General features: G+C 41.9%; 1 protein-coding gene across 2 annotated transcripts; it reads left to right on the top strand.

The window, feature by feature from the left end:
- The first annotated feature begins 29,817 nt into the window (after positions 1–29,817).
- Positions 29,818–121,354, top strand: STOX2 (storkhead box 2). 2 transcript variants are annotated; one of them, XM_075259334.1, is made up of 4 exons: positions 29,818–30,463; positions 88,231–88,383; positions 100,677–102,939; positions 120,090–121,354. In XM_075259334.1, exons 1-4 carry the CDS (start codon positions 30,298–30,300, stop codon positions 120,286–120,288), a joined length of 2,781 nt encoding a protein of 926 aa, XP_075115435.1. In that variant the 5' UTR covers positions 29,818–30,297; the 3' UTR covers positions 120,289–121,354. The 2 variants fall into 2 exon arrangements, with proteins under 2 accessions (XP_075115435.1, XP_075115443.1); XM_075259342.1 differs by lacking the exon at positions 29,818–30,463 and adding an exon at positions 69,731–69,807.
- The last annotated feature ends 22,825 nt before the right edge of the window (positions 121,355–144,179 follow it).

The following is a 144,179-nucleotide window of genomic DNA, read 5'->3' as shown; positions in this document are numbered from 1 at the left end:
GTCCTCTCCATCTCTGCCCCCAGATTCATGTCCCCACATCTCTGCCCCCAGTGTCATGCCGTCCTCTCCTTCATCTGCCCCCAGATTCACGTTCCACCTCCACATTAAACTTACCTTCTCCTCCGCTCCCTCGCCGCTCTCTGCCCGCCTCTCTCGCTGACATATGCGGCTGAAGGAAGGAGCTGACACAGGTCAGCTCCTCGCTTCGCCGCTGCCCGCCTCTCTCACTGACACATGCGGCTGAAGCTGCTCGCGTGTCTCTCTCGCTGACACATGCGGCTGAAGTGAGGAGCTGACCTGTGTCAGCTCCTCGCTTCGCCGCTGCCGCCGGCTCCTGGCTTGTACATCGCGTCTACAAGCCAGGAGCCGGCGGCAGCGGCGAAGCGAGGAGCTGACACAAGTCAGCTCCTCGCTTCAGCCTCACGTGTCAGCGAGAGAGACAGGCAGCGGCGAAGCGAGCAGCTTCAGCCGCATGTGTCAGGGAGAGAGGCGGGCAGCGGCGAAGCGAGGAGCTGACCTGTGTCAGCTCCTTGCTTCAGCCGCATATATGTTCAACTCAGATCTGCGTCCTCTGGACGCAGATCTGAGTTGAAATCGGGACATACCTCCCTCCAACCGGGACCGCGGGACATGTCACCCAAATCGTGACTGTCCCGCGGAAATCGGGACGGTTGGGAGGTATGCGTACGTTCCCTACCCCTGATGTAGAGGATGGCACTAGACAAATAATGGCTCTCTGTGAGGGCTATCTCTGTATGTCTGTGGTTGAGTTACAACATTATGTCTGTGCTAGTGAGCGCCACCGCTGCTGCCTGCCTTCCACAATGTTTTTCTTTCTGCTTCTTGCTATTTAATATGTTTTTCCTTTTCTTGATGAATATTCCATAAAGTTACTGATTTACAATATACAGACTGAATAAACTTGGGGGAATTGAATCTGAATGAACATATTAACCGTATCTAATGGTCCAATGGCAGGGGGTTAAACCAGGTCAGACATTACATATGCTTAATGCATTACAGACTGATGGGTTAATAAGTAACTGTAGATTTTTAATCCCACACATTTCAGTAACCTGTGAAAGTGCCTTGGTGTTTATAGATATGCTGTGTACTTGTAAAGAGAATGGCTTCTGCCTGTGATATGTTAATTAATATCTTATATGGCACAAAGTCAGTGTGAGATACAGCGCGCAGCTTTTTCTCATGGAGGAAAATATTCGTCCCATTTACCTTTAAAAATAACATTCAGTTTACAGTATTTTACGCTATTTGGAAATGTAAGAAGTGATGTCATTGTAAGGGAATAGAGATGAGCGAGTACTATTCGAAACGGCCGTTTCAAATAGCACGCACCCATAGGAATGAATGGAAGCAGCCAAACGCCACGGCTGCGTCCATTCATTCCTATGGTTGCATACTATTTGAAACGGGAGTTTCGAATAGTACTCTCTCATCTCTATAAGGGAATAATTCTTGAGGCGTAAATGCAGTGATGTCACACATACATGACATAAGGGACGTCACAGAGCAAATTGCAAATAAACACTGTGATGTCACAGTACAGGGATAATTAATGCAGTGATGTCATAGCACAAGAGTAGTAAACAGTGATGTGGCAAACTGTATTGTATTAGCCTATGGATATGCCACAAATACATAAACTTAGAGCAAGATATTCTTGCCATTGAATTCTGTCCAGATTATACTGGACCTCCTTTTTTAGGTTGTCGACGGTCCCAGAAGTGGGGCCCACACCAATCAGGAATTTAAGACTTGTCACATACATGCTTAAGATAGGACTATCCCTTTAAAAGGGAGTCTACTGCTACCAAATAATTTATATGCCACAAGGTTTGTACACATGGATTTGGGATTTGAAGAGTTTCTCTGACGGTGACCATCAGTGGACAGTCATTTTCAGATTTCTCCAGAGATGTTCGATTTGGGTTCAAGACAGGGCTCTGGCTTGGCCACTCAAGGGCATTTAGAGTTGTCCCTAAACCACTCCTGTGTTGTCTTCGCTATGTGTCTAGGTTCATTGTCTTGATGGAGTTTCTACCATCACGATTCACCATAGGCATGGCATTGGGCAGGTGATGAGGCCAAAAAAGTTCAATCTTGATTCAACCAGAACAGAGAATCAAGTTAGGCTTTCATGTGTCTGTTACTGAGGGAAGGTTTCTTTCTGACCATAAAGCCTAGATTGGTAGAGTTCTACAGTGATAGATAACCTGGACATTTCTCCCATAATGCACATAGGATCTTTGGAACTCATCCAGAGTGACCATTGGGTTCTTGGTCACCTTTCTTGCAAAGGACCCTTCTCCCCTGATTACTTCAATTGGTTGGGTGGTCAGATCTAGGAAGAGTCCTGGCTGTTACAAGCTTTTTCCATGTAAGAATTATGGAGGCCACTGTGGGCCTGTCCAGCAGAAATTTCTTGTACCCTTATACAGAAATGTGCTCCCATACAGTCCTGTCTCTGAGGTCTACAGGCTGTTCTTTCCTCCTCCTGGGCTTAGTTTTATGCATTGTAAGCTGTGACTTTAGCTGTGACTTTTCCAAATCATGTCCATTCAACGGAATTTACCACAGGTGGATGTAAGGTCTAGATATATCTAAAAAATGATCAAGAGAAATGGGAGGCACCCAGAGCTAAATTTTAAGTGTCATGGCAAAGGGTGTGATTATTTTTGTCTGCAAAATATTTAGTTTTCCTTTTCAATAAATTTACAAAAAATTTTAAAATTCTATTTTCACATTCCCGTTATGGAGTACTGAGTTCAGATTGATGGAGGGGAACTTGACTTTGTTTTACTTTAGTACAAGACTTCAACATAAAATGTAAAAAAGGTGAGGGTCTGAATACAAGGCACATGGGCCTTGTCACCTTCCCTACATTTTTCTTATTCATTTCCATCCACCCATGTCAGTGTTGCTTGCTTTCCCCACTTGTAAATGTGACAGAAACGGTCAGTTCACAGGACAGAACAGCGCTATGGGTGGAGTGCCTACTTAATAGTTACTACACTAACACAGAGTGAATAGTTCATTGTTACGCAGTGTATTTCTAAGTGGTTTTGTTCACTTTGTTTGTGGTCATGCTATGCAAGTGCTTTTACTGGTTCAATAGCCCTGTAACTGATATTCTAGCCATGGGAGTGAAATCAGATTTCTAGAATTAAATGTGTACATGTATTCAGCAGGAAACAAAGGGCCAATGATGTTGAAATGTGAACTGGCTTTACATTGATCAACGCAGAACTTTTCATGTGTAATTTGTTTAGGTATTCTCCTGGGGATGTAGTAGGGATTATATCGGTTTTTGTATTGTGTATGGCACGGAGTAGACTAAAAGGAGGGAGTAGCTGATATCTGGTGCAATAGAAGACCTGTGTCACCTGAACAGCCATGAACTGCAGCTAGGGGTGGCCACAGCAGATCTTTAGAAAATATGAGAATATAAGTTGTATACCGGTAAGTAAATTCAGAACTTTAAGCCCTTTAAAAATATATTCTGTGCACTGTCGTACTATATATTGTATGCATACATGAGTAGTACATGGTATCCTTATTAGAAGAAAGTGACATCTTCATCTTCCATAATTGCATAGTTACTTTCACTGTCTGCAGGCTACATGTAAATGTTCAAAAATCTCCACAGACACTACAAACTCCTTCTAGTGTAAACAATACACAGAATAAAGGATGGGAAAGGAGGGAGATGTAGCTGCAATATCTTTCAGAGTTTTGATGGGTAATGTGTCTCTTGGTACAGAGACCTGTTAGACTCTGCGTGTCCTGCTAAGAATTCTGGGTAAGGAATATGCAAATAAGAGCTCATTAGTGAAAAAGAGAAAAATTTCTTGCGCCACATTTTGGAAGGTAGCTCCCTGTAGATCATGCAAAGTGTGTGGGGTTTTTTTTTGGTTTTTTTTTTAAAACTATGAGTATAATCTGGGAATAATGGGCAAGCCAGACTAACCCCTCCAAAAAGAAGAGGGACACATATGGAAAAGTTGTGTGGGCGTCAGGTTCCCTTCAACCTCACAACACTGGCCCACCTCTGCTTTTGTGGTGGTGTGTGAACCTAGTTTATAGGTTCCTTGGTGAACCCAGGGGTGTGAGCCCAGGCTGAACCCAGGAGCAAGTTGGGTCTCCCTTGCTTCAACGTGAGGAGACACTAGTCTATACCCTTTTTAGGGCTTAGGGTTGGGGAGGTTCGGGAGCTTTTCTCGTTTGATGTGTGATGAACTGCATCCTTGTGCACTTTTTTAGTGTGTCACTCCCTCACTTTTTTGGCACACGGTTGGAAGAAGTCCCAATCCCAAGCACTCTATTATCTCACACGGAAGATCTCTCGGCAAGTATAGAATGTGAAGTTACAGATACCAGTAGAGCGAATTATAAAGACGACAGACATCTCTGGCTGCACCACATTGCACACATGAATACACCTCTAAAGCCATAGTAGTGATTTATAACTATAGGTTGTATTCATTAAGATTTTTTTAAATTAAAACAAACACTTTGTCTGTGATTTGCATAATTTTATTTAGCTAAACTTTTCTATCAATTGTGTTAATTACTTATTAATGTGCCCTAATTAGGAACATTGTTTTCATGCTTAGATGCTGAATTTGTGCAAAAGTTGTAAAAATGCAGTGCAAGGATTCAGGATAAACCTCAGGAAAATGAAGATCTTATGTGAAAAATAGGAAATGCTTTATCCAGTTCTTTAACCTGATGAAGGAACCTTTACGGTGCTGAAATGTGTCTGTCACCTCAGCCATATAGGGTTATTCACATTTCAAAGGGGAAAAAAAAGGGTAAAATACCAGTCATTGTATAAAACAAAAAATAGTCTTTGCTTCTTTTTTCTCCGAGTGATCCAGTGCTGACACTCCTGTTGTCCTCCTGGGGAGATCTTATCATGAGGGGAATCTTTAAACTCTGTTTTGCTGGATTTTGCTATAATTTGGACAAATTTATCACGCTGCACTATGTTTGATAACCTGGGCCCATCTGTGCATCGACCCCTTCTGCCCTAATATGTTACTCCACTTTCTAAAACTACCCTCTAAATTGCAACAATTCTGACATTTTTTCTCCCACATCGCATACTCACCAGTCTTCGTTGCTGTAAAATCTTCTGTCTTCTGTTGCGTCATTGGTGGGCGGGGTCACATATGCAAAGCCAAGCAGCAAGATGCCGCTGGCCCTGCGTGCACGCTCATAGACCAGTCTAGCCTTCACAATGCGAATACAGACCCGACATCCGCCTCTCTCTATTACAGCGGATGCCGGGTTTGTATTCGCATTGTGAAGGCTAGACTGGTCTATGAGTGTGCACGCAGGGCCAGCGGCATCTCGCCGCTTGGCTTTGCATATGTGAATACAGACCCCGGCATCCGCTGTAATAGAGAGGCGGATGCCGGGGAGTGTAGACGCCGGCACAGATGCCAGCAACATCGCTATGCTCCTGCCCTGCATGAAGCCAGCAGCGGCAGGAGCGATGCTGTTATTCCGCTCCTCTGCCCCCCCCCCCCTCCGGAATAGCAGCATCGCTCCTGCCGCTGCTGGCTTCATGCAGGGCAGGAGCATAGCGATGTTGCTGGCATCTGTGCTGGCGTCTAACCGTCCCCGGCATCTGCCTCTCTATTACAGCGGATGCCGGGGTCTGTATTCACATGCCGGGTTTGTATTGGTGGCCCCTTCCCCCCAAAGGGTAAACTACCCTCCCTCCAGGCTCGCTCCTGTGCACATAGCCCCTCCTCCCTCCCCCCCTGAGAGCAGCAGATACATCACTTGACTTATGACCAGATAAGTCCAGGGATGTGTCCCAAAAAAATGAATAAAGTAAGATAGTGGACAAACAAAGCAGTTTTGCTGAAGCAATGTATTTAGGAAAAGTTTTACATTCACATTAACAAGCAGTATAGATAGGATCCTTGTGATGGGACAACCCCTTTAAATCTGGTGTATAGACCGCTAACTACATCCACTTTCAAAAGTTCGCCATGGGGCCCAACATTCCTAGTTACGCCACTGATGCCAACACTGCTGAGTAGATGACAACCAGCTACATCGTGCAGGTATTTTCTCCGTGTAATAGAGTCAATCCTACACTACAGTGGAAAAGTGTCTTATGTGCACTTCTGAAATCATCTTCTTGGCTGTTAATCTGAATTGAAAAAAACAAGCAGGTTAGTTAATTGACAATCTCCCACCATTTTGTGTATTCAGCTCCCATGCAGACTTGTGCGTTTTCAAGGTTACAGACTTTAAATAACCTCAGTGTGGTGTCTGATCTTGCCATAATGTGTTACTTTCTTCTTCCAAACCTACAGACTATGGGGCATAGAAGGAATACAACACATGACTGTGGAATCAATAACAAGTAACATATGATTAGGTCAGATATTAACCAAATGCGTCGTACTGCTAGCAATAACCTAGGCGCTCAGGTATGGAGAAATCCTGTTAATATTACCTTGTCCGAATTCGCCTGAGCGCTTTGTAGATGTTATGTGGGAATTGTTTTCATTTTAAACAAAGCTGCAGAAAATGGGAACAGCGCCATAGACCATGTATGTTTTGAGATCTCAACTTCCTCTTATAAATGTTTTTGCTTTTTTTATGGGCACTTCTGACTTTACGTCCAACTTCTCAAGCTGTTTTTACAAGAAACTATATATGGGCTGTGGTTTACAGCAAATCCAAGGATTTTGAATATTGTCCTCAATGGAGGTTACTCAGAAAGTGCAGGTGGCTTTTAATCCTCCAGGATTTCTTAAGATACGTGCTGTTTTGTGCTTCATTCAGGCATTTCTCATGGTATTATGGACATTCGGAGTTGACTTTACTAATGCATTATACAAATTCCTATAATAACAACTTGTCAATAGAGAACCAACATGTTGGTAGATGAAGAAGTTACATGTGGTGTTTTCTCATGTTTGCTTACATGAGCTATGAATGCTGACAAACTTAAAGGATCTCATTGTTTCTGGTTGTCTATCAAGCCTTACTGCAATCCAATGCAATGATATCATATTGGAAGGATTTGTAAAAGAATGTGTATTCAATAGTCTGAACGGCTGATAAAAAAAATTGTTGAATTGATATTTTAATAATTATATCACAAATTGCAGAAAATAGAACAAAATCAATGGATTGGCCCAGATTTACTAATAGTTAGATGGTGTAAACTTAGTCTGAAAATGTGCCAGATTTATCACATAGACGGCTCCAGTCCATGTTTCTATCACCTTTTAGTTGGATAAATTTTGAGGCAGAGTATTACGTCACAGTTTTTGTTCAATTCACCAATGCCACTTTTCTTAAGAAGCCATACCCGCACTTCTAGCACAATGGAGAAAAAATTAGCTCAAACTAGATGTGCCAAGAAACACTTAACCCCTAATAGTCACAGTAAAATTCCAAAAACTCCTCTGAAAATGTCTCTTTTAAAAAATAAAATAAAATAAATAATTGTCACCCAAATTAATATTACTGGCATTTATAATACCGGTGTCTAATGTACATTTTAACCCTTTAGTGATCGAACATATTTTAGCCTCAAACCAGTAATATTTTATCCCTCTTTGCATTCTCACTTATATAACTTTTTACATTTTATTTCAATGTAACTTTGTGAAACCTTGTATTTTTTTGTGGATACATAACTTTTCAATCAATTTGCTACTTTTCATTTTTGAGAGGTGAGATGATCAGAAAATCTCAATTGACACCTGAATTTTAAGGTTTATGGTGTTTACTGTGTAGCATAAATAATGTACTAATTTTCTTTTTGGGGATTGTTAGAGATGTGGTGGTACCAATTTTGTGGGTATTTATTTCTAATTTTTTTTCTGTAAAGCTACTTGGGTACTGCGGTCAGCATTGACTGCAACATATAAAGGATTAAATAGCAAGTATGATCATGAATGAAGTCCATGGAGTTTTCTGAAGTGACGGAAAGGAATAAAAGAATAGAATACAAAAAAAATCCTTCCTTCCCTACACATTGTTAGCTGAATGTGTTCTCTTGCACATTGGTTAAAGTGAAAGTTCTGAGTATATCTAGGTGGGAAACAAGCATGATCTTGGTTTAAAGGGAGGCTTCATTGGAGAAAGTACGTTTACCCCAGTCCTCTACAATCCAATCCCTGTACTTGCTGCAGAATGTCAATCTATCATTGAGGTTTTCTTGCAGAGAAGCGGCTACTGGAAGAATGATTGTCTGGAGAAGAATGGATGAACACTACCATGAGTCCTGTGTCATGCCAACAGTGAAGCATCAGCATCCCAAGACCATTCATGTGTGGGGTTTCTTTTCATCCATGACAGTGGGTTACTCACAATTTTGCCTAAGAACACTGCCATGAATAAAGAATGGTATCTAAACATCCTATGAGAACAACTTTTCCCAACCATCCAGGAGAATTTTGGGGAAGATCAATGTATTTAAAACATGATGTAGCACCATTTCACAAGGCAAAAATGATAACTAAGTGGCTCAGTGAACAAAATATTGAAGTTTTGGATCCATGACTGGAAAACACCCCAATTCTTAATCCCATCGAGAACTTGTGGTCAATCCTCAATAAACAGGTAGGCAAACAACAAGCTAAAAAAAAAACACAGATTAGGTAAGAACGGGTGCCATCAGTCAGGGTTTGTCTCAGAAGATGATATCCAGCATGCCAGGGTGACTTGCCAAAGTCTTGAAAAATTAAAGGTCAACCCCATAACTGTTGAGTATAAGATACAAACATCTGAAACCGTACATGTGAAAACCAAAATTTGTGTCAGTCTCAAAACTTTTGGCCATGACTGTTTTGTAGAAATTGCTGAAAAAGTGAAAGGATCTGTTGGGTTGTATATGTTTGCATGTGCATTTATTCCTGCTAAAATAACAAACTGGAAGCGTATATCCTTGGCCCTTGGCCTTTTGCCGTTCCTTTCTTATTACTCCTCTTTACTCACTTTGATACTGTCCAGTCACTGCCAACCGTGCAAGGACATGCCCTTTAACAAAGAGAATGGTAAAATCCAACTGTCTATGTATTCATAAACATTCAGACCTAACAGAGGAACAGCACAAATACATTTGTAAGTGCTCCTGCTCTTTTTTGTCAATATCCCACCAATTTATTATAAAAATGTCTTGACATGCATAAAAAGGAACAAAATAGGAAACATATTCTAGATTATTATGTTATAGTATATATACTTATTTTTATAAAATGGGTACAGCGACCCATCCTCTTTAATGCTCAATATCATAGAAATGTGTCAGAACACTGTGTATTGCAGCTTGCCCTGTATTCTCAAAGTGTTAAGGCTGACCCCATGTCCACTGCCAAAGGCGTGTACAATAGGTATGTGAGAAACAGAAGTGGATCATATAACAGTGGAAGATGGCAGCCTGGTTCAACCAGGTACACCCTTTTGTGGTAGAGACATCTACTATTGACATTGACCTCTTTCAGTGGCATATTGAAACCTGCCACAATGAAAAAAACTGTTCAAGAATGGTTTAAGGAACATGATAAAGTTTAAATGGAGTCTGGGGCAACACGGTGGCTCAGTGGTTAGCACTGCAGCCTTGCAGCGCTGGAGTCCTGGGTTTGACTCCTGCCAGGAACAACATCTGCAAGGAGTTTGTATGTTCTCCCCGTGTTTCCGTGGATTTTCTCCCGTTCTACAAAGACTTACTGATAGGGACTGATAGCACTCCCATAGTGCTGTAGATCCTGTTAGCAGAATAAAAACCATACCTTTAAGTTTTTCAGCCACAGAGGTGAGTTCAAAATACACTTTTATTCTTTATTGAAATGGGGATCTTGGAGCACAGGGAGAGTTTTCTTCTGTTACTGAGCACTGCTGCATTCAGCTTCTCCCCCTGGGCAGTGTTAGTTGATCCTCCCACTGCCCATGGGAGGAGCTGAATGAAGGATGGGTGTGTTATTGATGATGCAGCAGTGCTCAGTGCCTGAAGAAAACTCCCCCTGTACTCCAACATACTTATTTGGATAAACAATAAAAGTTATTTTTCTATACATCCCTGGGGCTCTGAAACATAAGAAAGGTATGGTTTTTATTCTATGAACAGCATCTACAGCACTATGGGAGCAGTTTACAGCTGGAGGTAGTGATAGACTCCCTTTCAGTGTTTATTTTTACCAAATTTCCCAGATCTCAGTCTGACCGAGCATTTGTAGAATGTGCTAAAAAATTCGGATCCTTGGTGCTGTGGCACAATGAACATTTATCACTCATCCACAGTCTTACTGTACACACTTGACCATTGCGTCAATCACCTTCTTACTGTGGTCAAGCAGCAGCTCACTATCCTAGTGATCCTGGGAGATTCAGCTTTGGGGTGCCCCCAGTGAACTGATTTCTAAATTGTATCCCACCCATGGATAGGTCCATGACTGTAATGTGAATGAGTTCTGAAGGCCATTATGGTACAAGGGTCTGCTTTTACATTTTCTTCATTTCCAATTTATTTGACTTTTTCTTCTACTGTGTGTGTGTGTGTGTATGTGTGTGTGTATATATATATATATATATATATATATGTATATGTACTTATTATATTAGTGTGTTGGTGTTATGGTTTTAGTGCATTAATTTTATTCTGTATATTATGTGTGCTGCTTATGTAATGCCGTGTAATATTTAGTATGTATCACAGTTATAAGTGACCCATTAACCCTCTGAAATGCTGGATGGTATAAACCCATATACACATCCTATAGCTATATGTAGCAGTGCACAGGAAAAAGCAAGTAGAGGAAATTATAGACCTCTCCACCCACAAGCTATTATCATTTCCCACTCAGTATGTTAACGTGTTACAGTTTATTTTCTTTCACCCTGAATAATTTGCAATATGTTCTCAGCTTCACATCATTCCTTTTATATATGTGACCTTATAAGAATTGTGAAGCTCTATGGAAGTTGTGGCAATATGTGAAATAAAATGTTAAAGCGAAATATACTGCATGTTATGTGCTTTACTGATGTACAAAACTTTACAGAATGCTGATGGCAAAGTACTCAAAGCCTATTCACACACCCAATTAAAGGGATATTACTTATAGAAGCATTGGATCATGAATTTACTTAATGTTCTCATTCCCATAGTATACTGCTACTACCTACATAGTCCTGGACCCATACTTCTTATATACTCAAGCTGGGTTCACATCTACGCTTGCTCACCGTTCTGGGTTTCCGTCCCCCATTCCGCTTGAAAAATGTGGAGAGAGAAGTCCTGCAAGCAGGACTTCTCTCTGCATTTTTTGGGTGAAAACCCAGCGGACCCAATAGACTGGTGGTCGTCCCCAACGTTTTTTGCACCAGGGACTGGCTTCAAGCAAGACCATTTTCCATCACTGGCGGTTCAGGGGTGCTTTGGTCATATGGGGCGGAGTTATAGGCGGGTTCCATTGTGTGGACGGGAAGGCTCTGCGGGATGCTCTGCAGGGCAGGTGAGAATGACACGAGCATATGAGTGGACATGGCGAATCCCTAGACACCGAGGCTGGATACTTTGTGCTAGGCCATGTTGTTATGGCAACATGTAAACTATCAGGTAGTGCAGAATCCTTAGTAATTACAGGACGCCGTGCTACCCGATAGTTTACACGTTATCATACAACATGGCCTAGCACTAAGACTGAAGCCAGCATGCCACCCTGCGGACTGGCAAAGAAACCCCAATGGCCCAGTTCTGGTCTGTGGACTGTTGGTTGGGGACCCCTGCCGTAGACTATATTGGGCAACCGCCTTTAAAGTAGACTGGGTTTCCGTATTTTGGATCCCCAAGAGGACCCAAAGAAGCAATTTACAATAGGTCTTTTTTTTTTTTGTTCTTTTTACTTTCTCTATTTAGCTATTATATTACACTAACATATAACAGGCAGTATTATCTCATTTAACTACTCCTTGCCATCTGAATCCTTCTCTATTACTAGGTCATGTGACTCACTCGGACCTGATAAAACGTACAGGACTTAATGCTCAGGCCCCTGGCTTCCTGTTTCATGGACTGTATCACACAAGATCTCCACAGGGGGAGACAGAAGCTATCCCACAAATATAATGAAGGGGCTCACAGCTCAGCCTCCATAACTATATACTTATAGTCTTTTAGATTATTTAGGAGAATATAGCAAGAAGGATAATTGTACTGCCTCCAGCAGGTAGATATAGTACAGTCTCTAGCTGCCCATTTAATGCAGTGATGATATATCATGTGATTGATTGGCAGTGCAAAGAGAAATGTAAAAGCCAAGATGGTGTCTGAAAAGCTGAGTAGAAGATGAGTTACAGGGACATGAGGATAGCTTCCTGAAAGAAACCTGCAGTGTGAAAGACAATCAGATGACGGTTGTAAGGATGGAAAAAAGCGTGTTTATTTTACAGGATTGAGGGAGGGTAAAAAAAAAGCTATGCTAACCTAATCCAAGTCCTCGATTAAAGGGTCAGGTCCCCTATTTCATCCTGTACCAGTGCCAGTGCAAGGCCTGGGGTGAAGTGGCTCAGGTGACTGCTGCAGCCCATCACTGAACTGAGCAGGCACACGTTGGGTAGCGGTGACATATTAGTAATGACATCACTGGTCAGTGATTGGCTGCAGTACTTATCTGAGCCTCTTCACCTATCGTTCAGCCAGTGCTGGAACAGCATGGGATACAGGGCATCTGAGCAGCGTTGCTTCTTTCTTTTGTTTCCACCCCACCTTGACCCCCTCGGTATTTGTGTGCTTACTACATTGGTAGTATTATGTAGAAAACTAATTCAGCGCAGTCCGCTTTGCTGGTTAGTATGTGCCCCAGTGCCAGAGATGTCTGTGCCATTAAATCTGGCCCTGATATCCCTCCACTATCAGAAGGATGGGCCTTACAGCTCCGCATCAATGATATACAGTAGATTGTCAATATCAGATCAGTGGGGGGTCTACTTCCAACACCCCCATCTGGCAGCTGATTGAAGGCCTTCAAGGCAGGACCAGAAATCTCCCGATAAAGTGAATTCTCGGGCACGGCAAAGTGTATGGAACATATCTATTTCCGCTGCCGCCATAATCCATTGAGTCAGCTGATCAGTGTGAGTGTGAAGACTGACCGGACCCCACTAATCTGATATTGATGACCTATCTTAAGCACGAAGTTAAAACAGAATTTTTATAATTTATAAGTAACGGATCTGAAATTCAACATCCAAGCAGGCAAATCTAGAAGCCAACATAGTTTTTGTATTGAATCACCAGTCTAAGCCTTAATTTAGCCATGTAACCACCGGCTGCATGTTAAATAGGGTCTCTGGTTTTGTGGAGCATTTAAACTTTCTTTTATTCACTTACAAGTGTAACGGAGCCAAAATTTTAATCAATATCAGATTAACGCTCCCTTTTCGCTATCCTTTGTACGTTAATAGAGGGTTTTGGCTGGGATTTTAGGATTTAGTGTCCCTGCTAAGTAGACAGAACTCTTCCCAGATACAGAGCAGGGTTGGTTGCATTTGGCTGCTCGGTTGATAATGTCCATGAACGGCTTTGTTCACTGGGAGGGTATTTCCAATGTATTTAGAGTATGGGTTCATTTCTGCACCAGATCTAAACATACTATGATATGTTGTAAATGTTATATAGGCCAGGAACAGCAATTTCCTCCCACTATAGCATTATGCTCATTATATATGAGTAATATTCCTAGATAATTATAGGTTTTACAGAGTCTGTGTTAAATTGTTTTATCTAAAAAAACCATTATGGTCAACCACTTGAATCAACTTGCAGATTGCTTAGATCAGGTTTCTTTGTTATATGCAATTGAGTTTACAAGGAGATCTGCAAAACTCAACCAGTATTCCAGTTGAGTCTGACGCCTGTTTTGGTCCTGCTTTCTTCAGGACAGACTTGTCTGACCACTGGGACACTGGAAGGTCCTAGAGGTCAGGGCCTGGGGATCAAAAATGTATCCCCAATCCTGTAGATGGGGAATATCAGCAGGGCTGTAGCGTCAGTAGGCCAAACCACCAACTCCAATTTTTCCACAGCCTGATGCCAACTCCTACTGGGACTTGCAAGTTGCCTCTTTTTGCCAATAGTGCTATTACTCCCTCCCTTTTGGATTTATTTTATTTATGTACCTAATAAAGGATATGTTTTAAGGAAAAGAGAAGACCATGTCGTCCTTGGGCGAAAGATTGGTGAGTGCCCACCCATTTCTACCTTTTCATAGATTTTCTATCATGTGTCCATTTACATCCAAACCCTTTTTTTTTTTTCCAGCGGACAAAAAATTTCTACATGCAGGACTTTTCTGTCCGCTAGAAAAAAAAGCAGACGGCAATCGTCCGTTATTTTTTTTGACCAATGGGCTTATAACGGACAGTAACTGATAGCCATCAGTTAGTGTCAGTTTGTGTCTGTTATGATAGGTGTCCATTTTTTTTGTTGTTTTTTTCAACGGACACCTTCGTAACAGAATTTATTGGTAAGTCTGAACTCTGCCTTACAGAAATGACAACAAATCTTTAATCTGTGATCGCTGCTGTATTGCTCATATTTCTGCAGTTTTAAGAGTCTCTAGAATAATTTCACATACATATGAATTACTATATTAGCTTAAAGAGGCTGTGTATAATTTATTTTTAAAGGATGGGCCATAAAAACCCCTGTAAATAGTCACTAACTTTTCAGACAATTTGTCTTATTTAATAGAGCATGTGGACCAATGTCTAATGCATGTTATTTAAAAATGTTGCTATTTTCTGTCTGAAAAAAAAAATCTTTTCTCAAGTTGCTGCCACTAGTTGTCACTCTTCTAGATAATTTGCTGTTCAAACGCTGTTAGTAGGGAAATTCTATCTTTAGAAACCAGCATGCTCAAGACAGAAACACAGGAAGTGTAGGGTGGAAGGGCAGGTCTTTCTTTTCACAATGAATGTAGGGGGTGACCCACACCCACCTCCTCCTCTGCATTTTTGCACACAGTTTTTCCATCCTCTACCTGCAAAGGGGAGTCTGCAACTTCTTACAGCTCAAAGTGAGTATTTACTTCCATCTAGCAGATTGTGTTATTGCTGATGGGATGTTGGTCATAGACAGCAAGCAGCTTTCCTGATTTGTTTTTTTCTGTGCCTTGGATCTATTTAGCTACATCATAACCTGAATATGAAGTTCAGTGTCCCTGGATTTCCTATATTATGGTCACTTGTGCGTTGTGCTCTAAGACTGGGGAGGAACGCCCCCTCCCCTCCTGATAATACTCGTCTATGGACGAGCCGTTCCTCCCCGCTCACACAGTACAGCGCGATAGGCGCTGCTGGGCAGAAAGGCGTCCCTGGCTAAGTGTCAGAAACGCCCTTCTGACTGTAAAGCCCTACGGTCCCGGGACCGATGGCGCTTTACCTGGGGCACAGATCGGGAAAGCCGATAGTGCGCTGAATTCAGCGCACTGTCAGCTTTCCAGCAGTATATAAAACTGCCTGTGCCCGATCTGATGAAAGGTCCTCTTTAAATTGACTGTAAATAAATACTTGCTTGTATATAGTATCAGTGAATTATATTGCAAATGTTTACACATATGAGGTTTTATGATCTATTCGAAGTAAGACATTGTTATCTGGTTTTGTCTCCTCTAACATTTAAAGGGGTTGTCCCAGAAAGTAAAGTCAGCAGGACCTCAGACTGCATGTTGGGAGGATTGGTGACAGTCGGTGCCGTTGTTCACTTAAATGGAAGCGCCAGAGATAGAAGAGTGCTGCACTTCAGCTCTTTTGGGCATTCCCATTGAAGTGAATGGGAGCGCCAACCACCACCAGTCCTGTCTATATTCAACCTGGCTGCGTTCAATGGGGCAAAGGCCTTATTTATCTTACTTCGCTTGACAACCCCTTTTAGGTCTGTGTTTGGTGCTTTCTTTTGATAAGCCCTCGCGGGCAGGGCCCTCTACCCCACTGTGCCAGTCGGTCATTGTTAATTATATTTACCTGTATATTCTGTATACTGTATGTAACCCCCAAATGTAAAGCACCATGGAATTAATGGTGCTATATAAATAATAATAATATTGCAAATTACGACACAAATAAGATTTCTGGCTTTATGAACTACTGGTACCAGAGAAAGTCACACAGCCACAATAAAAGGGGTTATAAACTTCCAAACACACATACTTCTTCAATATCTGAGAAAAAGAAGGAAGGAGGTCTGGAAGAACCCAACTTTCCCTGGCAAAGAAGAAACCTTTCAAACTCTACATCATAAAGGAGGAGGTTTCCTGACAAAGAACTGTCTGAACTAGAAGGGATCCATAAATAGAATTGGTGTGTCTGAACATGAACGGCCAGGGTCAATCATTACAAAAACTGTTACCAAGAAAATTTTTGTCACACCATTTGGAGTGCTGGCTGTTCTTCTTAAGCTCCATGAAATTAGACTATGACTTCTTAATTTTTCTGGGGGAGGTTTTCTCCCTTTATCTTACAACTGTTTTGCTTGTCTGTGTCACCGTGTTGTTTTGTTTTTTTGTTTTTTAAGATAAGAACTGAACCTTTTGGTAAGTATTCAATTTAATGGTGGTCTGAATATGTTCTATAGATCTTTTGCTTTTTTAAAGTGTATTTGCCATATGATTGCTGGGAACAATGAGCATGTCCTGGATTCCTGTTGATCCTGAATGAGATGGGTGATGGTAGCGTGTACCGGTACCGTAGCTCTTCTATGGTCAGAAGGGCGTTTCTGACAGTTAGCCAGAGACGTCCTTCACAGCACAGCCAATCGTGCTGTGCTGTGAGAGCCGGGAGGAATGCCCCCTCCCTCTGCTCGCAGTACTCGTCCATAGACGAGCATTATCAGGGAGGGAGGGGGGAGTTCCTCCCGGCTCTCACAGCACAGCACGATTGGCTGTGCTGTGAAGAAGGACGTCTCTGGCTAACTGTCAGAAACGCCCTTCTGACCATAGAAGAGCTACAGTACCGGCACCGATAGCTCTTCACACCGGGCCCAGATCGGGAAAGCCGACAGTGTGCTGAATTCAGCGCACTGTCAGCTTTCCGGCAGTATATAGAACTGCCTGTGGGCAAAATGGTGAAAGGTCCTCTTTAATTTGCAGATTGAGTGAAGGGTGAGTGCAAGATTGAGTGAGCAGAGTGAATTAACCCCTTGATGGCTGCACCCATGTCATGTGCTAGAATGGTCCATTTCGAACAGTCAGGGAAAACACAAGAGAGAGCGCCAGTCACAGACTGAAGGTCAGATGTGGCAAAACCAGAAAACAATGTCTCACTGAAATCATAAATGCCCCATATGTAGACACACAAACCTATTTAATTTACTGAAAGAGGACCTTTCATGGGTTTGGGCACAGGCAGGTCTATATACTGCTGGAAAGCAGACTGCGCTTTCCCGATCTGTGCCCCGGGTAAAGAGCTATCTGTGCCGGTACCGTAGCTCTTCACAGTCAGAAGGGCGTTCCTGGCAGTCGGTCAGGAACGTTCTTCTCCACAGCAGTGCCTATCGCACTGTACAGTGTGAGCGGGGAGGAACGCCCCCTCCCCTTCTGATAATACTAGTCTATGGACGAACACTGTGAGCAGAGGGCGGGGGCGTTCCTCCCCACTCACACTGTACTGCGCGATAGGTGCTGCTGTGGAGAAGGACGTACCTGACAGACTGTCAGAAATGCCCTTCTTACTGTAAAGAGCTACGGTACCGGCAGCGATAGCTCTTTACCTGGGGCACAGATCGGGAAAGCCGACAGTGCGCTGAATTCAGCGCACTGTCGGCTTTCCAGCAGTATACAGAACTGCCTGTGACCAAACCCATGACAGGTCCTCTTGAAAGTGTATACTAGGCAAGAAAGGGTTTCAGTACATTGGCAATGTTGCATGTATTTACTCTTATATAGTCTGCCTCTTTAATACATTAGAAGCTCATCTACTATGCAATATTCCTGCAGTGTGTAGAACTTTTACAGTTCTCCTGATCATACCTACATATGAACTTTCATAATACCGCCTGTATCAATGTGCATTGCTATTGGATAGTGTCCGCAAAGGATGTCACTCTAGAAGAACTTGGTTATGTGGAATCTGCCTATTGCCAAAGCTAATTCCTGGTCCATTAAGTACCATTTACATGTATTGGATGCCGGTTACATACAAATAATTTATATGCGGCAGTTCCATTGAACCATGACTCATACGTGTCCAGACCACCGTCTTCCGTAATATTAGATCCCACTAGAACACACCCCAGCCATGTCCAGGCATTCTATCAAGTTTTATGTGTCTTTCTATAGCCAAGTGTGCTCTTTTACCATGGCTGTAAATGCAGATTTCTTTTTTTTTTTTTTTTTGCAAAGGGATATTATTTTTTAAACTAGGCAGTCAGTTTAGCCCCATGGTCATATGAAGGAATTATATGCTAGCGGTGCCAAGAGTGGTTTGTGAATGTTTGTTTTAAAATGTAGGCACTTAGTGTGGGGTTACTAATTACAGTTTAATGTTCCCTCCATTTACTGTAACCTCAGAATTCTAGAATTACAAAGAACACGCTAACATTACATTCATACTGTAGAAGAAGTTACATAAAATCCTTAAATACATATCTTTAAACAGCTAGATACCTATCCAGGGTGCTGGTGTGTTGGTGGGTTCTGTGGGATTAAATGGTAGTGCTGTTTCTAGAACTCTTGAAAAGCTACAGGCTGCTATTGCTGAATCTAGGAATGTCTCTAGTGCAGGACTTAACAACATGTAGTCGCCTTCCAGGAATTTGCACATATTGAATGCTTTAGCTTACTTAATACATAAGGCAAGAATAGGCAAATCCCTGGATCCACTTATAAAATCCGTCTAATAATTGGTTGTTGTCCTTGGAAACTTTAATTTTGGCAGATTGTTTCTACACATATTGGCCTGGAGTTAAAGTTTATGCTTTTTTTTTTTAATATGGCTTTCTTTCTTATTTGACTTTTTTTTTAAAGCATACCTAACTTTTCAGCAAACTAGTACCGTCTGTGTGCATGAGCAATAACATTATTTTTGACTTGCATTCAGCAGTTTTCCCTCTGTCTCTAATGTTCCGTTCTTCCTGAGCTGATAGGTGGAGACTAAATGCTGCAATGTCTCCTGTAGATAATGGACAGATAGTAGCAATGGCAGGACTATATACCGCATTATAAAGATGTACTGAGCAGCACTGATGTAAAAAACTTAGGGTGCGATAGAAACTTGCTATATATCTTTATTGAAGTCCCTGTTTGTGCCTGTCCTCCATCATTATGCTCGCAGCTCACTTACTCCCCTTCCCTTCTTCATAGACTTCTGTGTAAACTGGTACTTCAGATCCATCTTGTTCTAACAGGAGGAATTCAAATGAGATATCAATTTAGGAGGAAATTTAGGAGTGTATGTCATTTTAGGAGGAAAGAGTAACACAAAAAAGATTGCATAAGTAGAGAAAGAAGTATTTTCGCTGATAAGATATGTTACCAAATTTCTTAAATTCAATTGCCCTATTGATTTATATGGAAACTGACTAGAAAAGACATCATGAAAACTGGGATGTAGAACTTCTAGTAACTGGGATATGCATTTAATTAAGTAACATTCCTGCGCCTGGTGTCCGTTCGGGATTTCTATCCTCACATCCACTTCACAAATGTGGAAAGAAAAGTCCTGCAAGCAGGACTGTTCTCTCCGCATATTTTGGGCAGAAACTGCGCAGACCCCATCAGAGTCTATGGGGTCTGCAGTTTTCCACGGGTAACCGCTTTTTAAAGGGGCTCTATCAGCAAAATCATGCTGATAGAGCCCCACATATGCATGAATAGCCTTTAAAAAGGTTATTCAGGCACCGTAAAAGTTATATTAAACTACCCCCCCCCCCCCCCCCCCCGTTTTAAAATAAAACCCTAAAACAGAATGTGATAAACTTACCGAAGGTGCATGCTGGGCGCCGTCTTCTTCATCCACGCCTCCTCTTCCTCCGATGTCCTCGGGTCCCGTCCTCCAGCACTCGCGAACTGACATTTGCTAAAAAAAATGGCCTGGGCGCATGCGCAGTAGCCGTAGTAGAAGCAGCATGCTACTGCGCATGCGCCCAGACCATTTTTTTTAGCAAATGTCAATTCGCGAGCGCCGGAGGACGGGACCCGAGGACATTGGAGGAAGAGGAGGCGTGGATGAAGAAGACGGCGCACCCTTAATGCCCGCCCAGCGTGCACCTTCAGTAAGTTTATCACATTCTGTTTTAGGGTTTTATGTTAAAACGGGGGGGTTGGGGGTAGTTTTAATATAACATTCACGGTGCCTGAATAGCCTTTTTAAAGGCTATTCACGCATATGTGGGGCTCTATCAGCATGATTTTGCTGACAGAGCCCCTTTAAGCGGGTTAGGTTTCCGTTCATGGGTCTCCAAGTGTACCGCACAAATGGAAACCTGAATGCAGGTGTGAACCTATTGTCACGGTGGGAATAGTGCATGGTTATTGATTAGTTATAATTTTCCTTTGTGTGGAAAGTGAAACATTTTGGGGACAAGCTTATATTTTTTCACGTAGAATATTTTAGTTTGTGTAAATGATTCTAGCTTTTCCCCAGTATTATGGAAAGAAAACAGTGAGAACTTTGTGAAATGCTCATGAAAAAGTGCTTTGTTTTTTTCCCTGTCACCTAATTTCTAACAACCTCACTATACACTCACCGGCCACTTTATTAGGTACACCTGTCCAACTGCTCGTTAACACTTAATTTCTAATCAGCCAATCACATGGCGGCAACTCAGTGCATTTAGGCATGTAGACATGGTCAAGACAATCTCCTGCAGTTCAAACCGAGCATCAGTATGGGGAAGAAAGGTGATTTGAGTGCCTTTGAACGTGGCATGGTTGTTGGTGCCAGAAGGGCTGGTCTGAGTATTTCAGAAACTGCTGATCTACTGGGATTTTCACGCACAACCATCTCTAGGGTTTACAGAGAATGGTCCGAAAAAGAAAAAACATCCAGTGAGCGGCAGTTCTGTGGGCGGAAATGCGTTGTTGATGCCAGAGGTCAGAGGAGAATGGCCAGACTGGTTCGAGCTGATAGAAAGGCAACAGTGACTTAAATAGCCACCCGTTATAACCAAGGTAGCCAGAAGAGCATCTCTGAACGCACAGTACGTCGAACTTTGAGGCAGATGGGCTACAGCAGCAGAAGACCACACCAGGTGCCACTCCTTTCAGCTAAGAACAGGAAACTGAGGCTACAATTTGCACAAGCTCATCGAAATTGGACAATTGAAGATTGGAAAAACGTTGCCTGGTCTGATGAGTCTCGATTTCTGCTGCGACATTCGGATGGTAGGGTCAGAATTTGGCGTCAACAACATGAAAGCATGGATCCATCCTGCCTTGTATCAACGGTTCAGGCTGGTGGTGGTGGTGTCATGGTGTGGGGAATATTTTCTTGGCACTCTTTGGGCCCCTTGGTACCAATTGAACATCGTTGCAACGCCAAAGCCTACCTGAGTATTGTTGCTGACCATGTCCATCCCTTTATGACCACAATGTACCCAACATCTGATGGCTACTTTCAGCAGGATAATGCGCCATGTCATAAAGCTGGAATCATCTCAGACTGGTTTCTTGAACATGACAATGAGTTCACTGTACTCCAATGGCCTCCACAGTCACCAGATCTCAATCCAATAGAGCATCTTTGGGATGTGGTGGAACGGGAGATTCGCATCATGGATGTGCAGCCGACAAATCTGCGGCAACTGTGTGATGCCATCATGTCAATATGGACCAAAATCTCTGAGGAATGCTTCCAGCACCTTGTTGAATCTATGCCACGAAGAATTGAGGCAGTTCTGAAGGCAAAAGGGGGTCCAACCCGTTACTAGCATGGTGTACCTAATAAAGTGGCCGGTGAGTGTATATGATGATGACTTCATCATGATCACTTAGGTAATGGTATACTAATGTCATAAATAATACTTATGAAGTCTTGCCTTTTTTGTGGTTTTATTTTAGGTTTCCATACACATATGGGTGACATAAGGTATTACCAGGTCATGAATGTGCACAGAGCAGCAGTAGGAAAACACTGAAAAGAACACTTGTACATAAGAAATGTCATTCCATGCCATTAGGAAGCAGTGGTTTGGAGTAGCAACATGTTATAAACACAAGGGTATAATATATTCACCCAGCTGAATTTACAGTACACAGTGTGCTTTCTGTAGAGAGTTGTCAGTCATATAACTAGATACATAGATGTATTTTTCATGGAATTTTATTAGACTTACAGTTCACTGTGCATTTGGTTGTCTTTCTTTAAAACTAGTGACTGTGTATGATCTGTGCCTGAAATCTGTATGTCATCTTGGATAACAGTCCTCTCCATCTACCTGCCTTTACAAATGCACATATGAATGGATAGCATAGCTTGGCCACCTACTAAGCGCAAAATGGATAACTAAGGACTTCTAAGGGTTTATATAAGTTCTGAACATGTAGCAATGTGGAAACCATATATCATTTTCCAATAGTTAACGAGGTTTCACAGATTGGATGGAATTCACTAGGGCATGTAGGCCAAGCCACCGTCCCAACTCTGACTTCTGCATAAATGAAGCAGTAAAGATCCTCTAATTCATGAAAACCCTAGAATTGAATTCCAATGAGAGTAACTATGTAACAAACGATGGATCTAGTTATTTATAAAAATATTTGTATAATAGAATTGATAATAATGAATCATTTTATTTTGGAGTCAGTAACATTTTTCAAAATGCAGCAAAAATTGGTCACATTTCCAGAAAACTAATGAAATTGTGTTGTGCCTTGCAGCGCTGGAGTCCTGGTGTTCAAATTCCGCCAAGGGAAAAAAAAAAAAAAACATCTGCAAAGAGTTTATATGTTCTCCCCGTGTTTGCATGGGTATGGACAACTGTGGTTTGCTTTAAAAACCCATTGAAATGAATGGGTTTTTTATACTGTCCACCGGCAAGCCATCTCCAAGCAGTTTTTCCTGGCGGACAGTGGCACAAGTGTGAATGCCTACTAGCATTAGTCTCCAACACAAACCGTACGTGACTGTCTTTCCTTTTTAATGGTGTGCAGTCTATCATTTATTGACTTGTGCTCTTGTATTCTTAAATCTCTTTTATTTGCAGGCATTGGCAAGATTTCAGATATTTTTTCTTTTGCCCCAAAGGTTTTGAAGTCACATTAAATGAGTGAAAACTGTTGTAAAGTTATTCCAAATTGTTAGCTGAACGTTGGGCAGCGGGTGGGGCTAGTAGCTATTGCCTGTGTCTACTGGCAATGTCTCTTTTGATCATTTGGCTTAGTTTACAGTTTTACTGTCTTTGGTGTTTATATAGAAGAATTAATCATTGAGATATTTTTAGAACAATTTACAATAAATGTGAAAAACATTTTTTATTAGAATTTATTTAGATTTTTGGAAATTACAGACTGAAGTCCTAAGGCTACATTGTTACAGATTCTAATGGCAACAGGTCACCGACATTTCAGGCTTCTTAGTACAAGGTACTGGACAAAAACTATTTCATCTTATTCCATTGGAAAGACTAGCTTGTGGTCAGGTAGGCTCAGACAGGCAGCTGGGACATAGTTTTCTATTCATTTGAGTAAGACACAGAACCCAAATCTAATGTGTTTGCAGGAATGTCGCAGGTACAAATGGCGTACACAGACATTGCAGTAACTTAATGGGTTGCAGTGTAACAAGTTGGCCTGTTTGGGAGAAACAGTCCGATCAAAATGATACAGACCGCTGCAATGGAAAGGTACAGTGAGTGAATGTTAGGGGAACAAACAATCTCACAAGTACAGGTGTGGCAATGGTGGTTTTCTTAAAGCTTACCTAACCTTTCAATAGACTTTGAATAAATCAATAGTACAGTGTGTAGATGAGTGGCACCATTAATGACCAATATATGACTTGTATCTTGAAGTTAGCAAGATTCATGCTCTATGTTTGTTTATCTGTCATCCCAGGGCTGGTGGATGGAAGCTAATACAGCATCTCTCATACATTGTATATGTAAATTGGAGAAGAAAATATTTCCTAACTTCTGATCATAAGCGACTTCAGTATTGTGGAAAAAACATATAGAGTGAGATAGAAACTTATACTTTAGCAGCATCAGCCACTACTGTACTTTTGTCTCTTCTTTCTTACTTTGTTCCTGCTCATTCCTTTTTCATAGACTTCTGTGTAAAGCTGTAATATAATACTTTTCTGAGTCTCTTCCTTTAGAGATTTCAAAGTGAATGTCCGTTTGAGGGAGAAAAAAGTTAAAAAAAAAACAAAAAAAAAAAACAGAGCAAAATTGGAGAGAAAAAAACACTTTTTTGCTGATTACTTATCTGCCAAGGTTCTTATGTTTGCTTGTACTATTGAATTATGAATTATGTATTAACATGTTAAGCGTCGTTCACACTACCGCCGCTGTCCGCCCCAAGGTTGCCATCATAAACCCTTGGGAAACTGGATGGGGACAGCTTTGGGCGGTCAGCTTTAAAACCCATTCATTTGAATGGGTTTTTAAAAGTGACTGCCGGTGTCCATATGCAGCGCCTCTGCCTCTGCCAGTTTCCCCTGGGTTTACGATGGAAATCCAGGGGTGGAAGGCCGCAGTAGTGTGAACCCAGCCTTAGTGATCATTTAATAGAATTATTTGCAATGCTTCCAGTCTGTGGACTTTCAATGACTGAAATGAATGTGACTTTACTTACAGATACATACTTTGACTTTTTGGGATAAGTTATGATGTGTGTGTATATAAGGAGTAATACTATTATTGGTCATGATATGACATCTATTCTGCAGTTTTTATCGGTTTCCCTTTCTGCCTGTTATATCTGAAGATTGTAGTTTTCTCTGAGCTGGTGGGTAGAGACTATCTGGCACACACTATACACAGTAAGTAAAGGTGAATCTGCTCTAAAACTTTGGGATTTGGTTGTGATAGAAAGTTCCTATTTTTCTTTTAATCTACTGTACTTCATGCTCGTTTTCCCCCTTCTCGCTCCATAGGCTTCTATAGACGTGAGTAATATGATGCTTGTGACTGTGTAGAGACTTCTAGAGTGGTGATTTTCAGAGTGAAAGACAATTTATCAGGGGAAGGGAAGAACAGCCTGATATGAGAGGAGAGAGGGGTATTTCTCTCAGTTTCTTAGAATTGTCTATACTATTTCATACTTTCTATGTAAAGTTTGTTGAGCCAGTAGTGCCTTTTTAAAGACCAGATTGTGGTGGCTCCTCCAGGCAACAACCCCTGGTAACCCCATTTAGATTAACCAAAACTGTTCTTGAATCTAGCACTGTAGCAATGTTTCTTTGCTAAAACTGAAGGGATTTTTTTTTTTTTTACAGTACATTGCTTATTCCCACCTCATGTCTAAAATGTACCTGTAGAAAATCTTGAAATGCATTAATGGGAATGTATTTACTGAAACCAGGTAGTGAAATATACAACTTTTTTTTTGTACATGTTTATGGGACGGCCATCTTCCCTGAGCTTCTCCTCTGCTCTGTTAACAGCATTTAGTGATATTCTTTGTAACACTCTCCTGGCTATGTGCAGCAATAGACTTAAGTCAACTATACAATAACTCTTACTCTACGTGACTCTTTTATGTCCTTCTATAGCAATGGTAATGTATTGCATTGATGTGGAGTTGTGTTTCCCTTTATTATAGCTCCTTTTTTTTTGGAGCTCACGAAAACCTTTTTTCAGCGGGCACTTCATCAGGAAACTATAAATCATCACTTTGATACCCACCTGCTACCCCAACGCTGTACTGTGGGAATACTGGATATTTCTCACATTTCTATGTAAATGTATCCCTTAAGGTTAAATTAAGTTCTGACTAATAATTTTTCATGGTTGTCACGTTTGGATACATACCTATATGTTTTTGTTCAAGTGCTCACATGAGCTGCGAGCCTAAGGGGTGTTGAAATTCCATAGTCCCTTGACAAATATGGCACTGTGTATACTGAAACTTCATGTATTATGATGGTGAGTACGACAAAAGTTTTCCCCTGATCTCACATATTTACACATGTGCGCAATATGTTTATGGGGTTTTATGTTAATTGAGCTTTTGATAGATTTTTTTTTTTTCTTCCTGCGGTTGTTAAAAAGATGGATGGAAAAAGTCCTTAATATATTTTTTTAGTAGGTCTCTTTGTTGCAAATACCTGGTATGCTAAAACACATATTTAGATTTTCAGGCTCCGACATACAGGTCATATATATTTCAGGTTTCATTGAAAAATGTAAAAGCTTTTTAATCATTATGGAGAAAAATAATTTACAAAATTGTGGTAAAGTTTGAGAATTGTTCAGCAGGACAACTTGTCCGCCACAATACAGGAGACAGAAGAGTTAGTATTTTTTTTTACAGCAGACAAGTGACTTGTAAATATCAAGGACTTATAAATAATGCCGTATGTGCTACCCAGTGTGACCTGTGCAAGCTACAGTATTAAGTATACTGTGGGGACAGATGATATAGAGGAGAATAGGAGGAGTGGCTGGCTTTAGCAATCAAAACCGTGAATATTATGTATATGTATTTAGCAATATGAACTACAACAGAAGAGACGTCTTGGGAGATTTTGATGAGGAATTACAATCAAAAGTTACTAACAGAATAGTGGGTGTAAGAAAGTGGTAGACTTAGAGAGGAGTCACAAGACGTAGGAGGCTGCAGAATTGTGGATACCTATATGGAAGAAACTTAAAGGGGTTTTCCAGGCAACATTTATTTATCTTTAAATAAAGGTCTGTTAGTGCTATTATTGGGTTAAAAGTACACCCAGAAATCACTCTAAACACTGTTAAAACACTGTTAAAAGAACACTCATATACTTTTAGAAGTGTTTAGAGTGATTTCTGGGTGTCTGTGGGAGCTCCTGGCATCCTCTGCATTTGTTTACGAGGTTGCTTCCTGTGAAGCGTGCTACATGCGGCATCTGTACCTCATATATAAGGACCCCTTCTGCAACAGGTATGTGACAACTATTGAGGAAGCCTTGTATAGGCAAAACACATGGGCGTTTATCTGTGTCATATGTCCTGATGTGCGTCTCTTTTGCGGATCTTACTGCTATTGTCATGGCCACAGGTATAATATCCTTCTAGTCCTTTCTATACCTATACCTTAAGAGTTGGGGATGCTGCAAAGAATGCTTTCAAAAACGGAAGTTTATTTTTGTGAATTAAGAAAATGCAAAGTATATAGAACGGGGAGAAAACTAAATCATATAAATATTTGGTGTGACCACCCTTTAGAAGAGGAGGGGGCCTGATCTCAGCATCATCTAGTCTGTTTTTGGGATTAAATGAAAAAACAGAATGATTGGAGCAAGCCTACATCCACAGAAGATCTGTGCTTAGTTCAGAACAGCCTCCTTGCCAAGTTGCTTCATAAATCGTGTACAAGTATACCTAGAAGATTTGATAGAAGGCAAAGGGAGAAGAAAGTTGTCAACTATCAAATAGACACGTTTGAAGATGCTCAGTGCTTGTGTTTAGTAGCAATTCTTCTCCCATATAGTACCATACATATGTGTGCCCTCCTTAGGCACCATCATGCCAACATTTGATAGGATATATGGCTCAATTGAGAAAAAATGAGTGACATGATTGCTGTATGGCCTTTTTTATAATCTGTATTACTTAGTTATCCAAAAGAAATGTACACTTGTGAGATTTACTAAGCAAAATGGGCCAGAATTCTGGAGTAATTTTATGTAAACAAAAATTTAAACATTTGCTTGATTTTGCAATGTTCTATCTGAATTTTATCCTCTTTAATGCTAAATAATCCTGGATAATGTACCGTAGATTTTTTTTTTAGAATTTTGAATGATGGATGTTAGAACATTGAGGAGTTTTGGGACCTCTATACTTGATATTTCCCTCAAGGACTCTCTTAATGTGAGCCTTATCATCCTTATCTTCTTGTATTGTACTCTTTCTTTCTTTTTCTTCCCTCTCCTTGTTACTTTTTGTCTCCTATCTGGTCGATCCAGTTTCCACCACACTCTTGTAGCCTATGTGGTAGGCTCGCTCAAGTTTGACTTGTTTAGTCGTGTTTGTTCTTTATCTGACTTGGCTTGTGCTACTAGACTCCGTGCTAACTGGCAGATGTTACTTTGACTACTGGATGAACTTTTTCTTTAGGTCTTATTTTTTTTTATTGAGATGATGATTTTTTTTTTTATGTTCTTTGTTGACTTCACTTATGTTTTATTTGTTCTTTTATGTTTCTTGTGTGATATGTCTGTTCAAAACCTTAAACATAAAAGGTATAAAAAATACAGAACAAACTAGTTTTTATGTTACTTTATACCATTCAGCAAAGCACGCATACCGTAGTTCCTCTAAAAAACAGCCTTGGGTTACTAGTATAACATGAAATAGGATAACGTTTGTCATTATTCCAAGTTGTCAAGGTATCGGTGCTTATTCCAAGTTGTCAAGGTATCGGTGCAGTGAATGGTGCAGACACAGATAATAGTGTGATAGTGTGACACGCATTGACCACTATCTGTCAGTCGTATAACAGCTGTTCCGTACAATATGAGTCGGGTGATCAGCCCTGTGTTCCATTGGGTAGTTTGCTAGGGAACATAAAGCAGACGGAAGAGGGAGAAGATTCTTCTATCGCACTTTTATTGCGTTTGTACTGTACTACAGTGGAATTTGCAGCTGTCATAAGACCCATTCCTCGTTCTGTCGAGTTTATCAATAGACAGTCAAATAATACCGCCACTTACGCTTTTATTTATTGATTTTCCTGCTTTTGCCCCTTCTCGGTTTTCAAAACAAACATTTTCTTTCCTCCTTGGAGAGGGCCGGACTATCCTAAAAATACACAGCTTTGTATGTAAATAGAGGAGAGCTGATTATAGGCTGGGACTACAGCCAAGGTTTGAGAGAGCCTCAGGGTGTTTTACATTTAAAATGTGATGCCTGACAGGATCAGTGTGTCTGTCTTAACCCTGTAGTGGAATGGCATTGATCTTTCAGTAGGAATGGAGCTGGTGACACAAGACAGGCAGCCCTGTAATTCTGTGCACTACCCTAGCGCCCGATCCACCTAGAAAACAAGGAATTTGATGGTATGTTGTGTGGCTATGACGCTACAAGGCTGACTTTGCAAGGTGAAAGGGTTAAGACAGCTTCTTGATTAGCATGAGACTGGGTTGGCTGTCTTGCTTCCTGCCCTTCAATAGCTTTTCACTGCATTCAAAGGCACAGAGCCATTCAACACAGGACAGAGCAAGCTTTGCAGAGCTGGGAATACCTGAAAGCAAACTGTTTGGGTGTAATTGTATTGTAGATCCCTAAGCTTGAAGGAGCGGCCTGGTGAGAGCGATAAATAATGGAATATGAGCAGTGGCAGGAAAAGGCTACGAGTGGACCAAGAGAAGGGGAGAGACACTGATCGCCAATCCGAGGATTTCTCCCTTTCATCACTGTGAAAATTGGTACAGGCGCGTGCCTGGGCTATGATGCCATGGGGGGCTTTTGCACGCCCAGTGTGTAAGGAACAGCTGTGTGGCTGCGAAGAATGAATATTGTCCCTTGATTACTGCAATGCCGATTTAGATTGCCTCATTGATTCGCTTCACGGAGCCTGATAGGTGAAGAGAGGAGGGAAAAAAACCTACTTTCGTCGTCATCGCCTCCTCATTTTAATGCCACAACCATTGGGATATTGACGTTGGGCTTTTTTTTTTTTTTTTTTCTCGTTCCCGCAAGATCTTAGGTGCAAGGGTTCAGGTTGAAACCAAATTCTGTGGGTGTTTTTTCCCAGTATTTGCTGGGTTCTTTTGTGTTGTGCCTCACAGTTGGCTAAGCAGCCCTATGCTGAATCAAGCTATTGTTTGGGATCTCAGAGCTTTCACGCTACAAATCTCTGCTCACTCCCCCTCCCCTTCTTTGGCTGAGAAGCCACATAATGTGCCTTTCCTCCACATGAATCTGGAAGCTATAAGCTGGATTGATTGCAAATGAAGTGTAATGCATTGTGGGACGTGTGTAAAATTGGATCATTCGAGGGAGAAAACGAACGGACCCGCAGCTGGCTTCCTAGAAGAGGTAGCGGCAAAATGTTTGCAGCCCCTGCTCAAGCTGTGTGCTTAATGTTTTGATGAAAAAAAGGGAACAGCGGTGAGGCCTGTCTCATGCAGCTGGACAATTAGGCTTCAGGTAGCCTCAGAATGAAGAAGACTCGGAGTACAACCTTACGCCGGGCCTGGCCTAGTGCTGATTTCTCTGACCGGGCCTCAGACCGCATGAGGTCCCGTAGTGAAAAGGACTATCGCCTGCACAAACACTTTCCACCAGCTTTTATTTCCCAGGCATCACGAGGCTATATGACATCAGGTTTGTCAAATTTCCTACATTAATCCTCTGCTTCCATTCCGATGACTGCAATTATTAGAGAAATAATGGGTTTTTATAGCCAATGCCTACATAAATAATACATTTGATACCAGAGGCTATTGCCAGTTCTGTCTGTCTGTCTGTCGGTCTCTCTATGAGCTTGTCATTGTGCATATATACCATGTATGACTGTATCTATTTACATAAGGATGTGAATTGTATATATTTAGATGCTTGTGTCTACATCCACCATTTTGTACATCACTAACATTCAATGTTAGGCCTCTCAATATGGTGTTATTTGGCAAATAATGTATGCAGCACATCTAGATCTCCGGCTGAGCAGCCGAATGGCTGACTGCCCTGGTCACATACACACAGGAGCCCTTCAGCTCACCCTATTTTTATTTCATTTCCTTGGTATTTGGAGCTGCTTATCCAGCACTTTCAATATGGCATAGGGGATGTTGCACATATTTAATGGCCACTCTAGATCATAAGTCGGTCGTTCACCTATGTCGTATACTGACACACCAGAATAGACAGGTTTTTTTTTTTTTTTCTCATTTGCAGAAATGGTGCAGTAATAGTCTTAATTGAAAGCAATGGCCATAGACGGATTGCCCTTTTATGTATGGGGTGGTGTTGTTTTCTTGCTTTCAGTGTTACGGCAGGATGCACTGGATAAATACTGGTTTAATATACAGAGGGGGGACAGGCATGCTTAAGCAATGACCAAAATCTATTTAAAGACTGCTGCGTAATCTCAATGCAAAGCAGCTCTGGGCTGCAGAAAAGGATGGTGCTTCAGCTCCCCACTGCTAGGCTATAGTCTCATCACCCTGAGCATACCCATCTATTTCTCCAGGCCTTGACTCGATCCCTAGATAAATCATCTGTATGTTTTACATATATAGTGTAACCACAATGAAGTATACGGTTTACTTGGCATGTATATGGCAAGAACGTCAGCAAACGTTAATACATAGCCTGACTTATTGATATAATAGATGCCGGCTATTCCAGTCCCATGTATTATAAACCCTACTAGGACAGGTTCTTTTGGTATTTTGCACACTGGGGTTAGGCTGACATCTGAGATTTACCCCCATCCCCACCTTCAGATGTCACTCATACCTTGCATATCTATTACAATGCCAAATCTGTATTTCTCATGATGAATGCATTCCATTTGCTAATACAGCTGAGGCTATAGTAGATGTCTATCGGGGAATTTCAGCAGATTTCCCATGCCTATGTCCATTTTTACAAGGCCTTGTCTGCAAACCTAGATTGCACTGGTTAAATGGATGACACTGTACATACACCTTGTAAGGCTTGTTCATTGTCTTATAAGGATATAAATAATGTGGGAACATATGAGGCCTGCAGTGCATCCGGCTGTAAGCATATCCTACTCCACTGACATCACAGCTTTCTCTAGTCGCTGATGCTACAATGATAATGTGTTCTGTCCATAGGATGTATCTATTGATCTCTGATAACCTTAGCGTAGTAGTATTGTAATGGTAGTATAGCTGGCTGTGACCTAAGCATTGCATTTGTAGTGTAGATCTCTGTTGCTCGGGTTAGTTTTTTATAGATTTTATTTGCAAATGATAGCAGTGTGGCTTTCCTGAGACTCCTGACTGCCAAGGTTCCTGAGGCCTTCCTATGTTTTCTCTAACCATCGGTATTACATACATTTAAACATGGCTGCCAGTGCATCAGTTGAAAGACACAACTTCATCTCTGTGTGACGTCGCTTTCTCTTGACCACTGGAGTGAGCCTGACTCAGCTTTATTGAAAATGGTGTTTAATTATCGTATTGGTTAAAAAGAGGAGGGTTAACATTGTGGATCACATAGCAGGGACCACTGGTTCACCTACTATATAGGTATGCTCTATCTACACAACAATATATATAACCTTTTATCAGTGTATCAATCTCCGATGGGAAATTCTATACCTATTTCATATATGATAACCCCATGTGTATACATCCACTTGCTGATATTTTGGAATAGATCTAATTGCTTTTTGGTACATGTGTGACGTTTGTGTACGTATAAACGTATACCCTTTTGTGTAGATTGCTGAGTTGTGGTAGCTCAAGTGTCTCTAAGATATCATGTGACCGTTTGGGTCTTGAGATTGAAATGGGAAACTGTCTGGTGTCTTTTCAATGGACAGTCATGTAGTGACCTGTGAAGAGAGAGGAAGAGGTGAGTGGAGTAAGGGCTGAAGGGTTTGTGACATTGGGTTATCTTTGGCTGACGTCATCCTGTACACGCTACAAGAAGTAGACATGCAACATTGTATCCTTATAAAATGATTGTGTGCCTAGCTGTCCTCCTACCACCACTATAACCTGGGTGATCTTCATCAGACCTGCCATATATGTTATATTCCTCCTCCAAGTACAAGTGTAAATCTATAGTGCTGATATGATACGTATTACATAAGGTTAGGAAGAATTTCTGTATATGGGGGCTTGGTTGTACACACTATGATTGTGCACCTCTTTACATTACTTTATTGATGGTGTATATACAAAGTATACCTTTTAAGTCTGGACCCTTCAAGACATGAGTGTATGGAGTAGACTGAGCTGAGCCCATTTCACACACTGCAGGTGCCAATATCTATTATTGTGCCATTTAGTACCTTAGATATCACAGCATCCAAACCGTTAGAAAGGGGCACTCTTCCCTCACCGTGTTGACCGACCCCCTTCAGGCAAGATCATGGGTGCAGATGGGTTGTCATGGCAGTCTGGGACCTAACCATGTGCTCCAGGCCTGCCACGTACGCAAACCTATGTCAGAGGCAATGCTTCATAGGAAGAGAGCAGTGTATTATACCATTATCACCAACCCCTTCCCAAAATGAAATAAAGGGTACTGATAAAGTTCCAAAATTGTACCAATAATCGCTACAGCTTGATACGACTGCTCCAATGGGGGAAAAAAAATAAAGATATAGTTGTCACAATATGGCGACACACAGGGTTTATATTTTGCAAGTGTGGAAAAATGAGACCCCAAATTCAGTGGTGGAATTGCTGTTCTTTTGTCACCCCGCAAACCATGTTTAAAGGCTTCTAAAATGCTCTATGTTACAATAAAAGTTGCCATTAAACAATTCGACTCGTTCTACAAAAAAAAGCCCTCATATGAAAAATAAAAACGCTATGGCTTTTGGAAAGAAGAGTTGATAAAATGAAAGCATCACTGCCAAAACTGACTGGAGCACCAAGGGATTATAATGTAAAGGATCTAAATTGAGTATATGCCATTAAGTCCTGTTGTGACCATGGACACTGCAGGCATTGGACACTATGCACACTTGCATGATGATGGCCTCCTTAGGTGTGTGGACAATGGGCAAGCAGGGGATGATTATCTGCTGTTGCACAATCTCCCTCTTGGTATAAATGTAGATTTATAGAACTTGGGTTTGTTAATTTGTTGTTGGGAATTGCAAATGTATTCTAATGGTCAGTCCTGCCATGTAACAATGGTCAGTATAGCTGGAGGTGCTAATACCTTCATTATTGGCTCAGCTTGAAAAGACAGTAAATTAGCTCTAAGTAAACTGCATGAGGTCAACTGGGGATATGTGTCAACTACCTACTATTGATTGTCCCAAAAGTGTTCTCTAGAGTAAGTTTCCATATGTGGTCTCTTTGTCTCCCTGACTGGGGCAGCTCCTCTAACAGGCCATCAATCAGGCAGAATACAAGTACAGACACCGACAGCCCAAAGACCTCAATACCACTTGCAAACCTTGCAACGTTTTGGGAATTAATCTTGTGTGCTTCCTAATTTTGGGGGTAAGGGGTAAGGGTAAGTTCACACTTGCGCTATTTAGTCCACTTCCATCATAAGATCAGAACAACAGACTGAATACATAATAGTGATGGTGCACATTTTGTCTGTTTGTCATCACTGACTTTAATCTTTAAAAACAAGACTGAAGATTTCTTCCCTTTTTGTCAATTGGAGAAGAAAGTTTTTACTTCCAGCTTAAACAATCATAAGATGGAAGAAAGCCTCCGCCTTGTTTTCTGTATTATAGTGAAAGAAAGTTTTACCATCTGTGTCAGTCATTTTATTATTCTTACAGTCTGTTGTTCTAATCCTATGGTGGATCAGAACAACAGACTAAAAGGAAGAAATGTGTACTTGCGCTAAGAGTTCCTGTATCTGATATATTTTACTTTTGGCATAATGCGCATTTGTAGGCTTGGACGGTGCTTGGTCTGCTGCGTATTACTCACATGACTTTTGATAGACATTTACCATATTTGTGTCATCGGAGCTTTATTGCAGCCGTCTGACATGGTGTGAAATCCTATCTCTAGTCTACTATGCTTTTAAAAGGGTTTCTCACTAATATAAACCTGTCTGACAAATAGAAGAAAGTTAAACAAGTCTCTTATTTACTTCAATTAAAGTAAGTACACCTATAAAAAGTTAATAGCATACGAGGGGCCCTTGTTCAAAACCTGTTTTAGAATTCTGTTTCCAACGGTAACTTCCACCAACAGGTACTGAAAAAATGTAGTCCTATATGTGCAGATCCTTCCTTCTCTCTGCCCCGACCCCTGAAGACCCTGTGTACATTTACTGTTCTGCGCGAAGCAGATGCCATAGTTTTAGTGACTTTACCTGTGCTCCGCATGTGCTCATCCGCCATCAGCTGTATAACTGGGTTTGTGAACTGTTCTGACTGCTCTCCAACCATGCTGCATGGTGCCAGTAAGCAGCATTGCTATATTACTTAGCTCTGTAGCCAGATACAGTAGCTAGCCACTACCTACAGTACTTGTAGGCCAACGACACACTCCTACAGTAGTCTGCGCTTTCCAATCCCTCTTCCTCCCACTCGGGCATTTTTGTAGTATTAAAACATGGTTGTCTACCATTATGTAATATTTCAATGGATTTATTTATTGAAAGAGAATATTTGATTGTAATAGCCATGATACTTTGTAGCTGGAAAGACTTGTATTCTTATGTGCACTATTGCCCCTGGTATGTACTAGTCCGCTAACAACAGTATTGTATTAGTATACCACAAGAAAAATTGTGCCGCAGTGATGACAAAGCTCCATATTCGGGACTGTTTGATTTAAAGGCACATATAAGATTGTCTGGCCCATAGCTACATCTCTTGACTCCCTTTATAAATATGCCTACTTGGCTTTGCTAAGTGTGCATGCTGTTTCACTGGGAAGAGAGGAATAAACCTCTCTGGTATTGACTTATCTCATGGTGTGGTCAAATACAACATGTACAACCCCCATTCCACCAGGGGATGTTGAGACTGTTGGACTGTACACATATACATTAGATCATTGACTTATCTTGATGACATCTAGCCATTTGCCTGATTTTAATTGAAAGAGTAGATGGTACAAGGTTCTTTGTAGTAGTGTAGAAGATGAGGACCCTTCTACATCCATGGTGGTCCAATGGGTGCAGTGATCTGCAGATTTCCAATGACAAGCTATGGTCTGCTACCAACAAGTGAATGTCATTGAATAAGTAGTGTGGGCATTTGTTAGAAACCTGAAGACCTTCAGAGTATTAAAGTCAGTATCCAATATTCAGAAAGAAAGAGATCTTCCTTGTATTAATGTCCAGCACACTAGCTCATAGACTTTAATGGATCTATTCACTCGCTTGTTTTATTGGTCTGCGTGAGAGATCTGAGAATAAAAAAATCTATTTCTAGGGCCATCTTCCTCTGTCTATGAATAGACTCCTGTCTATGTGAGATCCATGAAACCGGATTACCCTTAGGTGTACACTTGGCAGTGGTGCACAGCGCTGTCTTGTAAATGAGGCCCAAAACTGATTCTCAACTACTGGGGTCCAGATTAAAGAATTTTTTAATTTTTTTTGTCACGTTTTTGGAATACTATTATTTGCACTGAGTTCTCTGACTTGCATTTAAAGTCGTTTTCATTATTTCTTGCTTTTGTTTTTTAATGAAATATGTAGCATAGTGTAAATTCAACATTTTTAGTCTTTGTTTTTGTAAAATGGATGAACTTTTCTTCTTTGTAGTCAGCGGGCTATTTTCATCTTCTGTTCACAGGCATTGTCGAGCACTTTGTTGTGATATAATAGTACTTCTATTACAAAGCATTTGGATTATTGAACACAATAGATTATGAATTGTTTTTAGATTGTTTTTAATATGCAAGATGAGTTAGAAAAATAACTAAGGTCATTGGTCATCTGCAGCTTGAAAGAGGCGGTCAGACTTTTTACATGATGGTAGTAAAAAACAATCTGCCAAATATTCCATTTAATAGGCAGATGACCTGTATTCCTTTATCATGGTGGGGGCCGCGTAGCTATTCTGAAAGGAGTGAGGCTGGGATATTATGTCTACTAAGTGGATGTGTGCAATCTGACTGTTATTTGGGACCTGTGCACACTGAGTGCAAACAAATACTTGATGTGATTGTCCCATAGACAATGTAATGACACATTGATGACCTACAGCTTTTCTTGTTTCCTTGTGTACAAAAGTTATTTGATCACTGTATGTGGGTGACAGGAGTAGTTAAAGGAGTAGTTAAAAAGCAATAAGTTTGCCTTAGTGATATGGCAATGGGCTAAAATAGGTGTCACGGGCAAACATTGTAAGGTGCCATGCACTTACATTGCAAGGTTTTAACACCACGAAAGGCTAGGTCCACATCTACATTGGATTCTCCATAGGAGACTCCACCACAGATTCCACCTGAAAATATCAGAGAGAAAAATCCTGCAAAGAGGACTTTTCTCTCCGCTGGTTTTACTATAGAATCAGCGGAAACCTGGCATATTCCATTATAGTCCCAGAGGTCTGCAGGTTTACACAGGTAACTGCTTTTTAAGTAGACATGGTCTCCATCTGTAGGGTCCTCATGCGGACCCGACTGACAGATAGCTCAATACTAGTGTTAACCTAGCATAAAGGGCATCTGGAGCAGCCACTGTGTTTTGTAGGGAACATTGTTTTTCACTATCATACCTATAGATAGTCCAGTGGATACACCATTACCATAAAAAACATCTTCTTTATAAATTTGCAAGGAGGGCATGCTAGAGCCTCCAAGTCTCTTTATTCAGGTTTGAAAACCTTTGGCTCCCGTTACAATTTATGGCGCATCTTTTGGGTTATCTGAAAGTATGATGGCGCCTAGCATAATGTTCTCTGTGCTGCACTGTGGCCAGTTTATATCAAGATGTCTCTTAATAGATTCCCTTTACGCAGACTACTGAATGACAAAATAAAATTTAGTGCATGCAACGTAACGGGACTGTGTTAATCTGGGATGGCGGTCTAATATTCAATTTCAGAGGTTTTCTACAGTAGTCGGGCAGATATTTGGTGGTTTATACTGCTTCATCTCCATTCGTCAGTCCATTGTGTAGTCTAATGTGATGTGGGCATTTGTGGTTAGTGTATATAAGTACCTAGACAGTGGATTTTGGGAAGGTTATTTTTTTTGTATGTTAATATTCTGTAATTTTAACCATTTTTAAATAATGCAGAGCACATTTTTCTAAATATTTAATAGTGCTGCTATTCAGGCCATAAACATAATAAAACATTGCTGTCATTACCTGTCCCCAGGGACAGCAGGAGCAGCCCTGTTCATCTGTATGTAGGTCCCCTGGTTGACGTCACCAGTGATGCCCCACTTGTGTGAGAGGACCTCTGCAGCCAAACACAGGCCTCAGCAGTGACCTCTTCACAAACGGCACCTGACTGCAGAAATGGCACAGGGACCTGCATACAGATGAACAAACCTGCCACCACTGGGAAACGGACGCCTGGGAAGAGGTGAGTAATGGTTTATGTTCATGACCCCAATTGCAGTACTATTAAATAGTAAAAAAAAAAAAAAAAAAAAAAAAAAAAAAAATGAGACAACAACCAATTCCTTTTAAGATCTCAAACAGATAATCTCTTCAGGTACGCCCGCAAGAAAAAAAAAGCTTGATCTCGCATCCAAGTATTGTACATTGATGTATGCGTCTCAGAAGCGGAGGTGTTATTGGGTTGCTGGGTCAATCCCCCTCGTAAGGTTGTTGTAAAGCGACAAGTGGGAGTTTGTGGAAATGCTAGGCTTATGTTCAGCCATTGTTATGTGTAACCCCTTGTTCACAACTGCGTTTGGTAATGCGTTCAGGGAGTCCGCATGGGGACCCACCGAATGGACTACCGAACGCACTGGCAAGCAGTGTGCAGTGAAAGCATACGGACCCCATAGACTATAATGGGGTCAGTATGCTACTTGCACGCATTTCGTGCGGACACTGCGTGGAGAGCACATGGACCCCACTATAGTTTGGCAGTGCGTTTTGTATTACGTTCAGGGTGGGTGGGTCCCCATGCGGACTCCCCAAATGGATTACCAAACGCATATGTAAATGAGGGGTAAGGATTGGCAATACTTGAAAATAATTTAATACCATGCAAAAGTGGTTTTCTGGAGCTTCTTTATTGATAGCTTCTTCAACAGCTGAAATGTTCACTAGCACATGGCCATATTGTTTTGTGGCACCAACTTTCCTATATCTTACACAGAATAAAGGGGAATATTTCTAGCTAGGGAATGTCTTTGTTCGATCCATTCCGTTCCCCTCTTTGCATGAAAAATGCAGAGAGAAAAGTACTGCAAGCAACACTTTTCTATCCACATTTTATCATGTGGAAACTGAGCGGAAACCACACATACCAGATTATAGTCTATGGGGTCTATAGTTTATGCGGATCAGGTTCCCGTTCGATCCTCATGCGGGCCCCCAAATTTAAACCCATGTGCAGATGTGAATCGGGCCTAACAGATGATTGCATGTGATACTGTGTGGATCAGTATTGCCTATTTGACCATAAAGGAAGGCATTTAAAGAGGACCTATCAGATCCTCGGGCACCTGCGATTTTATATAGCGCTAGAAAGCCGACAGTGTGCTGAATTCAGCGCACAGTTGGTTTTCTAGTGGTATATAAAACCGCAGGTGCCCGAGGACCTGAAAGTTCCTGTTTAAGGGGGCACCTGAGGTACATACATATTAAAAGCTTGCAAAATTTTCTAGATATGACAAATAATGGCTGTCAAATTAGTCATGATGACACATTCGTACACAAACAACTAAAGATCTCAAGCTCTTGCCATTGGTCCACTTATCCAATGAACACCACGTAGAAGAAAATGCTTGCTAGCGCTGTTGGCAATGTGAAGACTTTTTGATTTATTTATTTTTGGGCTACGGCAACTAAGAGTCTAAACACAGCTCAGTGTATATAGATAGATGGATATAGATAATATAAAGTGCTTGGATAATGTGGCTGGTACTGGATTGATTAATTGCTAAGCAAGTGCCATTTACTCTGAGCAGGCAGACTTGTGACTGCTTCTCTTGTCAGGATTCTTTCAGCAATGCAGTAAAAGTGCAGGCCAAGAATATTTCATCCAGGCGTTTGCATAGTGAGCACCGCCGCCACTTACACTCTTTAAATGTTTGTTACCACTAATCCCAGAAGAAAAACTTGCATTTTTAATATGTCAGAAGCAAGAGATATCATTTTCACTGCAAGTAATAACCAACGGGCCGGTGTGTTTGCCCTGCGCTGAGCAAGTGATGCAAAATACAAATGTTAACCAGAACTCCCTAAGATCTGGCACTGATGCGCAGCCAGCATTTATGAGTCTATGAAAGAAATCATAGACAAGGAGAGCAAACATTCCTGAGGCGTGTCGCCAGAAGTTACAAATGTCCAACTTGAATAATTGAAGTATACATCAGATTTATTCATGGCTTTAAAGTAAACACCGATACCGCTTTGTTATCTTTAGCAAACATCTTGGATAGAAGAGATAACATTAAGGCTTGGGTGGAAGGTGATATGTTTGACTGCTGGAGAACCTCATTCCAGAGTATCTGATATTGGGGTATTCATCATATTATCTGACTCTGAAATAAAGAGGTTGTCTGTGAGACCAAGAAATGAAGTTATAAGATAAAAATCATAAAACATCACTTGCCTGTTAGTCCCAATGAACACGTCATACGTTGGACGTATTTCCTGGTCAGAACCCAGTAAGGAGACTGAACTTTTTGCTTTATAGTGATGTAAAGCTGGGGGTCCTAGTCTACACATGGCTTTACTGTCTTGTAGTGTATACAGTGGCGTAACTAGGAATGGTGGGGCCCCGTGGCGAACTTTTGACATGGGGCCCCCCCGACACCGAAGATCTCGACCGAGTCCCTCCTACGCATTCCTGCGCGCTCTATTATGTTCCATAGTGGCCCCTGCACACAGTATTATACCCAATAGTGGCCCCTGCACACAGTATTATGTCCCTTAGTGGCCCCTACAGGACTAAATACTGTCACGTCACCCGCTGACCGCTATACCAGGACAAATTGTGGATAAAAAATCTGGCCCTGTGCATTACAATTTAGTAACTCCATGTGCCTCATATTAATAGCAGTTAACCCCATCATCTCCCTCACATTAACCCCTGTAAGCCTCACCATAAGAGTTACTGATATGTGAGAGACATGGAGGTAATAATAAAGTATCTTCATCACTATTACCCCCCTATGTCTCACATATCAGTAACTCTTATGGTGAGGCAAACAGGGGTTAATGTGAGGGAGATGATGGGGTTAACTGCTATTAATATGAGGCACATGGAGTTACTAAAACACAAGTAATCCCCCCAAATGCCTGACATTAATAAGTAACCCCAGTACGTACCTGTGTAGCTTTAGTTTCACTTTCCTTCTTCCTTTCTTCCTCCAGTGCAGGATGGCAGGAGCTCGGCAGGGATAAGCCCCGCCTCCTCCTCTCATTGGTGGGCAGAGGACAGCAGAGAAAGGGAGGGGGGAGAGAGGGGGAGCGTCCTGAAGCCCTGACAGGAGCCCGAGCTGCAGCTCCTGTGTCTCAGCCTTTGCTGCAGCTTCGGGGCCCCCTGTTGGTGGAAAGTATTCCACCAAGAGGGGGCCCCGATCATTATACTCGGGGGTCCGAAAAGACCTCCGAGAATAATGATAGCAGCTGTCACCGGGCCCCTAATGTCCCGGGCCCTGTGGCAGCTGCTACCGCTGCTATGGTGGTAGTTACGCCACTGAGTGTATATAGTATGGGTAAGGGCTAGTTCACATGGGGTATATTGGGCCGGATTTTGACGTGGAATCAGTGTCAGAATCTGGCTAAAAAAAAAGCCTCCCATTGAAATCAATGGGAGCCGGTCATTTCCATTTTCCGCAAGCGGTTTGTTCCCGCTCATGGGAAAAAAGAAGCGACATGCCCTTTCTTCAGGCAGATTCCGCAGCTGATTCAGCCCCGGACATCCGAGACGTGACACCTCCCTCCTGACTAGGCCCTTTCATTTGGGCCTAATCCGGAGCAGAATGCCGCGACTGGATGCTGATGCACTGCAGCGGCATCCAGTCACAGCTAGCTGTTTTTTGGACTGGAAGTTGTCTGTCTTCTTTTTTCAATCAAGTACATGTGGAATATCAACTAAGTACATGTACAATAGTATATCACAGTGAAGGTTTTGGCAGTGGTCTAGCAGATTTTTTGTTCTTTGACCTATGTCTGACTTATACAAGTTTTCAACCTTAGCTTATTTTTACAGATATATCTTAAATGTGGCAATGTCACATAAGTCATCAGTGTGTGATCTGTGATGGAGTGACATCTGGACTTGCATAGATTAGCTCTTCTGGAAGTGACAATAGTAGTCAGGTAGCGTATGCAGGCTCTTCTGTAGTGCTTCAATTACCCCAAATCACCACTATGCAGTTGATGACGCTGCTCTTACTACTAGAATAGGAGATCCTGCACTTAGTAACTTCCAATGTCCAGAGCTTTCCAGAACAATGTATCTATGTGGGGTCTGGGTGTCTGATCCCAACAGGTAACCTACTGATGACTTATCCTGTGGATAGATCATCAGTATGGAAAATCCTTTTGGGGCTGGACGTGGCTGAGATGACCATACAGTAAAAATTCAATGTATTCTCAAGACCCAGCCATAATAATGTGATGACATCTGTGCTTGACTTTCTTGTATGAAGTCATGAAACAGTTATCACAATTCATTCCCTTATTGTGTCCAAATATGTTTGCATTTATGAGAAGAACATGCTTATATTATATTAGAGCTTCACATCAAAACCTACAGATGTATGCACTGTTTGGAAGTGTACTAGAAAAGAAGCCAGGCAGGGCAAGTGCTGTTTCTGCAGTTTAACATATAATGTACATGAATGTATTAAATATAACGCATTGCATACAGGTGACAGTTAAAAACAATGCAATTTTTTACTACATGAAAAATGGTATAAAGGGGGTTTTATAGGCCAATAAAAAAACCATTATTTTAAACCAGTACATGCTCAAAACGGAGCGTTGCTCTCCTCATATTCACCTCCTATTTCCAGTGATGATGCCAGTGCTCTTATATGACCATCACTTTATTCACTTCAGTGGGGTTGCCAGTACTGTATTCTCTTCCAGTGTTCGCAGCCCCCATGGAAGTGAACGGAGCACCACTTTCAGTCCCCCATCTTGGGGGACCCGGTTTTCGAGACCACTAGAGGTCAGACACTTATCCCCTGCCTGTAGATGGGGAATAATTGTCCAACCCCTTTAAGTCTTTGCTGCAGACATTCCTAGAAGGCAGCAATGACTTTACCAACTATCAAATGACTGACCGCAGCGACCATGTTGGGGGTGATGTCATTGCTTGACCAATAGAAACTGAATCTTGAGGAGATGTTTGGAGGCTTGCTAGTGGAACTGAGGAGATACAAGGCCTGAGTAACAGTGTACATGCCTGCCTTTAAAATTATTTTTCCAGGCTACAAAACAGTTAAAGGGGTTTTTCCAGCCCCAAATGAAATTTTCATACGGATGACCTATCCACAGTATAAGTAGTTAGCCTGTTATCAGTGGGGTCCAATACCAGAATTCTGCACCGATCAGCTGTTCCAGCAGCCCCTAAGCACCGGAAGCTGGTGCAGTGGACAAAGAGTCACCATTACATGGTTGAGGTTCTGGGGAATTGCAGCACCGTACCTATTATCTGACTAGGACCTACTTATACATGCTCCCAGTCTTGTATATTTGGGGCTGGAGAACCCCTTTAAAGGGGTATTCCCACGTCACATACTCACCAGTCTTCAATGTTGTAAATTCTTCTTTCTTCCGGCTGTGTTGCGTCATTGGTGGGCGGGGTTACATATGCAAAGCCAGTGGCGAGAAGACGCCGCTTCTATGCCGCTGACCCTGCGTGTGCGCTCCTGATGCAGCTAGGCATCGGACGTACAGCCTTCACAATGCAATTTAGACCCGGCATCCACTGTAATAGAGAGGCGGATGCCGGGGAGTGTAGACGCTGGCACAGGTGCCTGCAACATTGCTACGCTCCTGCCCTGCATGAAGGCAGGAGCGATGCTGCTATTCCTCTCCTCCGCGCCCCGCACCTTTAAGCCATAATTATAAGGCGACGGATCCCCTTTAATGTTTTTGAGCCAATGCTTGTGAGCACTTTTCTAGATTTCTGTACATTAAGCAATCCTTGTATTTATGTTCTTCATGGTAGAAGTAAATGGAAACCCATTGCAGTTTGAAGGTTTTGTGACCAAACTTTTTTTCTTCAACCTTGTTGCTATAGCAGCTGACCCCTACAACCACTCAAACATTGTTAATGTGACTTTGAGCTGCTCGCCAACGCAAAGCCTCCCTCTGCCATTGTCCTGCCACAATACACAGCCCCAAGAGCAGATCCGTGCATCACTATCATTTGTAAAATCTTCCCGAGCCTATTCAGCAAAGTTTCCCACGGATCCTGCAGAACCCTGTACATTTCCAAACCGGAATATTAATAGCAGCGAGACAGACATCCAGACTTTCAGCCATCATGAAACCACCTTTATATTTATAACAAGCATATGTATTAGGACTGGTTAACAAGTCCGAGAGCAGATTGATATCATCTGTAAAGGAGAAAGGGAGAAATCTGAGAATTTCAGCAGCACGAGAAATCTGAGACTGGTTTTCCGGTTATGGCTCTGGAATTCCAGATAGGTAACACAGTAAGGAAATTACTATTATTATCATTATTGGGCTAGACATTAGGTTCCAAATCAGGCATAATACCAGTTTCTGTTGGCTTTAAGGACCTATCTTTATGGGTGAAATCTATTTTTTTTTTTCCCTTCTATTTTCTTGGAGAACATTGTAATTTCCCACTATTAGTCCACCATATCAGCAAAAAATCCATATATCTGTGTGTATGATAGGAAAATAATTCACTGCGACAAGGTATTTACCACTGTTATACTGGCAAGGAATAGGCGCGCTGTGGTATATGACATTTAACTCCTGCAGTAGGTACCGGTTGAAAAGAATAGATCATCCATTTTTTTTATTTGGTTATTACAATCAGTGAATTAAATAAAAAAAATTTCCTATCTGCTTTTATTTTATGACTGCAGATATTTTCTACTATTTTCCGTACATGATTATAGGGGCTGCATCCTGCCTGAGTTTTTACACTGCTCTATGTGCAGCATTTAGGAATGTGCTTTACAGCAGTCTCATAGCCATAGCAATTATAAACAGGAGCTGACTCCTTATGGTCTATGGGAGAGTTTCTAGACATGTTCCATGGACGATAAGCTGTGACCTCATCTATTGTCAGCAATCCATGCACTGATGGTCACTCTAGAGGAGTGAATTTCTATAGTAATCCTGTCTGTCTGTGATGTAAATGAGGTGACTGCTGCAAAGAAAACATCGTATTGCACCCATTTCCGCAACTCCCTGATGCACAAGTCTATGAGGGATCTATTAAAAACTCCAAGAGATGGAATAAGTCCTGTTTTGTTTTTTGTTTGTTTGTTTTTTGACAGTCCTTGTAAAACAGACTGTCAAAAATGTCCATGTAAATAGTTCAACTGCAAGCAATCAAGGCTGATTTTGACTTTTATGTGAATTAGGCCTAAGTTTATCTGAACAGCATCTATTAAAATGTCAGCTGCTTTATTTTAACACTGAGGCTAGGTTACATCTGCATTGTGTTCTGTATCATTTGGGTCCGTTTGGGGACCCTAATAACGGAGAGCCGGACAGCTAATACAGTGGTTACATGTGAACACCAGTAGAACCCATTGATTATAATTAGAGATGAGCGAACGCTATTTGAAACAGCCGTTTCGAATAGCACACTCCCATAGAAATGAATGGACGTAGCCGGCATGGGGGGGGGGGGGTTTTAAGCGGCCGGCCTCCGGCAAAGTCTGCGTGCCGGTTGCTTCCATTCATTTCTATGGGGGCGTGCTATTCAAAACGGCTGTTTCGAATAGTGTTCGCTCATCTCTAATTATAATGGTTTCCACCGAGTGTCCACTGTTTTCTCTTTGTCGCTTTCAGGATCAAAAGTCCTCCATAAGGCTAAGACATCCTGCAGTGGCAACACATTGCAGTTCTTCCCGCAGCGCTTTAAACAGAAAACTCGCAGAATTTTCCTCCCCGGATTTTCTGTTACAATTATGTCTATGGGGAAACCGCAGGTGTTTCTGTTGATATAATTGACATGCTGCAATTTCCAAAACTGCGCCGGTTTTGGAAACGCGGCATGTCCACACCACAGTTGACATGGGATTTGCTAGAATCCGGGCAAATTGTGGCGTTTCCATCCAATGGGGCTCTGGCCTCAAAAAAAACTTTAGGTGAACACATTCTAGGCATACACTACTTTAGAATTAGAATACAAGTACATGATGTGTATTAAAAGTGTAATAAAAATGAAATGGTATAATATCATATTTGTAGTATTCCACATTGCAGAATTGATCTCCATGGTTGCACCCCTATGCTATAGTATCAATTTAACTATATATACACATAGCATGAGAGGAATTAGTATAGTGTAGTGGAGTTGTGTGTTTTTTTTTTTTGTTGTTTTTTTTTTTGCTGTCATAAAAGTTTTTATTAAATTAGGTATAAAATATTCAAAAGCAACAGTGCATAAATAATGCACCACATAAAAATCTAAAGCGTATAGCACCAGTAAGGTTTTCAGAAATATAATAAAGAATAAAAATCTTTAAATATAATCAATAATAAAGGAATAATAACAAGTGGAGTAACTACAACAACTTGAGCAGTGAAAGTATGTTCTATACATTATCTTAATTAAGACATATGAAATATAATATATGGACTGATAACCAATAATCGGTCAATCTATAACCTCAATGTATAGCAAATTCAACCAAATAACCCATCTGTGGAGCTGTCAAGTTCTGTGTATGGCGCATCTCTGCAACCACAAAGCTCCTGGGTCATGTAGCTGTACAGATTGCCTCCGTTTCTTCATCTCCACGCATTCTTGGTGCATTTGGTACAACAGCTACGTTGAGACAGGGGAAACAACCCTGCACCTTTTGATAATTGCTGATGTAAATATAAATTCCAGACTTCCAGAGTCAAACTAAATATTTCAACTGTAATTTGAAAAATATTTTATAATTACAGATTGTAATATATATATATATATATATATATATATATATATATATATATATATATAATTAAAAATAAATATGTTGAATTATAATATAATAAAAAATGCCTTGGTGGACATATAGGTGTTAAAGACCATTTCTATTTTAAGTGATTTTATAAAATATAACTATATATATATATATATATATATATATATATATATATATATATATATATATATATATATCTCATTAAAGGAAATGGCAAAAGTAAAATATAAGGGTCTTTAGATTTTTGCAGAAAAAAAAATAATTCTATGTGCTTTAATGAAGAAATCCTGAAATGTACGGGAAGGAATAATGCTATTTGAACAAAGCCATACTCTGTTAATATGATGTAAGACTTTGTAGTGAAAAGTGAAGGTATTATTTCCTTTATTATTCCCTACAGGCAAATTAAATCAAATGGTATACAACCGTTCCTTATAACACCATATAGCCACGACTGGGAGAACGTACTTGTCAGTAACTGACGTCAATGTACTAAGTTCAATTTTACTTAAAAATTTTCCAGCTTTTATCCGTAGTGATATTTATGGAGCATGTGTGTCCGGCATATGCTGCTCATTCTCGTAATAATTTTACTTTCTAATTGCTAACGCATATTTCTACCTTGTGCCAAGCTGCAGTGTGGATTGCAGAGTGTTGGTGAGTAATCTTCTGGCAGAAGGCCTCCTTTTACAGATGACTTCACGAGGTGACAACATGGTTTGCACTCTGAGTCAGACTGCAGAGATGACTACAGAGCCTCCAGAATATAGCGTATCCCAGGACTGCAGACTGTAGCATTTCATTGGTCTGCGGAATATAGCGATGATGTAAAGCCTTAGTGGACAATTAATGGATCTCCAATTACTATTATACTACGGTTTCCAGTATTCTCTGCGTGAACTTGATGTACAGCCACAGTATCTGCTGCATTACGTTATGGGAAGTCCAGAACCGTCAATATTTTAAAAATAATTTTCCGTGACACATTGCTGCAGAGCAAGTGCAACTAAAGATCTCATATCCAGTAATATCAAGGTGGGCCTTGGCGCACTACACATTTTATTTCATCATTCTTGCTGAAAATATTCCACAATTGACCTAAAGATCAAGTTAAAAAAAACTGCTGACTTTAGCGGATTTGGGCTTAGTAGGTCCAGTCAGTTCAGGTTTTTTTAAGAATTTCATAGCATAGATTTTTTTTTTTTTTTCTATTAAGTATACACCTTCTGTACATTGTAGTCATACTGCATTAGAACTGCACCATTTCCTACTTTAATTTTCTTCATATATACCGTATATACTCGAGTATAAGCCGAGTTTTTCAGCACAGTTTTTGTGCTGAAAAAGTCCGCATCGGCTTATATTCGAGTCATTACGGAAATACCGTAGTTACAGACCCAGCATACAGACACGGGGGGTGGGTGCTGGGCACAGCATCTCCACACTCCTGGCAGACGTACCGGGGCCTTCTAGCAGAAGTACCGTAAGTACTTCTGTAGTTTGAATTGAACAATTGGGCCAAGTAGTTTTGAATTGAATTGGGCCAAGCACCCGCCCCGGTGTCTGTATGCCGGGTCTGTAACTACGGTAGCTGTAGTCTGTAGTGGTCTTTAGCTATAATGGCGCTCCTCTGCTCCAGAGCGATCGCCATTGCAATCGGCACCTCCACAGTGGTAATGCCGGAGTTCCTGAGCACTGGAGTTACAGTGGAGATGCTCTCCGCTGCGGGAAAGCGGCAGGCGCCGCCATGCCCCTGGAGAGAGGAGGGAGCGGGCAGGAGTGCGTACCTGAAGGAAGACCTCGGCCACCGGACCTGAAGGGGAACTGCGGCCGGCCGCCCGCAGAAGCGCTGAGAGGCAATCCAGGCAGTCGAGTCTGCCAGGGATTCCCCTCAGCGCTTTTGCTGGCGGTCGGCCACAGTTCCCTTTCAGGTCCGGCAGCCGAGGTTCTCCTTCAGGTCCACGCCTCAGTGCTCCTGCCGGGGATTCCCCTCAGCTCCTCTGTAAAGGCTCCCTGGCTGCAGTGCTTTTCTTATGCAGGCTGCTCTATGCAGCCTACAAAAGAAATGACGAAATTTTTGCAATGTATTGTAATGCATTACATTAGTGATCAGACCCCCTGGGGTTCAAGACCCCTAGGGGGTCTAATAAATACAAAAAAAAAAAAATAATAAAAAAAAAAAGTAAAAAATAAAAAAAAAGTATAAAAAGTTCAAATCACCCCCCCCCCCCCTTTCCCTAGAACACATATAAAACTAATACTGTGAAACACATACACGTTAGGTATCCCTGTGTCCGAAAATGCCCGCTCTACAAATCTATAAAAATATTTTTCCTGTATGGTAAACGCTGTAGCTGGAAAAAAAAAGTTGTCTAACTGCCCCTTCCCTGAGACTGGGTTTTATTTTTCCCCCACTTGGAATTGTCTGACTATAGCCAGGCTAAATATAGGGTATCTGCAGTGCTCCTATTCCGTTGGGAAGGGGTTAATAGGAGCACTGCAGATACCCTATATTCAGCCAGGCTGAATTTCAAATGGGGGGAAAAAACCTCAGTCCTCAAGCTCAGGAAAGGGGCAGACAGACAACCAAAACACCCCCTCCCCTTTCCCAGCAACTACTGCACCCAAAAACTCTGACCATTTTAATTTTTAAAAATTTCCAGTAGCTGCTACAGTTCCCCCAAAGGCTTATACTCGAGTCAATGTTTTCCCAGTTTTTTGTGGTAAAATTAGGGGCCTTGGCTTATATTCGGGTCGGCTTATACTCGAGTATGTACGGTATTAAACTTCCAGTGGGATTATTAATTTGAGAATTTTTAAGATTTCATAATGAATGGTCTAAAGCAGAACTTTGGGAGACTACCTAGCAGAAGACATTAAAACTAGAGGTGACCAATAGGGGCTTAGCTATGGGGGATGCAAACGTGCATTCATACATTAGGACCCCATACACATGACCGTGATTTTTGCAGTCTGCATATTATGAAGCATATCTTATTTTTGTCCGCATTTGTGGTCCAGGCAAGTGTACTAGATCTATACAAGTCATTCTGCATATCTGTGATTGTAGATGACTGATCAGACTTTATGGACAGAATAAACCCTATGGACGCGTATAGGAGCACCATGGATTTAGACCTCTATGGATTTAATATTGCAGACCCATTCTGCATGTACCTAACATCGAGCTCTAGGTATTGTTTTTTTTTACCTAAATCATTGCTTAGCAGGTTTATATTGCCTATAAGAATATACAATATAATATACAGAATTAAAAAGTAGTTCATTTTCTCATGACACATTCCCTTTAAAACAGTTTTTCTGATAAATGTTTTGAATTTTTTTAATATTAATCTTCCATGTCACTATCTATATAACAAAAGAAAAAGCACTACATCGTGCAATTTTTAACTCTGGCCACTAAGCCTAATAATATATTCTGTACTCTGTATTCTGTACTTTTCTTTCTTTTTTTGCAGCAGTGACCTAATTTGAATTGCAAATAATAGAAAACATATAGATAATACCCATCATTGCTATCACTGCTGAAAGTAGATGATTTCACAGCTTAACTAGTTCCCCTCTCTGCACAGAGCATGTCTAGGAAATTCTACCATAGACCTCGGTGAGTCTGCTGCAGTCTACTGCTGTCTATGGCCATGAGACTGAACAAAGAAGAAGCTGGTAATTGCCTATATCCCTTCTGTATACCTCTATGTAGGTATTCAATATGCATCTCTAAAAACGGGTAACCGTTTTTTAAGCAAACAGGCTCTCCATCTTTCAGGTCCCCATGAGGACCCCAAACACCAGTGTGAACCTAGTGTCACAAATGAATATTTTATTGCAGTGGTTTTCTTATGTCAGTTTACTTGTGGTTTTCCAGGAGTTAAATATTGATATCAGGATAAGTCATCATTATTAGATTGTCAGGAGTCCTATACCAGGGATCCTCACAGATCAGCTGCTAGAAGCTGCAGCAATCCTCGGCAGTATGTAGCTCTGTCCGATTCAAGTGGGTGGAGCTGACCAGTAGTATCGAGCACGTTCCATATGCAATGTACAATGCGGAGCTTGGTAACTCAGCCTGGGTTTTGAACCCTAAACAATCTGATTTGGATGACTTGTCCTAAGGATGGGTCATGGGTATTTCAATCCTAAAAAATCCTAGAAATCCTAGAAAATCCCTTTAAGATGTAAACTGAAACCACCATAAACATGATATTAAAGGGAGTCTGCAATAAATTGGTTACACACCTTATCAATGTACCTTGTAGAGGAGATTCCACAGTTTGTTGTTCATCTCATTCAGCCCCATTTTCATGTAAATCACCATTTTATTCATATAAAAATGAGTGGGAAAGAGCTCTGGGGTCATAATTTTGCCTGGGCTTTAGTCTACGCTCTAGACCTACAAGTCACGGTAGTCCCATATGAAAGAGACTTCAATTGAAACTTTATGGGACAGATTCACAGTGAGGTGCACCACTTTTTTGGCTTAAAAACCTAAATAGTCACACACAGAAGTGGAGTAAATGATGGCAGTAAATGTACATCAGAAAATTGCTGGTGTAGATTTTCGACGAGTGTGTTCAGTCCATTGGGTCTATATGTAAGAGCCTATTGACTTCCTTGGTTTTGTGTTGTCCATGACTGGTGAAAAAATAGAGCGTGCCTCGGCCCTTCGGGTGAGTTTTTGTGGACTTATTGAGCCATAGAAGTGAATGGGTCAGTAAAAATATTGATCACACGTGGATCTGTTAAGCACTAGACCCAGTCGCAGCCTGGTTGTGCGAATAAAGTGTGAGTAGTATCTTCTTAGGCTGTGTTCACACGGGAGTGGAAGAGCGGATTTTGGCACAGAGAGTGACACGGGGAGCCGCGTCACTCTCAGGCCAAAATCCGCCTGCCACGACTGTCGCGGATTCCGAAAGTCGCGGCTGCCCCCTCCGGAGTAGGCTCAAATGAATGGGTCGAGTCCGGAGGTTGCTGCTGCGAGGCTGAATCCATCTGAGGAAAGGGCAGCTTGCTTATTTTCCAGTAGTGGAAACATGGACCACCATAGACCACCATTGTGAGGGGGCTGATTATGACGTGGATTCCACGTCATAATCCGCCCTCTCTGTGCCCATGTGAACTAGCCCTAATGCTGACTTGTTCTTGTGATGACATAATAACCCTGACCACTGATAACTCCAGAAAAACCGTGAATAATCTAGCCCTCCACTGACAAGCCCTATCATGGTAGAACCAAATAGCCGGATCCCGTCCACTTTATATGGCACATCTGTTGGGTTGCTTAGGGCTCCCTGTGAGCCACAGGCTTTGCAATGTGTGGTCAGGCTTTGTGATGTGCTGTATTTTATTTGCATGCTATAAAATTTACTGTGCCAACATTTTTGGATGATGTGGAATGCAGTATAAGCGTACAATAAATATGGTTTTGTTTTAGGGTCTGTCATTTGCATTTAATGTGCAGTTAATTTGATCCGGGTCACATATTTATTGCTCTTCATGTCTGGAATGTGCTGTTTGGTCTGCGTTCTGTAAACCTACACTTAAACCTCATATGATCCATGGGCTCATTTTCACTATAATTAGGATTTCCCCACTTCAGTAATGGTTTTCTGAGTACAAAGCCTTCAATTGGCCTGCCTTGTGTTTAGTGTTACTGTTGTGGTAACCAGAATACCAATGTAAAGTTAAAATCTTGGTGGTCCAAGTAGAATTGTAAAACTTTTTGTATTATGCCCTTCACTTCTGCTAAACCTTGTATTACAAATGATGGAATGGCACAAATTTAATTCAGTTTCCTAATACACACCTATGGTTTAGGTAATAGGTAGCGGGCATGGGTACTCAAATCCTTGCACACTCCATGGTCCACAACCAAATGCAGAGTCCTGTAATTTTAGATGGGGCCTCATGCGAGGAAGACAGAATTTCCCTGACAGCTTGTTCTACCCTCCACTGTGGCAAAAACCAGCTATGCTGGGGCGTCCTGTTTTGGTCTCAAACTAATTGGGAGGCAAAATCAGCTCCAAATTACATTGTGACCTTAAGGCTGGGGTTACATGGCTAGTAATCTAAGGTAGCAGCATTTGGGATGGAATTAAACAAATGTCAAGTAGACAGACTCAGGTTATGGCCCCATGTTGCGGAAATGCAGCTTTTTTTTTATGCAGATTTTGTTGCGTTTTTTTAAGCCAAAGCTAGGAGTGGATTGAACAGAAGGTAGAAGTATAAGAGCTTCATATATATATTCCATTTGTAGCCGTTCTTGGCTTTCACTCAAAAAACTGCAGCAAAATCTGAACAAAAAAAGCTGCGTTTTTGCAACATGGGGCCTAAGGCGATGGTGGGGAAAATCGTGGTGTTTTACAGTAATTGCAAAGTGGATGGGATTCGTACGAATCCCATGCCCACTTTGCAATTAAAACCGCAGCACAGACACACTCTGATTTCCAAAACCGCTAAGGGCCCCTTCACACGGCGTAAGCGCACCGCTCATTTAGACACGTATACACGTGTCTGAGCATGGCGCTTCAAAACAGAGTCCATTGATCTCAATGGGAAGCGCGCGTATATGCCGATATACGTGCGCTTCCCATTGAAATCAATGGGCTCTGTTTTGAAGCGCAGTGCTCGGACACATGTATACGTGTCTAAATGAGCGGCGCGCTTACGCCATGTGAAGGGGTCCTTAGGCTTTGGAAATTGCAGCATGTCGTAGATATAATTGGAACAGAAAGTCCACGGAGGAAACCTCTGCAAACTTTCTGTTCAAAGTGCTGTGGGAAGAACCGTGATGCGTTCCCACCGCGGTTTTTCCCGCAGTTCTTTAGTTCTGCTGATCATCCTATGGGGCCTTAGCCTAAGGCCCTACGTTGCAAAAAAGCAGGGGTTTTTTGTTGCAGATTTTTCTGCAGTTTTTTGAGCCAATCTCATCCACACATTGTGGTATAATATATGCAGCGGATATGCTGTGATTTCCAAAACCGCTGTGATTTTTATAAATCGCAGCATTTCAATTATACCTATGGAAATTCTGGCAGTTTACATTATGGAACAAATTTATGTGAAAACCACTGTAGGGAAAACAGTAATGCATTCCTGCTGTGGTTTTTCCCGTAGTGCTTTTATGCTGTTGGCCGCTAGGTGGGGGCCTTCGCCTTGGGGGGAATTTTGTCATGACAGCTTACAAAATGTCCCAGTGTTTTAACCCCAGCATAAGGATTGTTTCATGGGGTTAAAAAAGTCAGTTTGTGGCAGATTTCCATGTGGGTTACCAGATTTTGATGTGTGTACACCAGTGATGCACCACATGCAGGTTTATGTCATGTTTTGCTGCACATTTTTGTGCTTAATCCAGGTATGGACTCAAATGAAATGGGAAATATTCAGGTCTGACTTATGGTTTAGGCTGCTCTACGTCAAAGAAACTTCACTCAGTGTGTGCAGCCTTAGGCTCCGTTCCCACGGAGTAACGCGCCGCTTATTCTGACACGTAAACATGTCAGAGTGAGCGCTGTAAAACAGAATCCCCTTGACTTCAATGGGTGCCATCTTACGCACGCTACACATTGAAATCAATGGGTTAAAAAGCCTACACAATGTGTAGCACATGTAAGACGGCACCCATTGAAGTCAATGGGATTCTTTTTTACAGTGCTCACTCTGACACGTGTTTACGTGTCAGAATGAGCGGAGCGTTACTCCGTGGGAACGGAGCCTTAGATGTAACCTCCAAGATGTCTGCCTACACCAAGTGTAATTGATAGAAGCACCGTAAAATATTCCTGTTTCTCTGTAGTAGCATGTTTTATTGAAGCATGATTATTTGTGGTCCTTTTTATCATTGTCTTCATTGGTACACTAATATATTCATGTGGACCACAAGTAAAAATCTTAGTATTTGTGGCTTATATGGTACATGCGGTACCTCAACTGTGCTATAAAAAGCCAATAAAAGCCAATTTTCACTGTGCTCTTTTGGCCTCTATAGCGGTGCGCTGTACAGTTTGACCCCATCCGCCCCCATGTGTTTATGCTAATAATTTTAGTAACATTTTGCGCACAATCAGTTTGTTGTGACTTTATGTCTTGCAAGTACCACAACCCTTATAAAAAGCTCTTTGCTATAACCAATAATTTTGCTCAATGAGCAGCTTTTTAATGAATGAGATCCCTGTTCGCTGCCTGTCACAGTCGATCAGTTTCTGTAGCAGATTTTTTTGTTGTTTTTGGCTGATCCCCAGCAGCTCGGGGCTTTCCCTCCCCACACCATACTGTGTCTCTTCCTCGGCGCATTACAATAGCGGTGGAGCTCTCCCTGGTGTCATCATGCATAGCGCAACACTTTGTGCTCTGTCCTCTATCTCCTTGCTTGCAGAACACATTTCATGACAAGCAAGTTGAATAATGTATGACAATTTTTGCAAAGGTTATCATAAACCAGCACGTTACCTTACTGTATATCGCCTCTATTTATAAGAACAATTGCATTTAGATCCGGAAAATGTGCACTCTGCATTATAATGTAGGTTGTATATTTGTTTAACTGCTCAGGATGTTTCGAGAAATTTGACTACTTGTGTTTTTGGATTATTTTTTTTTACAAATTTTTTTTTTAGGCTATTTCCTAAGTGTGTACCTTTAAGTATATGGTTGACTGTTATAAATTTTGTGTGTTCAATATCCTGAAATGTAGTAACAATTTCTATTTTCTATCCAATTATGTTACACATTTGACGTTCAGGATCTATGAAGGAAAATCGATATAATACCCCTCTATGTTAATGCTGATTAGAGTAGGCGGGGGGCAGCTGTGGCAGGGGTCTGCAGTGCATTGGCTTGGCTACATAATTCACTTTTTGCCTGGGGTTACAATCCTCTCCTTAGGGTTGCTTTTAGCCTCTTTTATTCCTAAAGCAAAACATGATATGGAGATTGGATGGTTCTAGGATGAACCGTATATCTTCCACAAATCTGGGCAGTCTTCTAAGGCTAAGGCCCCATGTAGTGAAATGCAGATAAAAAAAATGCTGCTGGAAAAAAACTGCAGCTAAAACTTTTTTTTCCCACCTATTAAATACATTAGAGAAAACCTCACAATTCTGCAGCAATATTTTTTTTTTTTAATAAAAAAAACCCACATGCTTTTCTACAGTTTTTTTTTTTTTTTTTTTTTTGCCTGCTGTGTGTGATCTTGTTCACTTTGCTAGTACTATAAAATGCAGCGGTTTATACTGTTGCTTTTGCACAACGTGGGACCTTAAAATTTTTTCATCCTCCTGAATATACTTCCTGGTGACCTGTTTTATCCCTGCCTGTACTGCTAGAATTCTGTACCTGGGGCAACGTCAAGTGGAGTTGGGGCTAGTTCACACAGGGGCACGGAGGCGGATTTCGACAGCTCCCCGGGTCACTCTCAGTGCCAAAATCCGCCTCACCGCCCCCCGTATGAACGAGCTATTAAAACTGTGTCTGCAGCTACACCCTGGGTCCATTCACACGGAGGAAAATGGTGCTTTATTTGGCGCTGAACTTTCAGCGCTGAAAAAAAAAAAAGCCTCCCATTGACTTCAATGGTTGCCGCTAGTGGGAAAAAAAAAAGCTAGCAGAACCCATTGAAATTAACGGGAGGCTTCTTTTTCAGTGCTGAAAATTCAGTGCCAAATAAAGCGCCATTTTCTTCCGTGTGAATGGACGCTTACTGTTCCTGCTGTGATCAATACTATGTCTGCTATGGTTCCCTCAATATTGTGATAGGTGTGTGGCCCCAAATATTCTGCTGTAGCTCCAGTTCTACCCCCAGCATGATGCCTACAGCCCTGGGAGCCACGATTACTGCCAATATTATATTGGCTGTGTTACCCTAATTCTGTGCCCTCTAAAACCGCCCTTTTCTGTGTCTGCTGTGTTGCTCCATGTCTGTGCCAACTGCTCCCATATTATGCCAGTTTTATTTTTTTAATTTATTTTTTTTCTAATGTAGATTGTGAGCCCCACATAGAGCTCACAATGTACATTTTTTCCCCTATCAGTATGTCTTTGGAATATGGGATGGAAATCCATGCAAACACAGGGAGAACATACAAACTCCTTGCAGATGTTTGGGGTTTTTTTGCCCTTGGCGGGATTTGAACACCAGGACTCCAGCACTGCAAGGCTGCAGTGCTAACCACTGAGCCACCATGTAGCCCCTATGCCTGTTTTATTGTCCCAGATATCATGCCTGCGGTCTCACTATACTTTTCTTCTTATGATGATGCTATTCAGACATCAGATGCTGTGTCCTAAATTGTTCCCCCCAAAACTGATCCTGCTGCACCCAACTGCTATACTCAATTGAACACATTAGGGCAGAAAAATTTATAAAAACGTGCCAGAATTCTGATGTAATAAGTAACCCAATAAGTGGCTTGCATGCTTTACTCTTCATTTTGTTAATGTTCCAGTGTGTGATATGCAACCCTGTGCACCAAAATTTTGGTGCATTTTATGTCAAAAACCATGCCCGACTAATAAGTGTTGGCTTGGTTTCTGGGTGGCGCAGTTTAAGACTGTGTAGTCTAGCAATTCCCAACTGTGGTGCTGTGGAGATCCTCCTAGGGAGCCAAAACTAAGTGGAAATGGCCACACATCCCCTTCGTTGTAGTTAAAGAGGTATTCTCGTGTACATAGTCATATCTATATTTGTAGAGAATTAAAAGTTAAACATTTTTGCAAATATAAGTAATTAAAAATTCTGCAAAGTTTTAAAGATTTTCTCTAACTTTCTTAATGGTGAACGTCTGTTATCTTGATCAGTTGCCAATGGTTATGACTAGAGATGAGCGAGTACTATTTGAAACTCCCGTTTCGAATAGCACGCACCCATAGGAATGAATGGACGCAGGGGGTTAAGTGGCCGGCCGCCGGCAAAGTCTGCGTGCCGGCCGCTTCCATTCATTACTATGGGTGCATGCTATTCGAAACGGCAGTTTCGAATAGTACTTGCTCATCTCTAGTTATGACCACTAATGCAGAAACTTTCTGTGGTCTGGGACTTGTCAGGAACCCAGCTATGATTTTCTTATTGTACCAGGATCATCAGACAGACACTACATGTATCAGAAGATATCCCGGCCACAATAAAGAAATCATGGCTGATTTTTATTGACCTTAGAAAGTTCCTGCATTCATGGTCGTATCCACTGGCAACCAATCAAGACAACAGACTGTAACCACAAGATATTTAGAAGAAATCTTTAAAACTCTGCAAAATGTTTAATTACTTATATTTTCAAAAATGTTTAACTTTTAATTATCTACAAATTTTAAAATAACTCTATACATGGGAATACCCCTTTAACTAGAACGGTGAAGCTGGATCTATTGCTCCGATATCTACTAGTGATGCCTGGTAAAGACCTGCTGAATGGAGCTGCAGATATGAGCAGCAGAGCTCCCAGGGAACAAGGGTGTGTAAGAGTACACTATTACTTGCCTGTGGGCCTCTGGGGGACATTATTATTACTTTCCTGGGGACCATTGGAGAGCTTTACTCCTTGCTTGGGTACCACTGGGGAGCAATATAATGTGTCGGTTCACTGTTGAGCATGATACTATGGGTGCCACTAAATGATCCTGGCGATAGTTAAAGGTGTTTTTTTTTTTTTGTTTTTTTTTTATGTGCTGGGTGGAAAGTTTTTGGATTGTTTAGCTTTGACGGTGAATTCACACGGTGCAATTTTGATGTAGTTTTTCGTGAGGTTTTCTAAATTTAAAAGTAAAACAAATTTGTGTTCCAGCTGTAAAATCAAAAACTGTGCTAAAAAACACTGCCATTTTTTTTTTTCTTTAGATAAAAATGATTTAGTAAGGGTGCTCTGAGGAAAAAAATTCTTCCATGGGTGCCTCAAGTCTGAAAAGGTTGGGAGACACTGGTATAGTCTTAGGCTCGGTTCACATCTGCGTTCGGTATTCCGTTCGGAGAGTCCGCTTGGGGAGCCCTGAGTGGAACCCTAAACACATTAAAAAGTGCTTAGCTAAGAAACCACATGGACTCCATAGACTATAATGGGGTCCGTGTGCTTTCCACTCAGTTTCTGCCCAACACATGTGCAGAGAAAAGTACAGCTTGCACAAAATGCCAAACGCAGATGTGAACTGGGCCTAAGTTTGGACTTTCTAATAGTTAGACAGCATTAGTGAATGTGCCCCATACTTCTGTAGTTTAACCATCCAATGGGACCATGAGAAGGAGTGACTGCGAGCCTGTGCCTCTTCCTCTTCCTAAAATTTTGTAGCTGAACAGTCTGTACAATATCCACAGGCTGTACGTAGTATTCAGTTGTAGGTGTCCTTAGAACATGGCTACAATTACATGTTTATCACTAGTTTCCCCCAGCCAATAGCATACATCCCAACCGTCCCGGATTTTGTGGGACATTCGCGGATTCAGAGTCATGTCCTGCAGTCTCGGTCGTCGGGATGTATGTCCTGGTTTCAACTTATATACGTCTGGAGGACGTGGATGAGTTGAAAACTGTATCGAACAATGCAGGAGCTCTGCCAACAGCTCCTGCCTCAACACTGAGCTCTGCTCCGGGCGCGATGTGATGATGTCATCAGATCGCGCCCAGAGCTCAGTACTGAAGCAGAACAGTTAGACTGAAGACAGAACGGCAGGGATTGAGGAGAAAGGTCGAGTGTTTTTATGTTATGAACAGTAACCTAAGGACGAAGATGGAAGGGGAACATTATACTGGGGGCAGAGATGGAGGGGGGACATTATACTGGGGGAAGAGATGGAGAGGGGACATGAAACTGGGGGCAGAGATGGAGGGGGGACATTATACTGGGGGCAGAGATGGAAGGGGGACATTATACTGGGGGAAGAGATGGAGGGGGGACATTATACTGGGGGAAGAGATGGAGAGGGGACATGAAACTGGGGGCAGAGATGGAGGGGGGACATTATACTGGGGGCAGAGATGGAAGGGGGACATTATACTGGGGGAAGAGATGGAGAGGGGACATGAAACTGGGGGCAGAGATGGAGGGGGGACATTAGACTTTGGGCAGAGATGGAGGGGGGACATTACACTGGGGGCAAAGATGGAGGAAGGATATACTGGTGCAGAGATGGAGAGGGGACATGAAACTGGGGGCAGAGGAAGGGGGGGACATTAAACTGGGGCAGACAAAGGGGAGACATTAAACTGTGGGCAGACATGGGGGGATATTAATCTGGGACAGATGAATTGGGGATATTAAACTGGGGACAGATGAAGGTGACAATTAAACTGGGGGGGATTAAGAGGCACATTAAAATGGGGAGAATTGGAGAAGGACATTAAACCATGGGAGTAGCTGGAGGGAGATCTGTTTGCCTCTAGTTTCCCCCAGTTTCATGTCCCGCTCCAGCTGCCATTAATTTATTGCCCCCTCCAGCTACCCCCACTGTTTAATGTCCCCCTCCAGCTGCCCCAGTTTCATGTCCCCCTCTATTTTCCACCAGTTTAAACTGGGGCACCAGGAGAGGGACTTGGGGCAGTTGTAAGGGAACATTATAATGCGGTGACATATAATGTACGGGTGACCGTAGGAGGATTATACTATGTGAGGGCGCAGGAAAAATAAATGAAAATGGGTGGAGTCAATATAAAAGTGGGCAGAGCTAAATTTGCTGCAGCGCGCCACACATTTTTTCCCTCTTTCCGTTTTTCAAAAGTTTAGAGGTATGCAATAGATCCAGCCCATGTGCCCCTCTTGTCTGGCACAGAATACCCCACCTGTGAATACATCCTAATGCTCTCCTCATCTACCTCATTTTATAGGTGTCACAGATTATATTTTGCAATTCTAATGGTAAATTCAAACATTGCAGACATTCCTGCTACTGAAAACTTGTTTTGTACATGTGGATGTTTTAGGAGCATGTGCACAGATTTCTAGAAGTCTCATTCAGTTGTATGGAACAGTCACATAAATTACTGCAACAAATCTGCTGCATGTGTATAGACTTTAACTACATATATATGTGAAAATCCTATAATATCTGAAGATTGCAAATAAACCTATGAGCACCAGCTTTTGTTACACGAGATCTAGTAATATCTTGGCAGTAAGCACAGAGCCTTGTTTTCCACGTCCACGTCTGGTGAGAGGTAATGAATATCAGACATACACAATTTTCCATCACTTAAGGCTTGAAGCTTCTTTGGCTTGGAGTTGAATCATTGCATAACTGTACAGTATTCTCAAGAATGTACTCACTGGGGCAGATTTATCAATGTGGCGTGAAAGAGTCTTAAAGCCTTGACGTGCAGCTTACTTCATATTTATCAACAGGCTCAGACTGGCCCACAGCGGAGTGGCTAAATTCCCCAGTGGGCCCCCATTACAGTATAACTACATACAGATACAGTGTACAGCGTCTCAGCTAGGCTATGCATCCATATAATAAACTGGATAGAGTAAGTTAAGTATTATTTAGATGCATCAGGTGGATTAAGTTGCATTGATAAGTCGTGTAGTATCTTCCTTTTCAAGGGTCCCGTCTTCTTGAGATCACTGCATGGGCCCCCATCATCAATATCTTACATAGTCCTGCTGCTTCTTGAAGCCTGCAGCTATTTGAAAACATATACTTAATTTGCATAGATAAGAGGGTTCTAATTCAAATTAAGAGCCAGGCAGCAGGATAGTAACAGGGCACCTGAGACTGTACCAGCTGCGGCAAAGACTAGGCAGCAAGAAACCACTGAAAAAAATTGTTGATTCAGGTAATACTTGCTTGTAACTAAATAATAAGCCCTTGGTACCAATTGTATTAGGCCCGAGGAAACCCAGTCCAATGGTGTTTATCATCCAGCTGCAACCTGTTAAAGGGAACTGTATAATTGAGGTTTTTTTTGGTCCGGAACCTGAGGCGTAGGTGCACTGCATCGGCATCCAGTCGCACACTCCACTCCGGATTAGACCCAATGAATGGGCCTAGTCCGGAGGAGGGTGGCGGAGGAGTGAGGCGAAATGGCCTGAAGAATGAGCATCTCGCTTCTTTTTCCGGGAGCCGGATCCCAATGTACATTTTTTTTCCTCCTATCAGTATGTCTTTGTAGAAAGGGAGGAAATCCACGCAAACACGGGGAGAACATACAAACTCCTTGCAGATGTTGTTCCTGGCGGGATGCGAACCCAGGACTCCAGCACAGCAAGGCTGCAGTGCTAACCACTGAGCCACCTTGTTGCCCCACTAAATTCAAAAATATTCATGTCGCCCCCTTTGACAAGATTGCCAATAAACATAAACAAATATATACATAAACAAATTAGGTGAACACTGTAGGGGAACAGTGTAAATAGAAAAAGAAAATGCATTTTTTCAGCATTTCACTTTTTTTTTTTTATTCAATAAAAACATCATTAATTCCCCAAAATGGTTAAATACAAAGTACAACTTGCCCTGCCTTATTCAGCCCCATATTGCAGAAAGAAAAAGAAAAAAGTTACAGATTTCAGAATATGGCAACGCCAAGAATTTTTTTCATTTTTCGAAGTTTTGGATTTTCAAAAAGGTGCTAAAACATAGAAAAACTATATAAATTTTGGATCGCCGTAATCATAACGACCTGCAGAATATAGGTGTCATTTTACTGCACCGTGAACATAAATAAAAAGTTAAAATAAAACCCATAAGAAATTACTATAATTTATTTTATTTTTTTTCTAAATCCCCACCACTTTCTGAATTTTTCAGCTTCCCAGTACCTTATAGAGAAAAGTATATAATACCACAATGAAGTACAATCTGTCACAGATCTATAAAAGGGAAATTTAAGAAATTATGGCTTTTGGAAAGTGGGGGTAAAAGACAAAAAGTTGAAAAAATGGATGTGACTGGAAAGAGTTAAATAAGCTGAACTACAGTACCAAATGCAAATGCAGACACATGAACACGACAGTGAAAGTCTAGTGAAGAAGCCATTGTGCTCTGTCTCTTGTTATACTGGATTATGGAGATTTTGGGGATGGAGCCACCAGCAGTCTAGGAGGTTGTGGGCATTTTATAAGAATAAAGAGAGAAATAGGGATTTTTTTTGTGGTGGACCATGTATTATACGCTTATTGTGAACCAGGAGGTTGTTTTATTGCTCACTATGATAGAATCGTGGCACACTACATCACAGCCTGCTTGGTGTAGGGTTGTACAGCTGCAGACCAGTGAGAATGCCAATGGTGACCCCTGCCACCACCAGAAGTGCCAATGGGCACTTATTCATCAGACCTGCACCAAGGAGCAATGGAAGAAAGTGGCTGGTCTGATCAGATACACTTTCTTTTACATCTAGTGGGTTGCTGGGTGCATGTTCATTGCTTGCCTGGGAAAAATGTCATCAGATGGCATTATTGGATGGCAAGCCAGTGGACGTAATATAATTCGCTGGGCAGTATTCTTTTGGGAAACATTCCCTGGCATTCATGTGGATGCCACTTTGAAATGTATCCCCTACCTAAACATTGTTGCAGGCAATGATATCCCCTAATGGCAGGGGGCTTCTCTGCAAGATAATTGTTCAGGAATGGTTTGAGGAATATGGCAAAGAGTCCAAGATGATGACTTGGTCTCCAAATTCTCCAGGGATCGACCTGATTAAGCATCTGTGGGATGTGTTGGAAGAACAGGTCTGATCCACAGAGACCCCACCTTACAGGAGTTAAGATTTATCAGCATCACTCAGCATATCAACCCAGCACCAAAGATAGATATGTTCGAGTCACCTGAATCACTCGGGGGTTTTTACCTCTGTTGTAAAGATATTGCCATTTTTGTAAATATGCAAATTACTCTTTGAAGCACTTAAGGCCGTGATGGTGAATCTATGGCACACGTACCAGAGATGGCACTCAGAGCCCTCTCTGTGGGCACCCATTTGTGGAACAGATTGTACTGTGTGGAGGCCACTGTGGAACAGATTGTACCGTGTGGGGGCCACTGGAGCAGATTGTACTGTGTGGGGGCCACTGTGGAGCAGATTATACTGTGTGGGGGCCACTGGAGCAGATTGTACTGTGTATGGGCCACTGTGGAGCAGATTGTAATGTGTGGGGGCCACTGTGGAGCAGATTGTAATGTGTGGAGGCCACTGTGGAGCAGATTGTAATGTGTGGGAGCCACTGTGGAGCAGATTGTAATGTGTGTGGAGGCCACTGTGGAGCAGATTGTACTGTGTGGAGGCCACCAGAGAAGATTGTACTGTGTGGAAGCCACTGTGGAGCGGATTGTACTGTGTGGAGGCTACCGGAGCAGATTGTACTGTGTGGAGGCCACTGGAGCAGATTGTACTGTGTGGAGGCCACTGTGGAGCAGATTGTACTGTGTGGAGGCCACCGGAGAAGATTGTACTGTGTGGAGGACACTGTGGAGCAGATTTTAAAGTGTGGGGGCCACTGTGGAGCAGATTGTAATGTGTGGAGGCCACTGTGGAGCAGATTGTAATGTGTGGGGGCCACTGTGGAGCAGATTGTAATGTGTGTGGAGGCCACTGTGGAGCAGATTGTACTGTGTGGAGGCCACCAGAGAAGATTGTACTGTGTGGAAGCCACTGTGGAGCGGATTGTACTGTGTGGAGGCTACCGGAGCAGATTGTACTGTGTGGAGGCCACTGGAGCAGATTGTACTGTGTGGAGGCCACTGTGGAGCAGATTGTACTGTGTGGAGGCCACCGGAGAAGATTGTACTGTGTGGAGGACACTGTGGAGCAGATTTTAAAGTGTGGGGGCCACTGTGGGTCATTATACTGTCTGGAAACCCATCATTATTTATATCATGCAGTATCTATCTTATAGCAGACATGTGATAGTACAGTATGTAATAACATTGCACGGTCAGTATAAATCAGATCCTGTGTGATGTAAATCATGAACATTAATCGTCCAAAAGTACCAAATGCAGAGACCATTACCTTTCAATACAAAGTTGTTTAGATCAATGAAAGCTCAGTAAAGCCCCATTTACAAGACTGTATTTTGCAGGCACATAACTGTCCGCAATTGTGGATCTGCACAGTATTAAGGTTAGATGGCCCTGTTGGCACTTTGCAATTAAATTAGTGGGTTTTGGGTTGCAGTTTGGGAACTCTGTCTCTTTAAGGTTCGTCATCACTGATGTAGGGCATCGCTCCCAAGAGGAAAGTGGCAACACTCTTGTTGCTCCACAGAGCTCATTTGCTTTTTGAGATTATCAGCAATATCCTGGCCAAATCGATATCCAATGAATATCCACACTGATTTAGGTGACCCTAGCCTACCTAATCTGTGGGGCTTGGTCCTCATGACAGACTCCTTTTAAGACTATGTTCTCACTGGACGTATGTGAAATCTGCAGTATTTACAGTAACGTCAAAATGACTTATTATGCATACTTAATGTCTTAAAATTTACACCACAGATTTTTCTGGAGCAAATCCAATGCAAAACTCACAATGAATATGCATGTAACCCATACAGATTTTGCTGCAGAATCTGACACAGAATCCAGTTTATGTTCAATATATGTCCCATGTGGATGTGCCCTTAGGCTAGGGACACAGAGGGGAACTATAGCATTTTTGACATTGTGAAACGCTTGTCCAATGTGAATGTCATTATTCAAAGTCTCAATCACGCCCTATAGAAAAAAATCTGCAGCGAGTCTGTTTAATACTGCAGATTTCATTACAGTGCAAAGAGGAAAATCCACAGCCTTTTCCTGCTTAAAATCCGCAACACAAAACAAGACATAGACTAAACGCAGTGTAAATGAAGTTTTTGCCGATGCTGAAAAAAACTTTGCATTTTACAGTACCAGCAAAGTGAATGAGATTTTGGCTAATCCCATCCACACATTGCAGAAAAAAAATGCTGCGGAAAAGATGCGTTTTCAAAAATCTTTCTCTGTGGGAAGAAAATCTGCAGAGAAAAATTCTGCAAAAATACTGTGTAAAGATGCGTTTCCGCTGCATTTTGTTTCTGCAGCGTTTTTTAGCTGAATTTCGCTACGTGGGGCCTTAGCCATATGGTGTATTTTTTTTCTGCAGTAGAGTTTCTGTTGCAGAAAATCTGCAGTGTGTCAGTCCTGTGTGTCTTTAACTATAAGGGATTTTTTTTTTTCAGGCATTTTATTTTGATGGTCCATCCTCAGGATTAGCCATCAATATCTGTCTGGTGCGGGGCCAACACCTTACAGCCCCACAATCCGCTGTTCTCAGATGATGTCAGGGCCTAGAGCTATATAGTGGATATAGCTGGGAGCTGTGTAGTTGCAGTGGTAGTGCAGCATGAGCCGTATAACTGTACTGTATGGTTCAAGCACTCAGTGTCTGACCATCATTGATCAGATATTGATGACCTATACTGAGGGTAAGCTATCAATACTAAAATACCAGGAAAAGCATTTAAGGATTTGTTGCTGACGTCTTTGTATAAGATACCACAGGAGACTTTTAGAGGTCTTTTTGCATTCATGCCTCAGAAGATAATAGCTGTTTTGGTGGTACAAGGGGCCTTTACAATATTATACAGCAGGTTATAGTGTTATGGCTGGTATATGCTGCAAGTTCAGGACTGCAGTATGTGTATGGTCACCTTTCCATACAGGGATTACAAATGTAGTGATTTTACTGTACAGGTAATGCACACAGTAATGTCACAGTACAGGGATAATACCCACTATGACAACATAAAACAAGGATAATGTACACACAAAAATGTCACCTTCATAGCAATGGAGCCAAATTCAGTTTTCCACTTCTTCCATCCTCCATACTTATCAGCAATTGAACCCTAGGTCTCAGTTAACATGGCCCCCTTAGTTGTTGGACCAAATAGCACTTGCTATGTCTGCTACACTGCTAGTCATGCCCAAGCCTTTCCATAGGCTTTTATTTGTAGGGCAACTGGCTTGGATCTGCTTATAAGTGAGTCCCCATTCGCATCTTCATTCGCGTTTCCATTCGGGAACTCTGCTTGGGGACCTCCCAAATGGAAAGCTATCTGAATAAAAAAGCGGTTACCTAAGGAAACCGGTGGACCCCATAGACCAGGGGTCCTCAAACTTTTTAAATAGGGGGCCGGAGGCAGAGCAAACGCACAGACATCGGGAGCGGTGCCCTCCAATAGGTAAAGTGAAGTGCGCTCCATGGCCTGGCCCGAGCTCCCCAGGAGCTTCATTATAAATGCACGCCTGCCAGCGTTGTCGGCTGGGCCAGACAGAAGTGCTTGGCGGGCCGCATGTGGCCCTCGGGCCACAGTTTGAGGACCCCTGCCATAGACTATAATGAGGTCCGTGTGGTTTCCGTATGAAAAATGTGGAGAGAAAAGCGTTGCTTGCAGGTCTTTTCTCTCCGCATATTTCATACAGATAGAACAGAATGGCCCGAATGCAGATGTGAACCAAGCCTTAGGCTGGAAACGCCGCCGGAAAAATCGTGGCGTTTTACAGTATCTGCAAAGGGGATGGGATTCATGCGAATCCCATGTACACTTTGCGTTTCAAACCACAGCGCGAACATGCTGTGATTTCCAAAACCGGCGAGGTTTAGGAAATTGCTGCATGTCCGTTCTATCTATGGAAATGCCGGCAGTAGATACCGTATAATGGTAACAGTCAGTGGAAGAAAACTCTGTGAACTTTCTGTTCAAAGTGTTGCGGGAAGAAACACAATGCGTTCCCGCCGCAGTTTTTCCCACAGCGCTTTAGCGCTGCGTATCGTCCTGTGGGGCCTTAGCCTTAGGGTCCAAGAGATTGCACCTGCATATATATAGCATTTATGATGTATTCTGTAGGAATACTGCAAATTTTGATGCCAGTTTCGCATCTTTCCACAATCTGGCAGAAAGTCACATGTTTTAGGGCATGTGGAGAGTTAAGTGATTTGTCATTGATATTTGTAACTGCAATATGTATGGACAGATTATTTTGTACGAAGAAATAAATAGACACGATATAATGGCTATATTAGATTAGAATGTATTACTGTATAATAAATCAACCTTGTATATGTTAACAGGCTGCAAATGTGACCCCTCATTATTATTTTTCACTGTTTGCTATGCATTCATATATATTTTTTTTTAATCTAGTTTTTGTGTTTCATGTTTAACGTCCCTTTAATCCTATTGACTTTGTCAGTCATTAGGGCAGACCAGACACCCCCCATAGGTGTCACTTGACCATGTGTTTTTAGCAGCAAGAAAAAAAAATCTTTTTGTGTTCTTAGGTAACCAATGACACTGGCAGGCAGACAATTGTCACCAGTGTTCCCATCCCGCCCCCACCCACCCCCAGCTGCCTGCAGGAGTCATCACTATGAGCCTCTTACACACTGAGTGCTCTGCCTGCTCTGTTTGTATTCCCTGGTCATGGGTAAGACATGAGAAAATACAGCATTTCTAGTATTCTCACTGTACAGGAGGCTTGTTGCTGGAAAGATTATTAATCCGGCATGTGGGCACATTTAGGGAGGGAGGGGGCTGCACTGCTGCTTTTGTTGTTTTGCAGGGGAGGGTCTGGAGCTTTAGCAACAGATTCCATGTGACCAGCTCTATCTAGTTGGCTGTCTGGCCCCTGATTGGTGCGAACACAATATCCCTCTTCCTGTTACTCTGTGTTTATGATAGAGACATCATTTTTCCTTTGTGTTCTGCAGTTAATCATCTGAGCCAATGTCTCAACCTCCTCAATTGGATACATGTGGTTAAGAAGTTAACCATTTGCTAGGAGGGGAGTTTTATGGATGCATGTGCGGCAGCCCGAGCACATTCCAGAGCAGGGCATGCGGTAATGCGGTCAGGGCACATGCTGTCTTCATATTCCTTAACTGGCTTGTATTTATTTTCTATGTAAATATTTAGAAACGTAATCAAGCAGAATTTGTTATTTTGTATCATTGTTATCATAATAGGATTCTATAGTGTTAAACGTACCTCCATATAAGGGGTACATACAGTTCTGTTATAGGATATCATACAAAGTACAACAAGTCAACTGTATTCGTAGCTGGAGACTGTGAACTTGAAGGTCTTTTGTTCTACAGAACTATATTTGGCACCTCAGTTCAAAAAGATTGTTAGGGGGCAATGGGGCACGCTTTATTAGTCGTAGCCGTAGACCAGAAAGGGTTAAAATAGTTGTGCACTGAGCTCTGCAGGCAATGATCAGGCATTACAAGTGCACATTACTATATACAGCCTACATAAACAAATCACAAGGCTCGGTTTTTGATTACATGAGTGGAGGTTAAAAAGAGGAAGAATAATAAAAAAAAATCCAAAAAATAAAAAAATAAAAAATCCTATAGTACTGTGAGAGCCCTATAGGAAGCCGCTGGGACATGTTGCCATGCCAACAGGTTCAGGAGCCTGCCAGCCAGCTTGTCAATGGGCAATACTAAGAGGGAGCGTCCAAATGCAGCCCGCTAGCTGCAACCCGATTGGTCACACCTCTGTTGTCTTTGTGTAGAGCAAAGGATGCTGGGTAAGACCCAGAGTGAATGCTCAGTTTGTCTCAAGGCTGCAGTGAGGTAATGCTTTTGAATCTTTTGGGATTACGAGCTTGAACCTCTTAAAAAAAAAAAAAAAAAAAAAAAAAAGGAAAAAAAAAAAAAAGACTGCAGCGTGTAGCATATTTTTCCCCATTTGCTGAGTTTCCTACTCTGCACATTTTAACAAGTTGTAAAAGCCAGGCAGGCATGTAGATGGTAAAATGCAGCAGATCACGAGGTGAGGACATTTTTATTTACATTGTGCGTGTACACTCACTTCCCCAATATGTCATCTTTTTTAGGTCAATCTCCTCTTGTCCCCGTAATTCACATTAATTAAAAGGACTGCCGCTCTCCGCCGCTCTTTTTTTCTTAGCCGTTTTGACTGTAAAGGTATGAATGGACTTATTTGCGTTTTATTGTGCCATAGCGTACTTAGAAGAAATGGCTTTATTGTGACTAATACAAGCTTGTGTTAGCTACGTCGCCATAAAACCTATGCTCGTGTTCTACTCTCCGTACTAGATAGCAACCGCATACTGGTTAAAAACCATTCAGCAATGTTTCCGGTATGACTATGGTCATTGTATACCAAATGCATAACTCTTAGAGACTCCGAGCCTGATGGCGTATTTATTGCTAGACACTTCCTTGGGGTTTATAGGCAGACAATTTGTGCCTGTGCTTTTGATTTATGCTTGCTTTATATTTCTCGGTAGGATTACATCACCTGATATATTTCACGGGCAGCGTTGAGTTAAAAATGAATCGGTAATTGTACTAGACACAGCAAGTTCTGATCTTGTGATCCGGCGCTTCTCCTCGCCCTATAGTCTAAAAATGGCGGCAGCCTGTATTGTGTTGTTTCGTGAATAGTCATCGGTTCTGAACATTGTTGATTAGTTAAATTGCATGCAAAATTCGGCATCAGGAGAACATCTTGTCCTTGAATAGACTCATAGCTGAATCACTTCTTTTCTTTCTAGTGATTTGTAGACCTGTTTTGCTTTAGAGAAAGGAATCCATAAAAGCCGGTCTGGATTAACTCTCTCCCAGACATGGGCTATCTTTACAAATGGTTTCCAATGGTGTAGGAGGGTGATATATAGCCTAGTAACATATGCGACCGTCCCCAGTCAGTCCACCACAGTCTGCGGTTACAGCGCACTAGGTTACTCATAAATGTCAATAGGTTTATATTCTACAACAATGGACGTTCACACCAGAGATTTTGCCCATCGTACATCTAAGCTGTTACATTATGGAATTATTTTATTTTTTAACAGTTTGTATACTTCCCTTTAAAAAAGTCAGTTTTTTTTTGTTTTTAGATTGTGAGCCCCATATAGGGATTAGAGATGAGCGAGTACTGATCGGATCAGCCGATCTGAACAGCACGCTCCATAGAAATGAATGGAAGCACCTGGTACTTCCGCTTTGACGGCGGCCGGCCGCTTAACCCCCCGTGTGCCGGCTACGTCCATTCATTTCTATGCGAGCGTGCTGTTCGGATCAGCTGATCCAAAGAGTACTCGCTCATCTCCTAATAGGGATCACAATGTACATTTTCCCCTATCAGTGTGACTTTGGAGTGTGGGAGGAAATCCACGCAAACACGTGGAGAACATACAAACTTCTTGCAGATGTTGTCCTTGGTAGGATTCGAACCCAGAACCCCACTGAGCCACCATGCTGCTCCCGATTTATTTTTTTATGTTTTCCATGCTGAATCTTTTGTATCACGTTTATCAACCAAATAATATATAAACTATATAAAACATGTTGCACGTGGTGTCTCTCCAGGCATCATCAAAAGTCATAATGGGGGAACTAAAAAAAAACCAAAAAAAAAAAAAAAACCTAAAACTATGTGAATTGATAAAGGAATATTTTGTGAGGTTTTCACTAATATAAGACCACCCGATTATGGTGTACCACCAATGTTGTAGATGTTCTTGGCACTCGCCATAGCTTGAACCATTTGGCTGAAGACACAGCTGGCAGTTTTGGTCGCACAGTTGCCTAGGCAAAAGTACAATATTTTTGCATATGCAGGTTGTGTCTTCTGTTGTTAGATCTACATTTATTGTAACATTGGTGGTACCATATTTTTGGAATAATATTTTTGCACAGTGTCCCCACTATATCAGAAAAGTTAGTAATATAAACCCTGGTTCTCTTGTGTGCTGAATGACCATTTGTTCTAAGGCTAGGTTCACACCTGCACCTTCTCTATGTTCGGGGTTTCCGTTCCCGAATCTGCTTAAAAAATATGTGGCGAGAAAAAGGACTTTTCTCGGTGCATTTTTTGGGCAGAAACCGGGTGGAAATGCAACGGACCCCATTATAGTCTAGACCAGAACGGAAACCCAAACGCATGGGTGAACCTAACAGAAGTCCTCCCAAAGATATTGGTGTGAGATTCCTATTTTACACTTAGATTGCCATAACAAGTACCAATTGACTTATTCATACACAGTGAGGTTTTTGGAAGGTTTCTGAAGACATGACGGTTCTCTGTATGGGTCTGAACTACCGATCCTATCGCTTAGACATATAGTCAGTAGAGTATACCCTGTTTAAACAGTGGGTGTTAATGTTTGTTCTCCTGGTCACTGGAGGGAATTTAAAAACAAGTGTTGATCAACTTGCTGTAGTGTTAATCAGCACATTAATGAGCCAGTGGACCCTTATGAGGTGTGAACAGAGCCAAAAGATCAACTTGATATCCATGGTCAAAAACATAGGACAGCCTGATGTTTGTAGAGTGATAAGTTTGTCCACGTGGATTGTGGTTCCCCATTCTTACCAAGCACAGCCCTTTATATTGGCATCGGGGCTCAGTCTGTCCACATGAGCCGCGATCAGGCCAAGTGACCAATGAATGTGACAGTACTTGGCTGAAAAGCGGTAGTTATTCTCAGGGACCTGATACACAGGGTGCGTGTGTGTAAGGTACTCACAAATTATCAATTAATAAACTATACCAAAGACAGGTTGTTAATATAGAAGTTTCCTTTCTATTACACCTGTAAGGCAACCGCTAGAGTTTCCATAGGTATAATTGACATGTTGCAGTTTCAAAAACCTCAATGTTTCAGAGGTCTCAGCATTTCCACTCCACATATTTTTCTGCAATGTGTGGATGGGATTCACGAAACTGTAAGACGCGGCAATTTTTGGTTTACGCCACATGGTGGTCTCAATTTAAGTCTGTTCACATGGTTATACAACTGGATTTTAAAGAGAATCTGTCGGGGTTGATATGGGACACTAAACCACCCACAGTTCCTTATGAACTTGGGCTTTAGTGTCCCAAATAGTCTTGGCACAAAGCCATCAAACCCTGCAATAAAAATAAAAAAAGCTTTGTACTTCCCCTGCTGCTGCACTCCTCAAACTCTTTACTGAAGCCAGACGAGTACACCTCAGCTCACTACGCATGCTTCACACCCCAGGAACTTGCGCAGTGAAGCCGGGGTGTAAGTCCTTGGCCTGTCTTTAGGACTATACAAGTGGCAGTGGCACCAGAGATTCATCTGAGACTTTTTTTAATTTTTTTTAATTTTTTTTTTAAATGTGGGCACAACTGGATTTGAAACGGAGCAATTTTGGATACTAAACCCCCACTCCATTAGGACCTCTGTGTGGTTTATTGTCCCAAAACAACCTGACAGGTTCCTTTATTAAAATGAATTGTTCATTATTTTTATCCATTTTGTGGATGCAAAATTTCCATTGAGTGATTAAAATACAGATGCATCAGTTTTCTATCAGTGTTTGTATTCATCCGTATTATTTTGTACCGGGCCAAAAAGGGCTCTGTTCTTTGCCTACTAAAACAGGCAAATAGTGATGGGCGCACAGAAATATTATGCCTGACCACAGATATTTCATTTACAGCAAAGTTAGTGGAATAATCTTTTTGTCTGATGTTTAGAATGGACTTTCACGTGGTTTAATGAAACAGTCAATGGAACCATTGGAACCTTTGTTGTACAATGGAGCAAATATGCAATGTGTCACCAGCTCTAGGGGAAAACTATGTTTTATTGTATCGTTATCTTAGACTAATTTACTAGACTATAAAGTCTCATGCACATGGCAGAGTTGTGTGCCTGTACAGCTGTGTACATAGGCTGTATGGCTTTATAAAAGGGTTTTTCCAGGCTAAGATTATTATTGACCTTTCCTAAGGATACCTCAATACTGCACATCCTCACAAATCAGCTGGTTTTATCAGGTGATATTCAGAGAATGGTGCAGGAAGCAGACAGCTCTGTTCTCTGTGTAGTGGCCAGACTAAAGGACTTATAGGTCAGGTCTCATTCACTTGAATGGGAGTTAAAGAGTAGTGACATAGTTCCTCCTCTACAAGATGACAGAGCTGTCCGCTTCCTGCGCCATTCTCTGTGTATCAGCTGCTTAGAATTGCTGCTGGGTGGGGTCCTGAGTGTCGGACAGTCACTGATCCAACATTGATGACCTATTTTTAGAGTATCTTTAGATTTCATATAAAGCCAACACAAAATATGTATAGAATAGTGTGTATATATCTTCTACAAGGGAGGAATACCACCACGTTAAAAAACGGACTGCTTGTTTGTATACAGATAAGTTTGTGGAACTGATTTCCAATTTGACTGTATGTAAGATCTGCGCTTAGGTTTTTTTTTTTTTTTTATAAACCACATTCCATTTTGTGTGCCATTGACCTCAATGTGGAACAAATACAATAAACTCACTAGAGCTGGACTAAATAAACACCACATGATCGAAACCAGCTAAAAAGCACAACATTTGCTGTGGCCTTAGGGCTCATACACACATCAGTTTATTCTTTGGTTTTCTGTCTGAGAGAACATCGAGGGTTTATTCACACGACACTGAAGGAAATCTGACCGTGAACAACTCATGAAACGGTCTGGTTTTTCATGGCCGATTTGCGTCTGTGCAACACCAGTTTACAGCAGCAGCCTCTTTATAAATCCCTCTGTCCCTGCGCCAGTCGCGCCATTTATTAGGATTGGCGTACGATTTGGCAGTCTTAATTAATTTGCCCCAGTGCATCAAAAAATCAGACGCGTGAGTAGCAGTCACACCGCCGTTTTTATCTGTCTTATGAGTCTCCTTGCAGGAATTTTCCCTCTGCCAATTTTAGGTGGAATCTGTGGCGGAGTTTCCTAAGGAGACTCCAATGTAGCGGATGCAAAATCACGGCCGCAAAATAACACGGCGTATACTAACTCCCATTGAAATGAATGGGAGCATTTTGAGCGCGTCATCTGCTGGCACGTGTATACATGCCAGATTGCGCTCCACTTTCCTCCGTGTGAACTCCCCCTTAAAGTGGACCTCTTACTACCTCCAACAAGTCCAGCTCTTTATATCAATTAATAGCTGCTGCTCCACTGATTCTGACACAGTTGGGATTTTTTTCTCTCGCCTTCACTGTTCCTGAGCAGTCAATGCAGTTAGCTTTGGCATTTGATAGGCTCTGTTCTGTCAGGAGGGTGGTTTCAGACAGGAGCAGACATGGGGTGTGACTCTGAGGTCTGACGCCGCCCCTCTGACATTAGAGTCCATTCACACGGAGGAAAATGGTGAGGAATTTGGTGTGGAATTTTCCATGCTGAAAAAAAATCCTCCCATTGGGTTCTGCTAGCTTCTTTTTTTTTTTTTCCACTAGCGTGACCTTTTAATTCCCTGGACAACTGTTTTAAAAATTTAAAGGAATCTTATTTTTCATTGCACTAGTTTTAATACAATTGAAATATTTGTTTCATGGAATCAGATTTGGTCTCTTAGGTGTTCCCTAAATTGTAAACAATGGAAGAATTATTGCAAGAATATTTAATGTAAAACACTGGGTTTATACTAGTGTTTGGCTCTCTGTCGTTAAAGTCTGCACGGGACCCAAAAGACTGAGAGCTTGTCTGCTTACAAAGCTGTTATTCACAGACCCCATAGGCTACAATTGGGTCAGCCAGGTTGTCCATCAGGTTTCCACCAGTTTGCATAAAAAAACAAACAAAAAAAAAAACAACCATATTTCAATATCTTCAACGTGGGCATCAGAGACATGTACAGAAGTATTTTAAGAGGCTCATACCTTTTATTAAATCTGCTCCACTGTGTACATATTGGGAACCCAACTCTAGATTCCACCTAAAATTGTCGAGAAAAGTCCTGCAAGGACTTCCAGCTGGTTTCAGTATAAGGGCCCCTTCACACGGCGTAAGCGCGCCGCTCATTTAGACCTGTACATGCAAGCACTTCAAAACACATCCCATTCACTTCAATGGGAGTGCGCGTGAAGCTGGCTTTACGTGCGCTCCCATTGAAGTGAATGGGATGTGTTTTGACGCGCTCGCCTGTACGGGTCTAAATTAGCGGCGCGCTTACGCCGTGTGAAGGGGCCCTTATACTGAAACCAGCTGGAAGTCCTTGCAGGACTTTTCTCGACAATTTTAGGTGGAATCTAGAGTTGGGTTCCCAATATGTACACAGTAGATTAAATAAAAGATATGAGCCTCTTAAAATACTTCTGTACATGTCTTTGATGCCCACGTTGAAGAAATTGAAATATGTTTTGGTTTTTTTCCAGCTATTTCTTGGGCAAATTTTTGGGCGTAAATAATAGTACACGAAGGGTTGTTCAGTTCTACCCCCTTTGCCTTTTTCCCCCACACTCACAAAAAAAAAAGTTTTTGCCACAAACCTTCTGTCAAGTATTTTTTACACCAGAAACTCAATACTTTATTACTCCATCTACTCTACTCAGCTTATACTACCAAGGGTTCTGTTTGGTTAAATAGAATCAGGGGGTTGTGGAAGTTTTGGGAAACCTGCCCTGTGATGCACATGGACAGCAGTAACACAACTGTGTACTAGTCGGAGACCGTCATGTCTAAGGCTGTCTAACTATAATGTAAAGAATAGGTCAAACCTTTGATGTGCCCACATTAGGACAAAAGGTAAATTTGGAAGATTCCTCTCCTCATCCAGTTGCTCTGCCGTGTGTAATACCTGGCTGTGATGTGTCTGGAGCACCATGACATTATTGGACTGAACTTTCTTGTGAACTTGGCCTCCAGTCACAGTCTACTATCATTTTGGACATGCACAATTTGGTATTTTAGAAATCGCATTGTGCTAATTTTTTAGCTTATATATATCTGTAAGACCGTATATGAGAATGTATATAAGGAGATAAAAAAAAAAAAAGATGGAATAGAGCCTCCATGAAAAGCTTGGATACTATACAGTATATGTGATTGAGTTTTTTTCTTGGAGGTGGGGGCTTATGTCTAAGCCAAGCGCCATTACTCTGCCCTCCTCCTCCTTTACCTCTCCTCTGCCATTGATACAGTTGACCACTCCCTCTTACTAGAGACTCTCTCATCCCTTGGTATCTCAGACCTGGACCATTCCTGGATCTCCTCATACCTCACCGACCGCACATTCAGCGTCTCCCACTCACACACCACCTCCTCACCGCACCCTCTCTCTGTAGGTGTCCCCAAAGGCTCCGTCCTAGGACCCCTCCTGTTCTCCATCTACACCCTTGGCCTGGGCCAACTCATAGAATCTCATGGTTTTCAGTACCATTGCTATGCTGATGACAACCAAATATACATCTCTGGACCAGACATTACCTCCCTGCTGGCCAGAGTTCCAGATTGTTTAGTGGCCGTAGCCTCCTTTCTCTCCTCCCACTTTCTCAAACTCAATATGGAGAAAACTGAGTTCATCGTCTTTGCCCCACCCCGTATGGCCCCTCCACCTGACCCATCTATGAAAGTCAACAGAACCACATTTACTCCTGTCCCACGGGCCTGATGCCTTGGGATAACCCTGGACCCCAACCTATCCTTCAAGTCACACGTTCAAATCCTCAACACTTCCTGCTGCCTCCAACTCAGGAACTTCCACCGAATCCGCTCCTTCCTCACCCCTGACGAGTAGTAGTACTCGTAGTAGTAGTAGTAACTCGTGCATGCCCTCATAATCTCCCGCCTAGATTACTGCAACACCCTTCTCAATGGACTCCCAGCTAACACCCTCGCCCCCCTCCAGTCCACCTTAAACTGCGCTGCTCGCTTAATCCACCTCACCCCCCCACCCCCCGATCTTCATCGGCTGCTCCCCTCTGCCGGTCCCTCCACTGGCTTCCTATAACCCAGAGAATTGAGTTCAAGCTACTAACACTAACATACAAAGCCATCCACAACCTGTCCCCTCCATATATCTCTGAACTAATCTCATGCTACCTGCCCACACGTAACCTCAGATCCTCCAATGACCTCCTACTCCGCTCTGCCCTCATCCGCTCCTCACACAACCACCTCCAAGATTTCTCCCGTGCATCCCCCATACTCTGGAACTCCTTACCACGACACCTAAGACTGACCCCCACAATCACAGACTTCAAGAAGGCCCTGAAGACTCACCTATTCAGGAAGGCCTACAACCTCCAATAACACTATCACCTCACTGACATCTGTACAGTCTCCCCTTCTCCTTCTGTCTCTACCCCCCTTCCCTCATAGATTGTAAGCCCTCGCGGGCAGGGCCCTCTACCCCACTGTGCCAGTCGGTCACTGTTAGTATTATATCTACCTGTATATTTTGTGTATTGTATGTAAACCCCCAAATGTAAAGCACCATGGAGTTAATGGTGCTATATAAATAAACAATAATAATAATAATGTCAGAGAAATCTATGAAACAGAGATCAGCAGATCCTCATGACTTGGCCTATACCTCTGATCTATTCTGTTGATGTGACCCTTATATGAATGTATACTGTATATATAATATAATAGTGTCACCTAGTCTCTTAGTGAATTGATAATCTATTTAATCTGGGTAATTTGGCTGCCAGGGCAAACATCAGAAAAGCACCACATAGCCCCTTCCCTTTCCTCCCTTCCCTAATATCACATTTTACAGAACTTCATAATGCATCAAATGCTGTAGAACCTCATAATACACATGACAGAAGCTGCAGATCCTTATGTGCTACAGAACATCTTAAAACACACCTCATATGCTCATAAAACACCAAGGAGGAGAGGCAGGAGAGCAGGTGACAGGGGCTCTTTGAGAATAAGAAGGTTTAGGAGAATACAAAGAGAGAGGTCCTTTTATTTCCTATTTTCACCAAACCCTTGACCACTCTCCTGGCTGTACTGCCCAGCCCTCATGGCAGGCCTGCATGGTACAGGAGGTGCATGGCCCAGGGAATACTTACTGTGCTCTTGTGGCGGCATAGGGAAAGTACCTGGCATTAGTCTGGGCTTTGCATTGGATCTTGACAAGTCACATGAGTGCCAGGCTCGCCACAGGAGACTGCTGGGGTCCCCAGTCTGTAAAGTATCTAGCGGAGTCTGAATATGGTTCAGCCAGGCATTGAGCTCTGTGTATCTAATGCAATCCCATGCTCTGAACATTGTAGCTGGTTATCAGAGGCAATGCTGTGCTCAGATCAGTGGCTCAGAATGAAATCCTAACCATTCACTCTGCCCCCACTGTCTGCTGGTACGGCACTAACAGCCCTGGAGGAGGAGAGGAGAGAGAAAGAAGCATTTTTCTGGAATAAATTATATTACAATTTGTTTGTAATAATAATGTAGTGAGAATTCAGACTGAAAATATGCAAAAAAAAAAAAAAAGTCATACATGGATATAATGTAATGTTTTAATTGGATGGAATAATATATAAAGTTTACAATATGGTGGTTTAGGATGTAATTTATTATTATTTTCACTATGTACTGACTTCTTGGAGAGCCTGTAATAGACTTCCACATTCTATCTATATCTATCTATCTATCTATCTATCTATCTATCTATCTATCTATCTATCTATCTATCTATCTATCCATCCAAGCACTGAGGAAGATAAATGCTTGATAATAATGATAATATGACTCTCTTATGACAATCCATTTAAATGGATTTTCCAGGAATTATTGGATTCTGATTTTGTTATATAACATAATTAGTTGTGCAACACCAGAGACCCCTACAGATCAGCCGTTTGATGATTCTGTTTCACAGGCCATGTGACATTACCTACTTTAGTCACATGGCTTATTGGTAACTCAGTCCTTTTCAACTGAATGGGGTGAGCTGCGATACCAAGCTCAGCTGCTATACAAGTATAAGGTACTGTGCTTGATAAGTAGTGAAGAGCCCGCAGTGCTCACCTGAACACTACAGCCTCTTCAAACAGCTGATCAGCATGGTCCCAGGTATGGGACCTCCTGCCTATTCCTGTATGCGTGTACTGCATGTGAGATTACAAGGAAACTGTAATCTAAAAAGAGCAAGCTTTCCATCAGTAGATGTTGAGATGAGGGTGGGGTTATTAATTTAGACCTACCAACAATTTAAGAGCCTTTTAAGATGGGTCAATTGTCTCCCATAAGTGCACAGGTCATGTTACCCCATATAAAGGGCCCTATGATCTGCTGACAAAGAAGCAAACGTTGTGTTATAGTCGGCAGAGCTCTTGTTTTATGTAGCATTAAAAATGATAGTTTGTCAGCAGCAATTTAGACTTTTACAGAGGCTGTTCCTTTTAGTTACATGTTATAAACTTCAACGTTCAGAAATGTCTATTGTCTACAGATAATATATGGAATCTGTGCCAAGTATAAAAATGTTCTCAAGGTATAACCTCCACACCTTGCTTTATATTAGGTGCCAACAATGATGAAATACTTGCCAGAACCAATCCTAACTTGTCCTATTTATTATCCTATTTATTTGTGTTGATGGGATGCAGACCCTAAAGGTATTACATATTAATATATATATATATACTAGGTTCTGCCCGCGGCTTCGTCTGCGGGTTGTTGGTGGTGATGAGCCGCTTATATTTAGCGAAATGCGGTTGGCGATGATCCGCCTGCGTCCGCGTCTCAGCCCTGCTACTTCTGTGCATATGCGCAGCAGACACAGCTGAATGTACATCCCTATGGAGAGCAGAGCAAGCTGTGCTTCCGCACTGCCTCAGCTCTGCTACATCTGGCAATTTGGATCAGAGAGGTTGTCTTGTGTGAGTGTTTTAGCAGCGTCTGTGTTAGACACGGCTGAATGGCTGCTGCTGAACTTTGGCACAGTTTGCCCTTCCCTCCCAGTAGAGCCTGAACAGCACATGCCCTCATGTTACGCACAGAAACTGCTACTGCACTGTCTCAGCTCTGCTACATCTGGCAATTTGGATTAGAGGGGTTGATGTGCCACAGTTCTCCCCCTCCCCCATCAGAGGCAGAACAACAAATTCTCTGTCCTACTCACTGTAACTCTACTCCCGATATACTCCTCTTGCCCAGACACAGCCTGCATGTTCTGTAGTCTCCTGATCCTCCATGAGACTCCATTTTCTTCAGCTTTCACACTGTCCAGCTTCATCCAATATAGCTCCGCCCACAAATTAGTGTGTGGCTCCTGATCCTATGGGAGAACGGCTCAAGGACCTGTGATGACATCATCACAGGTCCTTTAGTGTTGTGGTAACCTAGATTCCTTCATAGCAGTCATGTAGGGATGTCATTTACTGGGATAAAAAGTAGCCTATGTTTTAATCGGGGTTCTTATTTAATTTAAGGCAAATCCGTTCAGCTGTTTTTGCGTGATTGAGGAACAAACATCTAAACACACACACATTCACATTTATAATATTAGTAGGATATATTTATATACATTATTTAGTTTCATGCGTCCTTAAATGCAGGTTAGAGCAACAGTAGAAATTATCCCTGAAACCACCACCACTACCCAAATATCCAAGCAACGAACATTGGGGCAGATTTATTAAGATGGGAGTATCATAAGGCGCTGACCTCATAATAAATCACATTATAGCAAGTTTTTGTGCTCATGTGTGTTGGTAACTGGTGAAGACAACAGATTAAGATGGTAATTAATTATTGTTGCCTAAATATTTGACTTTCCATTGTCTACAGATTTACATATGGTTATATTCATAGGAAACTCCTTTAAGCCTGAAGTAGTTTTATGCACTTATACTAATCTGTCTTGCTCGGGCTTGACACAGCAGTTCTGTTTGCTCAGATTGGTTTCTGTGTATAGGGCAGGGGGTGTAAGAGTGACATAATAACCATGATGTGTTGTGCTACAATCTGATGCATATATTTGCCTCTTTTGTTGACACTTTGTCCTTAGACCTTGTCCCTCCCCATCACATTAGTAAATCTGCCCCTACGTGCATTACACTTGCATTATAAGTTTTGGCTGATTCCATAGATGCATCATATATGATCCCGAATGTAAGTTCTGTACTTGGTGGTCTTACTCGGTGCACAATATCCTGCTACATTTTCTCATTCTGAGCTCCTCCAGACCATAAATGGTTGTACATATTGGAAAACAAGACTTGTCTGTAATGGATCATGACTAGAGATGAGTGAGTACTGTTTGGATCAGCCAATCCGAACAGCACGCTCCATAGAAATGAATGGATGCACCTGGTACTTCCGCTTTGACGGCGGCCGGCCGCTTAACCCCCCGCGTGCCGGCTACGTCCATTCATTTCTATGCGAGCGTGCTTTTCAGATCGGCTGATCCGAACAGTACTCGCTCATCTCTAATCTTGACCAAAAATGACCTTCCTTATAGGTGACTACATTCTCAGAGTACAGAATCTGTAATAAATATTGCATGCTCTATGGGTAATAGCACTGAATCAGATTGGATTTAATGCATATAGCGTTTTTGGTGCAGCTTTTTTTTCAAGCCTTATGAGTGGATTCAGCAGGAAGGTGGAGTATAAGTCTTTAAGAAGTTGCATATCATTTGGAATCATTCCTGGCCTTGACTCTAAACTTTCTATAGGCGTGTAATGTAAAACCTGCGTCATTTACGCCTTGTGGGGCCCAAGCCTAAGAAGCAAACAGTTCTGAGACTAATATTAAATACCTAGGTGCAGCAAATCCTGTAGAAGTGTCCGATCCATCCAAAGTTAGTAAACTAAATAAACAATTGTTGCGCTCTATCAAGGATCTCGATACAAAAGAACCAGGAACTACCCCTTCCTTCTGATCCTTTAGCAAACTGGATAATTCACACTCCAGATTCCAGTATTAAGCACTATACTTTCACAATAAAACGTAATATATTTTTTCTATTCAGAGGAAAAGCAAGCAGACATACTATAGTGAGATCAATTCCTAGTTGGTTAAGGCTGTGTTCACATGTGTCAGTTGTCTGGCCAGTCTTATGTCTGTGCTAGAACCAGCCAAACATAATTGCAGTGCATGTAGGGTTTTTGTGTCTGGCTCAGGAAGACAACTTGTAAGGCTTGTTAATAATCATGGTTCCAACCAGTGGCGTAACTAAAGTCTTGTGGGCCCCGGTGCAATCTTCTGTCCAGGGCCCCTATATCATCCCTACAGTGAATTCTTGATAGTGATGGTTACAGGTGCTAAGGAGTTTAATCCACCTTTGTGTGGTTAGAGTAATCTGTGGGTCTCCTTGGTTTATGGGCCAGATGGAAGCTGCAATCTTAGTACTTATGCCAGTGCTTATGGGCCCCCTAAGGCTCGTGGGCCCAAGTGCGGCTGCACCCATGCAACTTACACCCCTGGTTCCAATATCACCATCTCAGGGTACAGGTAGTTCTTCAGGTAGTTTAGTTCACAAAGGATTTGATTAAATTGTTACATGGATCAAAGTCATTGAGATTTGTCTACGATCAAATACGGCAGAAAAAAAGGCAGCAAAAAAATGCATTTTTTATTTTTGACTCCCCATCCTATATATAAATCTATGCTGGAAAATACAACGTTTCTACAGGTAAAATTAACATGCTGATTTTCCGTAGAATTTTTTTTTCCATACATTGTGTTCATCAGATTAAGTGAAATCTCACTCTCTTGGTTGGGACTGTAAAATGCAGCTTTTTTTTTTTCTGCTGCATTTCTACAAAGTTTGACCTCAGTCTTTGTTTTTTTTAACCTAACTGCACCTTCTCTTCTTGCTTGTCCTTCTCCTAAACGTAAAAAGTTGGTGTTTTAAATGTAATACTTTAATACTAGATGGGTATTGTTTGCTTTTTGTACGGTATATAATTTCACTTTTTTTTTCCCCTCTTCCTTTTACTTGGCATTGTGTGCCTGTATTGTTCTTGAAATGTGTTTGTTTTGTTGTCCTGGAGGCAACTTTTGTATGGTTTGTATTTTTTTTTTTTTGTTAGTTTCATAAGATCTAAATAATATCTAGAAAAAAAAATACGGGAGTTTGCTTGTAGATCACAAGAGGTTGTTCCTGGTTTATTTAGATCTGGATCCCAGGCAAAAGACAGCAGTCCTTTTATTAGGTCTCATGCACATGACCGTGTGCTAGCCTTGTTTTTCATAGGTAGCACACTGACCCTTTCTTTTGTATGGACTTTTACAAACGACCGTATATTTTCATGGTCCGTTGTATACGGCTGGGAGATAAACTCAGGACAGGTCATATTCCTGTCTGTTTTGTGGACTGTGTTCACTGGTCTCAATGAATGGAACCATGGATGCTCGGACATTGCAGTTCAATCACTGCCGGGTGACATGTACATGACCGTTTGACAAAGCCGTGTGCGTGTTGCCTTAGACGTCTCTAAACGTTATATATACTTTTTGGACATGGCTATGTATAAAACACTGTTCTGTAGTCTTAAAAAGTAACAGAGTGTGAAATATATTAAAAAAAACACACACACACTCTGATAGAGACCTTAGGGAGCATAATTCACATTTCTATTTTTTTTGCATGGAAAAATTTTCCAAAAAAGTATGAAAATCAAACTAATAGGAGTGAGAGATGCATAGATCTAAATGGATTGGTTTTTAAAGAAAAGCCTAATATTTAGAGTAACTACAACTAAACAGTAGAAGGATCAGTTTACATGAAGAGTAAATTGCTTTTCATATTCTGCGTGGCTAGACACGACAGGATGCCGTGGCAGTGCATCAGCATTCTGTCGCGGCATCCCGCTCCTGATTAGGTCCGGATAAATGGGTCTAATCAGAAGGGAGCCATGGACACTGCGGCCGGAATCCGCAGCAAGATCAAGCAGGATGCTTCTTTTTTCTGCATCCTGCTGCAATCTCTGCTTCCCATTGAAAACAATTGGAGGCGGATTTGGGAGGAATCTGCTCCAGATTTGGGAGGAATCTGCTCCAGATTCGGGCACGTAGTCTCCTCCAAATTCACAGCAAATTCCTCCGTGTGAATTGACCCTAATACATCTTATTATTGTAAATGCTCCCTGTGGGTTGTGAGTAGAGATGAGCGAGTACTATTCGAAACGGCAGTTTCGAATAGCACACACCCATAGGAATGAATGGACGCAGGGGGTTAGGCGGCAGGACGCTGGCGCTGTCTGCATGCCAGCCGGCTCCATTCATTGCTATGGGTGCGTGCTATTCGAAACTGCTGTTTCGAATAGTACTCGCTCATCTCTAGTTGTGAGTAATTTCCTAATTCCTACTCCAGCTATGGAGACCCTGAAGCCTTTATCTGTACAGGCTGTTAAGAAGTGACCCCTGTATATCTTCTGTGTGATCTGCAGGGCATCTGCAAAAAATGTGGTCTGTTATTATAGGAACACTTCAGATTGTGGGAGTCATTCTGATTATTAGATCTTATTAGGTCATTGGCATTTCTGCAATTTCCTTAGATTATCTTTACATTGGCTGTAAACCGGCAGTTGTGGACAAAGAGATGTAGGCTAGCAGATAATTAGACAATATACAAAATCTGGTTATGTGAGAGTGAAATAATACATAGGCTATTGATGTTCCCAAATGCAAAGCATGAATTCAGTGGCCAGTATTTCTTTCCCGTGTCTTTTTCTATGGAGTACATATATGACATGGATATTGTGAGTAACTTTCATCTCACTTTACTTGGCCCACAGACATTTCCTTCTTAGGGTAACAGCCATTCTTGTGCATTCAGCCTTTACATGGATCTAGGAGTTTATAAAACCCTGCAAGTTGTCATCTCGGTGTTATGCGGCCCATTTATAGACTGCAGCCTGGCATGAGCTAAAGCATGGTGCATTCTCAGCCCCCTCTGGCAGCAAAGAGATTCATTCAGAGCCCATTTCCTATAAGCAACAACAAAAGTTAATGGACTCCATAAAATACATGAATGAAGCCAGATCTGTACCGTCTTCTCCTAGCATCTCTTTAAAAACTAAAACAGTTTGTCCTGAAATAAGGTAAATGTGTTTTGCGTGTATTATTTTATATAGGGCACGCCATGGGCAATATATTATTGGTAGACACGTTATTTTTACAATAGACTGACTGTTTCCCATACAAGTCTCTTTCCAAGTGTCTTTACAACTATGACGTCTCCACAGAAATAAGCTGTTCTCTTAAAGTGCACTTCATATCTTGTCCAAGTCAGAACTGATCTCCTACAACTTATGATATTCTATATGTGGGACCCTGTCAAGAGCTAAAGATTCTATTTCTAGTCATGGCAAGTTAGGAACGTGTGGTCAAAAAGTCTGCCCTGCCCTGTGTATAATACCCATTGCTTGATCCTGCAATATTGCGCTGTATTTATAGACTGTACTTGGAGGATGAAGTGATGAGTATATCATGCTTTGGAAGAAGAAGGGTTTAGGACAGCTCCTCTAGGCAAGGGTTAGCATCACAGGCCCCTAAGACTCCATTTAGTGAGGTCAAGTTGTTCTTGCTTCTATACTTTATTATGTTTTCTTGCTTGCATTGGTGTCCATTTAAAATTCAGATCTATTTGATGTCTCTTTCTGATGCCAAGTTTATTGTTTCAAAAGTTTAAGTATATAAGTATAAGTTAGCCTACTTCTCTAATAGTTCTTTGGTTTTGATGATTGATAGACTATTATTTATCTTTATCTCTTTCGTAATTTACCTAACTCGCCTTTACAAGCGCTGTTATTTAGCTAATTCAGAGATCTGATGTTTTGACCGATTTACAACCTTTAGTTTATTGTTCCTACCTTTGTTTCGTGTCACAAGCAATTTCAATATTGTTTTGGGGCTTTCTTCATCTCCTGTGTCGAATGGCGTACAAATTTTCGATAATTGTTTGGACTTCATCACCCATCTGACTCCATGTGTTTCAGCAATGCTATGCTATATTGTTGTATTCTTTCGCTGTAATATGAAAAAACGTAAATAAAACGTTTGAATTTTTTTGAAAAAAAAGTATATACGTAACAATTGTAGTTGTGTAAAGTTTTAGGCTTGGTTCCCATCGGTATCAGTCTCCCAGTACAGATTCCACAGAAAATCAGTGGAGAGAAAAGTCCGGGGGATGGAGGCCTTTTCTTTCTGGCAGTTTTGGTATAAAAACTGGAAAAACCTGATGGACGCCTGGTGGACCCCATTATAGTCAATGGGATTCGGGAATGCAACAATGGAGAGCCCAGTGCTAGTGTAAACCTAGCCTTACTTTATATGTATCACACAAAGATACAACAGTCTTTTGTGTATCAACCAATAAAGTCGAGCTACAAGCACAGAACAATATTTCATTTTGGCTTCCATCCCCATTGTCTGGTGACAGACTCCCTTTTAACTAGACTTTCCAGTCGTCCAAAGGCGTAACTACTGTGGTAGCATCAGTAGTGGCTGCCACAGGGCCCCTGGGACATTAGGGGGCCCAGTGGCAGCCGCTACCACTGCAGATTTTTAAATTTATTTATTTTTTTTACTAGGCTGTTATATCTCCATTGCTTTTCATCTTTTTATAATCTGTAGTATATCTCAATGACAAAATGGTTTATGGTAGTTGCCTTTTTCTGAAGATTTTCTGTAGTATGTATAAATATTACTCTTATTCTTTATAGAGGACCTTTCACCACCTCCACCAACTCTTTCAATAGGCGCCGCTGCTCTGATTCTGGAGCAGTTGGAGTTTTTTCCTTTAGCCCTCACCATTCATGAGTAATCTCTTCTGTTTCTTGCAGCATAGTCATACTCTTCACTGTCATGTGGGCGGTCCTTGGTTGGAGCAGACAGACAGGGACCACCCACCTGACAGCAGAAAGCATAATTGTGCTGAAAAGGACAAAAGTGATTTCTCAGGAACAGTGGGGGCTAGAGAAAAATTCCCAACTGGAGAAGTTTCTATTGAAGGATGCAAAGAGTTGGAGTGTGGAAGTGGTGAAGCAGTTCCCAAACATAAATGTTCTTTAATATAGTGACTTTCGGATGTACTTTTATTGCCTGTATGATTTTTTTCAGCCATAGCATTTATACAGCTAATGTCCTTTCTGGTTTCAGTCTGAGAACTGGTCCCACCCTTTACAGGGATGCTCTGCAAGCGGTGGAATATTGAAATAGCAATTACAAAGCACATTACACTAATTCCTTATTCCCACGCCTAGTGCTTGTAAATTATTCTAATCCTCTTCTCCAAGAGCAACCCACATAACATTTTCTTCCCTGGCCCTGCTTGTATATTGCTGCAACTTAAAGTGAATAAAAGTATTCAGCAGGGAGCCGTGGATTTGTCACTTGTACAATGAAATATTTCTATGTAATCCATGACTGTGATGTCTGGTGTATGAGTGATTCGGGCATGATACATGTGTATGTTCTCACGGTGACCACTGTACATGACATACATTTCTTATTCTGTGCAGGTGATGTATCGCCCATCAGTATGTCTCCAATCAGCCAGTCACAGTTTATCCCTCTTGGGGAAATCCTTTGCTTGGCCATCTCCGCTATGAACTCTGCAAGAAAACCTGTCACGCAAGAAGCACTAATGGAGCACCTGACCACCTGTTTCCCAGGTAAACCAGGACATTCTACATATCTGTGCCCTGCTCTTTCTCCAAGGCTACGTTTAGACAATGCTTTTTTTTTTTTTTTTTTTAACTGAAAAGCTGCATGCAGTTTTTAATTGCAGTAATAAGTAGCACGTTACTATTCATTTCACCTGTATGCCAGTAAACCCAGAGGTTTCTGTTTAATGGCCATTATCATGCAGGTGATACGTATGGTAACATGTTCTACTCTTCACCGCAAAGGCTACATGTAGTTATTTTCCAAAAAAAAAAGCACTGTGTAAACCCAGACTAACTCTTTATTGCACGTTCGCATGGACTAACATGTATGGAAAATCCACTGGATGCCTCCGCACATACTGTACCAAATTTACACTGTGGATCTTCCACCATGGATTTTGCAATAAACCTGAAAAAAATCTACAGTTTTGCAGTAGAATTCACTTCCTGTATTGCAAAGGGTGAACTCCACAATAATAGTCCACATTGACATGCTGAGGATTTCAGATCTGCACTGCAGGACATTTTTCTGCACAGACGTTTTCCTTATTATGTGGGTGAAATTTATTAAAATTTCTCCCACTTTTTTTTTTTTTTGTGCAGCGAATTTTCTTTGATTTTAAGTAGATTATGGTCTAAATATATAACTTTCAGAGAAAGGCAGCTATTCCCCCCAATATGTTCATGAAGTCCGTTTGGAGATAGTTTCGGAAGGATGATCCCACTGCCTTGGTCTTTATATGACTGCATTTGCTTTAACAACATAGTTAAAGGAGTTTTCCAGCATGACCTGTCCTTACGACACCCAGGACCACCTTAGTTTAACTGATAGAAATAGCTGGAGCACTCCGTGGGTACTGCTTTTGTTTGATAGGCCATGTGGCATCATGTTTATTGGTCACTTGGCTTCTTTGCATCTCTGTCTCATTCAAGTGAAAGAGGCTGCTCTGCAGTACCAGGCACGGCCACTATACAATGTACAAGGCTGTGTTGGTAAGTAGTGACCACTGGGGATGCCAAGTGGCAAGAACTACCCTCTCATCTGCTACTAATGACCTATCCTAGGAGAAGGCCATCAATATAGTACTGTAAAACCCCTTTAAGGGGTTTGAGACGGAAACGCTGGCGTTTTACAGTACAGGCAAAGTGGATGGGATTCTAGTGAATCCCATGCCCCTTTGTGGTAAAAACAGCAGTGCAGACATGCTGCGATTTCTAAAACCGGCGTGGTTTTGGAAATCGCAGCATGTCAATTATGTCTACGGAAACTCCGGCGGTTTCCCCATAGATATAATTGTAACACAAAGTCAGCGGATGAAAACTCTGCAAACTTTCTGTTTAAAACACTGCGGGAATATCCGCAATGCATTCCTACCGCGGTTTTCCTGCAGCGCTTTATTGCTGCGGGTCGTCCCATGGGGCATTAGCCTCGAACATGCTTAGGGCTCCTAGCAACTTATCTTTACAATTTCATGTTAACTTTACAAGTTAATGTGAAGATGACATTATTATAATCTGAGGACTCTTTAGAGGTAAAAAGATTTAAAAAATAAAATCATACTTCCCTTCTGTTACCTGTTTTGGGCTTCCTTGTGGTGTCCAGTGCGCGCTCTCCACTTTTTCGGTGACGTCATGCGACTGGGGTCTCTGCTGCTGTCATTGGGCCTTGGCAGTGACCAGGCCTCAGTGTTCACCCCAGACACGTGACACCACCAGAAGCATGCCAAACACTACAAGAAGGCCCAAAAGTGGTGAGAGAAGGTGAATATGATTTTTTTTTTTTTTTTTTTTTTTTTTTTTTACATTTCCCCTGAACCTCCTCCGATTACACCCTGGGGTAAAAAAAAAGACCTCAGAGTATAATGCAGCAGCCATTTTAGTTTGCCCAAGACAAATTTCCATTTGTTCGGTTTTGTAAAAAAGACTAAAAATTTGGAATCAGTGGGTGGAAGGAGCTCTGATGGGAGAAAATAATCTGCAATAACTATGGTATGGTATAAATCCAAAAACAGGGAAATAAGTTCCAACACTCAGCAACCACACTATAGGTAAGCTGCCTTTCTGTCCCCCAAGAATAACCAAGAACAGGGAAAGGAGGAGGCAAAAAAATTTCAAATCAATACTGTCAAATTCTATCCGTAGTCGCTACTTGTAAATTGTCAGAATAAGATGCAATGAAACACATTAATAATTGTCCCACAGAGACCCCCTTATTCTGACGATCACAAAGAGTGACCAGAGGGGGCACCATTATTGGTGGGGGATAGCAGAGACAGTATTACAGTACACTTGATACCGAGCTGCGATCCACGCCATATATTGTATAGTTTTTCTTTCAGTTCTCAGTCCTGAAATCTTTGCAGCAGTAAAAGCCCAAATCGCTGGGTGCCCTAGAAGTGACATTTCTTTTTTTCTTAAATACTACAGGCTTGTATTACATTTAATTAGCATGGATTGAATCACCGTCTACATTCCAGCTGAGGTTGTAGGATAGTTAAGACAGTGAAAGAAATTGTTTCCTAGAGAGGGACATTTTCACAATTCTCGCCCTTATTTCGCAGCAGAACAGGAATCAAATTACTTTTGTACCTGAAGAGATATCACAGCCTCCTTCCTAATGCAGACCTAGGAACAGCTGGGGACGAAAAACAAGAAACCTTGCTCAGGAATCCATCTTAATCTTCAATTCTCTTTTATTACATTCACGTGTTACTTCAAACAAGCTCGCTCACCTTTTCAACTCACTCCTTCACTCCTCTCTCCGCTTCCTTTCCTCTCTCGGGTGACTGCGTTTTACTACCAATAGACCTGGAAACCTACAGCCTGAATATGTGTGTAATAAAAAAGGGAATCTTATAAAAGGCTTGGTGCTTCGGTTAATGCATTCTATTTTATTTTTCTTACAAATACAGATAAAAATCAAAATCGGATTATTCTGTATAGAGAACTTTAGGACCATAATAGACATCCTATACTTCTGATTTGGAGGTACCCAGATTAATATATTGGGGCATGGCATTATTTGCAATTCCATAAAGGTGCGTCCCCGCCGTAAGTCAATTGCCTGCATGTCCCTGTGCTTTCCATTTGATGCAATAGCATAGCTTTTCAATTTCATGGCCCGTGGAGGCACCAGCTATTAATTGATGACCTACAGTATGTTTTGGATAGGTCATCATTTACAGATCAGCAGGGGTCGGACACTAGAACCCTGGCTGATCAGCTGTTTGAAAAGGCTGTAGCACTCGTGTGAGCTCGGTTGCCTCTTCAATACTTACCCAAGCACAGTGCTGTACAGTGTGCATGGTATCGCTACTCAGCCCATTCACTTGAATGGGACTGAGCTGCAGTCAGGCCATGTAACTGATGAATGAGACATTACATGGCTTGTGAAGTGGAGTTCTGAGGCCACTTCAATCAGCTGATTCACAGGGGTTCTGGAAATCTTTTATAAATGTCTGATGTCTGTGGTTCAGTCCACTAGGATCCCCAGCTATCAGTAGAACTGGGAACCACTTATTGACCCCATGTGAATGCAGTGGTGGTATGCTAGGTAGCCATCACTTAATTTGCGTCTGTGGGGCTCCCAGAGATTGCTCCCCAGAGAAGTCAATGGAGCAGTGGTCATGTCTGCTCATATGGAGCATTCAGGGGAACTTTCAGATCCCCATTTTCATACCCCCAGTGATCAAACATTTCCATTCTGTCTTGAGGATTGGGGATAAGTCTTCTTAGTAATGCAGTTCCTTTAAGGGCAACTGCAAGGAATTTAATTCGCCTTCAGCTATCCTGGCGTTGGAAAAGGTGAAAATATATTCAGAACTGCATGTTCCTCTTGATGAATCCGCCTTTGGCTATGAACAATGTCAGGCCAATTGTAAATTGTGTCTGAAAATTTTCCTAAGTTGGTTGAAACTCTAAAACTTTGGCCCTTCCTGATACATTCACAAGGCATAATAAATGGGAAGTAACTACATTGATAAATCTTATAGGCCAGATATTCAGTAGGAGAGATTTACTAGGCAAATTCAGAAGATTTTGGTCACTAAGCGAACCAAATTTAGCATGTATGTTAGGCCTCCTTCAAGCACACTTTTTAAGGAGGTGTCAATTTAGGAAATCGCAGCATATCAATTATACCTATGGAAATGCAGGCGGTTTCCCTGTAGGTATAATGGAAGCAGAAAGCCCGCAGAGAAACCTGTGCTGAGTTTCTGTGACAAGTGCTGCTGGAAAAAACACAATGCGTGGCCGTCACACTTTTTTTTTCCTGCGCACTTTTTTGCTGTGGCCCCCTTGGATATTAGAGGAAAGAATGTTTTTGTTTTAACAGTTTTTCATAAATTTACGCCTCGGTGTAAAACGGGAACGCTTTTAGAACATGGATTGATGAATATCCAGTGTTCACTGACTATATCTCGTACGATGTATTAATTCTCCCATTCAGCACATGACTGTAGAGCAGGTTTTGTAGCGATTTTTACTATGTTTTTGGATTGTAATAGTTTGTGGGCTTTTTCTTTTTTTTTCCTCAATCATAAAAAAGCAAATACTCAGTTTGTCAAAGTTTCACCAGAACGTTAAAGTCGAACATTAAAAGTGCATATAACAGATATTGACCAGGATGGTGGAGGAAAAAAGGGGTTGGGAAGGCGAGAGGGGAGAGCAAAGCAGGGAACGTATAGAGGTTATACCAGCAGGTAGGCAGGGAGGAAATTATACATAGAAGTCTATGGGTGATTATCGGTGGGGAGAGGTTTAGCACTCCCGGAGAACAGTCAGAGGATGTGAGGTTAGTACATGAGCTAGGGTTCTGGCAGTAGATGTCATAGGGCTGAGGTGCAATCCAGGCACCCCAGGTGTAGGTCACCTTATCATGAAGCTATGGGGTATAAGCAATAACTTCTTCCATCCTATACAGGAAAAAGACTTTGGCAGCCATTCCCCAATAGTAGGAGAGGATTGACCCCTTTCAGTGCATTTTTCATGGTCTGTAGAAAACTAGAGAGACCTTTATTTATTTGGAAAAGCCAGTCATGAGCATGAAAAAGAGCAGGTTCTCTGGTGAGGGTGGGAGAGCGACTCCAGTCATACTGACCGTGTAGGTCAATACTCACAACCAAAAATCTGGTATCAACAGACATGGCCATTGTATATGACCATAGTTCCAACAACAACTTTAAGACAGTCTGAAAGCCTATCCTCGCTGTCCAAAAATACTAGAACCATGACGGAAACCTAAGAAATTCTCTTATACGTCAGCGAGGTCTGTCGGGAGACATTGAGATCTTTTTTATAACTTGCTTATACATAGCTATATAATGGTTGGCAAAAAATTGCTGAACCAATTGTGACCTTAATCTGTGAAACTTTTCAGGTTCTCAAATACTCAAGAATAGAAGGTGTTAAATATTTATTAGAGTGAAACGATGATGTAATGGTCTGTTCTTGACTATGGGCCAGGAAGGATGAAGCCGTGTGCTAGCTATGCAGAGCTGTATTAGTTCAGCTCATACCGATCGCTAGATAAAAACCTGCTGCAAAATCCACATGTTATACATATGTAGTATGTACTCAGAAGTAAGAACTGCAGCCAAGTCTGCAGCAGTGTGTATCTTGTGACTCTTAGCTTTCTATACAATATGGTATATAGTACATTGTAACATTAGGGCGCTGAGGGGAGGTTAGGTCTCTTTCCCCGTACTATAAATGGTTAATTCAGCTGATAAAAATAGCTATATTTTATACTTAAAGACTTCGCTTTTGATATATAGATTCTATGGTGTACACAGAAAGCAGGATGCCCATAGCAAACCTTACACTAGGCTGTTGGGTTTTCCAACCTAGAACCGGACATTTTTTTCCCCCCTTCACACCAGTTATATGGTCTGTTTCTCTAATAGGTGTGCCCTTCCTATATTGTGTCTCCTCATTGCACAGATCAGATCTTCGGATCAGGGCCAAAGAGCTTTAAGAGCTGAGTCTATGCTCTTATCCAGAGATTACATTTTGTTCTTGGTACAGTATCAGATGTGTCATGTATCTCCTGATGTCTTAGCAGCTAAACACTTTAGTTATATGACCATGTGTAGGGCTGGGTTTACTCATTCAAGTTTATTTCTTGCTATGGAACTCATTGTCACAGAATGTGGTCATGGCTGATAACTTGTACATGTTCAAGAGCGGCCTGGATACTTTCCTTGAAAGTAAGAATATTACGGGTTCTGGGAATGAGAATTTTGGAATAGGACCTAAGGCCCTATGTACATGACTTTCAGTTTTAGGAGAGGAGGAGGTGTTGATGACTTTTTCCCCTTGTGTTTATAATGGGGGAAAAAATATCAAGAATACCACATGGCTTCCTATAGACGTAGTTTTGGGGGAAACATGAAACCGGATAAGCACCTGCAAGAGCAACTCCACAATATACTGTCACTCATTAAAAGGGTTGTACTGTGTTCGGCCGGGATTACATCGTTTTTAGAAACTTGTGTGGTTTTCCTATAAAAATGTGGGGTTTTTGTCTGTATTTTTGAGCAACAGGTAAACCCAGACAAAATTAAAAATTCCACTTTTCCAACAAATATAAAGAAACAGTGAGTATAAGGCCCTGTTTACATCTGCGTTTGGGTTTTTGTTCAGGGAGTCCACTTGGGGACCCCCTGAATGGAAACCTATATGCATTAAAAAGCGGTTACGTGGGAAACACGCAGACCCCATAGACTATAATGGCGTCCATGGGGTTTCTGCTTTGTTTCCGCGCTTTTCTCTCTGCATGTTTCGTGCAGAAACCACACGGACCCCATTATAGTCTATGGGGTTAGCAGGTTTCCTGAAGGTAATTGCTTTTTAATGCGTATAGGTTTTCATTCGGGGGTCCTGAACGGAAACCCGAATGCAGATGTGAACTGAGTCTTACTATGCCTGAACAGATCAAACTATTAAAACATTGCAGTATTTATCCCACACAATGAACCGCATAAAGAAAGGTATTATCAAAGCTTGAATTGCTGCATAGAATGTTTTTATAAAAAGTGATCAAAATGTTGTAACTACCCCAAAATGGTACCAAAAAACAATTCCCTCTGCGAAAAAATTAAAGCCAATAAACACAATTATAATGTTAATAATGGTAAGGTTTTTAATGGTTTTTTTTTTTTGTTTGTTTAAATGTAATATTATACAAATTTGCTATAAAGATAAAATAATGCCAGAAAAGCAAAACTAACAAAACAATCGTGAAATTGCTTTTTTTTCACCCACTTCTCCCTGCAAATATTTTTTGTTTTACTATATATAAAATGGAATGTGAATGGAGCCATGAAAACACTGCAAACCCAACAAAAACAAGCCAATAGAAGAATCAAATCAGGATCCTGAAACGAAAATAAAAATTGGCGATTCCCCCCAAAAAATGCTGAATTCTAGTTTTCATAGCTGAAGCCTATTTTGCTACATTATGCTGTAAAGGCACTGAATGCAACTAAAGATTATGCCATGGATCCATTTTTAACAAAATTGTGAAAAGAGAAAAAATGAGCCAGGTCTCATATAAATAAATATCTATAGCATGACTGATTTTGTCCAGTAGATGGAGACATAACACCCCTGTATTTAAAAGCCTGGTGTAAATCTGGTATAAAATTATTGCTACAGGTAAATTTATCTTCATTTATATCTTCATTTTTTATGTTTAGAATGTGCTACTGTGAATTAATGTTATGTAAAGCGCTGCGGAATATGATGGTGCTATATAATAAGCAAAATAAATAAATAAATAAATAAATAAATAAATTGCACAATTTCGGTAGATGGAATTTGGTATATTACAACTTGAAAGTTCCTAGGTCCCAAGGAATGTAACAGGCCCCTCAACTTTACATGCAAAATGGACGCTAAAAAAGAAACTTACAAAAAAATAACTGTGGTAAGAAAGGGTTAAAGGCAGAAATTCACTTTGATATAGAAGCTGCATGTAGGAGTGGGTGGAGCGCCCTATAATCATTGTCCAGGACTATGATCTGGCAGAGAGGTGTTGACCACTACTATAAAAGTATTCAGCCATGCTGCTGCGGTGTCTTGAGTCAGTTCCAGGGTACCATATTAGATGCACGCTGACGTCACCGTTTGCTTGGTCAGTTTTCTAGTCTATGGATTTGATTAGTTTATTCTCTTTGCTTGGAATCACATATGTTCAGGCCCAAAATGTTTGCCTGAAGATCATCCGTCCGTCCGTCCATCCATAATTCTACCCTCAATTGTCTCTCACAGCTGACCATCAACTAAAGTTAATGACAACCATAATCTGTTGTATTTCGATTTTTTTTTTCTGCATGGGCTAAACTGACAGACCTATGGGAGACTTGCTTACTATGGACATGGGTTGTTTTTTTCTGTAAGGTATAGGCTGGTCAGAAACCTTATGAGCTTTGGCGCACATTAACGTAACACTTTTTTTTAATATAATTAAATTTCATAAATGGGTGTGTATGTATCTATGTATGCGTGTGTATATGTGTGTGTGTATATATATATATATATATATATATATATATATATATATATATATATATATACCGTATATACTCGAGTATAAGCCAAATTTTTCAGCCCAGTTTTTGTGCTGAAAAAGCCCCCCTCGGCTTATACTCGAGTCAGCAAAAAAAAAAAAATTTTTATTTTTTTTTTAGGAGGGAGGGTCTATGACCAGCCACAATATTAATGTATAGAATCTCCCATAAAATAGTGCAAAAGAAAAAAAAAAAAGAGGATTTTAAAAACATAAAAGTTCTAAAACACTCCTTTTCCTAGAATACATACAAAAGTAGAAAATGACTGTGAAACACATACACATTAGGTATCTCTATGTCTGACAGTGCCGGTCTACTGAATATAGGGTATCTGCAGTGCTTCTGTTCCGTCAGGAAGGGGTTAATAGAAGCACTGCAGATACCCTATATTCAGCCAGACTGAATTCCAAGTGGGGGGGAAGAAAAAACCCAGTCCTCAAGCTCAGGGAAGGGGCAGACAGACAACCAAAACACCCCCTCCCCTTCCCCAGCAACTACTGCACCCAAAAACTCCGGCCATTTTAATTTTTGAAATTTTCCAGTAGCTGCTGCATTTCCCTCCTCGGCTTATACTCGAGTAAATAAGTTTTCCCAGTTTTTTGTGGTAAAATTAGGGGGGGTCGGCTTATATTCGGGTCGGCTTATACTCGAGTATATACGGTATATAGTATTTGTATGTGTCATATTTCTCCCCAGTGATATAAGTGGACTATAAGACGCACCCAGATTTTAGAGGAGAAAAATAGGGAAAAAAAATTTTCAGGCAAAAAAATGGTAAAATATTTAATATATGGGAGTTGTAGTTTTGGAACAGCTGCAAGACCACATTGACAGGTGACCCTGCAGCTGTACGGGGATGTATAGGGTGTTTTTTTTTGTGGGGCCAGGTGTACTTTTTAGATATACCATTTTGGGAAATGTTTATTGCTTAGATCACCTTTTATTTAATTCAGAGGCAAAACAGAGAGAAAAACCCAGCGGTTTAGCACTTTTGATTTTGACGTTCACTGTACATAAAAATATTAGTAGACCGGGCATTTTCAGACACAGGGATACCTAATGTGTATGTTTCACAGTAATGTTATACTTTTATATGTATTCTAGGGAAAGGAGGTGAACTTTTATTTATTTTATTTTTTATTATATTTTTTTTAAGTGGTTTTTTTTGTTTTTTTTTTTACTATTTTATTATCCCCCACCTAGGGGGCTTGAACCTGCAATCATTTGATTGCAAGTCCCATAGACGGCAATACAAGTGTATTGCCGTCTATGGGAGATTCTATACATTACTATCGCGGAGTGTCATAGACCAGCCGCGATAGTAATATATAGCTATGACAGGCCTGGGAGCCTTCATTAGGCTCCCAGCTGTCATCGGAACAGGTCGGCTCCTGCAGCCTCGCCGTGCAGGAGCCGGCCTGCATCACTAAAGGTATGGGGCCGGTGGGGACCGGCCCCGGGGCTGACTGCCGGGACCTGCGGAGGAGGAGCGGATTTGCAGCATGGCCGCGCTACTGCCACCGCTGGTTTTCTTCAGCGGCAGGAGCGTGGCAATCTGCAGGCCCCGGCAGCTAAGACAGTCCCCGGCATCTGCTGTAATAGACCGGCGGATGCCGGGGAGTGTCTTAGCTGCCGAGGCCTGCAGATTGTCACGCTCCTGCCGCTGAAGAAAACCAGCGGTGGCAGTAGCGCGGCCATGCTGTAAATCCCCCCGCTCCTCCCCCCACATTCGGACTATAAGACGCACCCTCATTTTCCTCCGAAATTTTTTGGGGAAAAAGTGCGTCTTATAGTCCGAAAAATACGGTAAATAAAAATGATATGAATAAATAAATCAGAGTATATCTTATGAAATATTGACTTTTTTATTGTAGTAATTTTTTCATATCTGTTCTAATTTTTTTTTTTAAACGTCCTTTTATATTGTTAGTTTAGTCTGGTATAGATCATGTAAACTTTGGTTGGCAGTATTCCTTGTGGTTTGTGTATTTGGAACAGTCATCCGGGGGTTCAGTTTTGTTGAACTAAGGGGGTTATCCAGGGGCAAAATTCCTCAGCCAGTCCCTTCATACAAATATTTGATTATCTATCTATCTATCTATCTATCTATCTATCTATCTATCTATCTATCTATCTATCAAACCATCAGTTTTCCTATATGTTCTGAACTGAAAGAAGTATCATGGCCTGTCTTGTAGCATTGATCTGTTACCTACTTTCAGCATGTCTTCCACATCAGCCTCCACCCTGGTTACATCATGCAGTAAGTGGGAAGCTGTGATAAGAGTGACAGGCAGGCAATGACCATGTATGCGATTGTCTATGATTTGCTTGTAGTAGGTGTTTTATCCTGGACTCATCCTTTTAATCAGTCCAGCCTGGTTATATCATGTGTGGGTTTCTGCTCCTGACATAATCGTAGACTTATGCAGCCGGGAGGAAATGCCTCTTCCATTAACGAAGTTCACCTTGGGTCAGCGTTCCTTGTGAGCAACAAACAAGACATAATCTTCTGTCTGCAAACTCAGTGTCAGGGCGCAACAGACTCTCTTGAGATGCAGAAAACGTACATGTCTGATGATTCCGTGTCCAGACAGCTTCTACTTTTGAATTATTAAAGAACTACATAATCTTAAGTAACACTGTTGCTCCTGTCATGCAGTATTTTAAAGACTAGAACCTCTAATGTTTGGGTTTCCGAACAACCGATGTGTATTTTTAGAAAGATGGAGTGAGAAATGCTGTATGAGAACAAAAAGGCTTACAGAGTTCAGGTGAATGCTCGCTCCTTGCAAGATGGTAATCTTAACCCATTCTTACTGCCATACACATTAGATGTATTCTGACAGAACCTGACAGTTTTAGCAGGACCATCTGATGTGTAATGGAGTGCCCCAACTCTACTAGAATGGAAAATATTAGGAGGGTGAACAATCGGACATTGGATTTCAAATATTCCCAATTGTTTGTTCACAGGGAAGATGAGCAGCCATTCCTCTCCCTATTGAGAACACTTACCCACTCAGCCAGGTGTGCATGCATATGGGGTTTGGAAAGAAAAACTGTAAGACAAACAAACTCTTTTTTTTTTTTTTTTTGTAGATTGTGAGCCCCATATAGGGATCACAATGCACATTTTTCCCTATCAATACGTCTTTGTAGAATGAGAGGAAATCGATGCAAACAAGGAGAGAACATACAAACTCCTTGCAGATGTTCCTGGCGGGATTTGAACCCAGGACTCCAGCGCTGCAAGGCTGCAGTGCTAACCACTGAGCCACCATATTGCACCAAATCAACCACAGACAAACTCTTATCCGACAAAGTTCTAAAGTATTTGTCGACCTCTACGCATAAATTAACGTCTGACTTGACGATTATAAGGTGCAGGTATAATAGCAATCGTATTTTCTTACAGTTTTTTCTCTAAGTTTTTCAAGATCACTGCTAGCTGTCATTCTGTAGGAAATAGTTTACTCCAGTTGGATAACAATCTGTATTATGTATAATAACCTATCTAGAATGGATACGCAGAAGATAGAGCTACTGTACCATGATCTGTATTGGCGGGCACATGTGTAGGTACAGATCATAGACGAAAAAGATGGACTTTTATAGAAAGCATATTGGAAAATTGTAGAAGTTTTCAAATGTTTGTAGAAATTAAGAAAAAAAAGTAAATACTGTGTATTATATATCTAATATATTTTTCTTGATGTTTTCGTTTAGGTGTACCAACCCCAAGCCCTGAGATCCTGCGACATACACTCAATATGCTCGTCCGAGAAAGGAAAATCTATCCTACTCCAGATGGATACTTTATAGTGACACCACAGACTTATTTCATTACCCCATCCCTAATAAGAACTAACAGTAAATGGTACCATTTGGATGAGAGGATACCTGACCGGTCTCAGTGTACCTCTCCACAACCAGGAACTATTACGCCATCCCCTTCAGGATGTGTCAGGGACAGAACTCACTCCAAAAACCACTGCGACTCTTGTCATTGCTGCAGAGAAGATATGCATAGCATCCATGCATCTACCTTACAAAGGAAATCTGCGAAAGACTGCAAAGACTCATATTGTCCCCCCTCATTGTGCCAGATTCCCCCTACAGAGAAAAGCAAAAGTACCATAAATTATTCATATAAAACGGAAACCCTCTCGAAACCGAAAGATGGGGAAAAGCCATCTAAAAAATTTGGTCTAAAATTGTTCAGGCTGAGTTTTAAAAAAGACAAGGCAAAACAGCTGGCTAATTTTTCAGCCCAATTCCCGCCTGAGGAATGGCCCCTTAGGGATGAGGACACACCAAATACTATACCCCGGGAAGTAGAGATGGAAATCATTCGACGAATAAACCCAGATCTAACAGTGGAAAATGTCGTGAGGCACACTGCACTAATGAAAAAACTTGAAGAAGAAAAATCTCAGAGAAGCAAAGCTGGTTCATCAGCTCATCATAGCGGAAGAAGCAGAAGGAGCAGGACACATAGAAAAACTCATGGAAAATCTCGGTCACATAGCAAGAATAGGGCTTCCAAAGGTGACCCTTCTGAAGGATCCCACTTAGACTTGCCTGGAGAGAGAGAGTATGAATTTTATCATCCACGAAATCGATCGCCAAGGGAAGGCTGTTTCATAATGGAGCGCAAAGGCGGAGAGAATTTTGTAGTACTCAGTAATCCAAATATGATAGAATCTCATTTTCCTGTTACACCAGAATGGGATGTGTCTGGTGAACTGGCCAAAAGGAGGACTGAAATGCCTTTTCCCGAACCCTCAAGGGGGAGTTCCCATTCAAAGGTCCATCGAAGCCACAGCCATACACAGGATAGGAGGTCAAGGAATGAAAGGTCAAGTAAAGCCAAGGAAAGATCTAGGTCAATGGACAACTCAAAGGGACCTCTAAGTGGTGCTTCTTTAGGTACACCCGATGACTTAGGTGAAGGCTGCAGTCTTGATGAGAAAACACCAAGCCAGTCTTATATAGATGATGGTACTTTAAGGCCATCGCATAGTAGTTTGAGTCATCAAAGGACTCTATCTTACAAAGATCCATGCGTTCCTGAACTAGCTAGTGGTGGTGCCGATACCCCTAAATCATGTAGCCTGTTGGAACAAGGCAAGCTTCCAGAGACTTTATCGTCGTACAGTGAACTTAATTCTTGTTCCAAAAAAACAGCAGATGACTATTTTCAGTGTAATACATCTAGTGAAACAATTCTTACTGCTCCATCCCCTTTAGGCAAAAATAAGGAGGACATTGACATGCCAAGTCTCACAGAAGGCTTAAAAAGACTTTCTCCTGCTGAGAAGCCACAACAACATATAGCCAGAGAACAAGGGGAATACAAAGAAGACTCCCCAAAAGGTACTGTTAGTGGCCTATCAGTTGCTGCAACTAGTCAAAGTCCCGAGCTGATTGCAAACGGGAGGTTGGTACCGCATCATAATGCAGAATCGAGCAGCCTCGACAAAAGGAAAGAAATTTTCAGTAAGGATACTTTATTCAAACCTTTGCACAATAGCCTATCTGTGAATAGTTTTCATAAATCAGGTGTGGGTTTACTGAAATCACACCAAAAGACTTCTCCTGAAACACTGCCAGCAAGCATTGAGAACTTTGAGCAACCTATTACCACCTCAGTCACCCCAAACCTTGCCGTCTCACCCAGGCCTCAAGAGCCAGCAGGAAATCAAGAAGCCTCTTTTGATTATTATAATGTGTCTGAAGATGATGAGTCCGAGGAAGGGACGCAGAAACCACCCGAGGAGGAAAAAAACCGAGATGACGTGGGGACAATGCAGTGGCTGCTACAACGGGAGAAGGAACGGGATTTACAAAGGAAGTTTGAGAAGAACCTCACCCTTCTGAATCCAAAGGAAACGGACAGCAGCGGCAGCCAGAGGGCCACACACTCGGCTCGCTTGGACAGCATGGACAGTAGCAGCATTACTGTAGATAGTGGATTTAACTCCCCACGGTAAGAAGATCAAGTGTTTGACATGTTCTAGGTATCTGGAATGTGTATGAAATGAGTGCATGGACTGTCATTCATTGCAGGCCATTGCCATTGTGTGCTCAAACCGCATGTGTTACTTGTGACATTTCTATATCTTTCATTTGGATTCTGGTCTGTGCCAGTGAATGTCATATATGTTTTTGAGTCTATGTTTTTGTAATTGCATCCCACGGATAGAACTAAAGTAACCGCCGGATATTTAGTAATAACCCTGTTATTTAGGTCTTTTGGAACTCTCTATATGTAAAATTTAGGGGTCTTATACCATATTCTTACTGGGCTTCTTCATGGCATCTAAAACATATTTTATATTTTTTTATATTGTTTTACTTTTTGAAACTGTTCTGTTTTCCCCATTTATAGAATTTTAACTCTTAATCTCTATTGCTTGATGTTTACTGTCAAGGTTATAAAATCTATTTCTAAGGAATTGAGGGGTGCTGTGGGCTACATGTCATTAAAAAGAAATTGTCTATTTAATTTGTCATTTCCTCTTTCAAATGATCTATTTTTGCAAATTTGTCTTCTTGATATTTGTGGGTAAATCTTAAATTTAAGATTACTTTACAGTGACACTCCAGGCAAAAATTAATATCGGCTCAGAGTAACCCAATAGGGGGTATAACATATTATTGGCTTTACTTATTATTGTGTTTTCACCCCAAAACTTGTTTTGTAGTCTTTATAGTTTAATGTATAGATGTGTCCATCTTTACCTTTCTACTTTTCCTCTTGGCTCAATGTTCCAAGATGGATGGCACAAGGTGATCAGCTAAAAAAAAAAAAAAAAAAATCTACAATACGGTCATGGGATATGTATGCTATTTGTTTCTGTGCAGGATGGATGTTTTGTGAATTGCGATTATTATGGGATTTACTAGCATGTTGTGATACTGGCTTGATTTGATTTCATAGTCCTTAAAGTGGTTGTCCAGGATAAATGGGGGGGGGGGGTTGTTTTTTTTTATGAGGCCAGTTAAGGTGAAAACAAATTTAAAAAACCCAAAACATACCTGTCCCCGGTGTTCGGATGACTCCCAGCGCGAGACTTCTTCTGACGGAAGTCCCTGCTGCACATGCTCGCTGAGGCCTATCAGTGGCCTAAGGAGCCACTGTGGGACATCGCTACCTGTGACGTCCCTTGTCCTTTCCTTATGCCTCTTTTGCCTAAGGATTGGCCTCAGTTGTCACATGCAGTGGGGACTTCTGCCAAAAGAAGACACCGGAGCAGCAGGACCGCACCATGCTGAGAGCATCATCGGAACACCAGGGACAGGCGAGTATGTTTTGGGTGGTTTGGGGTTTTTTGTTTTTTTTTTGTTTTGTTTTTTTAAACCTTCCCTGGCCTCAAATAAAAACACTGGCTATCCTGGACAACCTCTTTAAGGAAATATAAGCTGAGGTAAAGATGGACACATATGTACACTGTTAGCACATTCATTCGGCCTGTTAGACCCTGACACATTCTGAGGGGGCATTCACACAGAGTAAAGTGGCGCTGATTCTGCCACGATAACTTGCGGCAGAATCAGCGCTGTTAAAAAGCCTCCCATTGATTTCAATGTGTTAAGTGCATTAAACGGAACCCATTGAAGTCAATGGGAGGGGTTTTTTATCAGCGCTGATTCTTCCGCGAGTTATCGTGGCAGAATCAGCGCCACTTTACTCCGTGTGAATGCACCCTGACATCAGTTTGTGCTATTACGCCCTCTGGCTGCAGAGTACTGACTAGCTTCAGATGGCCGCCATGGACCTGTTACCACAATCACTACTAACACCCCCCTGTTATGTGCAGGTCCTATTGTCTGACGTCCCTAATAGTGAATCAGTCTGAAAGCCTGTTCGTTTTTGACAAGAGTGTCACTTTGATTTTCTTAAAATTGACAATATTATATAAGATATATTTGAAATAAGATTTAAATACCTGAATGGAAGCAAAATTATTATTTATAGGATATAAGGCAAGTCTATTGTGCATCACGTGTACCGTTCAGTATTTCTAGTGATCACTAGCGTTTTAGTCCAGATTACTTTTAATTTTATTTAAAGACCTTATGCTAAGGCAATGTTCACATCTACATCAGAGACTTCATGAGAAGCTTGCTTTTGCAGATTCTGCCACTGTGTACGTAAAAAATACCACAGCATAGTCCTCTGTCATGAGATGGATCCGTCACTGCCTTGTGGTTTCTGGTTTAACAGAGACTACAACACAGATGTGAACGACACATATTCATTTCTAGACAGTGACACTTATTACAATGAGTACATTAAAATAATAATTCATTTATGGTTTGGTGTCTTTATCCCTCAGAATTCATATACTCATTTGGCCAAGTCAAACAGCATGCCAATGGGGAATTTGGCCATTTTTAAAGGGGATCGCACTGACATTTCTGTTCAGTTTGTCGGCAGCGTTATAGAGCTAGAGTTATATTGTGGCAAAAGATTCAGTATAGCGTCTCATTCAGTTATCTAAACATCTGTATAATCTGGGTAAAGTAGTCAAGTCTGCAGACTTAGGCCCCTTGCAGACGACCGTGGTGTGGGTCAGTGTGTTATCCGTGTATTTGACGGCACACTGACCCATTCTTTTCTATGGGCCCATACACACAACCATGATTTTCACGGTTCCGTGTGCGGGCGATAGTCTGGGCCGCATCAGATAGGACAGGTCCTATTCCTGTCCTGTTTTGTGGCCCGTGCTTCCAACACTCCTATTCTTTTAATGAAAGGAGCAGCAGAAGCATGGCCGGTGTACAAGCGGCACACAGGGACATCACCATGCATCCCGTGCTTTTAGCTCACAGCAGGCTGCTTGCAGCACGGTCATCTGCAACCGGACTTGCTCAGTAAGGCTCCGGGTACACGAATATGTGCTTTGTCACTATGCTAGCACACTGATATACTTTCTTTCAGACCTGTTTGTGTTTATGTAGCCTTGTTGACAGACTTCCCTGTGTGAGATTACCTACAGAGACAGCATCAGTCACTGAATAGAACCGCGCACTGGACTCCTTAAAAAATAAAATAAAACCCTGAGGTTTAGAGCAATTATATGACGAGTTATATTGATTGTTTTCCTACAAAACTACTTATCTATCTGTTTGGCTCCTCCTGCTCTATAACCCGCTGCATGCAGAACAGACTACATTCTGCATTTTTAACATGACGGGTCCCATATAATTGGTCAGCCATTATTTCATATCTATGGCCAGCTCAAAGAGATTGTCCAGTCTTATGTAAATGTCATAATTATTGTATTATGATAGTAAAAAGTTATGCAGCTTTCTAATGTATGTTTTGTGTTTTAGTTCATTATTTTTGAGATCTTTGCTTGCTGTCAGGAAATGAAATTCATATAATGGAGTTTTGCTAGAGATAATGATGACCTATCCTTGGGATTGGTCATGGACCTCAGATCAGTGGGTGTCTGACGCTCAGGTGATGATGGTGATATTACATTCATTCGTCTCATAGCCCGTTTGCAGTCTGGTCCTGTGCTGCAATACCAAGTACGAGAGTCCTGTGCAATCACTATTGTGCTAAGTTCTCGATTAACAAGCCACAGAGCTCGCCCAAACGCTGCAGTCTCTTCAGACTGATCTGTGGGGTTCCCATGTGTTGGACCCCATCAGTCATTTATTGATTGCCTATCTTAAGTCAGGGCGGGTTCATATCTGCGCCTGGTCTCCGGTTTAGCCATTCCAGATGGTTTCAGTCTTCTGCCCCACAAAACTGGACAGGAGACGGAAACCTGGCGGTCAGCTTTCAAACTCATTCACTTGATGCTTGTGTGCGTCTACTGCCTCTCTGCGGGGAAACGTGTGTTTTGTTTTTTTTTTGTTTTTTTTTAACTGGACACAAAGTCCTGCATGTCCAGCTAAAAAAAAAAAACTGTTTCCCCTAGACCCCATAGACTGCTTGTACATGTGGTTTCTGCTGGTTTTATACTGAATCCGGCGTACAGAAAAATCCTTTAATCTCCACCAATTTTAGATGGAATATGCGGCGGAGTCTCCTCCTCTGTTGCAGATAGAACAAAGATAGATCAGCATAGCCGAAACTATTAATGTTTCTATTCTCTGACAGTAAGCAGAGATCTCAATGTAATAATTGATGCACAATGGGACAGGTATACTTGTTCATTGTACATACGATGTGCAAGTCTATTCGACAGTGTAGCGTGCACCAGATTCAACAATGGGATGAAGAATAAGAACTGTCTGGTTCAACTTTACAGTGTCCTTATTAGGACATCCTCAGATATCAGAGCCAAACATCAGATTAATGCTAGTTTACAGCTCTGATACCTGACATCTGACTCCTGACACTTGAAACCTGACTGCCACAGCAAAATGAATTGCATCTGAACAGGTCCCATTCACACTGTGCAGTTTGTGGGCTGGTTGAAAAACTCAGATGATTTCTGACTCTCATCTCTGACTACAACGTTCTTTGGAGTTTTTTTGGTGAATTTTTGCAGCACAGTGTTGTAGGTCCCGCCCCTTTACTGTGAGTCCACGGCCATTTTTCACAAGTTCTAAAAGTATTTAAAACACTTGATAAATGTGGTGCCCAACATGTTACAGAGTTTATTTGGTGAAAATGATACCAGAATTATGGAGCATTTTACTTGATAAGTTTGCACCATTGTATGTGCTGGCTTGTACGTGAAGTCTGACTCTCATCTCTGACTGAATCAGAAGTCAGGTCTCATCTGAGCTTCTCAGCCTGCAGCTCCTATACAGCACCGCACCTCCCATGAGGCGACCGCTTTGGGCAGCGCTATGCCAGGACCCCGGGGGTGGGGGGGGCGGCATTTTTGCTTAGCGTCACCGTCTCGGCAGCCCAGCACGGGAAGCGAGCGGTGGATTGGGGAGGCCCTGTGGACGCAGCGCTGATCCAGCAGCCTCCCCTCACACTCAGGCAGAGAGCAGGTATTCTCCTTGCCTACTCTCTGCCTGCTGATGCCGCTCTGCCACGCCCCCTTCGCTCCGCTCCGCTTTCTGTCGTCCGCCTCAGGCGGCAAAAAAGGTAGGTTCACCCCTGCTCCTATATACACTGTATCCTCTATCCTGAGTGTGAGCAGGGAGGTCTGTAATCCTGGCCAATCATTAGGAGGCATTTTGTATGTGTTTCTTAGCTGACTGCTGACATTTGACTGTCAGAGATGAGAGTCAGAAATCATCTGAGTTTTTCAACCAGCTCACAAACTGCACAGTGTGAATGGGACCTGTTCACATGCCATTCACTTTGCTGTGGCAGTCAGGTTTCAAGTGTCAGTAGTCAAGAATCATGTATCAGTAGTCAGGTATCAGACAAATCAGATGTCAGGTATCAGAGCTGTAAACTAGCATTAATCTGATGTTTGACTCTGAGGATGTCCTAATATGGACACTGTACAACTTACACTGGGTTCACACCAGCGTGCGGCACTCCGTTCTCAGGTTTCCGTCTTCTGCATGCAGAAGACGGAAACCTGTCATGCCGAGTCCTGCATATCCGACTCTGTGTCCGGTTTTAAAAAAACGGTTTTGCCGAGGAGAGCATAAAACGCTCACCGGCGCTCACGGACGGACACTTTTCAAACCCATTCAAATGAATAGGTTTGAAAAATGCCGGCAGGTTTCCGTCTCCTGCCCGGTTTTGTGCAGGAAACGGAAACCTGCAGAACGGACTCCCAGGCACAGATGTGAACAAGCCCTTAGCCTTAGTTTTCCCACCTCTTTTCTAAGTATCAAAAAGCTTTGCCTACATATGTGTATATCAGAACAAATACTGATGTAGATATTGATAAATCTACCCCCAAAAATATACATTCACAACTTTTCATGAAACAATGATAAAGCTTAAGCCAGGACAACCCCTTTAAGCCGTGCAGAACCCATTTTATCAAACCAAAAACCATTCACTGTCACATAATATATTGGTTCCATACCTCCCAACAATTCTGCCTACAAAACAGGTAAAATAAGGCCATACTTCTAAGACGTGACCTTAGCCTATTAGCTGAGCCTCTTCCATGTCATATTTCCTGTCCACTTTTCTTTTCACAACCGACAATCAGAAGTTGTTGGGGGGTATGCAAATATTATATTATGTGCATATATTTCTCCATAGAGCTCCCCCAGCCTCCTCAAAGTGAGTCCTCTTCTACAGCATCTGCTTTAGATAACGCCTTGGGATGACTCGAAGTCAGATTTAGAGCATCCAACTACTCTGCCCTATACAAGATCTCACTCGAAGTCTTTAGATGACTTCTAATGGCCCATTTGTGCCTGCAGATTTGGTGAGTGAACTAATGCATTCTACCTACATTGAGTTTTGATTTAAAAAAACAACAAAAAACCTAGTTATTTTATCCAAGATTTCTTCTGTTAAAGTGTAGACGATGCAGTTGACATGGAGAGATGCATCTGTATAGACCAATAAGAATTTATTGCTAGAAGTGTCTTCACCACCACTGAACACCTTAGGTGGACTTTCTGCGAAAGTACAATGGGGGTGCCATAAGAATTTAATAGCAGTATCTAGAATGGGGCATCTCAGATTATTGACTTGAGTCTCACCAGTCAATTTGTTGTGATGCCAGGGCCTGACAGCAAAGAAACACCGCCATAGAATATCAACCAAACACCACAGTGCTGTGCAAATAATACCCGTAGCAACACCAGATACCATAGTGCAACACAAAATAACTCCCTAGTAGTGCTGTATACCAGTGACCAGCAAAAAAATACCTCCCAGAAGAGCCAAACACAGCAATGCAGCAGAAAGTATTGCTGTGTACATGCCATACAGCACAGTGCAGCACAGTATCTCATTGTAGTAATGCCAAACAAATACCATTGGGCAGCACAAAATACCTAAGCAGAAGTGCCAAACACCTCAGTACAGCATCATGGCCCCCAACCAACCCCTCTAATTCCCATCCACTTACCACCTGTAGCCCATTGGTTATATCATTCTATATAAATTAAACTTACTAAACTTCCACCAAATCCCAATTGCACACCTTTTTTATTTTCAGGAGTTTCCCCACAACAGAGAGAAGAGTGAAGCCTCTTATCTCCAGTCTAAAAATCAGGTGGTGCCTGGATCCAGTAGGTGGCGCTGCCTCCTGTGACTGTAGTATGCAGTACCACCTGCGGTATCCATGTCACACCAGGCGGGTTGGGGTTGCATATAGGAGAGGCATAGTTGTCCTCTAATTCAACACCTGAAAATGCCGAGGCTCTGGGTGTGTTAGCTGTGATGGGCTGGCAGGCAGAGCTAACACTCCGATTGTCGAAGCAGTGCCACCTATTGGATCCACGACACACCTGATTTAAACCACTCCATTCCAGTCTCAACCCATTCAGCTGAACTGCACCTGGGTAAAGGACCTGTGAACTCTTGGTGGTGATGTTATTAGAGATTCTTCATCCTTTTTTGCCATACTGCCTGGTATGCTGTGGATCCAGTATATAGAAGAAGCATAGTAGGTCTCTACTTCAACAATGCAACCCCTGAAAATGTTTGGGTATGTTATGTGTGATGAGCTGGCAGATGGACACACCAGACTACGATGCTAACACTCCTAGAGATGAGGCAGCGCCACCTACTGAATCCACAGAACACAAACCACTGATAATACAAGGCTGACATTATCCTTTTAGAGCAGGGGTCCTCAAACTTTTTAAACAGTGGGCCGGAGGCAGAGCAGGTCGCACAGACATCGGGAGCGGTGCCCTCCAATAGGTAAAGTGAAGTGCGCTCCATGGCCTGGCCCGAGCTCTCCAGGAGCTTCATTATAAATGCACGCCTGCCGGCGTTGTCAGCGGGGCCAGACAGAAGTGCTTGGCGGGCCGCATGTGGCCCTCGGGCCGCAGTTTGAGGACCCCTGTTTTAGAGTCCCTGCTTTCTGCTGAAGCTGACACTGTCAGGAACCTGCACCTCACCAGCCATGGAGGCCTGCCACACAGTTTGAGCAGCACTGGCATAGACCAATTGCAAACGGAGAGCAGCCATATCTTGCATAGGTTTTACACCATTATGTAGACTAGCTTTTTTTAATATCTCCCTTTTAAACAACATATTGACAGTACATGAACTTTATTCACCAGTTCTACACCCAAACAGAAATAAACGTTAGGCATGGTCAAGCATGCATGTGTTATCAGTGGGGAGACAGGAATAACCTGCTGTCAGATGCTTTTGTACAGAGCTGCTTTGAGTGCCCCTCCTGTAAACAATATGGGGCCAGAAGCCAGGGTCAGCTTCAGATATTTGTGGGCCCTTGGGCGACAGAGCCTCAGTGGGCCCCTTTAGGAGCAACTTATGCGCAATGCAGCAAAAAAAAAAATAAAAAAAAATTGGGTATCTTTTTTTTGTTGAGGCGGACCTACTGGTGTGGAGAGTAATACAGTCCATTCCATAAAAGTAGATAGAACCTGTTCAGACATTAGAGATGAACTAGGATGACCCTTGCAAATATTGTATAAATTTTGGGAATCCGTAAGTAAATTGGGCCCGTTACCTGCTCTGGTTATTCTACCAAGTGACGGCCTATTTAAAAAAACAAAACAAAAAAAACTGCCAAATTCAGACGCCCTGGCAGAAGCAAAAAGGTCCATCCCCTTGTATAGCAGCCCAGCACCTTCTCTGCAACTCCCATTGACTGTACATTGGACAGTGCTTTCTGCTTCTGGTCCGTATTGTTTACAGGACGGGTGTCTGAAGTGGCTCCATACAAAGGATCGGTCCAGGGTTTGGGCCCCTATCAATTATATTCCGAGGATAGGTCATAAAAAAGAAATCCCAGACAAAACAACCCCTGGAATTGATTTTAGCCACTGAATTAACATATGGTTGTTTTTTGGGGGGGTTGAAAACCCCGTCTGAGCTCCCACAATGTACTGCTGTCTAGTAAAAATTCAGCAGAAATGTTAATTTAGCATTTTATAGTAATATTCCATCTTATTCTATAAAAAGCTCAATCAATTGTATTGCTTTCATTTCCATTTTGGTTCATCGTAACTGGCTTAGATTTCCATTTTCATTCTAGAAATGCTGTAACAATTTCAATCTTGCAGGGCTGACAAAGAATCTTTTCATTAGATAGAAAGGTAAGAACATAAAGCGTCTTACATACCTAAACAATAAATCAGCTTGTCAATTTCAGCAGGCATATATAATAATCTCCGTATAGCACCGACCTATTCCTCATAGCTTTACAACTAAAAAAAACGTGAGACAGAAGGCGCGAGGGTCCTGCTCATAAAAGCTTGCAATTCAAGTGTACTTTCACACTATCATTTGAAGTCCATTGTTCTGATCTGTCAGAGCAGACTTTGCTTGCATCCGTCTTTACCTACTTCAGTGTTAAAATAAAACCAGAAGGTTGTTTTGTTAGCATGCTGTGCTGTTTTCCGGTCAAAGAAGAAAAAAAAAATGAAATTTGACGGGTGGGAAGTTTTCGATTTGTATATATTAGTCAAGGACCATTCACATGTGCAGGAATATCCCGCAGTGTCTTGTTCTACGTACAGCAGAAGTTATATAGACAACACTGTCAGCAGAATGCTTGTGGAAAGGATCCAGTAGGGAGTATAAGGACTAGTTCACAGGGAGTTCTGTGTGTACACGTTCCGTCACGGCTGCTGCAACGGGATGCCGGTGCAGTGCACTGGCATCTCGTTGCAGCATTTTGCTCCGGATTAGGCCCAAATGAATGAGCCGGAGCCTCCGCAGCAAGATGGGGCAGCTCGCTTCTTTTTTCCGCTACTAGCTAGCGGAAAAAAGAAGCGAGCGGCTCCCATTGAAGTCAATGGTTTAGGCAGGTGTGGAGAACATGTCGGAAAAGTAAGAAGGTTTTCAAAAATTCAAGTGTTAATAGTTTATTTTTAACAATTAAGTGACATCAATATTTGGTGTGACCAACCTTTGCCAAAACAATCACTTGTGCCCAGTTTTTGAAGGAAATGCACAGCAAACATTCACAAGCTGTGGATTGAGAGACTGCACATCAAATAAAGTTATGTAGAATTTGCAGCACAAAAATACTATGTGGATGATAAATTGAAAAATCTCATTCACTTTCCTAGGACTGTAAAAAGGTAGTTTTTCCAGATTAAAATTCACATCAGAAAATCTGCACCTCCTAGGATGGACCTTCATAAATGCGTATTTATAACCATAAATATTAGGGTGAGTTCACACGGAGTAAAGTGCTGCGATATGTGGCACGTAGACGCCGCGTGAGCTTTTGCGGGCCGTATACGCTCCCATTGATTTCAATGGGAGCCGGGATCGTATACGCGGCACTATTTTGCGGCTGTGATTTTGCAAAATAGCGCCACGTATACGATCCCAGCTCCCATTGAAATCAATGGGAGTGTATATGGCCCGCAAAAGCTCACACGGCGTCTACGTGCCACATCACGTGGCACTTTACTCCGTGTGAACTCACCCTTAATAGTACTGGAAAATCAGAATGGACTTGCCATTAGATGTAGTGTCTCCCTCTATTCTGGCCTTGACTCTGCTACCAGGACATGGCCCCATATTGCCTAGTACTGGATATCTAAGGGTGAGTTCACACACAGTTTTTTGGTCAGGGTTTTGAGGCCGTTTCTTCCAGCTCCCGGAAAAAAAGAAGGGAAGTGTTCATTCTTCAGGCCGAGTCACCTCGCGATTAGGCCTGAAGACACTATCTCCTCCAGACTAGGCTCATTCATTTGGCCTAATCCGGAGCAGAGTGCGAGGCTGGATGACGGTGCAGTGCAGCGACTTTCAGTCGCGGCTACCCGATTTTTAAATCGGATCCAAAAAACCCTGTGTGAACTTACCCTAAGGCTGAGTTCACATTGAGTTTTTTGGGGTTTTTTTGGTCAGGATTTTAGTAAGGAATCCGCTTCAAAATCAGCCTCCAAAAAAAGCCTCCCAATCGAGTTCTATTGGGAGGCTTTTTTTGGAGTCTGATTTTGAGGAGGATTCTTGACCAAATTCCTGACCAAAAAACTCTGTGTGAACTCCGCCTAAGAACCACCCAGATTTATGAGTCTGCAATCGTAGATCAGAGAGATCTTATAGTCTTTGGGTCTCACCTGCTTTCTGAAGCCAGTGTGAAATACTCTTTATTTCCAAGAGAGAGAATAGAAAATATAAAGTGATTTTTTTTTATTTTTTTTTATTTTTTTGGGCCAGAAATTATAATAAGATACAATAATTTTTTACTGATCTTTCAGCCATATGATCTGGGCACATACAACATGTTTGACCCCTTCCGTTGGTCTGGGAATGTCGTGACTGACAGATGTAACTTCTAAAATGGAAGGTTCTATTTTTAGACGAAAAGTGTGAAAGGGCATTGATGGGATCACAGCTGCTGAGCAGACAATGGCGCTTACTCTCCCTGAGCTCCACATGCGTGCCAGCTCAATTTCCAAGTAATAGCGTGCAAGCTTCTGATGTCATGTACAACACTCAGCCATAAAAGCTCTATGAAGGGCTGGTGCACATGGCTGAGCACTAAGGCCATAAAGGATCGATAGCAAGATTGTACAATAGTCGTGTGCATAAGGTATTTCTTATTATTTATATTTAGCTACAACATTACATGGTAATAGAACTTTATACCTGTCCTGTCAGAAGATCGTATGTTGTGTCTTCTGTGGCCAGGCTCTAGATGCATTCACATCATATATAGATCCTTTCCATTCACATATGATTAGAGATGAGCGAACAGTGTTCTATCGAACACATGTTCGATCGGATATCAGGGTGTTCGCCATGTTCGAATCGAATCGAACACCACGTGGTAAAGTGCGCCAAAATTCGATTCCCCTCCCACCTTCCCTGGCGCCTTTTTTGCACCAATAACAGCGCAGGGGAGGTGGGACAGGAACTACGACACTGGGGGCATTGAAAAAAATTGGAAAAAGTCATTGGCTGCCGAAATCAGGTGACCTCCATTTTAGACGAATAGTGGATTTCAAATCCGGGTCATATGAGAATGTGAACTTTGTGACTATGAGACAGGGATAGCTGTACAGGCAGGGATAGCTAGGGATAACCTTTATTTAGGGGGGAATGTTATTAAAAATAACTTTTTGGGGCTCTATCGGGTGTGTAATTGTGATTTTTGTGAGATAAACTTTTTCCCATAGGGATGCATTGGCCAGCGCTGATTGGCCGAATTCCGTACTCTGGCCAATCAGTGCTGGCCAATGCATTCTATTAGCTTGATGAAGCAGAGTGTGCACAAGGGTTCAAGCGCACCCTCGGCTCTGATGTAGCAGAGCCGAGGCTGCACAAGGGTTCAAGTGCACCCTCGGCTCTCCTACATCAGAGCCGAGGGTGCGCTTGAACCCTTGTGCAGCCTCGGCTCTGCTACATCAGAGCCGAGGGTGCGCTTGAACCCTTGTGCACACTCTGCTTCATCAAGCTAATAGAATGCATTGGCCAGCACTGATTGGCCAGAGTACGGAATTCGGCCAATCAGCGCTGGCCAATGCATTCTATTAGCCCGATGAAGTAGAGCTGAATGTGTGTGCTAAGCACACACATTCAGCACTGCTTCATCACGCCAATACAATGCATTAGCCAGTGCTGATTGGCCAGAGTACGGAATTCGGCCAATCAGCGCTGGCTCTGCTGGAGGAGGCGGAGTCTAAGATCGCTCCACACCAGTCTCCATTCAGGTCCGACCTTAGACTCCGCCTCCTCCAGCAGAGCCAGCGCTGATTGGCCGAATTCCGTACTCTGGCCAATCAGCACTGGCTAATGCATTGTATTGGCTTGATGAAGCAGTGCTGAATGTGTGTGCTTAGCACACACATTCAGCTCTACTTCATCGGGCTAATAGAATGCATTGGCCAATCAGCGCTGGCCAATGCATTCTATTAGCGTGAACTGAGTTTGCACAGGGGTTCTAGTGCACCCTCGGCTCTGCTACATCAGATTGCTACATCTGATGTAGCAGTGCCGAGTGTGCATCAGATGTGTAGTTGAGCAAAACTGACTCAGCACTGCTAAGTCTGCATTCGCATAGGAATGCATTGGCCAGCCTTCGGCCAATCAGCGCTGGCTCTGCCGGAGGAGGCGGAGTCTAAGGTCGGACCTGAATGGAGACTGGTGTGGAGCGATCTTAGACTCCGCCTCCTCCAGCAGAGCCAGCGCTGATTGGCCGAATTCCGTACTCTGGCCAATCAGCACTGGCTAATGCATTGTATTGGCTTGATGAAGCAGTGCTGAATGTGTGTGCTTAGCACACACATTCAGCTCTACTTCATCGGGCTAATAGAATGCATTGGCCAATCAGCGCTGGCCAATGCATTCTATTAGCGTGAACTGAGTTTGCACAGGGGTTCTAGTGCACCCTCGGCTCTGCTACATCAGATTGCTACATCTGATGTAGCAGTGCCGAGTGTGCATCAGATGTGTAGTTGAGCAAAACTGACTCAGCACTGCTAAGTCAGCATTCGCATAGGAATGCATTGGCCAGCCTTCGGCCAATCAGCGCTGGCTCTGCCGGAGGAGGCGGAGTCTAAGGTCGGACCTGAATGGAGACTGGTGTGGAGCTATCTTAGACTCCGCCTCCTCCAGCAGAGCCAGCGCTGATTGGTCGAGTTCCGTACTCTGGCCAATCAGCACTGGCCAATGCATTTCTATGGGGAAAAGTTAGCTTGCGAAAATCGCAAACTGACAGGGATTTCCATGAAATAAAGTGACTTTTATGCCCCCAGACATGCTTCCCCTGCTGTCCCAGTGTCATTCCAGGGTGTTGGTATCATTTCCTGGGGTGTCATAGTGGACTTGGTGACCCTCCAGACACGAATTTGGGTTTCCCCCTTAACGAGTTTATGTTCCCCATAGACTATAATGGGGTTCGAAACCCATTCGAACACTCGAACAGTGAGCGGCTGTTCGAATCGAATTTCGAACCTCGAACATTTTAGTGTTCGCTCATCTCTACATATGATCAGTTCTGATGTCATATTCCATTTTTCTATATAGGGCTTTGTCTTTAGAACAGTATATACATTTCATTTACAAAACACAGGGGCAGATTTATTAAGACTGGCATTGTATAAGGCATGACTGATTTATCAAGAAGCCAGTGTGCCAGAATGGAGATCTGTGCCGGTTTGGACGTGCCATAGATTACCTGTATAACTCGTGTAAAAAAAAAAAACTAGCATTAGCTATATTAAGTATGTTGGGCTGCCCTGACCACAATAGCAGAAAGTAGCGGATGGCGCATATTTGGCATAGACGTATTTGTATACTTTCATCTAAGTTATCCAAATAAGGTCTAAGGTCATGTTGTCCATATTTTGCCATACTTATGCGATACTTCTAAGGGAAAGTAGATCCATACTGTCACAATTCTTTTATTTAATTCCATATGCCAAGGCGTACAGGCTGTGAGGGTATGCTACAATATGGCTTTTGTGTGCCTCTGTATGGGTGATTTTTTTTTTTTTTTTTTTGTCTAAGGGCTCATTCACACTACGTATACTGAAGCTTATTCTGAACGTAAAACACTTTCAGAATAAGCGGCGTATAAAGCAGTTCCGTTCATTTCTATGGGAGCCGGCATACGAGCGCTCCCCATAGAAATGAATGGGCTGCTTTTTTCACTACGAGCAGTCCCATTGAAGTGAATGGGAAGTGCCCGCCTGTACGGCTCATGCCAAGCGGGAATTCCGCTTGGGGACCCTCTGAACGGAATACCGAGCACATTAAAAAGCATTTAGCAAAGAAACCACGTGGACCTTATAGACTATACTGGGGTCCATGTGTTTTCTGCGAAGTGTGTGCACGTATCAGGCGGAGAAAAAAAGTTGTGCTCTAAGTATGGGTATATGGTCTTGTTGGTTGTGAGTTCTTGCCAACACAAGGTGTTGGTTGGTTGGCAGACCAGTCATGTGTGGTTTATGCCAACAGTACTGAGCACCTCAGAGCATGCTGCAAAGTGAACAATTCAGAACAATCTGGTGTCTGGTTTTGATTTTCTGCTTCATCATTGAGTTTGCCACATATGGGACATGACAAGTGTAACAGTGCCCGGCTCAACCTATTGACTCAAGTGGGGTCATATGGGGTTCCATCATGATGCTGTCTTTTTGACAAGAAAGGGCCACTTCTTGATTTTCAACTCTTCCAATCAAATATGAGCAAATTGATAAGAGAGTCTCTGATGCAAATGTGAACTCGGCCTCACTCAATGAAACCATTTTTTCTCCAGGCATTATATCCCAAAGAGTTTGCCTTCAATATTCCCACTGCTTTATACAGTGTTATAAGATAAGATAATCCTGTAATAGTCTTACCATGGGGAAATTCAGTATGACTCTGCGTATTAAAATCAATAGATGTCCGTGTAGTCAGGTCATTTCTCCGAACCTTCCCAAGCACAGGACTGGGTAAACATAATGGGAAAGGGTGTCTACGAGCACAGTGAAAAATGATGTGTATCCCTTTATGATCACATTGAGTAGTACCAGTAGTACAGTGATGGAATACACCAGTAAATCTTAGCCGTGTGCTTCATCATTCTGTACCTGTGTGTTTCATATGTGAGATGTTTAATGTTTTCTCTCAATGACTTGTGAGTGTCTATACTGAGAGCAGGAGAAGATGGTGGTGAACAGTTGTATACATATACATTAGATATGTCGTATCCAGGTGTGGGGTCTGCAGGTTAATTTTGTTTGGAAGCCAATTTTATATACTATGTAATAAAAGTTAGTTATCTACCTTGTGTGACGTTACCTAGTTGATGAGGTTGAATAAAGACACAGGACCAGATACAGTATTGATCCAGTGGTAGACAAAAATCGCTGTTGGTGAAAGAAACAACCTCCTCTCTGGATTTAAATATGGCAGTCAACACCTTTACGCCATTACAACACCTTGTGGTAGCGCGTTCTACAGTCACACTGCTCTTACAGTAACGAATCTCTATCTGAGATTAAGTCAAAACCTTATTTCTATTAGATGCTGATAATGCCCTTTTGTCAAGATTGGCTAAGCATAGAAAGTTTTCTATACTGCCCATGAATGGCCTGTACGTTAAAGACAACCTTTCACTGCCTCCATGAACTCCACGGTACTTCAATAGGTACCACTGCTCAGATTCTGGAGCAGTTGGAATTTTTTCTATTGTTCCTGCCATTCTGGAGACATTGATGCTGTTAGTTTCAGCACAGTTATGATCTCTAGAGTCAGTTGGGCGATGTCCACCATGAGCAGACACACAGTGACCACCCACCTGACAGTAAGAGATCATGACAAAACCTAAAGTAACAGAAGCAATTGGGAACGGTATGCATTAAAGAAACAATTACAACTGCACCGGAATCAGTGGAGAGGCACCTATTAATGATGTCGTAGTTGTTAGAATCGGTGAAAGGTCCTCTGTCTGCTTTCCCGTTATGTACGCCAGGTGAAGAGTTATTGGTGTCATTACTGATAGCTTTGCACTGTCAGAAGGGCATTCCTGGCAGTCTAGCTGGGAACGCCCTTCCTGACAGTTCTGTGTGTAGCGCTATACTGTGAGGGGGCGTTCCTTACCACCCAGCCCCCCCTTCTCCTGTCGGTTCTTGTCCATAGACTAGTACTGGGGGGCATTCCTCACCACTCAGCGTCATTGCTGAGCAGTAAGGAACACCCCCTCCCAGTATAGCGCTACACACAGTACTGTTAGGAGGGGCATTCCCAGCTAGACTGTCAGGAATGCCCTTCTGACAGTGAATAGCTATCGGTAACGGCACCGATGGTTGTTCACCCGGGGCACGTAACGGGAAAGCTGACAGTGCGCTGAATTTCTAGCAGTATATGAAACAGCATGTGCTCAAGGACATGAAAGGTCCTCTTTAACTGTATTGTTACATACAGTAGATGAATAAGGCCAAGTTGTGCCACTACATATTTAGAAAACTTTGATGACCTCTACCCTAGAGTTTGTAGGAGTTCAGGTTCACAGCTTCCATTGATACCATCTTGTGTCATGTCATCATAACCTATCCACAGGGACGTAAAGATGAACAGATCCTATTTTTACTAATTTGATACCTAGAAAGTAATTTCATATATCACAATTCTTCTCTCTCTCTCCCCAGTACACGTGAAAGCCTGGCTTCCAATACATCAAGTATTGTTGAAAGTAACAGACGGCAAAACCCAGCTCTCAGTCCTGCCCACGCTGGTGCTGGTCCAGCTTTTAACTTCCGAACATCTGCTGCAGAAACCACAACAACGGATGCTGATAAACTACAGAAACCCGCTAACTGTTTGCAAGCTTCTGTAACTAGTGTTTGATAGCCGCTCAGCCTCAAATCTTGTTCTGTCTCATCCTCTACAGCAAAGTTTACTACACTGGGACCGATGTTTACATCTCTTTACAAGCAAGCCTCACATCCACAGTTTTTGTGTCTTTCTAAAACTGTGCTGCTAAATAGCCCAGGGGGCAACAACAAGAACAGAAAACCAACTTTTTTTTTTTTTTTTTTTTTTTGTATTGTTATTGTTATTATGATTTTGGTTTTATTGTTTCTTTCTTGCCATCATTCTTTTCCATAACATAGAAAAGTAGAAAGTGGAGAAATAATAGAAGTTAATATGCACATTATTCTTCATGTAAATGTAACAGAGCACATTCAAGAGTCTAAACACTGTAATTTTTTTTTAAATTTTTTTTTTTTTTTTTTTTTTTTTTTTCGGACGCTGTACGGCATGCAGCAAAGTACTTCCTTTAAAGCAGTGGTGCTCGGTAGAAAACACAACTTTGTAGATTTGCAGAACAGTTTTTATTCAGTTCTGTATTATAAAACGAGAAAGAGAGAAAAAAAAATATTTATTTTTTACCAACACACAAATGATACAAACCTAATTTTAAACGTATATACAATATATATATTCCTACTTAGTGCCCATGATGTTCAGCCAATGTGAAGAACCAAAATATTAGACCATATCACACTGCAATAACAATTGCTACATCTGTGCTTTTTCTCTTCCGGCTATCTACATACACGTCATTGTGCCGTCACATATAAGTATACAATGTATTGGATGTGTTGTTCAAGGACCTGCATGCAGTATACAGAATGACAGTTGTGTTACTCCTCTCTATAATAATCCACTAGTTAACAATACAGTAATACAGTAATATCACAAGCAAACTAACTCATCATAACCGTACAAGTAGAAAGAAACGTCTCCGCAAAGTATGACAAGGTTCTATATGGAAGCAAGCATATTGTGTTCTAGCCATGGCTGAGTGTAGAGTCTTGACCGTGAATTTCATGATCATTCATAGTCATATCCAGAAGACATAAATAAATGCATATATAGATTACCAAGATTAATGCATCTAAGCAAAGAGTATATACAGTTAACCCACCAATAATGACTGCCATCCATTCACCATCATTATAACTCCGTGTACATCTAAAGCGCCCACTCACAGCTTAGAGGTAGCATGCTGATGTATGGATGCCTTTCACCAATCCTTTGCAGAGGGTCTTCCAGCTGGGTTCATGGTGTGGGGGGTATGAAATGTAGCCTGGCTGTATTATGTTCAGCAAAGTCAGACAGGTGTAGTATATGTAAATGTTGGCAAAAAAAAACCCTCCTCCCCAATTAACTTGTATAGTTGGAGAATCTTAAAGGGGTTGTCCAGGATTAGAAACAGTGGCACTCTTGTACATGGGTTATTTATTAGACCCATTCACTTAGACTGTGATGGCAACCCATAGACAAGGCCGTTTTTGACTCCTAGACAAGCCCTTCTCAATCTCCACTGAAGGGGACGTTGGTTGGGTGATGGGACTTCCTAACAACATATTGCATGTATTATCGTATGGAAGAAAATGAATATTAAATGTGAAATCAGACAAGGCAACCTAGAACGTACTGCTCCCCCATCATCGCTCCACGCATGCCTGACAACCCTGCATTCCCATCGGGACATCAAAAGGATCTGTCATGTAGACTTCAGTTAGCATTAGTCATGGGTTTCCTATTACCCCCTTCTCTTGAATCAACCTGCCCGCTAAAGTGCTGTTCCATGGACAAAGAAGCCATCAGTGTTTATAGCCGCCTGTTCACATGGCATGAGCTAAAACAATCAATTTTCCATATCTGTAGATTTACACTCATTTCACTTATGTATACCTAGCGCTGCTGCTTTAAAATCCCATGTGAAAGGTTCCACTGTGCCAGACATAGTATTAATACCGTGGCAGCAGTGTGGAGCCATTGTAGTTCTGAGCATGAAGAGTGCCAAACGTCACCCTAACTAACAAATGGGCTTTCTATATATATGTCAACACTTTACAGTCCCATATTTTACTGTTCTAACACCTGAGTTTATATTTTTGCCATCGGATAATTGTCATTTTATTTGGCTGGTCCATATCCTGCTACAAGTATATGACCTATTTTATATCGGATAGATGACATCCATTGGGTGTTACTGACAACTGATCTGACGTCTGATAGTACTCGGAGCAGTTGTCACTTCCCTTTTATGATATATATATATATACAGTCCTATGAAAAAGTTTGGGCACCCCTATTAATCTTAATCATTTTTAGTTCTAAATATTTTGGTGTTTGCAACAGCCATTTCAGTTTGATATATCTAATAACTGATGGACACAGTAATATTTCAGGATTGAAATGAGGTTTATTGTACTAACAGAAAATGCGCAATATGCATTAAACCAAAATTTGACCGGTGCAAAAGTATGGGCACCCTTATCATTTTATTGATTTGAATTCCCCTAACTACTTTTTACTGACTTACTGAAGCACAAAATTGGTTTTGTAACCTCAGTGAGCTTTGAACTTCATAGCCAGGTGTATCCAATCATGAGAGAAGGTATTTAAGGTGGTCAATTGCAAGTTGTTCTACTATTTGAATCTCCTCTGAAGAGTGGCATCATGGGCTACTCAAAACAACTCTCAAATGATCTGAAAACAAAGATTGTTCAACATAGTTGTTCAGCGGAAGGATACAAAAAGCTGTCTCAGAGAACCTGTCAGTTTCCACTGTGAGGAACATAGTAAGGAAATGGAAGACCACAGGGACAGTTCTTGTTAAGCCCAGAAGTGGCAGGCCAAGAAAAATATCAGAAAGGCAGAGAAGAAGAATGGTGAGAACAGTCAAGGACAATCCATAGACCACCTCCAAAGAGCTGCAGCATCATCTTGCTGCAGATGGTGTCACTGTGCATCGGTCAACTATACAGCGCACTTTGCACAAATAGAAGCTGTATGGGAGAGTGATGAGAAAGAAGCCGTTTCTGCACGTACGCCACAAATAGAGTTGCCTGAGGTATGAAAAAGCACATTTGGACAAGGCAGCTTCATTTTGGAAACAAAAATTGAGTTGTTTGGTTATAAAAAAAGGCGTTATGCATGGCGTCCAAAAAGAAACAGCATTCCAAGAAAAACACATGCTACCCACTGTAAAATTTGGTGGAGGTTCCATCATGCTTTGGGGCTGTGTGGCCAATGCCGGCATCGGAAATCTTGTTAAAGTTGAGAGTCGCATGGATTCCACTCAGTATCAGCAGATTCTTGAAAATAATGTTCAAGAATCAGTGACGAAGTTGAAGTTACGCCGGGGATGGATATTTCAGCAAGACAATGATCCAAAACACCGCTCCAAATCCTCAGGCATTCATGCAGAGGAACAATTACAATGTTCTGGAATGGCCATCCCAGTCCCCAGACCTGAATATCATTGAACATCTGTGGGATGATTTGAAGCGGGCTGTCCATGCTCGGCGACCATCTTAACTGAACTTGAATTGTTTGTCCAAAATACCTTTATCCAGGATCCAGGAACTGATTAAAAGCTACAGGAAGCGACTAGAGGCTGTTATCTTTGCAAAAGGAGGATGTACTAAATATTAATGTCACTTTTCTGTTGAGGTGCCCATACTTTTGCACCGGTCAAATTTTGGTTTAATGCATATTGCGCATTTTCTGTTAGTACAATAAACCTCATTTCAATCCTGAAATATTACTGTGTCCATCAGTTATTAGATATATCAAACTGAAATGGCTGTTGCAAATACCAAAATATTTAGAACTAAAAATGATTAAGATTAATAGGGGTGCCCAAACTTTTTCATAGGACTGTATATATATATATATATATATATATATATATATATATATAACATCTTGAGTATAGAGACTGGATACATTTGTAAATGATATGTACAAGCCAATATAGACAATATAGGTAAAACTAAAAGATCACTCGGTCACTTTTAGCTCCTAATACTAAACATTTTAAAGCCAAATGATTTATTTAGGTGGAATTTTTGGTTTTTAATCACAGTCTGGTTCCCTGCATTAACGTGTTCTCCAGCTTTGGCTATCTCCACTTACATGATGGAACGTGAACTACTTGGTAATCCAGGAAACCTCCGATCTTAATACATATGTACCTGCATAGGGGATTATAGTGATGTCAGACTCCTCTTCTGGCTGGAGACTCGCACCATGGAAATGCTGCTAAATATCTAGCAGGAAAATTCTGCAGCGTGTTTCAGGTTCTGCAGCGTAATATCAGATGGTTTTTAATCTAATTTCATCCGTAATAACCATACAAATGAATAAGCCTAGTCCAGAGGGTGCTGTCGTGAGGCGGATGCCGCGGAATCTGCCTGAAGAAAGGGCAGCTTGCTTCTTTTTTCCGCAAGCGGGTACAAACCACTAGCGGAAAATAGAATGCTAGCGGTCTACATAGACCTCTATTGTCAGGGGGTGGATTTTGAGGCGGATTCCGCCTCAAAATCCACCCCCTCTTGCCCCATGTGAACTATTTCTAACACGTTGCAGTGTAGCCCTGGCCTTAATCCCAATCTGCTATGGGTTCACATTAGCTTCATTCTTGCCCCATTGCTCTTACCCGTCATAGAATTGGAGCAAGTGAGTGACCGATGTCTAAAACAATCGAGACATAAAAAAACTTCCATCTTGTTTTTTTGGTTTTTTTTTACATTATAGTCAGTGATGATGGATTCAGACAGAATGTTCTCCATTTTTATCAGTCATTATATTAGTCTGTCAGTCCATTGGTCAGATCCTATGACAGATCAGAGCAATAAATAAAAATGAAGCTGATGTGAGACTAGCCTAAAACTCTCTTTTTCTGAGGATTTTAGTTACGGCATGTGGAAGAGATTTCTAGAACTCTTATCCACCATTCTGCTTACATAGATCACAGTGGGTTAGCTGCTGCTGTGAGTATCTCCTGCGTGTCCCCTATATAATCTCTACATCTCTATATTTCCCTATACTATGTATTCTCGGACAAGCATGTGGTATATCTTCAGTCATGTGGATGGAAGTAGCCATAAGTCATCGGGGAACTGGGAAGACCCTGATAATTTTTCATTGTAATATCAAGTAAGGTTACATGAAACAATTTTTATTTGTGACATCTTTTTGAGCCCAAGAACTGACTGATGGAAAACTATTGTTTGCTAATTTAGCCCCCCCCCCCCCCCAAATTTTCTTTTTTTTCTTTTCAATTTATTTGTACGGGAAAAAGGCGAGCATAGCCTAGTAAGACGATTTCTTTCAAACGGAAGGATGCAATTTTTTTATTCTGTGGATTAGATTGTAATGCCTAAATTAGGCTTCTCAGAATAACATGATTTGTGATGGTGATCATTAGAACAAAGCATTAAGTATGTCTGAACATTTGGCTTTCTTTTCACATACAAAATATCGCTTATCCTTTAAGAAATTGGTGACGAGAACAAAAAAAAAAAAAAAAGTGTTTTGTTTCACATTTCAATTTTACAAGTGGAGAAAAATGTGCAGTCGGGCAAATGTGAATTTCTAATTTTCTGAATATGATTATAGAATGTTTCGGAAACTCGATGCTGTAATCTTTACAGATTGGATGGTGTGAATATCCGGTTACGTTAGTAGAGCTCTACCACATAGCTGCCCACCTACAGTCATGCCAGCTGGATACACCCTTCAGGTTTACGGTGCCCATGCCACACACACCTTACCCCACAATAATAAAAAAAAATGTTACTTTATTGTATAACTCAAGCTGGAAGCACACATTGACAATAGAGATACAATGCTGGCCATGGACGTTGGTGTTGGGCTATGTTCTAGAACTGAACTCTGTAAACATACCCTAAGCGTCCCCACTTGTTTTTTTTTTTAGAATTTTTTTTAAGATATTTTTAAGTGGTGCTGTGTATCTAGAACAAAGAGGACTGATTTTATCGATCTTTTCCTTTCTCCAAAAAGAAAAAAAAAAAGAAAAAAAAATCTCAACATTTCGTACTTGTCTCTAGGTAAAGAGATGAAGAAATGTATCTCAGAATTTAGTAAGATCTTTGCTCTTAGAAATAGCTTGTGTTTTTGCTCTTCTGATATACAGCTTCATCTCCAAAAGGGCATCTGTAGTTCATATTTCACATCCATAGTTTTTCTTTGTACTCCTTTTTAGATTTAAAGTGTATCTGTCACCTACTCGCAATGGAGGAAGCCATTTTGTGTCGCGTGGCTCTGTGATGTCAGCAGTTTTTCTGACCTGGCAATGTGAATATTGAGTCGGCACACTAAATATTAGCTTTTTCTTTTTTATTCTTTAGGTCACAGATACACTTTGGGCTGATGGGGAAGAGAAATGACATGCGCGTTCACTGCTTGCTTATGTCCTGTGTTCTCATTTTTGTGTTAAATATCTGACAAAGGAGAAGTTTTGCTTTTAACACTTATGGTCCATTACAGCGGGGAATGGAAGTGTTAAGAGTCTTCCGTAGTAAAACTTCAAAGTGCAAAGGAGCAGAACTGAAAGAGGGGCAGCTGAGGACACGGCCATGTTTGTTTCCAGGTCCCTGTGTGCATCTCTCACGATGAGCGTTGTATATTGATTTCTGTATACACGCGGCATGTCATGAGTGCCACATATACTGACGTGGCTATATAAACAAACATACCGATGTCCTCAGCAGCCCTCCCTGTCTTGTGGACCGAGTACTGATGTGTTATTATGGGAAGCTTGTAACCATTCGCTTGCCCAGCCCGGTGGACCTTAAGTGTTAGAAGTGAACCTCCCCTTTAAATGGGTGCTAGGTTACCACTTTTAGTAGACTGGATACAATGGTTTTCAACAAGTCCATTCTTATTATTTTTGACAGACAAGATTTTAGATGGCTTTTCAAATGTCTCGAAAAAAAAGCATTTTTAATGTACCCAGTACTAGAAGTAGAGACAATATGGCAATAATGAAACGGCTATTTTATAATATCTTGTTACATCTTACGTCCTTTGACTACCCAAGTGAAATCCAAAATAACAATATGCAGTATTAGGATCTATCGATCATAACTTTTATACCATGACCTGTGTATAGATCATAGCAAGCAGGTTACAATGTTACAAAAAATCCAAGTACTGTCTAGTGGTATTAGATTTTATATTGGAGCTTGAGGCGTTCCTATTGTGCGAACGCCCTATGTGCAGCCTCAAAACATCGACATAAATCTAATGGCTTTTTGCACACTTGATTCTTATTGTTGCTACAGTACATGTTGTGTTTTTTTGTTTTGCTAATGTGTTTTTTTTTGGTTTGTTTTTTTTCGGTTTTTACATACAACTACCTCCACAACTTTTTAAACGGCAGCAATGTTAAAGTATACTGTACAAAACAAACATTCTAATCATATGGAATATTCCATGAGACATCAACGTTTTTGTAGAATGAATCATAATTTTTCATGACCATGGTTTCTTTCCACTAAGACTACATTTGGGTTTTTATAAGAAATGTATATTGTAAATTAAGGGCAAACAATCCTTTTTTTTTTTTTTTTTTTTTTTTTTTTAATTTCATCATGGTTGGAACATTCACCAACACTTTCCGTTACAGCCGAAGGTTTCTTCCTGTTGTCACTTGGCCATTGCAAGTTTTCAGGGGCCAGTGACCTCCGTCATACATTTGCCAGCCTGACTTTCCTATGACGAACAAAGCCAGATCTTTCAATACTACCGATGAGTTGACTCCACTATGACATTGTTGTTTATAGATGAGACTTAAACTGAAAGAAGTCATAATTTCTTCAAGTCAGTGACTGAATGTGACTATTGCATTAGGGGAATAAAGTCAATACATACAAGGAGGACTTTACTGTATGTTTAAAAAGAATTTTGCAGCCAAGACTGCCTTGTATAAATGTGTTTGCACTGAAAAAAAAATAATAAAAAAAATCTAATTCTCGGTCTCTGGTTGCTGTAAAGGTCATCCGAAAATGGATGTTCTGTTTATATTGTATAGAATTTCATATAAAAGAAAAATACAGTTCATGAGATGTCTTCCCTGACGTTACTGATTTCTAACAGCACATTTGTATCATGGTTTTTATTGTGTCGGTGTATCATATTGTAAAGGATGTTTTACCTGTCATGCTTAGCATAATAACTTAAAAGGAAAAAAGTTCACAGGGATTTTTTTGTAAACTTATATTCAAAAGTCCCTTTCTATGTCAATATTGTGTCCATGTTGGTTCTGTAGTGTTGTGTGAAATATCCAATTTTTTTTTTATTTTATTTTTTTTTTGGATTGTGTTACTTTCTAAAATATTAAATAACATTTTGGTTATATGGTTTAAGTAAACCGACTTTTTGTGCTGCAGAGAGTCAGGCCAGCGAGCTCCTACATAAGGTGTCTTTCTTTAATATTAGAATTATTGACATCTTGTATCTTAGCCAGATTTTATGCAGCGCCAACAAATTTTGCAGAGTGTGCTCTATCATTGGTTCCTGTATTTCATGGGACTAGACAATGACTGCCTTCCAAAAGGTAATCAGCACCCTAATGAAGAGGAGCAACCTGAAAACAATACAGTCTGCACAACAGGGTCAGTTCTCCAGGGTCTTTACCAGCTAGAACATGGTGGTGCCCAGACCTCACTTGTTGTTAACATCCTCAGGATAGGCCATTGATATCTGATCGATAGAAGGCCCGACAGCCAGCCCCTGGACCAATCATCTGTACAGAGCTGCTCCCGATGCTTATCCTGTACACAATATGGAGCTAGAAGCAAAAAGTTTCATCCATTGTCTGGTGGTCGGGCATCTTCACTGCAGCTCATCTCCCAATGAAGTCAATGGAAGATGAAAGCTGAGCTGCAGAGAAGGTGCCCAGCCACTATACAGTGTAAAAAACTTCTTGCTTCCTACCTCATAGTGTTCAAAGGACAGGTACCAGAAGCGGCTCTCTAAAGATGATCGGTCTGGGGGTTGGATATCAGTCTCCTATCGATCAAATATTTATGGCCTAGTCTGAGGATAGGGTATAAAAAGATAAGCCTGGACAACCCATTTAATATTCTATCATTTACAGTCCTATGAAAAAGTTTGGGCACCCCTATTAATCTTAATCATTTTTAGTTCTAAATATTTTGGTATTTGCAACAGCCATTTCAGTTTGATATATCTAATAACTGATGGACACAGTAATATTACAGGATTGAAATGAGGTTTATTGTACTAACAGAAAATGTGCAATATGCATTAAACCAAAATTTGACCGGTGCAAAAGTATGGGCACCTCAACAGAAAAGTGACATTAATATTTAGTAGATCCTCCTTTTGCAAAGATAACAGCCTCTAGTCGCTTCCTGTAGCTTTTAATCAGTTCCTGGATCCTGGATAAAGGTATTTTGGACAAACAATTCAAGTTCAGTTAAGTTAGATGGTCGCCGAGCATGGACAGCCCGCTTCAAATCATCCCACAGATGTTCAATGATATTCAGGTCTGGGGACTGGGATGGCCATTCCAGAACATTGTAATTGTTCCTCTGCATGAATGCCTGAGTTGATTTGGAGCCGTGTTTTGGATCATTGTCTTGCTGAAATATCCATCCCCGGTGTAACTTCAACTTCGTCACTGATTCTTGAACATTATTCTCAAGAATCTGCTGATACTGAGTGGAATCCATGCGACCCTCAACTTTAACAAGATTCCCGGTGCCGGCATTGGCCACACAGCCCCAAAGCATGATGGAACCTCCACCAAATTTTACAGTGGGTAGCAAGTGTTTTTCTTGGAATGCTGTTTCTTTTTGGACGCCATGCATAACCCCTTTTTTTTTTATAACCAAACAACTCAATCTTTGTTTCCAAAATGAAGTTGGCTTCTCCAAATGTGCTTTTGCATACCTCAGGCAACTCTATTTGTGGCGTACGAGCAGAAACGGCTTCTTTCTCATCACTCTCCCATACAGCTTCTCCTTGTGCAAAGTGCGCTGTATTGTTACCGATGCACAGTGACACCATCTGCAGCAAGATGATGCTGCAGCTCTTTGGAGGTGGTCTGTGGATTGTCCTTGACTGTTCTCACCATTCTTCTTCTCTGCCTTTCTGATATTTTTCTTGGCCTGCCACTTCTGGGCTTAACAAGAACTGTCCCTGTGCTCTTCCATTTCCTTACTATGTTCCTCACAGTGGAAACTGACAGGTTACATCTCTGAGACAACTTTTTGTATCCTTCCCCTGAACAATTATGTTGAACAATCTTTGTTTTCAGATCATTTGAGAGCGGGCTGTCCATGTTCGGCGACCATCAAACTTACCTGAACTTGAATTGTTTTGTAGAAAGAAATGGTCCAAAATACCTTCATCCAGGATCCAGGAACTGATTAAAAGCTACAGGAAGCGACTAGAGGCTGTTATCTTTGCAAAAGGAGGATGTACTAAATATTAATGTCACTTTTCTGTTGAGGTGCCCATATTTTTGCACCGGTCAAATTTTGGTTTAATGCATATTGCGCATTTTCTGTTAGTACAATAAACCTCATTTCAATCCTGAAATATTACTGTGTCCATCAGTTATTAGATATATCAAACTGAAATGGCTGTTGCAAACACCAAAATATTTAGAACTAAAAATGATTAAGATTAATAGGGGTGCCCAAACTTTTTCATAGGACTGTATCATTGTCTCCTGAGGTCAGTAAAACAAAATATGTAGGTAGGGAGCCAATTCTGTTGTATGGATGGAGTCACACATTTGCAATGCTTTTTTTTTTTTTTTGCATCAGGAAAGTTCTCTGCACAATTGTACGTCAAATATATTCACTTACCCTGACACACTGGAAAATCTTCAAAACATATAACTCTGATAGATTAAGTGTGAAAGCCCCCTACTTCTGATATGTCAGAAAAACAATTGGGCAATGGGAACGATCAACATAATATATTAACGTTTATTACATTTGCCTCCCCCGTCTATACTGTGAAACACGGCAAACTGCTTGAGATTTGCTACTGCAGAAGGTCAGACATTACAGTGTAGCCTTCTGTAGGTGGCAATCGATGGACAGTTTTTTGTTTTGTTTTTTTTTTCTACTGGAGCGAGGGTCAGTATTATAGGAAATAAGTTTAAGGGGTTAAACACCTTTCTGATGTTGATAGCTGCCAATTTTAAATCTGGAATATGTCTGAAAGCCAGGAAACCTATCAAATCCTAACATCTTTCTAGATCGCTGCTTGTTGTAATTCATTCTTCATTCATCTTAAGTGGATGAAATTCTGACCATGGTCATGTGATATACAGTCCATGGTCATGTGATATACAGTCCATGGCCATGTGATGAGCACACAGGTGCACAGCTCGTTACCAGGCAGATGTCTGATTACTGTGCTGTGACTGTAATGAGCTGTGCACCTGTGTGTACATCACATGACCACGGACTGTATATCACATGACCATGGACTGTATATCACATGGCCATGGACTGTATATCACATGACCATGGTCAGAATTTCATCTACTAGACATAAGCAGAATGAATTACAACAAGCAGAGATCTAGAAAGTTATGAGGAATTGATACAGAAAGTATATTGGAAAATTTTACAAATCTGTATTAAATGTACAATACCATTGGTCTCTCAATATTGGTTTGAAAGTGGACAACCCCTTCAATAACTTAATCAACTTTTTATGTAGATTTTGAAAACACATGGGAAGGACCCAACCTATAGTCACAATTAAAGACCTTCACCATAAACCTTACAGAGCAAAAAAAATTGCTTATCATACCCAAAATCGGCCATTGCTTCAGATCCCCACATATAATAACAGATACTGGGGTATATCCGAGGTACAATCTGAGCAGATTATAACCTATCTGGTATTTCCTTCCTGAGGCCTAATATACGTATCTATCTAAATCCTGTGCTCTTCATGAAAGTAGTGCTGTCATAACCCACATTAGTTGCCATCCCCTATCTACATGACCTGTTGCACACTATCGTTACCATCTACTGGATTCGCTTCTGATGTTTTGGGTTTGATGTGAGTATTTATAAATGTGTAATGTGTGAATTTGTGGATTTCTCCTTAATCTAGGATTCTTGCATCCAAGTCACTTCTCTATTTCTAGAATATGAAGGGGATCTCCTGATAACAGGTGAATGTGCCTATAATAGTCATTCCTGGCCACAAAATGACCATATTTCTCAGCAATTTTTGATGTTCCCCACCCTCAATACTGAAGAGTCTTTTCCTTTATGAGACAAGAGCGCAGAGTTTCTGAAAAGTTACAAACCATGGAATTACCAGGTAAAGTGAGAGCGACAAGGTGTATTAGTAAGTTTATTATCTATAAATACATTATTGATTTATTTTAGATGACCTTTCATGTCCTCTACAATGTGACATTGTGCTATGCACTGTCAGTTTTTTCAGGAATGTGCCCAGTAGCAGAGAAAATTTGTAAGGTTCAAGTACAGACAAAAAGATACATTACAAAGAAATAGTCACTACACACAATGGGACTGAGGGCCCTGCTCGCAAGAGCTTACAATCTATGAGGTAGAGGGGGTGACACAAGAGGTAGCAGAGGCGGCATCGAAGGTACCATTACTTGTACAGTGATCAGACAATTTTGTAATAGAGGTTTCCTCCCATTCTTCAAAGATATACTGATAGGAACAAAAAATGTACATTGTGATCCCTATATAGGGCTAACAATCTACATTTAAAAAAAAAATGTAATAGAAGTTACTGTCATTACACAAACATAAAACTATATGAGCCGTCACCAGTCATGTCCTTTAACGTGAAAATGGTGCCTGGACATATAAAGTTAGCCTGAAATGGCATCATATCCTGTGGGGTAATGTGGGAGCAGGGACAGAGGAGGGTTAATTTTAGGAATTCTACATACAGTACGGAACGGTTTACATTAGAAATTGTAATAGGCCTGTCTGAAAAGATGTCTTTAGTTTGTTATACCCCAAATCAACCAACCCCACCCCCCCATACCCCCCACTCTCCCCCCGACTCCAACTCCCCCCCCACACACACACTTTACTAGCTTTGGCAATGCCAAATATCTATTCGGACGTGCCAATAAAGCCTGTTTGATTTGATTTGATTTGTTTGCGCTTGAAGCTGTAGAAATTGGGAGTTAATCTGATTGTCCAGGGTAGAGAATTCCAGAGAAGTGGTGCAGCTCGGGAGAAGTCTTGTATACGAGCGTGGGAGGTTCTGATAATAGAGGATGTAAGTGTTAGGTCATTGAGTGAACGGAGAGCAGGAGTTGGGCGGTAGACAGATGAGGGAGGAAATGTAGGAAGGTGCAGCATTATGGAGAACCTTGTGGATGAGAGTAATAACTTTATATTCTATTCTATAAATTCTATAATGAATAGGCAGCCAATGTAGCGACTGGCACAGACCAGAGGCATTGCTATAGAGTCTAGACTGATAGATGAGCCTGGCCGCTGCATTCAGAATAGATTGTAGAGGGGAGAGTTTAGTGAGAGGAAGACCGATTAGTAAGGAGTTATAGTAGTCAAGGCGAGAATGAATCAGAGAGACAACAAGTGTCTTTAATGTATCTCTGGTAAGGAAAGGGCGTATTCTGGAGATGTTTTTAAGGTGGAGGTGACATGAGCGTGCGAGTGATTCAATATGAGGGGTGAAGGAAAGGTCTGCATCAAACATGACCCCGAGGCAGCGGGCATACTGCCTAGGAGTTATAGTAAGGCCTGAGACTGCAATGGATATATCAGGGACAGATCTATTAGATGGTGGAAACAGTAGTAGTTCAGTCTTACACTAGGTTCAGGTCTCCGTTCTCAGCTTGCATGCAGAAGACGGAAAGCTGTCAGACCGGGTCCGGCCGTGAGCGTTTTATGCTCTCTGCTGCGAAACCGGTTTTTTAAAACCGGACACAGAGTACTGCATGTCCGACTCTGTGTCCAATTTTAAAAAAACTGTTTGCCACGGAGAGCATAAAACGCTCACTGGCGCTCACAGCCGGACACTTTTCAAACTAATTCAAATGCATAGGTTTGAAAAATGCTGGCAGGTTTCCGTATCCTGCCTCTGTTATGTGCAGGAAACGGAAACCTGCAGAATGGAGACCGGGCGCAGATGTGAACGAGCCCTTAGAGAGATTTTTTTTCAGATTGAGCAAAGACATGATATTTGAGAAAGCAGAAAGACAGTCACTGGTGTTCTGTATTAGTGCAGATTGGATTGGATTTAGCCATCAGGAGATCATTGGAAACTTTTGTGAGGGTCATTTCAGTAGAGTGCAGAGCGCGGAAACCAGATCGTAAGGGGTCAAGCAGAGAGTTAGCAAAGAGATAGCGGAGTAAATGAGAATGGACCAGGTATTCCAAGACTTTAGAGATGAAGGGGAGGTTAGAGACGGGTTGATCGTTAGCAGCACAGGATGGGTCCAGGGAGGGTTTTTTCAATAGCGGGGTTATGACAGTATGTTTGAAAGAAGATGGGAAAATTCCAGAAGAGAGAGAGAGGTTAAAGGGGCTCTATCACTAGGAAAAGTCATTTTTAACTAATCACATCCTTGCATAGCCTTAAGAAAGTCTATTCCACACCTACCTTTAGTATGTAGATTACCTCAGTGGTTTCTGAATAAGTCCGTTTTTATTCATATGCTAATTAGACTGGTGCACGATACATCGTGCACTCCTCTTCTGTTGTTTTCTATGGGAGACTGATGATGATGACGCAGCTTCCTGTTTGCCTCACACACATAGGAGATATTAGAAGAGAGGATGTTGCTGGGAACTTCCTGTGCTGGCTGGAGGCTCATTAGCATATTAATAAAAACGGACTTATTCAGAAACCACTGAGACAATCTACATACTAAAGGTCGGTGTGGAATAGACTTTCTAAAGCCTATGCAAGCATGTGATTAGTTAAAAATGACTTTTCCCAGTGATAGAGCCCCTTTAAATATTTTAGTAAGGTAAGTCGTGACAGCAGGCCACAGAGATTGGAGGAGGTGTGAAGGGAAGGGGTCACTACTGCAGGTCGTAGGGCGAGATGTGCTAACTCCACCCCTACATAGTAAAACCCACCCCTTATACCGATGATAATGCCCTCTACATGGCTAATCACACCCCAGATGGGTAACTCTCTTCTTTTATACCAGATGTTATGACATAATCAGTCAGGGTGTTATAACATTAGGTTAAAAGGTGCAGTGGAACGGGTACCTTTCATAAACTATATACAGGTTCCCTAGCAATATAGTAACTGCAGAATAAACAGTCCAGCATACATTTTAGCATTGTCTACTGGGACACTTCACCATGAAGGTGGTCAAATTGTCCTGCAAGAAACAAGGCGCATAAGAAGTTATGGTTCTTCAAAGATAGGAAGTAAATAAGATAAGATAATCCTTTAATAGTACCACATTGGGGAAATTTCAGCATGTTACAGCAGCATAGTAATACGGATACAGGGTAATACACAGTAATAAAATACAGATGTAGGCACACATATGCTGAGAAGAGAAGATATACTAGGAGTCCATAGCAGCTAAGGAAAAACAGAAGAGAAAGAGGAAGACTTCATGGTCATCGTCATAATCATTAGTTCTCTGCGCGGAGTGATCTACGCTTGGTTTGATGTAGATTATACAGCCTGGTCGCGGTTGGAAGGAAGGACCTGCGATAGTGCTCCTTATCACACTTGGGGTGAAGCAGACGGTGACTTACAGTGCTGCCCAGTCCCATCAAGGTCCCATACATGAGGTGGGATTTGTTCTCCCTCATGGAGGTCACCACGGACAGTATCCTTCTGTCACCCACCACCTGTACTGGGTCCAAGGGGCTCCCCAGGACAGAGCTGGCCCTCCTGATCAGCCTGTCAAGTCTATTTCTGTCCCTGGTTGATATACTGCTCCCCCAGCAGGCCACACCGAAAAAGATGGCTGAAGCAACCACAGAGTTGAAGAAGGCCCTAAGAAGTGTTCCCTGGACTCCGAAGGCTCTCCTGAGCAGGTAGAGTCTGCTGTGGCTCTTTCTGTGCAGCACCTCCAGGTGATCAGCCCAGTCAAGTTTACTATTGAGGATCACGCCCAGATACTTATAGGTCCTGACTAGAGATGAGCGAACACTGTTCGGATCAGCCGATCCGAACAGCACGCTCCCATAGAAATGAATGGAAGCACCTGGCACACAGACTTTGCCGGTGGCCGGCTGCTTAACCCCCCGCGTGCCGGCCGCTTCCATTAATTTCTATGGGAGCGTGCTGTGAGCGTGCTGTTCGGAATGGCTGTTCGGAACGGCTGTTCGTAACAGTGTTCGCTCATCTCTAGTCCTGACTATCTCAATACATGTTCCTTGGATCTCCACCGGGGTCGGAGCACTTCTCCATTTACTAAAATCCACCACCATCTCCTTGGTCTTCCCAGCATTAATCCTGAGGTTGTTCTGCTGGCACCATTCAACAAAATCCCGGTTTAAGTCTCTGTATTCCCTATCGTCACCATCAGTGATAAGGCCTACTATAGCAGAGTCATCGGAGTACTTCTGTAAGTAACAGCTGGAGGAGTTGTGCCTAAAGTCAGCAGTGTACAGTGTGAAGAGAAATGGGGCAAGAACTGTACCTTGTGGTGCCCCCGTACTACAGATCACAGTGTCAGACACACCGTCCTGGGCTCTCACATACTGAGGGCAGTTTGTCAGGTAGTCTAGAATCCAGTTGGACAGGTGATGGTCCACACCACCAAGGTTCAGCTTCTCCCTCAGTAGTCGTAGCTGAATGGTGTTGAAGGCACTGGAAAAGTCAAAGAACATTATTCTCACAGTGTTCCCGGGTTTCTCTAGGTGAGAGAGAGCTCTATGAAGAAGGTGGATGATAGCATCATCTACCCGAATGCCCGGCCAATAGGCAAACTAGAGGGGGTCCAGAGCGGAGCTCACTAGGGGACATAGGTGTGTCAGGACCAGTCTCTCTAGGACCTTCATCAGGTGGGATGCCAGTGCTACAGGTCGGTAGTCATTGTAGCCCATCGGGTTGGGTTTCTTTGGGACTGGTACCACGCAAGATGTTTTCCACAGTCGAGGTACCACTCCCAGCTTTAGACTCATATTGTACATGTGCGTAATAATACCACCTAGCTGGTCGCTGCACATTTTAAAAACTCTTGCGCTTATACCATCAGGTCCTCCAACTTTGTCTGCTTTAATCTTCTTCATTTCCCTACACACCTGAGACTCCTGCAGGATCAGATAGTCAGATTGCAGTTGACTGCAGGTCGGTGGGGGTTGGGTCTTGGTGTGTGAGGAGAGGGGGGTTGTCTGACATGCTGGTGGAGGGAGCATAGCTGAAATGCAAATGAAAAATTGGCCTAATCCTGAAGGAGCTAAGGACCTAACAATTTTCCATTTGTGCAGTTTTTTGCTCCTAGTCTTTCAACTATCATAACTTTTTATTATTATTATTATTATTATTTATTATTTTATATCAACATAACTGTATGAACACTTGTTTTTTATGGGACAAATTGTACTTCCCGATGACACCATTTATTATCCCATATAATGTACCAGAGTGGAACACAATCTGAATAGGGTGGAATTGTAAGTAAGAATGCAACGTTGAAATACTTTCTTGTGGGTTTTGCTATTATGGTGATTAGTTTGTGCTAAATTGACATGGGTATAATAAATGGCATATGGTAGGTTCAGTGCCCTGGTACAATTTTGCTTTAGTACATAAGAGCTACAAGTTAGGCCTTTCATTGTGGCTAGTACAGTCATGGCCAAAAGTTTTGAGAATGAGACAAATCTGATATTTTCACATGATCTGCTGCCCTCTGGTTTTTATGTGTGTTTGTCAGATGTTTTTATCACATACAGAAATATAATTGCAATCATATTATGAGTAACCAAAGCTTATATTGTCAGTTAGAATGAGTTAATTCAGCAAGTCAATATTTGCAGTGCTGACCCTTCTTCTTCAGGACCTCTGCAATTCTCCCTGGCATGCTCTCAATCAACTTCTGGACCAAATCCTGACTGATAGCAGTCCATTCTTGCACAATCAATGCTTGCATTTTGTCAGAATTTGTAGGTTTTTGTTTGTCCACCCGTCTCTTGATGACTGACCACAAGTTCTCAATGGGATTAAGATCTGGGGAGTTTCCAGGCCATGGACCCAAAATCTCTATGTTTTATTCCCTGAGCCATTTAGTTATCACCTATGCTTTATGGCAAGGTGCTCCATCACGCTGGAAAAGGCATTGTTGATTGCCAAACTGCTCTTGGACGGTTGGGAGAAGTTGATCTTGGAGGACATTCTGGTACCATTCTTTATTCATGGCTGTGTTTTTAGGCAAGACTGTGAAAGAGCCGATTCCCTTGGCTGAGAAGCAACCCCACACATGAATGGTTTCAGGATGATTTACAGTTGGCATGAGACAAGACTGGTGGTAGCGCTCACCTCGTCTTCTCCGAATAAGCTGTTTTCCAGATGTCCCAAACAATCGAAAAGGGGATTCATCAGAGAAAATGACTTTACCCCAGTCCTTAGCAGTCCACTCCCTGTACCTTTTGCAGAATATCAGTCTATCCCCGATGTTTTTTCTGGAGAGAAGTGGCTTCTTTGCTGCCCTCCTTGAGACCAGGCCTTGCTCCAAGAGTCTCCGCCTCACAGTGCATGCAGATGCACTCACGCCTGCCTGCTGCCATTCCTGAGCAAGCTCTGCACTGCTGGTAGCCCGACCCCGCAGCTGAAACACTTTTAAGAGACGGTCCTGGCACTTGCTGGTCTTTCTTGGGCACCCTGGAGCCTTTTTGCCAACAATGGAACCTCTCTCCTTGAAGTTCTTGATGAAGTTCTTGATGATGCGATAGATTGTTGACTGAGGTGCAATCTTTCTAGCTGCGATACTCTTCACTGTTATGCTATTTTTGTGCATTGCAATGATGACTGCACGTGTTTCTTTAGCGATAACCATGGTTAACAGAAGAGAAACAATGATACCAAGCACCAGTCTCCTTTTAAAGTGTCCAGTGGTGTCATTCTTACTTAATCATGACAGATTGATCTCCAGCCCTGTCCTCATCAACACCCACACCTGTGTTAATGGAGCAATCGCTGAAACGATGTTAGCTGGTCTTTTTAAGGCAGGGCTGCAATGATGTTGAAATGTGTTTGGGGGGATAAAGTTCATTTTCTAGGCAAATATTGACTTTGCAAGTAATTGCTGATCACTCTTTATAACATTCTGGAGTATATGCAAATTGCCATTAGAAAAACTGAAGCAGTAGACTTTGTAAAAATTAATATTTGTATCATTCTCAAAACTTTTGGCCATGACTGTAGTTCTGGCATCATCCTTTCCTTACTAATATTATAAATGTCAATCACAGCCAATCACAGCCAAATGGCTGAATGGATTTTGGAGAAATTTCACACATACCTACATATTGCCCAGGAAGGAAACATAGGCTGCTTGAGATGTTGCTCACTCACCCGAAATCGCCACTGCGACCACCGAAAGTTGTCTCCGGCTCTGCTGCAGAACCTGACAAGACGTCAGCGCAGGTCTTTCAACGATCCTCCTATTGGTGCGTGGCGGTCTGTGGGCGGGCCGCAGGGACAGCAGAGTGACCCCATTCGTTGGCGGCGATGTGTGGGTGGGCTGCATGAGCAAGTGCACGCTGAAGAACATGGCGGCTGCCCGCATCTCCGGAGCGCCACTGCCATGCCGGCCGGCTGAACATTGCCTGATGCTAGCTTACTATGCGGCTACGCTACCAGCCGTGCAGCCGACAGCCGCACGTCCTCGCGTAATGTGCGGTCGGAGAAGCAGACATCTGGGAAAGGAACACACATGCCGGCTGATGTTGCGCCCGTGCCACACATACCTCCCCAGCATCTATATGGTGAGTGTGTTGGGTGTAGGGATGAGGGCTTTTGAGAGTGTGGGTTTGGGGGGGGAAGGGGAAGTATGAGGGGAAGTGGGGGGTGAGGTGGGGGGCCCCTGGGGGGGTTGTGTTTGCGTGCCGCGGAGGGGGCTGGCTGTTGCACGTGGGGGGGAATGGCAGCTGCGGAGGAACGGCCTTGGCGCTGCTGCGCATCTGGGGGAGGGCAGGTGCGCGGGGGAGGGGAGGGTGGGGCCGTGCAGGAGGTTAGTCGCGCACTGAGTGAGGGGGCAGCGGACGAAGTCGCGGGTAATGCTAGTAGGAACTATATGTACTGAGGGGGTGTTCTGAGCTTATAGCAGCCATTTTGTGATATGCTTTACAGCAGTCTAATGGTCACAGGTAGCATGAAACTGAAGATGATTCATTGAGGTCCGTGGGAGAGTAGATTAGACATCATCTATTGTGACTAGTGGAGGCAACGATGGGTCAATGGGTTGACTATAGCGGTTACCTTTTATTGTAATCTTGTCTTGTCTGTGATGTAACAGAATTGGCAAATCTCAGTCTTTTATGAGGCTTAGTGGCCAGAGTGAAAATTGCACATTTGACTACTTTTGTTTTAAATTATATAGATAGTGAACAACATGGAAATTTTTTAAAATAAATAATCAAAAATTATTTCAAAATATGTTTTAACATAAAAACTTATTTTTAAAAATTGTGCATTTTTTTGGTAAAGGAACACTTTGGATAGAAAGGAAATGTTATGCCTAGCTAAGAACCATAGGGGGTGTTACATGTCTTTTAATTGCCATGCTTGGCTCCTTCAGGCCTTTTACTTATGAAAGCTCTGTATATCAGCTTTGCCCGGAGTCTTCCTTTAACCATCAGGTCTTCTTGTCCTTGTCAAGATTCAGCACAGAACTGACACTTTTTTTTTCTTTTTTTTTTAATATTTTGTTTCAAATGAAAGTTTTGAGATTTCCAAGAACTTGTGTAAGTAAACAGAATATCCAGTTTCGTTGCATCTCGACATCCTCCGCCTGCTTAAAATAAGATAACACTTCTAAAAATGTCAGAGGAGGAGCAGAACCCTTCATAATGAGGATGTACGCCATCTAGTCACCTCCAGCAATTACCTTCCTGCCGATATGCCGCTGTAGCCCTAGGTTTTTCTTTTTTTTTTTGTCTTTTTTTTTTCCCTGACATAATAAAATGTGTCGAGGCTGGGAGATATATTTCTAAGATGATTTGCTTCTGCGGTATCACATATATTGACAACCAGAGGGATCTGTGATGTGTTACAAAGCTTTTTGACAGGAAAGGAGGTGAAATAAAGTTGAAATCCAGATCTGTTCTGCTGAGTGAGTTTATAAGAGCAATTAGTGACTGGCAAGGCAGGTAATAAGGCGAGAAGAGTTCACAGAAAGTTTACAAGCTTCAGAAGATTTATCATTTATGATGAGACAATCTGGAAGACTTTCTACTTTGCATTGCTAGTGTTTCTCGCTGACTGTAGCAGTTATGTTTAATTTAGGTATCTTTATCTAATTTCCTTTGATAAAACATTGATGAAACACTGAAGTGCCTCTGTACTAAATGTGAAGTTGGTTCTTATAAGGGTCTTCTCATTCTGACAAGCAGTTGATGATAGAACGGAGTTGTTGTAGTAGAACCCTACACGCCACATATAGCATAAATGTCACAACAAATAAATAGCACTGCAAAATATCAAGAGCCGCGGAAATAATTCATGAGAATCCGGATACATCAGAGAGTGACTCCCTTCTGTTCTATAAAAGAGGAAAAGATCTTGAGTATTACTTATTGATTGCTTATGGGGTAAGCTATGTCCTTTAAGAGCGAGCTGAGCCCCCCACTGAGATAGATATTAATGAGTCTTCGGAGACTTGGAGCTTTTCTGTAATGGAATACTTTACTTAGGTCAATGCATTATAAAGTTTTTATATTAGTTGGCATGAGTATACAGCAAGAATATGGGGGATACGGTTTCCCCTTGGTAGATTAAGTAATAAAATGTTCTTGTGTAATGAAGTGTTGAGGAACTTTATGAATGGAAATGGCGCTATAAACTGGCATCCTTCCCGCAGATAAATCAATGATGTCAAGACTGAAAGGTGAGGAAGTTTGGGAAGGTTTGTGAAACTGGTTCATGTTTTAGATTGTAATAATATATCGACCCAGGTCCTAACGTCTGGATAAGTAATTATCCTGGCTTTGAGACAGAAAAGTCACTGCCCCATAGGCGTTATGTGATGTAGGATGCTATTGTGATATAGATAACTTACTGTTGTGTTGTTTTAGGACAGACATGTCAGCATGTTCTATTGTCAGTGGTGTAAATACTGGTGTAACGTTTTTGGTTGTTTTTAAATAGGCCATTACCTACTGGAGTTTTCCCAGCAGGTAACGGGCCATGTTTATTTACCGATCCTCGCCCCTGATCATGGCCACCTCTGCTTCCCCTTCTGTATCCCATATCATATTGTTGGGCCCCCTGGAGGGCAGAAGGTGAAGTGGAGGCAGCTGTGAGCATCAGGGGATCGGTAATGAGGCCACGGGCCAATGAACCAGTGCCGCTCCTCTAATGAGTAGAGGTAAGGTGGACCGGAGGGGGGGCGGCAGCCCGGGCGTTTTTTTTTTAAATTTTATTTTCTCTGAACCAGCGCAAGGAGAGCTGCCGCTCTCCTTGCGCTGGTTCAGACGTCTATGTATCAGTGTAGGCAACGTCATCAAGCTCTCTACGCTGAGACGCAGCGTACTGCCAGGAGAAGAGGAGGCGGCAACAGCAGGAGCAGCGTACATGTCAGTAAGTATAAGAATTTTCTTTTGTTTTATAATAGGCCGCTACCTGCTGGAGCAGGCATGTCAAACATGCAGCCTGCGGGCCGCATGCGGCCCTTTACAGGCATATCTGCGGCCCGCACAAAAGTCTCAAACTTTGTCTCTAAAGTTTAGAGACAAAGTTTGAGACTTTTGTGCGGGCCGCAGATGTACAAAACTCACGCTGCTGCTCGCTGTGTAGACTTGATGTGACGTGATGACGTCACATCGCGTCTACAACTGTTAGCACGCGCGCGAGAAAGAGAGTGCGGCGGGGGAATGAGGACTCGGGGTTGTCGGAGAAGGTAAGTTTAATGTGTGTACACATAGAGGTGGAACGTGAAACTGGGGGCAGATGAAGGAGGGGACGGCATGACACTGGGGGCAGAGATGGAGGGACATGAATCTGGGGGTAGAGATGGGGGGACATGAATCTGGGGGCAGAGATGGGGGGCATGAATCTGGGGGCAGAGATGGGGGGGCATGATTCTGGGGGCAGAGATGGGGGGGCATGAATCTGGGGGCAGATATGGGAGGGGACATGAATCTGGGGCAGAGATGGAGGGGGGACATGAATCTGGGGGCAGAGATGGAGGGGACATGAATCTGGGGGCAGAGATGGGGGGATATGAATCTGGGGAGCAGAGATGGGAGGGACATGAATCTGGGGGCAGAGATGGAGGGGGGACATGAATATGGGGGCAGAGATGAGGGGGACATGAATCTGGGGGGCAGAGATGGGGGGATATGAATCTGGGGGGCAGAGATGGGAGGGACATGAATCTGGGGGCAGAGATGGGAGGGACATGAATCTGGGGGCAGAGATGGAGGGGGGACATGAAACTGGGGGCAGATGAAGGGTGTATATGTAAACAGATAATTTTCTTTTATGAAACTAACAAAATCTTCTCAGAGAACAAGGCTGACTGATCACCACTTAAATAAATAAAGTAGGCACTGTGTTGTCATTTCAGCCTGATATACCAACAATTGTTAGCACAAAGAGGTGTCAAGCCTCAAGACAAAACACTAAAAAAGATTGAAAAAAAATGGTAGCAAATAAATGTTTAGTTTTTAATTGCTGTATTTTTATTAAATATATGTTGCTGTTACATATTACTACTTCATATCTTGTTTTCATGACTGCTGTTAAAATACATGTGT

Source organism: Leptodactylus fuscus, chromosome 1, assembly GCF_031893055.1.
Source record: "Leptodactylus fuscus isolate aLepFus1 chromosome 1, aLepFus1.hap2, whole genome shotgun sequence".
NCBI classification, from domain to species: Eukaryota; Metazoa; Chordata; class Amphibia; order Anura; family Leptodactylidae; genus Leptodactylus; species Leptodactylus fuscus.
This window is presented reverse-complemented; position numbering and strand designations above follow the sequence as displayed.

Coding starts and splice junctions, on each gene's coding strand:
- STOX2 (XM_075259334.1), top strand. CDS start 30,298: ATGAAGAAGACTCGGAGTACAACCTTACGCCGGGCCTGGCCTAGTGCT. Junction 30,464..88,230: donor ACGAGGCTATATGACATCAG/GTTTGTCAAATT, acceptor TATTCTGTGCAG/GTGATGTATCGCCCATCAGT. Junction 102,940..120,089: donor AGTGGATTTAACTCCCCACG/GTAAGAAGATCA, acceptor CTCTCTCCCCAG/TACACGTGAAAGCCTGGCTT.